Below are 140,597 nucleotides of genomic sequence, written 5' to 3'. Positions count from 1 at the left end.
AGTTACTCACCACATCTAGAATACTGTGTCCAGTTTTTGTCCCCTCACATGGTGGGGATAGAGAAGCCCTGGAAAAGGTTCAGAGGAGGATTACTGAATTTATACCTGTATATGGTCCCTTAGTTACCCAGATAGGCTAACAGAGTTTGGGCTTTTTAGTAAAACTTTTTGGTAAAACTTAGAATTCAAGGAGATTTGATTGAAGTCTTTAAATTAGTGAAGGGATTAGACTCAATCCAGATGGATAGGCTATTCAAGCTAGTTAGGTTGAGGAAGGTCAAGAAATAAGTAAAAGTTACAAAAGCAAAGAACAAGGTTAGATGCTAGAGGCCACTTCTTGTTACAGAATCTTCAACCTCTGGAAAGGTACCATGGCTGACAAGGGAAGTCAGGGACAGCATAATAACTAAAGAGAAAGCATACAATGTGGCGAAGAGCAGTGGGAAACCAGGGGATTGGGAAGCCTACAAAGACCAACAGAGGACAACTAAAAAAGAAATAAGAAGGGAGAAGATTAAATATGAGGGTAAACTAGCCAGTAATATAAAAGAAGATTGCAAGAGTTATTTTAGATATATAAAAGGTAAGAGAGAGGCAAAAGTGGACGTTGGGCCGCTGGAAAATGATGCTGGAGAAGTAGTAGTGGGGAACAAAGAAATGGTGGAGGAACTGAATAGGTACTTTGCGTCAGTCTTCACAGTGGAAGACACGAGTGACATCCCCAAAGTTCAAGAGAGTCGGGGGGCAGAGGTGAGTATGGTAGCCATTACCAAGGAGAAGGTGCTAGGAAAACTGAAAGGTCTGAAGGTGGATAAATCACCTGGACCAGATGGATTACACCACAGAGTTCTGAAGGAGATAACTGAAGAGATAGTGGAGGCGTTAGTGGTGTTCTTTCAGGAATCACTGGAGTCAGGGAAGGTCCCAGAGGACTGGAAAATCGCTAATGTAACCCCCCTGTATAAGAAGGGAGTGAGGCAAAAGACGGGAAATTACAGGCCGATTAGCCTGACCTCGGTCGTTGGTAAGATTTTAGAGTCCATTATTAAGAATGAGATTTCAGAATACTTGGAAGTGCATGGTAAAATCGGGCAAAGTCAGCATGGTTTCATCAAGGGGAGGTCATGCCTGACAAATCTGTTAGAATTCTTTGAGGAGGTAACGAGTAGGTTAGACAAAGGAGAGCCAATGGATGTTATCTACTTGGACTTCCAGAAGGCCTTTGTCAAGATGCCGCACAGGAGGCTGCTCAGTAAGATAAGAGCCCATGGTGTTAGAGGCAAGGTATTAGCATGGATAGAAGATTGGCTGTCTGGCAGGAGGCAGAGAGTGGGGATAAGGGTGTCCTTCTCAGGATGGCGGCCGGTGACTAGTGGAGTTCCGCAGGGGTCAGTGTTGGGACCACAACTTTTCACTTTATACATTAATGATGTAGATGAAGGGACTGAGGGCATCCTGGCTAAGTTTGCAGATGATACAAAGATAGGTGGAGGGACAGGTAGTATTGAGGAGGCGGGGAGGCTGCAGAAGGATTTGGACAGGTTAGGAGAATGGGCAAAGAAGTGGCAGATGGAATACAACGTGGGGAAGTGTGAGGTCATGCACTTTGGTAGGAAGAATAGAGGCGTAGACTATTTTCTAAATGGGGAGAGAATTCAGAAATCTGGAGTGCAAAGGGACTTGGGAGTCCTAGTCCAGGATTCTCTTAAGGTTAACTTGCAGGTTGAGTCGGTAGTTAGGAAGGCAAATGCAATGTTGGCATTTATTTCCAGAGGAGTAGAATATAAAAGCAGGGATGTGCTGCTGAGGCTTTATAAGGCTCTGGTCAGACCACATTTAGAATATTGTGAGCAATTTTGGGCCCCGTATCTCAGGAAGGATGTGCTGGCCCTGGAGAGGGTCCAGAGGAGGTTCACGAGAATGATCCCAGGAATGAAAGGCTTAACATATGAGGAACGTTTGAGGACTCTGGGTCTATACTCGATGGAGTTTAGAAGGATGAGGGGGGATCTGATTGAAACTTACAGAATACTGAAAGGCCTGGATAGAGTGGATGTGGGGAAGATGTTTCCATTAGTAGGAAAGACTAGGACCCGAGGGCACAGCCACAGAGTAAAGGGAAGACCTTTTAGAACAGAGATGAGGAGAAACTTCTTTAGCCAGAGAGTGGTGAATCTATGGAATTCATTGCCACAGAAGGCTGTGGAGGCCAGGTCATTGAGTATATTTAAGACCGAGATAGATAGGTTCTTGAATGGTAAGGGGATCAAAGCTTATGGGGAGAAGGCGGGAGAATGGGGTTGAGAAACTTATCAGCCATGATTGAATGGCAGAGCAGACTCGATGGGCTGATTGGCCTAATTTCTGCTCCTATGTCTTATGGTCTTATTGGCACGTGTTTTTACTACGAGCAGAACAAGTTCCTGAGAGGAGCTAATATACCTGCAAGTTTAAGGTGAGTGAATCATTGGCAGTTGAGTCACAAAGTTATCATGCTGTCCTGGCTTATTTGATCATCTTTGGGAGTTAGAGAGAAACTACTCACAACTGCGTGCCTGCTGTGCTGCAATTGCATCATGTCAGCACGGACCAGGCTCAATGGAGAAGCTCATCTTTACTTGTCCTTTTCCTACATTCTCTGACTATCAGAGAAAAGGATCAGTTATAATGCTAACAGCAGACGGTGATTAAAAACCACTCAAGGATAATCCAATATGACTTAATACAGATTCTAGGTAAAACAATGGGAGAAATTGGGAATACATTTCACTGCAGAAAGGGTTGCCCTTGGCACACTGTTGAAATTTCAACAGAATAATACAGAGGAATAATCAATTAGTATTTCACAGCATCACATTATTTATGGATCTTCAGTCCTTTTCTTGCTTAAAGGAGCAAGAAATTAGTCCCAGAATTTGAGCTGTGTTTCTGTTAACTTCCTTGGAGACTTTCGCCTTATTTTTCTGTATGCAGTTATTCTTTTTAAAAAAAGGAAGCTTCCTTTCATTTTCTAGGAATCTTATTTCCTCTCCAGCAAACTTTATTTTGTACACAAATTACCCAGATTTTGTGGTCAGTAGTGAAGTGACAGTGCTTGTTGTTGACCTCGAAGATAGCGGCTCCAAAAAAAATCTAGCGAGCTCAGTGGCATGGATATTACCTTTCTCCACGTTAATTTCGTTTTGACACCAGCTGTGGGAATCTCCTATGTCCAGCAACAGTAATGTCATCAAGCAGACGAAACATCAAATCACACTGAAGAATGCTCACAGACAGCAAACCAGGAAGTAAAAAGCATTAATTATCGTTCACTTTTTAATCATTTTACAGAGAGTAAAATAAAGGCTGGAACATTTATAAGGTGGAAGCTCAGAAACAAGGGCAGGATTTTCTGGCCCCATCCCCATCGGGATCATCCAGTCCATCGAAAGTCAATGAACTTTTGGCTGGGTCCACGAAAGTCCCTTGGTGGGTCCCACCACGACGGGGCTGGAAAATCCTGGCCAAGTTTTTTTTTGTAATGGAGAAATTTCATATTTCACAATTAGTTTTTCAGGGCCAGGGAGGGTGTTCATCAATAATTGTGACTTAGTACACTATTAAAAGCCCAATTACACCTCATTCAACAAGATCTAACTTTTTCAAATAAAAACAGAATATGCTGGAAATATTCAGCAGTTCTGATAGCATCTGTGCGGAGAAAAACAGAGTTAGTGTTTTGAGGTTGTCAGGCCTGCTAAGTATTTCCCGAAATTGCGGTACTTTGGTTGTCTTGTAACTTTTTCAAAGGTTTTTACAATGAAACGAATACCAATGAAAGTGGTAGCTTATGTCAATTTAAGTAATTTCTAAGATTTCCACTGCAAAGACTTCAACAGCACATCCAGTGGGGAGTGGGAAAATCAATTACGGCAACTTCTAGATTTCTCCATTTAACTTTGCGTGATGCCATTAGTTACTCTCAGTTTCAAAGAGTGATGATGGTGAATCCTAACAGTTTTGCCATCATTACAACTACAAATTATGGGCCAATATTTAATTTGAGACAAATAACTGTGGCTCCAGAAACCTCACTAACATATAATCAATCACAAGCTCAGCTTGGATCAGCAAGGCCAGCTCGGCTGAAGCTGGTCAATTTGACACATCCTGGTCACTTTGACTAAGTTGATGATGCTTCAGCCTCTGCATCAAGACATTGTGTGTTCAAGCTCTACTAAAAACCTGAGTTGTTAGTATAAGGTGCAGAATGGAGGGAGCTGTGAAGACGCTGCCATTGGTGCAGTCTTGAGCAGAGAAAGGTGTGTGTTATTACCACTTGTGCATGAAGTATCACCTGATCGGATTGCCAGGGGTTTGGTAGGGAGCACATGCTGGTAACTGAATTTGCTAGATTTCCCTTCCATCGACTCTGGAGGGAATGTGCAATCCTGTCTGCCAGATTTTTCTTTATGCGCTCTACACACATGATAAAGATAAAAATTTACCTAGCTAACTTGCAGGCTGGCATCTCATTTACCAGCTCAAGTGAATGCACCATATCCTATGGTACTACTCAAAGAAGAACAGGGAATTCTCGCAGTGTTCTGGCTTACATTCTTCCCTCAACCAACACCATCAAAGTGAAATCAGATTATCTGGTCTTTCATTCCTATGCTGCTTTTAGGAATTTGTGTGCAAAAGATCCATTGCGTTTACCTACATTATAACAATGCCTTTAAACTGGGGATTGCCTTTCAGGGGCAGGACATGCGTATTTCACAAGTCAGGAAACAATTAGGAATGAATTATGTAGGAGATGAAAATGGAGCAGAAGCAGGTCATCCAGCTCTATGAGCCTGTTCTGCCATGTTCATGCTAAGATCATGACTGAACTCCACTTTCCCCATATCTCTTGATTCCCTTAATATCCAAAAATCTGCTGATCCCTGTCTTGAATATAGTCAACGACTGAACATCCATTGCTCTCTGGGGGAGGGAATTCCAAAGATTCATGACCCTTTTAGTGAAGGAATTTTGTCTCAGCTCAGTCTTAGATGGCCAGCCCCTTTTTCTGAGTCCATCATCCTGGTTCTAGACTTTTCAGCCAGGGGAAACATCTATCCTGTCAAGGCCCTTATGTATTTTATATGTTTCAACCTCTCATTCTGCTAACCTCAAAGGAATATAGGCTAGTATGCTCAATCTCTTCTCATAAGACAATCCCCTCAACCTATGTAATTTGCTTTGTTCAGATTTAAGACCCTAGTTTTGAACTTAATTGAATCACTCTAAACTGCTTGAAGCAGTGCTACGCAAACAAATTTATTCCCCTTTTAGTTTTGATGTCATATGCAATGCTTCTGTGCATTGAACACTGAAAGCCAAAAACTTTATACCACACACTATCACTGAGGAAAAGGCCCAGAGAATCAAAGTGTAATAACACTTACTCAGAGCACAAAGAAATAAATTAAAATAGTTGTCTTTTACTTCACTTTGGCCCCAAGTTTTTTTTTGAGAAAGGGCAATTTAAAATGGCAAACCATATGCTTGATGGATGTGTTGAGGTGGAGTTGATAGCATTGAGTGCATGATATTCACATGACTATTATGATGAATAACCTAAGATTTAGAGGCTTAAGTGAAAGTCCTAACAATCAAGTCAGACTTAAGGTGGATTATAGAATTAAGCAAAAGTCCCATCAATCAAAGATAGATGCATAATTAGCCACAAACTGGCTTCAATGAATTTTACTTCCTCTTTCTTTTCCAAAGGTTGGGGTTGTGCCCCGTGGTCCTCCTGCATTTTAATTACTCCTTGCTGAATGGTGAAATTGTGCAGTGCCTGAACACAGTTGATTATAGAAGCTGAGTTGGGGCTGTAGCGCAGGGGCTTTCCTCTTCTTTCAGTCGCTCTAAGAAACAAAAACACTGCTCCTATATGCCAATGGTATTCTCCACCAGACTTTGATTGGAAGCATGAGCTTCACTGCATCTGTGTTCTGTCTCTCGTGGGTTCTTCATGAGTTTATGAAGGAAGTTAATAGCAAGCACTCACTGGGTAGTTAAGGTGCCCTAGCCATTATTCATTTAGTTTGTCTGCTCCTTCAAATCATTATGGTGCAGTGGATGCACACAAAATTAAGGCATTCAAATGCATGATTAAGTTCTAAGAACCCACACAATATCAGAATGAAAGTCTTTCCTATTTATGTGAACCATGGGGTCTGATAATTTTACCTGTGCCGTTTCCTGAACTTTTGATAAACCTGTCACCTGATACGTGTACTCTGTCCTCTCAGCTGGTGCCATCTTTTCATAGGCAAAGTGTTGAACATGTTTCCTGTGACAAATCATACTTAATTGTTTGATGAACCAACAGAAGGTTGCCCAATCTGCTTGTCAGATTTAGTGAGGCACAATCCTGTTTTGTTTGGTGCACTCCCATATGCACTGTCACTAAATTGGCCTTTAAGTATTTCCGTGCCTTTTGATTGACTGAAATTTCTCAGGAACTTATTAGAATGCCTTATACCCTACAGATGTATTGAAAAAGTAACCATATCTTCCCAAAAGCAAAATACTGCAGATACTGAAATCTGAAATATGCTGGGAAAACTCAGCAGGTCTGGCAACATCTGTGGAGAGAGAAACAGAGTTAACAGTTTGACTCCAATATGACTCTTCTGCCTGTTGGAGACGTATTCCATTCCATTCTCAGTATTATGCTGGCAACTACCTCTGATTTTTAAAAAAATTTATGACTGGAATGCATGGCCACCATAACCTCTCCAGAGTGTAGTGGAATCGAACTTTGAAGCCACAACCAAACAACCGAACCTAAGATAACCTAAGATACCATATCTACAATATATTCCCTACTTTTTCCTCTGTTGACACCCACAACAGGTAACAAATAAATGTTGTTTGGTGCCAAAATGTAATAATGACAATTTCACTAACTCGGGGATTATCAAGAATAACAATGGAGAGATGCAAGCTTAATAAAAATAATATAAGTAGCTTCTTAAGATACTGTGTGAAACTTGGTGCAGGCACTAAATTAGATTCCACACTTTACAGAAAATGATTACTATCCTGGGCATAAATCAACATTTTGATTCTGGAAACTATTGTAGAAACTGATTTGATATTGTGATTAAGGTTTGGATTCCTGTTTTTACATAAACTAAAACTGAATTGGGGATTGACAGATTTAAAACAGGACAGGGAGGATGAGAGCTCATGGCATGAGTTCGAAGATTTGCATTGTGTATTGAGAAAATTCATCAAAATCCTTAACCTTGGCATCATGAGGGCGCAAAGATAAATGACCAAAAATATTTTTATTTTTAAAATAAGTTTTTTTTGGTGTCCAGGGAGCTAATTAAAAATTACCATAGGGCTCCTATTAGAAATGGATTGATTGGTTCAAAATTGTTTGGTTGTGGCTTCAAAGTTCGATTCCACTACACTCTGGAGAGGTTATGGTGGCCATGCATTCCAGTCATAAATTTTTTTTAAAATCAGAGGTAGTTGCCAGCATAATATTGAGAATGGAATGGAATACTTCTCCAACACATCTGAGCATAAATCAGACTAGTTAAACCTTTAAATTATTATTTTCTACATTACACCAATTCAAAAGTACATCATTGGGTGCAGGTGCTTTAAGACATCCTGAAGTCCCGATAGATGCAATATAAATGCAAATTTTTCCTTTTTTTTTCCTTTCTATATAACTTCAGTTGTGAGCTAAGAACAAAAAGACTTGAATATAAATATGAAGTTGATAGGCTTCACGTCAGGCCATAAATTAGAATGTTCTTTTCCCCAGAGGATGATGGATGCGTGGAACCAGTGACCATCAAAAGCAATTAATGTGAAGCCAATTAATTCCTTTAGTATTGTACTAATTAACTGCTTTAAAAAAAAAATTCTGGCCACACATCTGAATAGTGGTATGATTGAAATTTTAAGGCCATTGAAGTCAATGGAGATTAAAATTGGATGGGGAGTAAAACAAGCAGCCAAGCCAATCCTGCCAGCTTTCTACTGAGAGGTAAGGTTAGAATGACCCTGCCTGATGCAGTCCCTGTTGAGGCCAGGAAACTCTGATTTATGGGCTGAAAGCGGACTGGGCAAAATTGTGTAGGTTGCAATTTTAAATTGACAGCTTGGAGTTTTTGAGTAATTACATTGGGAGGAGAAATGTCATATTCCTATTGTATCTTTTATTTTTGGTCATTCACCTCCCAGGGTCAATGGCTGAGGGAGATGGTGTTAACTGAAGGCAGGTGTTCACCTTTTTAAAATAAAACGGCATCAACCTTAAGTTCATACTGCTGCCAAAAACATCATTTATTGGAAAATCTTACCCTTAATGTGCTCGTGAAGCTTTAACTTGCTTGTGCTTTTGTTGGAAATATGGACAGGAAGAAACCTTCATCAATATGTTAATAATGTGATCACATGTAATAAGCAGAGGTAAGAGATAGGAGCAAGAGGAAGCCATTTGACTCCCCAGAATTTGAAAGGTTCACCACCCTTTGAGTGAAGAGATTTCTCTTCTTCTAAGTCCTAAATGGACCAACCCTTGTTCTGGGACTGTGTGCGGAATTGTCCCAGATTTGCACAAAGTGCAGTAGCAGGTGGGGAAAATGACATTTTTTAATGGCGGCTTCTCACGCCCACATTGTCCCAAACCCCCAACATTAATTATGCATTCCCATGAAACATGCCGTTTCCATTGCGGGCAGGGTCTCATTCACCCACCACACCATCACCTGGCCACTTTAGCACGCTGGTGCCATATTTAAAGTGCAGCTGCATGCACACCTCTCAGTGCTTCCAGCCCAGGACTGCTGCACAGAAGACAGGATGGCCCCGAAAGGCAATAGGCCTGCAGTTTAATGATGTGTCTCTGGAGCACCTTTTGGACGTGGTGGAGGCCCACTGTGATGTTGTCTACCCCTGCTCTGGCCGTAGGATGGGCAGTTGCATCACCAATCCAATATAGGAGGCGGTGACAGTGGTGGTCAGCCCCAATGCCCTGCAAAAGTGGACTGCTACAGGATGAATGGTCTCATCCGTTCCGTCAGGGTAACTCACTCATCACTCTCAAATCACACACTCACAAACCCATCACACATCCACAGGGATCTCACACCTCAAGGAACCAGCCACAACCCTTTCCCTTCGGGGATGTCCAGGTGATTGTGTATGTTCCCTTCCTTTCTGAAAATCCCACCCTTATTCACATTAACCTCCCCGACCTCCTGCTTCCCACCCCCAGGGTCCATGTCTGCCCCTGAGTCCCCTCTCCATCCCTTCTACCGCTACAGTCGAACCCTCACCCTCCCATCCTATCGCCTCACTCTGTCCTCGGTCAATCTCACTATTCCCTCATTCCATGCCCACCCTCTGTTTGCTCCCCAGGAGGCATTCATGAACTCATCAGAGCCCTCCCTTGCATTTTCACCTGGACATCCCCCCTCTGGACACCACTCTGGACCCCTTCCCCCCTTGTAACCCCTTCCTCCCTTGGAGGCGTTGGAGGCCATCAACAGAGTGGCACGCAAGTCAGAGAATTATGTCCGCCTGCTTTCTAATGAAGTGGTGCCCACATGTGCATGTTTGGAGTTCTCCATGGGGAGGATGGCGGACACCATGGAGACCCTGGTCTAGTGGAACACAGAGATGTATGCAGACCTGCACTCCATCACAGGAGCCATGTATGATTTCCTGCTGTGGCAACACAAGAGGGAAACAGGGCACCTTGACGTCCCTCCAGGTGCTCCTTCCCCTCAAGGAGTTAGGCCGGTGCCCCTGGGCACCCGAAGGGAAGAGGAGCAGCAGCTGGACACCCCTGGGTCATCCACTCAGCTGATTGTCAATTGCGGTAAAGGAAAATGGAATACCAGTGCAGAGAGAGGGATTTATCCATCGATGCAGCGTTGGAGGTCTTAGTCATGGAGGTGAGCAGGAAGAAAGATGCCATGTGTCCGCAGGTTGTGTTGGGTGGGGGGCCAAGATGCCTTCAAGGAACATTCTCCAAAGGGAATGGGAGCAGGTGGCTAGGGAGGAGAACTCCCAGAGTCTGGCCCCGAGGACCTGGCAGCAATGCTGGAAGAAGTTTAATCACCTTATGTAGGTGGTCAAGGTCAGTGAATACATCTTTAGAGGACATCTCATACCCACTGCATCACCAATGTCATGCACCACACCCCCATTACTCACCCATCAGCAGCTCCTGGAACTCAGAACTCACACTGAACATTCAAATACTCCAACTCACCCTCACATACTATCCAATGATGCTATCTCTCACTGAATCCACATACCTCCAGATATCCAGCTGTGTCAGGCACATCAAGTGCAACACAGTGCAACACAATCACTGACAATCTGCCCTCTTCCTCGCTCTTGCAGGACAAGATTATTCACACTAGAAGGCTGAACTGGCGAGAGACACATCTTCAGCCCTTGAACCCGATGGAAGAGATGATGCACAGCATCACGTGGATGGTTGCAAAGGAGCCCATAGTATCGGCATTGGTAACAGCATTAAGGATGATGGTATGTTCCTGCCTTATGCCCCTTCCCAACTCCCACTGAACCATTATTCTGCTTTCTGACATGATGTATGAGCATGGACCTCCTGCTTTACAACCCAGCATCCCATCTGATTTTCTGCTTTTAGATCAAGAACTGCCATCTGCCCAGGCACAGCAACTGCAGGAGGAAGGAAAATAGCATCACCATACCACTCATGAAGAAGTAACCTGACACTCGCAGCCACCTGCTTGGATACTGGCAGTGCACAAATTTTAGAGAGTAGTATTGAGTTGAGGTCTGCACGTGGGGAGTTATTGGGAGCAAGGGGGCTGCAGCCAGGCCAAGGGGAAAAAAATAGCTCACGTGACAACTCACAGGAAGGTGTGCCTCTCAGCCAGCTCGCCCGCCCAGATTGTTGCTGCCCATGCTGAGGTGGTGCAGTCCGAAGCTGGGCCCTCAAGACCCAGAGATGTTAGATGTCATTCTCTAAGACTATTTGCAGTCTCTCCCAGTCAAAATCAGCAGCCCTCTGCCAGCCATGCAAACATGTTGCAGCTATGAAAGCACTACGTAACCCACACACAATACAGACACACAGGAAATATACAAGGGTTGATAGTTCATCTGTTTATATAAATGGATGTGTTTTCATTAAAGATGCAATGGAAAGGTTATTGTTGGTGTTATTGTTTTAATGCAGGATCTCCCGGGGAGGTGATGGCATAATGGTATTGTTGCTGGACAAGTAATCCAGAGACCCAATATAATGCACTGAATACCTGGGTTCAAATCACACCTTGGTAGATGGTGGAATTTGAATTCAATAAAAATCTGGAACTAAAAGTCTAATGATGACCATGAAACCATCTGGTTCCCTAATGTCCTTTAGGGAAGGAAATCTTTCGCCCTTACCTGTTCTGGCCTACACATGATTCCAGACCCACAGCAATGTGGTTGACTCCTAGCAAGTCACTCAGTTGTATCAAACTGCTACAAAAGTCACAAAAAAGGAATGAAACTGGACGGATCAACCTAGGCACCAGAAACGACAACGGCAATCTCAGCCCTGTCAACCCTGCAAAGCCCTCCTTACTAACATCTGGGGGTTAGTGCCAGAATTGGGAGAGCTGTCTCACAGACTAGTCAAGCAACAGCCTGACATAGTCATCCTCACGGAATCATACATTACAGATAATGTCCCAGGCACCACCATCACCATCCCTGGATATGTCCTGTCCCACCAGCAGAGGTGGCAGCACAGTGGTATACAGTCAGGAGGGAGTTGCCCTGGGAGTTCTCAACATCGACTGTACACCCCATGAAGTCTCATGGCATCAGGTCAAACATGGGCAAGGAAACCTCCGGCTGATTACCATGTACCGCCCTCTCTCAGCTGATGAATCTTTACTCCTCCATGTTGAACACCACTTGGAGGAAGTACTGAAGGTGGAAAGGGCCACTCTGGGTGGGGGACTTCAATGCTCATCACCAAGAGTGGCTCGGTAGCACCACTACTGACCGAGTTGGCTGAGTCCTAAAGGTCATAGCTGCGAGACTGGGTCTGCGGCAGGTGGTGGGGGAACCAACAAGAGGGAAAAACATACTTGACCTCATCCTCACCAACCTGCCTGCCGCAGATGCATCTGTCCATGACAGTATTGGTAGGAGTGACCACAGTCCATGTGGAGACGAAGTCCCACCTTCACATTGAGGATACCCTCCATCGTGTTGTGTGGCACTACCACCATGCTAAATGAGATAGATTTCAAACAGGCCTAGCAACTCCAGACTGGGTATCCATAAGGTGCTGTGGGCCATCAGCAGCAGCAAAATTGTACTCAAACACAATCTGTAATCTCATGGCCTGGCATATTCCCTACTCTACCATTACCATCAAGCCAGGGGATCAACCCTGGTTCAATGAAGAGTGCAGGAAGGCATGCCAGGAGCAGCACCAGGCATACCTAAAAATGAGGTGTCAACCTGGTGAAGCTATAACACAGACTACTTGCGTGACAAACAGCATAAGCAGCAAGTGGTAGACATAGCTAAGCGATCCCACAACCAATGGATCAGATCTAAGCTCTGCAGTCCTGCTACATCCAGTCGTGAATGGTGGTGCACAATTAAACAACTCACTGGAGGAGGAGGCTCCACAAATATCCCCATCCTCAATGATGAAGGAGCCCAGCACATAAGTGCAAAAGATAAGGCTGAAGCATTCGCAATGATCTTCAGCCAGAAGTGCCAAGTGGGTGATCCATCTCGGCTTCCTCCGGAGGTCCCCAACATCACAGATGCCAGTCTTCAGCCAATTCAATTCACTCCACGTGATATCAAGAAATGGCTAAAGGCACTGGATACTGCTAAGGCTATGGACCCTGACGATATTCCGGTGATAGTACTGAAGACTTGTGCTCCAGAACTTGCTGCGCCCCTAGCCAAGCTGTTCCAGTACAGCTACAACACTGGCATCTACCTGGCTATGTGGAAAATTGCCCTGCTTTGTCCTGTATACAAAAAGCAGGACAAATCCAACCCAGCCAATTACTGCCCGATCAGTCTACTTATCATCTACTGATCATCAGTAAAGTAATGGAAGGGGTCATCAACAGTGCTATCAAGCATCACTTGCTTAGCAATAACCTGCTCACTGATGCCCAGTTTGGGTTCCGCCAGGACCACTCAGCTCCTAACCTCATTGCAGTCTTGGTTCAAACATGGACATAAGAGCTGAACTCCTGAGGAGAGGTGAGAGTGACTGACCTTGACATCAAGGCAGCATTGACCGAGTGTGGCATCAAGGAGCCCCAGCAAAACTGGAGTCAATGGGAATCAGGGGGAAAAGTCTCCATTGGTTGGAGTCATACGTAGCACAAAGGAAGGTGGTTGTGGTTGTTGGAAGTCAGTCATCTCAGCTCCAGGACATCACTGCAGGAATTCCTCAGGGTAGTGTCATAGGCCCAACCATCTTCAGCTGCTTCATTAATAACCTTCCTTCTATCACAAGGTCAGAAGTGGGAATGTTCGCTGTTGATTGCACAATGTTCAGCACCATTCGCGACTCCTCAGATACTGAAGTGGTCCATGTCCAAATGCAGCAAGACCTGGACAATATCCAGACTTGAGCTGTCAAGTGGCAAGTAACATTTGCGCCACTCAAGTGTCAGGCAATGACCATCTCCAACAAGAGAGAATCCGACCATCGCCTCTTGACGTTCAATGCCATAGCCTTCACTGAAACCCCCACTATCAACATCCTGGGTTACCATTGACCAGAAACTGAACTGGACTGGCCATATAAATACTATGGCTACAAGACCAGGTCAGAGGCTAGGAATCGTGCGATGAGTAACTCACCTCCTGACTCCCCAAAGGCTGTCCACCATCTACAAGGCACAAGTCAGGGGTGTGATGGAATAGTCCCCACTTGCCTGGATGGGTGCAGCTCCCACAACACTGAAGAAGCTGGACACCATCCAGGACAAAGCAATCGACTTGTTTGGCACCACATCCACAAACATTCATTCCCTCCACCACCGACACACAGTAGCAGCAGTGTGTACCATCTACAAAATGCACTGCAGGAATTCACCAAGGCTCCTTAGACAGCACTTTCCAAACCCACGACCACTACCACCTAGAAGGACATGGGCAGCAGATAGATAGGAACATCAACACCTGGAGGTTCCCCTCCAAGTCACTCATCATCCTGACTTGGAAATATATCACCGTTCCTTCACTGTCACTAGGTCAAAATCCTGGAACTCCCTAACAGCAATGTGGGTGTACCTACAGCACATGGACTGCAGCGGTTCATGAAGGCAGCTCACCACCACCTTCTCAAGAGCAACTGGGGATGCGCAATAAATGCTGGCCCAGCCAGTGAAGCCCACATCCCATGAATGAATAAAAGGGATGTGTGGGGCATTCCAGATGGATGGGTGAAGTGGGGAAGTTGTTCTAAGGGAAGCAGAGTTTGAGCAAGCACTTTCGGACAGCTCATCTGGAATGAGGTTGTCCTTCTCCCTGACACTTCCCCCACCCTGAGCTGGCCTGTGAGGTCCTGTTGGCAATAGTTGTGCCCTCATGATGATAATGTTATGAAGGACAGAGCAGACCACCATGAACTTGGAGACATGCTCCGCCATGTGTTGGATGTTTTTGGTAGCTCCATGGTTCTCATTATCCACTTGCTGCCCTCACATGATCAGGTGGCTGTAGGAGATCATCAACCACATATACAGGGTAGGGTCTCTGATTTCTCTTGGAGGTGCGAATGGCAGGAATGGCGGACTAGTTGAAGGAATTTTGGCTGCAGCCAGGATATAAGGCATTCACTGGCAGTCCAAATACACATTGATGGAATCATAGCTCTTACATTTCCTGTATCTGTTTTCGTTGACATGAGGGCCTGCAGAACCAAGCGCATACAGTTAATGGCTCCCTGTACCATTGGGAATCTCGTTATTTTGACAAATCCACATACCTACTTATCCTGCTTCCCACTCCTTAGAGAGAACACAACGTCATGTCTTGACATGTTAGGGCCTTTGTCACCTCCTGAATACATGGATGGATGGCGTACTGTGAGATGTTGGATATCTCGCCTGCTTCCACCTGGATAATCAGATTGTGTAGATGGTCAATGCCACCTTTGCCACTGGCAATGCTGCTCTTGCCTTGGTGTGAGGCTCCAAGTCATTTCAACAGAGGTGGCTTAGTTCTGCAACGGCTTCCTTGTTGAAACTGAGTCTCTGTTGGTCCTGACTCAGATAGAGTTATGAAACTGCTCTCAGAGAACCTATCGTGCCTCGGGCCTTCTGTGGACAACCTTCCTCTTCCTTCCGCGTCTCAGAGCTTCTCCTCTCCACAGCTGCCACTCCATTTGTTGGTCATGTTGTAGACCCAGAGGCACTGCAACAGCAGCCCCCATACCTCTTGCAGAGTACAGGTGGAAAAATCCTCCATCCTACTTGAATGGATGCACATGCTCAGCAACAGAGCTCCAAAAACAGTACTTCCATAAATTCTCCACAGCAGAAGTAAGTCAAAAGCACTTCACCTGAAAGTTGGACGCCTATGCCTTTAAATAGCACTAGTGGGATGTTCCTTGAGCAGCTGACAGTGATTAGCAGGGGTGTTCAGTGGACCTGCGAAAACTGAGCTCGAAATACATGTGTGAAATCGCCTAGAACAGCTGACTGGCATCACTTTCCAACCTGTCCTCATTCTATGCTGCCATGGGACACTCCAGAGGTGGCCAGTAGCACAGCCCACGCCATTTTATTCCTTCTGGGCTTGGTATATCTACACCACGTGGACCGCAGCGGCTCACCATCAGCTTCTCAAGGGCAATTGCGAATGGGCAAAAAATGTTGGCCTTGCCAGTGGCACTCACATCCCAAGAAAGATTTTTTAAAAAATCTCATACTGTAATTCCTTTGCAATAAAGGCTAACATACCATTTGCTTTTCTGATTGCTTGCTGTACCTGCATGTTTACTTTCTGTGGTTCATGTACAAGGACATTCAGATGCCTCTGAATACCAAAATTTTCCAGTCTCTCATTATTTAAAAAATATTCCGCTTTTCGTTTTTCCCTACGAAAGTGGATAACTTCACATTTCTCCACATTACATAATTTCTTGAGCTCTTACTTTTGGCAACACTGCAAACATTGAGTTTAAAGAGCAGGCCCATTTGTGGTGCAGTTGGTAGCACACGCACCTCAAAATCATGAGGCGCTATGTTCAAGACCCAGCCCTGAATGAGCACAAAAATCAAGGTTGACATTCCAATGGAGTGCTGCACTGCTGGAGGTGCTTCCTTTTAGATGAGATGTTAAACCACAGCCCCATCTGCCTGCTTGGTGAGTGTAGACTCATAGGCTCATAGATGTTTACAGCACAGAAGGAGGCCATTCGGCCCATGGTGTCTACGCCGATCAGCAAAGATCTGACTACACTAATCCCATTTTCCAGCGCATGGCCCATAGCCCTGGAGGCTATGGCAATGCAAGTAAATACCTAAATACTTCTTAAATGTTATGAGAGTTTCTGACTCAACCACCCTTTCAGGCAGTGAGTTCCAGACCCCCGCCACCCTCTGGGTGAAAAACTTTCTCCTCAACTCCCCTCATAGCCTTCTACCTCTTACATTAAATCTATGCCCCCTGGTTATTGACCCCTCTACTAATGGAAAAAGTGCCTTCCTATCCACCCTATCTACGCCCCTCATAACCTTATACACCTCTATCAGGTCCCCTCTCAACTTTCATTGCTCCAAGGAAAACAACCCCAGGCTATCCAATCTGTCCCCATAGCTCAGACCCTCCAGCCCAGGCAGCATCCTGGTAAATCTCTCTGCACCCTCTTCAGTGCAATCACGTACTTCCTATAATGTGGTGACCAGAACTGCACACAGTACTCCAGTTGCGGCCTAACCAGCATTTTATACAGTTCCAGCATAATATCCCTGCTCTTGTATTCCTTGCTTCGGCTAATAAAGGCAAGTATCCCATATGCCTTCTTAGCCACCTTACCTACCTGCCCTGCTACCTTCAGGGATCTGTGGATATGCATATGAAGGTCCCTCTGATCTTCAGTACTTTCCAGAGTCCGACCATTCATAGTGTAACCCCTTGCCCTGTTAGCTTTCCCCAAGTGCATTACTTGTGTAAAAGCTCCCGTGACACCATTTTGAAGAAGAGCAGAGGAGTTATCCTTGGTATCCTCGCCAATATTTGTTCCTGAATCAAGATCACAAAAAAAAACATTATTGGTATTATCACATTCCTGTTTGTGGGAGTTTGCTGAGCGCAAATTGGTTGCTGCATTTCCTACATTACAACAGTGACTCCACTTCAAAAGTACTTCAAAGTGCTTTGAGACATCTGGTTGTTTTGAAAGGTGCTATATAAATGCAAGTGTTTCTCCTTCAAAACTACAAGATCTTTAGCACAATTCTTTAAAGATTTCACACCATAAATACAATCCGTTTAGCATTATTCTTATCTCATGCTGCAATTGGTGCAGTAATAATTTACTTCAAATTATTTTGAAACAGAAAGACATTATTCATAATATAATGTGGAATTAAGTATGCAATCTCAAAGGGACTGCATAAATGATGATTTAATGCATTTTATTACATTGGCCACAAATATTCCAAACAAATCAATTTGGAGATGATGGTCCATGAATAACAAGTATCTGACTTGACAAGTTACAATGTTAAGGTTGGAGCTATCAATAGATTTGCAATGTTACTTTATTTTTAATTGTTTTACCTATTTCTTCATTATTGCTGAGAAAAGGGTTATGCTGTCAAAGCTTTTTGTCTTGGACTCATCAGGACAGACACAAGAAGCCGAATTTCAAAGGCAGCAACAACTTTTACTGCATGAGAAAAGGGTGCTGATTGGTTGGCAAGTCAACACTGATTGGTCAAGACATTGTCATGGGGAATGCAGCAGGGAACTATTGTCTCCAGGGGTAGAATTTTCCACTGAGTGGGCGGGCGCGCGCCGACCTGCTCTAGCGTAAAATAGCACGTGATGACATTGTGTGTAAGTCCCGACATCGTCGCACACTCATGTGATATTTCGGTTGGTGGGTACGCGCGGGAGTCGGAGTTGCACCCGCCATCAATAATGAGGCCAGTTAAGGGCATTAAAAAGGCAATTAAGCTGGATTTTATGTTGCCCGTGCGATTTCACGCTGGCCACACGAGCAAAATGGGCAGACGGGCAGCTGACAATTTGCTAAACCTCATCCAAAGGTGGGATAAAAAGGGTCAGCAGCATTGCCGGTGTGAGTAGTGCGGAGTTTTGAAGATAGTTTGCTGCTGGTTGCTTATTGGTACTTGGCAGCTTCATCTCTGTTCGGGGCTTCCTTCTTAGCATTTCCAGGCTTCATTTCAGGACTTTTTGGTGTGTCAAAGGCCCCTGAAGGATTCAGACCGTGTGGACCCTTCCAGACAGCCTCCCTTTACCCTGGTATTGGGGATTGTGGTCTCCACAGGTTGGACCTCCTCCTTTGAGGAAGAGAGGGGCAGAAGGGAGAGGAGGTCAGGTCTCTCCACACAACTTCCAGGGGAGGGACCTGTGGGAGGAGAGGTGCAGGCACAAGGGGCTCAGGGTCAGCAGGAAGTCCAAGGCGCAAGGGGTCACAGAAGACGCCACTATCCTGCTGCCAGGGTTTACAGGTGGCGATGCAGTTACCTCAATGTGTTCGCGGTGTAATGCCAGAGGAGGCTCTGCCTTTCCAGGGAGACCGTGACCTCCATTTGTCAGATGATTGGGCCTGAGATCACCTCCAACTGTGTGGGTGGACACCCCAAGCCAGTGGCTTTGAAGGTCACAGAGACCCTCAATTTACCTCCAGCTCTTTCAAGGGGCCAATGGGGGATCTGTGTGGAGTGTCCCAATCAACTGTCCACAGTTGCATGAAGCTGGTCACAGAAGCTCTGTTTAGGTGGGTGTTGACCTTTATTCTTTATCATATGGACATGGCCAGCCAGGCTGAGCGAGCCAGGGGCTTTACAGCAATTGCTGGGTTACCCCGCATCCAGGGTGCCATTGACTGCACACATGTGGCCATCAAGGCTCCAGCAGGTCAGCCGGGTACCGCCGTCAACAGGAAGGGCTTCCACTCTATGAGCATCCAGATAGTGTGTGACCGCAGGATGCAAATTCTGCAAGTGTGTGCAAGGTACCCTGGCAGTTCTCATGACGCTTATATCCTGAGACACTCCCAGATGCCAAGGCTCTTCAGTGCTCCAGCCCAACTGGAATGATGGCTGCTGGATGACAAGGGCGATCCGTTGAAAAGATGGTTTATGACACCTCTCTATTACCCAAGAACAAGGGCAGAGAAGCATTATAATAGGAGTCATGCCTCCACAAGGGCGTTGGTAGAGAGGACCATAGGTCTTCTGAAGATGTGCATCCGATGCCTACATTGTTCCGGAGGTGTATTATATTATGCCCCAGAGTGGGTATCACTGATAGTGGTTGCATGCTACACTCTCCACAATCTGGCACTGCCAAGGGGGGGACCCACTGAAGGAAGAGGATCTTGATGCAGCTGCACAGGCCACAGATGATGAATCCAGTAGTGAGTTAGAAGGGGGTCATGGTGAGGAGAATGCTGAGGGCTTGGAGGCAGACCTCGGTAGCCACCAGAGAGGCAGAGACACCAGGGACCCCTTGGTCCAACACTCCTTTAGTTAGGTTACCAAAGATCTGCTTCCACCTCATGCCAGGGCTGCCGTTTCCATCCCAGATGTCTGAAGTTACCCTTTCATTTGCACCCTAAGTCCACTCAATGCCTGTGCAATTAAGTATCGAGCCACTCAGGTCCAGCATTACATACTGGCATACCCTACACCTGAAAGAATAAAGGTGAAGCATATTCAGGCCACCAGAACCAATGCAAATTTAATGTTATTGTCACATTGAATGCATAATGACATTACCATTACTGGTGTTGATGTCCACACCAGCAGACATATAAACCAAATATAAATGAACAGAAGATCACCTGCCTGGCAGAGGACGACCAGTGTCACAGCTGGCATCTCCCCAGTCATCGCAGCCTCATCAGATGCGACGGTCACTGGTGAAAGGGCAGAGGAGCTGCTGCCATCATCCAGGGCACCCTGAGAGGAGCCCACAGAGACTACAAGCAGCTTGTGCTCCAACATGAGGATGCTCTGCATCTCCTTGCTCACCATTGATGGACGGGCACCTGGCTGGGATACTGGGTGCCTCATCCATCTTCCAGACTGGCACTGACCACCTGAGGTCATTGCCTTTGTGAGGGATTGCAGGTCCGAGCACAACACCAAGAACTCTTCCCCGGAGCACCCTCTCCATGAGGGTTGCCACTTTCTCAATGGAGGAGGCAGTGCGCACAGCCATGAGGGTCAATGCAGTGCTTAAACTCCGCATGGACTCCTCCACAACGGAGACCATGACACGCAGACCCTCACGGATCTGCACCAGATCCTCCCGCACATCCCACTGGACATCCAGCATCTGTCCCCTAATGGATGACTCCAGGGGTTCATCGTCTGCCTTCGACTGAGCATCGTCCTGGTCCCCAGCAGTCCTCTGACTGCCAGTGCCCTTGGCACTCTCTGCCTCCGCCTGCACCTCAAGCGAGTGTGAAGTGCCCCCACTGCTGTTCACCAACATTCTAGCCGCCAATTTAATGCCCACTGAGGTGCTGGTATCTGCACTGGTGCCTGCTTCAGAGAGTGGGTGTGACACAGGTGCAAATGAAGCCCAGTGGTCCTCCAGTGTCAGGGGTGGCCTTTCGGGGTCCAGAGACCGAGTGCGTGCTGGTGAATCTGAAAGGGAGAACAAGGGCATGTCATAGGTAAAGTCATCACACCGTCACTGTGCATTCCAGGTACCCTGGTAAGAGAATGGAGATCTGCATCATGGTATCACCATCTTTGAATGATCAATGGGGACTCCAGGTTTGAGGCTCCCATCAACGTAGAGACTACACTAGAATGGTTGCACCATCCGAAACTCTCACCTCCATGCATGGCACTTTTACCTTTGTCTGGCACCCCTGCCTGGTTACACATGAAGCTCCAGCTTGAGGGCATCCTACTCGAACCTGGGCAGCAGCAGCAGGTTGGGTGGGGCTCCGCCTGTACATGACCTCCCTGCTTGGTTATGGCTTGTCTTCTCCTGAAAGGACAGAGGAGCATTGATCAGTCCACTCTATCTGCAGCGCCATTGCTGGCCAACCCCAGCTGAGGAGCACCTCGCAGGGCAAATCTGAGTCATGGCCCTCGAGCCACAAGGCACTCAGTCCAAGTGGCCAGAGCTCAACCCCTTGGCCAGCTCCGACGTCATTTACATTTGGTGCTCAGACTCTAGTACCCCTGAGCTCCAAGAGGGGACGGCCAGATCTTAACTCTTCTGCACACTGACCCATGCCAACACGGTACTCACCCTTCCTGAGTGCAGCAGGTCATTGAACCTCTTCCAGCACTGCACTCATATACGTCGCACCACGTCATGGCTGCTAACCAGCATTGCCATCTCCTCCCATGCCCTCTTGGTGAGGTGTGGTAGCCTCCTCCTCCCATTTCTGGGGACAAGGGTCCTTGCTGGCAGCCACCTCCTCTAGGAGGACCGCGAGGCACTCATACTAAAAGTGTGGAGCTGAGTGCCCACCTGACCTGCCCTCCCTCCTGGCCTCTTCTGCCGCACTCGACTCCATCACTTTGCTAATGCAGGACAGACGTCCTCCCGTGGCAGCCTTCCAGGGGCTGCCTAGGCTGTTTTCAAACTGACCACCAGCCGACTGGCCCCCGCCTGGCCCTTCCCAACTAGTTGGGAGCCGTGTTTCACGCTGGGCGGGCATTAATTGGCCCACCAACATGAAACATCGGTCGGATGCCAATTGCAGGCAGCTGGCCTGTTTCCCAGCCACCTGCTGAACTTAAAGTTCTTTTAAGTTTTCCTTTTAAATCTATAATGCAGGATAATGGCTATCCCGATCAGGTCATTGCTCACTGTGTATCACACATACTCACAAATGGGACCAAGGCCTTCACATTTAGACCTGAAAAGTGCCCAGTCTATCTCAAATTGCCCTGGAAGGGTAGGGTGTCTTAAAAATTTGAGCATCAGGTGAAGCTAGTGTTAGGAAATAGAGGCAGTTTAAGTAAGTTATATTTGTATTTGTGGAGGTTAGAAATGAGTTTTAGCTTTAATGTTGAAGTTTGATTTGTATTTCTGTATCTCTATGTTAAGAAAATGTCAAATTGAGTTTTAGTTTCACTTTGAAAGATGCCTGCATTTCTAATGAGAAATTATGGCAGCTAAGTTAAACAAACAAGAGTAGAGAAACAGGGCTGTTACCTAGCAACAGGGGTCCAGAACGGCAGGTCCCTCCCACGGATACACACAGAAAAACTAAAGAAACAGCAGTTTTGAGCTCAGTTTGAAGATAGCTGCCAAACAGAAGCCCCTAGAAGGGACAGATAGGCAGTCCCAAGCTAAAATTGGTTGAAAGTAGCTGCCAGAGAGAGACGGGAGAAAAAGGGACAGATAGCACATCCCAAACTAAAGGAAAGACCCCAAAATCCAGGGGAGTGAAACAGGAGAAAGTCCCAAGCAGACCTTCTAGTCAAAGGAAGGACAGGAACCTGAAAAAGGTCCTGTTAATTGGAGTTAAGAGTGAAGGGCAGGGAGAAAGGCTCCAAGCTTCAGATTTAAAGAACAAAAGCTGCAGAAAGCAGATTTAAAGGGAGAGCAGCATGCAAGAGGCCAGAAGGTCCAAAGAGATGGCTGAAGGTCCGTAACTCTTCGCTATGGGCATGTGAAGCAGTGGTGTATGCTTGATGGTTGAGTCAGTGAGAGAGAGTGTGTGGAAGACAGCTTGAATGCATGAGCTGACCCAGGGAAGAGGAACATCAGAAGGAGAGCTCAAAACCCCGGAGATGAACCTTTGTAGAAGGCAACTGAGAGAAACTGTTGGTTTCAGAGAAGATTTAAAAGCGAGTTCTTGGAGAGTGAAGATTGGAAACCCTCATGTGAAAGACAGAGTTCAGTGAGACTGGTTGACTCATGTGGGACAAGCGTTTGGGGGGAGTTGATGAGAGATCCATAGCATCTGATTTGGGTGGCATCTGTCACTTAGTTTCAGAGTGTAGTGTGTCTAACCACAGGGTGCCTATTGGTTTACATAGACTGTGTACTTCCTGTGAACCATAGAGTATAAGATAGCTTTTGTAACTTGTGCTATCCTTAAAAATCTGTATATATCTGTAAAGGTATAGTTGTGAGTGAAGTAGTATTGAAATATGGTTCATCTTTTCTTGTTTAATAAATGTTTTATACTTCTGTTAAAAGTTCGTCAGCTGACTTTATTCAGTAGATATTCTTAACATATCTAAACAAACAAATAAAAGTTAGGATTTGTCGAGCTGGGTTCGACCCTGGGATCAGGCTTGTCCAGTTGTAACCTCAGCTGGGGATCATACCACTAGTACTTCACACTGCTACTATGCAGAAGCAACACAAGCAGTATTTTCCACTAACAGGAAGTCAACAAGATGTTATGCCTATCACACAAATTAATAATGTGGAACATTAATTTCAGTGCCAGTATGATGCCAGCTACAACTCAGTGACTGGTGGATCATGTTAAATAACATGTACCTACAGCTGTTTGCAAAATGCAGAATATTGACAGTACTCAATCAGCCCGTGCTTGCAAAACTCAGAACATGAGATGTAATTCTGCAATTGGACAGTTCTTGCTGAACAATGCAGACTGTGCCAAGAATTACACTAACAGCCAATTTAATATTATCATTTGAGCTTGCAATGTGGCCTACTTATGCTTACTAGAAGCTATATATATTCATACGTGGGGACCTGTCCTCTGCAGGCCAAAGGAACATGTCAGGCATTGTGCCTTTTTTAAAAAATTAAATAAAAGCCTGGGGGACAATAGTTCCTTGGTGCATTCTCCAAGGCAATGCCTTTGCCAATCAGAGTCTACAAGCCAACAAATCAGCACCCTTTTCTCATGCAGTATAAATTGTTGCGCCCTTTGAAATTTGACCTTCTTGCATCTGTCCTGATGAGTGCAAAACAAAAAGCTTCAACAGCATGGCCTGAATTTTCCAGTTGGCCGGGCAGCGGGGAGGAAGTGGGGAGACGGAGTGGGAGCGGGAGCAGGCGAGTACGGACCCTATCACCGCCCGTGATCGGGTCCATGCCGTCATTTTACGCCGGTGGGCCAACTAATGCCTGCCCAGAGTATTTCTCGGCTCTTGGGGATAGCGGGAGTGTGCAGGCTGCGGCGGGTGCGCACAGACCGCCGGGTCCAATGGCGACCCAGCAGCCTGTTTAAATGAAGGCCTGGCAGCCTTTTCTAGGTTGCTCACAATAGCAAGTGCAAGGCCACAGCAGAGGGCTTCTGGTGAGCAGGCCAGTCCGGAGAGTAGGGCAGGGGGAGCCAGTGTGCCTCTTGTTTTTTGGATGACTGCCTTGCTGCCCTCCTCCAGGAGGTGGTAGCATTGGGGGAGGTGCTGGTCCCCTAGGATGGGAGGAGGAGGCCCCTGCACATGACAAAACGTGCCTGGGAGGTGGTGGAGGAGGTGGTGAGCTCCTGCGATGTGGTGCGGCGCACCTGGATCCAGTGTCGCAAGCGCTTCAATGATTTGTTGTGTTCTGGCAGGGTGAGTACCATGTTGGCATTGGGTATTTAGCCCAGCAGATCGGCTTTCCCCCCCTGCTGACCCCACCCCCCACTCCCCAAGTCCGAATGTCGTGACTGCATTGAATCATCGACAGCACTTGTCCTTCGCTGGGTGGGCCAGCAGATATTGCCCACGCTGAGGTCAGCCTGAGTGGGTGATGAGGAGATGTGTTTTACTCCCGCAGCATGTGTTACACTGAGACCCACATGACTGGTTTGGGGGCAACCTGGAGGAGCTGCACCTAGGCGCTGTGTTAGAACTCCAGGACATGTCCTAGTCAGGGTGATGAGATGGCGGGAGGGGAGCTTCAAGGTGGCATGACAACAAACCACCCGTTGCGCTCTGCGCTCCACGTGCTTGCGCCTCCTTCCTATGGAAGGATATACCATGTGGTGCCTAATGTGATGTAGGCAGCATGTGTCCAAAGGGGGGTGTGGGGGTGGGGAGCAGGCCCAGTACCTTTGTGTGAGCACTCGGCAGCAGCGGGTGAGGGGGCACCGGAGCTGTGATATGTCCCACTCTGGTTGGGGTGGGCTGTGCGCGAACAGAGTCCATGTGCAATTTGCACTAATCAATGCTCGCCTCTCATTTTCAGGAGGAGAATGCTCATAACGTGGCAGAGCGTGTGAGGACTGGCGGCGGCCAGGCGCAGATCGCCATTCTGAGCCGCTTCGAGCAGGAGGCCCTGGATCTGGAGAGACTCCATTATCCGAGGTCCACTGGTGTCGGTGAGGCTGGGGTGCCACGGCCAGGTATTTACGCCCAACAGTGAGGTCAGCATTGTTCTCCCAACAGCCATAGCACTGCTGAATGTTAAATGACTTAATTTTGCAACATGGCTTGACCATTGGTTATGGAAGGTTGAGCGCATAATGATCCGGGGTACAGGGCTGAACTTTGTCATTGTCTCCACGTTAAGTGATCCGCTGTCCTTGTTCTTCCTTTCAGCATCAACGGAGCAGGGCCGGGAGGAGGAGTAGCAGAGGCCCCTTCTCACACCTGAGGGGCCTGAAGTCACACCAGCATCACACCATTTCTGCGAGGCAGGCACCAGCGCAGATACTAGCACCTCGGTGGGAATTCGAACATCAGCTAGTGTCCCGGGGCACAGCGGTGAGGGCACTTCACACTCGCTGGAGGAGCTGGCAGAGACAGAGAGTGCCTATGGCACCAGCAGTTGAAGGACTGCAGGGGACCAGGCACATGCTCAGTCAGTGCCTGATGATGTGTCTCTGGAGTCGTCCCCGACGCAGCAGGCTCTGCTAGGAAATGCGGCCGGGTGTGCGGGAGCATCTGGGGGATATACTTGAGGCTATGCTTGGCTTGGTCTTCGTGGTGGAGGGGTCCACACGGGTGATCGCCAAAGCAATGAGTCACATGTCCGAGTGCCACGCGTCATCCATAGAGAGAGTGGTGACTCTCGTGGAGAGGCTCCTCCAGGAGACCCATCAAGGCTTCCTGGGGATGTGCTCTGACCAGCAAGCCCTCACATCGCCATTGACCTCAGCTGGTCAGGGCCAGTGTGGGAGATGGTCTGGGTATCAAGTTTCCCAGCTTGGTGCCCATCCATCCACAGTGAGCAGGGAGGTCTGAAGCGATCTCACATCGGTGCAACAGCTGCCTGTCGCCTCTGTGGGCACCTCTCAGGGTGCTCCGGATGAGGGCAGCAGCTCCTCCGCCCCTCTCCGAGTGACTGTATCATCCTGTGAGGCTGCGACGACTGGGGAGATTCCAGCTGTGGAACTGGCAGCTCCCTCCCAGGCGGTGCCAGCACTGGCTCCACAGGCCAGAGGACGACCGCCAAGGTCATCAAGGTCAACACACAGCAGAGTCAGCAGGCTGTCTCAGATGCTACTCCGAGCGATGGAGCAGCACCAAGACGTAGCACCCGGAAACAAAAATGTAAGGCACTTTGGGCACACCACGGGTTTTTCACTAGTGATTTTGTGTTGACTCAAGCTGAGGTCTTTATGATTTTATTTGATTTTTAATACTAACGTCCTTTTTTTTGTAATAAGTTGCTTTGCTTGACACATTAAATTCAGATATGTCACCATGGCTAAAGATGCCTCTTTTCTTCTGCATGTGCATGGTTTCCAAAACTGTAATGAGTGCTTTGTTAGACATTCAGCTTTATTAACAAGGCCCTTAGTTACTGTTGCTAACCTGGCAGATTTTGCACTTAGGTGCCGCGTATCGAGCCGACAGCCCAGGCTTGTCCTGGAGGACCATCTGTGGTGTGCTAGCTGAAGGTTCATTGGATTAAAGCCTCCCAGGTGTCCCTGCCTCCCTGGAGTATGCCCAGGTCAGCGTCTACCCCCTCAGCATTTCCCTGTGCGTGCTCATCCTCAGACTCACTACTGGACTCATCGCGTGCAGCCACGACCAATGCATCGGCACCTTCATTGTCCACTGCATCCCCCCTTTCCAGCACAAGATTGTGGAGAGTGCAGCATACTACCACTATCACAGAGACATGATCTAGGGGGTACTGGAGTGTGCCCTCTGAGCGGTCCAGGCAACGGAAGCGCATCTTGAGAAGACCGATGGTTCTCTCCACCACAGCCATGTGGTGCCCTGGCTCCTATTGTAGCGCTGCTCAGCTTCTGTTCTTGGATGGCGGAGAGGCATCATGAGCCACCTTCTGAGGGGATAGCCCTTGTCACCCAGCAGCCAACCATCCAGCCGGGCTGGAGCACTGAAGAGCCCCGGCACCTGGGAGTGTCTGAGGATGTAGGCGTCGTGGGAGCTGCCTGGGTACCTTGCACAGACTTGCAGAATCAGCATCCTGTGATCACACACTATCTGCACGTTCATGGAGTGGAAGCCCTTCCTGTTGACGAAGGCACCGGGCTTACCTGCTGGCGCCTTGATGGCCACATGTGTACAGTCTATTGCACCCTGGACACGGGGGAAGCCAGCAATGGCCGCGAAGCCTCTGGCTCGCTGTGCCTGGCTTGCCTGGTCCCAACGGAAGTGGATGAACGTCAATGCATCCTGAACAGAGCGTCTGTGACCTGCTTGACACAAGTGTGGACAGCTGATTGGGAGACACTGCAAAGATCACCCATCGAGCCCTGGAAGGAGCCAGAGGCATAGGAGTTGAGGGCAGCTGTGACCTTTAGAGCCACTGGCATGGAGTGTCCACCCACACAGTTAGCGGAGATCTCAGGGCCAATCATCTGACAGATATAGTTGACTGTAAACCCTCCTTCAGTACTGCACCTCAGTCATATTGAGGTAGCTGCTTCGCCGCCTGTATACCCTGGCAGCAGGATAGTGGCATCTTCTGTGGCCCCTTCCGCCTTGGACTACCTCTTGGCCCTGCACCCCTTGTGCCTGCGCCTGTCCTCCCAATGGTGTCTCCCCTGGAGGCTGAATGTGCGCTCCTGGCCTCCTCCCCTTTCTAGCCCTCCCTTCCTCCTCAGAGGAGCTGCCTCCAGTGGACAGTTCAGCTTCCATTCCCAGACTAAGGGAAGGCTTCCTGAAACCTGCAGGCCCAGAAAAGATTCCTCACTGCAGAGTGCTGATCTGAAGGTTAAGAGTCCAGAAAAAGCAGCTGGTATGTGTTTTGAAGTACTGCAGATCACACAGGCAAGTTTGTAAAACTTTAAAAAATAAATACTTGACTGTGCACATTCACGACCCCAGTGAGCCCTCTTATCCCATCTGTGGATGAGGTTAATACAAATGTGTCCTACCCGACTGCCTGTTTTGCCCGTGTGCCAACCTAAAGATTGCACAGGTGCCGAAAAATCGGTGTCGATTGAACACTCAAGGGCCTTAAGTGGCCCGTTAATTAATGATGGGCGCGTGTCGTGTCAGCCCAGCAAAATATCGCGATGGTGCATGGTGACATCGGGGTGCTCACTGCGCATCATTTCACTTGCCTACATGCGGGGCCTGCCCCGCACGACAACAGGAAAATTCTGCCCCATGTTTCATTATTCAGCAACATTCAAGCCTGTACTGCCAAGTAACTATTTCTTCATTCTTTGAATAGCCCATTAAAAGTAAACAATTTGCAATTGCCCTAAGTCCTGAGAATTCCAGTGACAGCTTGCATTTAAATGGCATCTTTAACATTGGAAAATATCCAAGAACTTTGCCAGAGTGTAACAAGGTAAACATTGACACCTGGAATAAGAACAATATATTAGGCCAGGTGATTAAAAGCTTGGTGAAAGAGGTAGCTTTTGAGGAAGGGAGGTGAAAAACAGAAATTTAGAGAGGGAATTCAGAGTTTAGCAACTAGATGGCTGAAAGAGTGGCAGCCAAAGGTGTAGCAAAGGGAAGGGTTACATAAGACTCCAGAATGCTTTGAAGGACTTCAGAGGTATTAGTATGGGGCAGAAAGAGAAGTCATTGCAGGTAATTCTCTGGCTATGACTGGATAACTAAGTGTAGGACTAGATAAGGATAACCTCCTTCAGTTGGACAATGGAGGAGAGGTGTTGGAGTTGGATGCCATGTCAAAGACTGCAGAGCGATTGAGAAGGCTGAAGAGGGAGAGTGCACACTGGTCACAGTCACATGACATAGGATGTCATTTATGCCTCTGACGAGGGCCATTGTCAGGGCTGGAAGAATTACAGAGTCATTGAACCAAGGTGAGATTCAAACAATGAGTTGCAAGAAAGATCGGTAAGAATTTTGGAGGGGACAACACATTTAAGGGCTTTGGAGAGAGAAAGGGAAGTTGGAAATAGGGTGGTGGTGTTTTACAAGGACGGAGGCATCAAGCGGATGATGATAGCAGATTTGAAAGCGAGGGAGACCATACCTGAGGAGAGGAAACCATTGCAATATCAATTAACAAGACATTTGAGGGTTACAGAATTATGCTAGATAGATGGAGTTTAAGATACGTGTCATTATATTTTTGATTGGCGATACAGGCTTGAGGGGCCTCCTGTTACTCTGTTCTTTACCATGTCCCTATGGAGGCCAATGTGGGAAGTTTGGTAGTCAGTCATTTAATGGGAATAAGGTCAAGAGTGCAGGAAGTGGGCCTCATGTTTTAATTCAACCCATTATTTTAATTTTTTCAAGGAATAAATATTTTGTTGAATATTCTAATATTTTTCAAGGATTGTTTGTATCATTTTTGATGGTTTTGAAAATATACACTAAGAAAAACTTGTGTTGCATATTCTCATTATGTCTCAGTTAACAGCAGGGATTTAATAATGTATTAAAATGTAGCTGACTGAATTCAAGGAATATCCTAAAGTTAATTCTGAAATTCTGAAACACAATGATCATTTGTTAGTAACTTTGCAACTTCAGTTAATTATAAGAATTGAAATGACAAGAGTTGCATTCTAATCATATTTTTATCATGTTTTTCAATATGCTTCTCCTGTGTCAAATGTCCCTTTTATTTAGATGTATTAAATGATTAAAGAAATCCACATGGCAATTTGTGATGCAGTCCTGACAATAGGGAAAGGCATCCGGCCGCTAGCCAATTTGGTACTGAACCTGGCCGGTAGTTTGTTTAAGTAAATATTGAATGACAAGCAGGGAGTGCAACTCCCATGTTGCTGGGGGTGGGGCTGAAGGGGTGGGCTGAATTCTTATTGCAGCAGGGCATACAATTCAAATGACACACAAGGAAGGTCTCTGGATTATGATGGCAGAAGGTGAGCTGAGTATTTCTCAGATGTTGACTGACAAAACTCTTGGATGAGGTACCCCAGAGTAGAAGATACCTGCTGGGTTCACAGGGAAGCATGCTGCTAAAAGCATTCATCAGTGCTACATGCGGGGGCAAGTAGAGTGTTTCAGAATGCTACCTGTCAACCCCAGGCCAGTGGAACAGTGCTGCCAAAGGTTTAATGATCTGACAAGGACAGCCAAGGTAAGAGAAGGATGACCATTTCTAGGACTGTCACTGACCTCATCTCCCTTGGAGATCTTCCCTCCACAGTTTCCAACCTCATAGTCTCCCAACCTCGGATGGCCTGCTTCTACCTCCTACCCAAAATCCACAAACAGGACTGTCCCGGCAGACCGATTGTGTCAGCCTGTTCCTGCCCCATGGAACTCATTTCTTGCTATCTTGACTTCATTCTCTCTCCCCTTGTCCAGTCTCTTTCCACCTACATCCGCGATTCCTCTGACACCCTACATTATATCAACAATTTCCATTTCCCTGGCCCCAACCGCCTCCTCTTCACCATGGGCATCCAATCCCTCTACACCTCCATCCCCCACCAGGTCTGAGGGCGCTCCGCTTCTTCCTTGAACAGAGGCCTGAACAATCCCCATCCACCACTACTCTCCTCTGTCTGGATAAACTTCTTCTCTCACTGAACAATTTCTCCTTTAACTCCTCTCACTTCCTCCAAATAAAAGGTGTGGCTATGGGTACCTGCATGGGCCCCAGTTGTGCCTGTCTCTTTATGGGGTATGTGGAACATTTCTTGTTCCAGTCCTACTCCGGCCCCCTCCCACAACTCTTTCTCCGGTACATCGATGATTGCTTCGGTGCTGCTTCATGCTCTTGTCGGGACCTGGAAAAATTTATTAATTTTGCTTCCAATCTCCACCCCTCCATCATTTTCACATGGTCCATCTCTGACACTTCTCTTCCCTTCCTTGACCTCTCTGTCTCAATTTCTGATGATAGACTGTCCACCAATATCCATTACAAGCCTACCGACTCCCACAGCTACCTCGACTACAGCTCCTCACACCCTGCTTCCTGTAAGGACTCCATCCCATTCTCTCAGTTCCTTCGCCTCCGTCGCATCTGTTCTGATGATGCCACTTTCAAAAACAGTTCCTCTGACATGTCTTCCTTAACCAAGGTTTTCCACCCACGGTGGTTGACAGGGCCCTCAACCGTGTCCGGGCCATCTCCCGCGCATCCGCCCTCACAGCTTCCTCTCCCTCCCAGAACCATGATAGGGTCCCCCTTGTCCTCACTTATCACCCCACCAGCCTCCGCATTTAAAGGATCATCCTCCGCCATTTCCGCCAACTCCAGCATGATGCCACCACCAAACAAATCTTCCCTTCACCCCACCCCCGGCGGCATTCCGCAGGGATCATTCCCTCCGGGACACCCTGGTCCACTTCTCCATCACCCCCTACACCTCAACCACCACCCCCCCCACGGCACCTTCCCATGAAACTGCAGAAGGTGCAATGCCTCCCCCCTCCTCACCGTCCAAGGGCCAAACACTCCTTTCAAGTGAAGCAGCATTTCACTTGCACTTCCCTCAATTTAGTCTACTGCATTCGCTGCTCCCAATGTGGTTTCCTCTACATTGGAGAGACCAAACGCAGACTGGGTGACCGCTTTGCGGAACACCTTCGGACTGTCCGCAAGCATAACCCAGACCTCCCTGTCGCTTGCCATTTCAACACTCCACCCTGCTCTCATGCCCACATGTCCATCCTTGGCCTGCTGTAATGTTCTAGTGAAGCTCAACGCAAACTGGAGGAACAGCACCTCATCTTCCAACTAGGCACTTTACAGTCTTCTGGACTGAATATTGAGTTCAACAACTTTAGATCATGAACTCTCTCCTCCATCCCCACCCCCTTTCCGATCCCCCTTTTTCCAATAATTTATATATTTTCTTTTCCCACCTATTTCCATTATTTTTAAATGTATTTCCATCCATTGTTTTCTACCTTTTAGCCTATTTCGATCCCTTCCCCTCACCCCACCCCCACTAGGGCTATTTGTACCTTGCTTGTCCTGCTTTCTACCCTTAATGTCACCATTAGCACATTTCTTAGCTAATATCACCACCATCAACACCTCTTTGTCCTTTTGTCTACGACATCTTTTGGTTATCTCCATCTATCACTGGCCCTCTATCCAGCTCTACTTGTCTCACCCCCCCTTAAACCAGCTTATATTTCACCTCTTTTTTATTTTTTCTTAGTTCTGAAGAGTCATTCGGACTCGAAATGTTAACTGTATTCCTCTCGGGAGAAGCTGCCAGACCTGCTGAGTTTTTCCAGGTATTTTTGTTTTAGTTTTGGATTTCCAGCATCCGCAGTTTTTTGCTTTTATCAAGGATGACCATTGTTCTATTCCAAAAAGGCCAATGGTGGAGGATAGAAATGGAGCTAATCTTTATATGCTTTTATATTTACTTACAGATTTACACATTACAAACATACACCTCCTAACCCACCAACCACAGTTTTGATATGTGCCTATTTATAAGGGGCTCAAGTGAATGCTCACCACCACCACCATATAATTGAATATAATTAATAAACAATTAACAACCATCACCTTTTCACTTCAGCCATTGGGACCATCTACCCACAACCCCCCCACCCCCACCCCCCTCCCCCACACCCCCCATCCCCCCCAAACATCTTCACCATTTAAATCGAATTACATTTTTATTCACAATGCACTGTTGTTCAGTGACTCTAACTCTTCCACTTGAATCCTATGCTTGGAACTCACCTCACAAGCCCTTCTTTCACCCCTGGCCGCTCACATTCCTGGGTCCCTTTCGCAATTCGCTTTCCGGCTGCATCAGCTGTCCACTGCTACCTAGGGAATTCCCTTCTGTTGTTTCCTTCACCGATTTCTGTAAATACTGGCCCAGAAGAAATTAAGCAACACCGCCCAGGAGAAGCACATTACTGGCAGGACGAATCTCAGGCATAAGAGAATTGACACATTTTGAGCACCAGGCTAATAATTTGAGAGAGCAGCTGTGAAAGTTGATGATGGGGAGGTCAGTGGACCAGTGACAGCAGGATGTGAGAGCATTTACTTCCTCTTTTTTGATTTCCTCAATATCACTCTTCCTTCTCAGCACCACATCATTTACATATTTAGTCTACATTTAGTGTTTCATTGTAAGCAAATCCTGGCTCCCTTCTGCCAGTTGGTAACAGAACGTTCTGCATTAAAATCAGATACACTGTGGGGTGTGTTTGTACAACTGCTTGAGGATAATTTAATTGCAGGAGCTCATGCTGAAACTCTCCTTGGACCTGAACTTCAATTAGCTTCAATTATACATCTTATATTTCCTGCCTGGACACGAGTGATATGATAATTTATAAAATGTAACATTATTCTGTCAGTCTAATAGAATTACCAGTTGCAAAAATTGAATACTGAATAGATCACTCTTAAGTACAATGCTCAATTCTTCACACCATCCAAACTCAATTTTCCCGGCCTTGTGGAAATGGGATTGTAGGCAGGGAACCTGGAAAATTGGGACAGCACCAGGATGGCTCCCATTGCCGGGGAATTTTCCCAGAGCCGGGCAAGTCACAGGGTTATCTGCCTGCTCAATGGAGACAGCAGCCAATTTGGGTGGTTAATGCCCCAATTAGAGGCAATTTGCAGCATTACCAGAACTTTCCTACTGGTGGAGTGGCGCCCGGCTGTTTGCAGATTCTGCCAGCTGATCGGAGGAAGCCTCCCTATGGCCAGGCAGGGGTGTGGGGCCCTTGGAGCCAGAGGCTTCATCCCCCAAATGACCAGCCACATGGATGAAAGGCAGCTTTGACAGTTGGATATACAGCATCGGGAGCCTGCCGCCCCTCCCAGAAGATTGCAGCACCAATCTTGCTTCCGACAAGTGCGGGCGTGGGACTCCTATTTGGCCCTGACATCAGAGTCCGTAGGAAAACCCGGCAAGTGGTCTCAACAAACTCGTAACTAATACCAGGGCCAGTTTTAATGTAATTTTGCTTTGCCATTAGTTTTTTCAGGTGAACTGGGCAAGAAATTCATATCCATAGCACCATTGGAGATGGCCGATTGCCCTCCTGGAGTGTTCGTTGTGCTATCAGCCACTTCAGGCATGGCCCACAAGGTGCACCACCTTGAGAAGGACACTCGCAGGGGTGTCCCCTGAGAGTGCTGGAAGCAACTGAACTATACCTATCATGATGTCACTCAGCCCCAGCAGCTGGTGTGATGCCCATTCTCCAAACTTGAATGAAGTCCATTCAGCTACTTCATACATCACTTAACAAAGATCAAGCATTCAGCTCACAAGAAGGGCCCAGCACTAATGTTATATAAAGAGCCAGGTACTTAGTTTGCAAGTAGGTCATTTTGAAGAACTTCTGCTTTTGCAAAGTGCTCTGGAGTTTTTTTTTTGGAGGTGTTGTGAGTTGCTGGGTTTCTTACAGAATGTTACTGGATCCTCACAGGGAGGCCAGATGTTTTGTGGACTTCTCCGCGGAAAGGTTACAACAGCTCCAGGGCTGAAGTTCCAGTGCCTTTGGATCCACAACATAGCAGGGAGAATTGGCAGAGGTCACAGAGAGGGCAAGCTCTGTAAAATCCAATCTCCCAAATTGGAGTGAGCTCCTCCATGTCCCCAGTGAAGGCGACTTTCTGGCAGGCCAGGAAATGCACCCATCATCTTGATGTCCATGCCCATCAGCATTCTCCTGTCTGCCACCCCATCAAGGCCTTCATCTGAGTCCCTGTAGCAGAACTCATCTGTGTCCAGTGAATTGGCACAAGAACCATCCTTTATCCTGATCTGGCTGAAATCATGTCCAGTGACGCAATACATTCTGACCCTAACTCTGTACCAGCCAGATCTGGATCTTGATCGGACACTCGCAGCCCCCAGCCATATGTACAGTCTCATATCAGAACTGGTGGCTGAGAGTGTCGGGGTAATTGAGGGGCTTCTTCAGCAGTGCAGTGCTGTTGCTCTCTCTTCTCCTCTTGGGTGCTGTGGTTAAAAAGGTAGCAATTCATCATGGTTTCATCAAGGGGAGGTCATGCCTGACAAATCTGTTAGAATTCTTTGAGGAGGTAATGAGTAGGTTAGACAAAGGAGAGCCAATGGATGCTATCTACTTGGACTTCCAGAAGGCCTTTGACAAGGTGCCGCACAGGAGGCTGCTCAGTAAGATAAGAGCCCATGGTGTTAGAGGCAAGGTACTAGCATGGATAGAAGATTGGCTGTCTGGCAGAAGGCAGAGAGTGGGGATAAGGGGTCCTTCTCAGGATGGCAGCCGGTGACTAGTGGAGTTCCGCAGGGGTCAGTGTTGGGACCACAACTTTTCACTTTATACATTAATGATCTAGATGAAGGAACTGAGGGCATCCTGGCTAAGTTTGCAGATGATACAAAGATAGGTGGAGGGACAGGTAGTATTGAGGAGGCAGAGAGGCTGCAGAAGGATTTGGACAGGTTAGGAGGATGGGCAAAGAAGTGGCAGATGGAATACAACGTGGGAAAGTGTGAGGTCATGCACTTTGGTAGGAAGAATAGAGGCATGGACTATTTTCTAAATAGGGAGTGAATTCCGAAATCTGGACTGCAAAGGGACTTGGGAGTCTTAGTCCAGGATTCTCTTAAGGTTAACTTGCAGGTTGAGTCGGTAGTTAGGAAGGCAAATGCAATGTTGGCATTTATTTCGAGAGGACTAGAATATAAAAGCAGGGATGTGCTGCTGAGGCTTTATAAGGCTCTGGTCAGACCACATTTAGAATATTGTGAGCAATTTTGGGCCCCGTATCTCAGGAAGGATGTGCTGGCCCTGGAGAGGGTCCAGGGAGGTTCACGAGAACGATCCCAGGAATGAAAGGCTTAACATATGAGGAACGTTTGAGGACTCTGGGTCTATACTCGATGGAGTTTAGAAGGATGAGGGGGGATCTGATTGAAACTTACAGAATACTGAAAGGCCTGGATAGAGTGGATGTAGGGAAGATGTTTCCATTAGTAGGAGAGACTAGGACCCGAGGGCACAGCCTCAGAGTAAATGGAAGACCTTTTAGAACAGAGATGAGGAGAAACTTCTTTAGCCAGAGAGTGGTGAATCTATGGAATTCATTGCCACAGAAGGCTATGGAGGCCAGGTCATTGCATGTATTTAAGACCGAGATAGATAGGTTCTTGATTGGTAAGGGGATCAAAGGTTACGGGGAGAAGGCGGGAGAATGGGGTTGAGAAACTTATCAGCTATGATTGAATGGCGGAGCAGACTCGATGGGCCGAATGGCCTAATTTCTGCTCCTATGTCTTATGGTCTAATTCTTGAGTGTTTGTAAATGCACTATGCTGGATAGCAGGATCAAGAGGTGCTGGAAGTTGGGAGGGGCAATAAGGCAGGAATAGCATCCTGAATGTTCTCAGAGATACCAGATACCAAGGGCTCTGTCGCAGCAGGCCCCATAATGTGGAGAATCATCTCCTCCATAGGGCTCAGGAGATGCAGTTGTCCTTGTGCTGTCGGAGTTCTGCTCCCTTTTATTGTGTTCCCCCTGTTCTTGTAAGAGAGGGGCAGAATGTCAGGGATTATTGTTATGAATGTGAGTTTATATAAGATTGTTATGTTTTAAACGGCAGGTAGTGAGGGAACCAACAAGAGGAAAAAACATACTTGACCTCATCCTCACCAACCTGCCTGCTGCAGATGCATCAGTTCATCACAATATTGGCAGAAGTGACCACCGCACAGTCCTTCTGGAAACAAAGTCCCGTCTTCATTTTGAAGATACCCTTCATCGTGTTGTGTGGCAGTACCACTGTGCTAAATGGGATAGATTTCAAACAGATCTAGCAACACAGGGCTGGGTAATCATGAGGCGCTGTGGGCCATCAGCAGCAGCAGTGTTAAACTTATCCACAATCTGTAACCTCATGACCTAGAATATCCCCCACTCTACCATTACCACCAAGTCAGGGGGTCAACCCTCGTTTAAAGAAGGGTGCAGGAAGGCATGCCAGGTGCAGCACCAGGCATACCTAAAAATGAGGTGTCAACCTGGCAAAGCTAAAACACAGGACTACTTGCGTGCCAAACAGCCTAAGCAGCAAGTGATAGATAGGGCTAAGCGATTCCACAACCAATGGATCAGACCTAAGCAGTGCAGACCTGCCAATCCAGTCATGAATGGTGGTGGACAATTAAACAACTCAGTGGAGGAGGAGGCTCCACAAATATCCCCATCCTCAATGATGAGGCAGCCCAGCACATCAATGCAAAAGATAAGGCTGAAGCATTTGCAAAAATCTTCCGCCAGAAGCGCCGAGTAGATGATCCATCTCGCCCCCCCTCTGGAGGTCCCCAGCATCACAGACAACAGTCTTCAGCCAATTCGTTTCACTCCACATGATATCAAGAAATGGCTAAAGTCACTGGATACTGCAAAAGCTATGGGCTGTGCCAATATTCCAGCAATAGCACTTGTGCTCCAGAACTTGCCGCGCCCCCTAGCCAAGCTGTTCCAGTACAGCTACAACACTGGCATTTACCCAGCGATGTGGAAAATTGCCCAGGTATGTCCTGTACACAAAAAGCAGGACAAATCCAACCCAGCCAATTATCGCCCCTTCAGTCTACTCTCGATCATCAGTAAAGTAATGGAAGGGATCATCAACAGCGCTATTAAGCGGCACTTGCTTAGCAATAACCTGCTCACTGATGCTCAGTTTGGGTTCCGCCAGGGTCAATCAGCACCTGACCTCATTAGGGCCTTGGTTCAAACATGGATAAAAGAGCTGAACTCCAGAGGTGAGGTGATAGTGACATAAAGACTGCATTTGACCATGCGTGAATCAAGGAACCCCAGCAAAACTGGAGTCAATGGGAATCAGAGGGAATACTCTCTGCTTGTTGGAGTCATACCTATCACAAAGAAAGATACATATGAACATACAAAATAGGGGCAGAAGTAGGACCTTCGGCTCCTCGAGCCTGCTCCGCCGTTCAATAAGATCATAGCTGATCTGTTTGTGTTTTGAATTCCACATTCCCATCTACCCGATAACCCTCGATTTGCTGGACTAACACGAGTCTATCAGCCTCTGCCTTAAAAATATTCAATGACCCTGCAGAGTTCCAAAGTCGCACAACCCTCAGAGAAAAAATATCTCATCTATCCTAAAATGACAACCCTTAACAGTGCTCCCTAGTTCTGGACTCACCCACCAGAGGAAACATCCTTTCCACATCCACCTTGTCAATACCGTTCAGGATCTTATATACTTCAATCAAGTCACCCCTCACTCTTCTAAACTCCAGTGGAAAAAAGAGTCTGTCTAACCTTTCCTCATAAGACAACCTGCTCATTCCAGGTATCAACCTAGTAAACCTCTTCTGAACTGTCTCCAATGCATTTACATCCTTCCTTAAATAAGGAGACCAAAACTGCACACAATATTCAAGATGTGGTCTCACCAATGCCTTGTAAGGATAACATCCTTACTTTTATGTTCAATTCCTCTTGTAATAAAGGATAGCATTCCACTAGCCTTCTTAATTATTTGCTGTAACTCCCTACTAACCTTTTGTGACTCATGTACTAGAACAAATGGTTATGGTTGGTGGAGGTCAATCATCTCAGTTCAAGGACATCACTGCAGGAGTTTCTCAGGGTAATGTCCTAGGCTCGTCTTCAGCTGATCCATCAATGACCTTCCTTCCATCATAAGGTCATAAGTGGAGATGTTCGCTGATGATTCCACAATGTTCAGCACCATTCGCGACTCCTCAGATACTGAAGTAGTCCATGTCCAAATGCAGAAAGACCTTGATAATATCCAGGCTTGGGCTGAGAAGTGGCAAGTAACATTCGCACCACACAAGTGCCAGACAATGGCCATCTCCAACAAGAGAGAATCTAACCATCGCCCCTTGATATTCAATGGCATTACCATCACTGAATCCCCCACTATCAACATCCTGGGGGTTACCATTGACCAGAAACTGAACTGGACTAGCCATATAAATACTGTGGCTACAAGAGCAGGTCAGAGGCTAGGAACCCTGCAGCAAATAACTCACCTCCTGACTCACAAAGTTCTCAAGGCATCTTCAAGGGACAAGTCAAGAGTGTGATGGAATACTCTCCACTTGCCTGGATGAGTGCAAATCCAACCACATACAAGAAGCTCAACATCATTCAGGACAAAAGCAAAATATTGCGGATGCTAGAAATTAGAAACAAAAACAGAAAATGCTCGAAAAGCTCAGCACGTCTAGCAGCATCTATGGAGAAAGAAACAAAGCAGCCTGCTTGATTGGCACCCCATCCACCACCTTGCACATTTACTTCCTCCACCATTGATGCACAGTGGCAGCAGTGTATACAATTTACAAGATGTACTGCAGCAACTCACCAAGGCTCTTTCAACAGCACCTTCCCAAGCCATGACCTCTATCATCCGGAAGGACAAGGGCAGCCAATGAAAGGGAACACCACCACTGCAAGTTCCTCTCCAAGACACACACCATCCTGACTTGGAACTCTATCGCTGTTCCTTTACTGTCAATGGGTCAAAATTCTGGAATTCCCTTTCTAACAGCACTGTGGGTGTACCTACACCAACCACATAGACTGCAGTGGTTCAAGTAGGTGGCTGACCACCACCTTCTCAAGGGCAATTAGGGATGGGCAACAAATGCTGGCCTAGTCAGTGATGCCCACATCCCATGAAAGAATAAATAAAAAAGAGAATAGAAGGCTGGTTGCAGCACATGCTATTAGCTCCCCACTGTGCAATACAGCAGCCAACAGTGCTGCAGATGTTGAGCCCTATGCTGCAGCCAGATAAATGGTGTGGCTGCACCACATTTATGAGCTGTTTACCTCCACTGGAACCGGCAGGTCGCAAATCATTTTCTCGCCCTCTGTATTTCATGTATCATGCCCAAAATGGGTGCATTCAGAGTTCTGTTTCAATTCAAATTACTGTTCATTTGTATATTAGGCTTAAATTGTTTAAAAATACTTAAAATTAATGTCATTAATATGAAATAAGCGAGAAAATACATTTTCATTAAGCATTTTAATACAACACCCTGATATTTTTGTCCATATCAACAATGAAATATTAAACAAGACATCAAAATGCAACATTGGCAAGCTATTTAGCAGAATAACATGCATATGTAGAATGCATGTTCTTTTTTCCTTACAAAACAATATTTGAAAGTAAACAGAATAATTTATATGTAGATTCTTAAACGTTATATTTGACCTGGAAGGTTAAAAAAGACACAAAGGCAGTTCCTTGCATAGATCAACATAAATTCATCTACAATGTTTGTGTACATATCAGGGGAATTTTTGAGAAGCTCCCAGCTTGGCATGGAACTTCACCAGATAAGGAGTGTGGGTCAGAAGAAGAGATATAACACTGTCGGATCAATTATGTGGTCTATTCATCTCGTGAGGCACTGGGATTCTTTCTTCACAAAATCACCTCCTGCACTATACTGGGCACCATTCAGTGAACTATGATGCATGGCCCCAGAGAACAATTCAGTTGATTCTCTTGTACAGAACTAGTGCCAGAACAGAATCCAACTAAAGGCAATTGGAAACATAACAGATACTCTCAGATTTGACATCAGTGATGCTGGCAGCACACAAAACAAAATTGGACATCATCAAACAAGTCCCAGATTTCTCAATGCCAGGTGCATGTTCTGGCAATCCTGGTTCAGCAAACGATAATTAACTAAGTACTGTATCTGAAATTCTCCACTCAAGTTCCAAGTAATGAGGGAGCCTGGGAGAGGATTTCACTGATAGAAATTGCATGTGAAGCTTCACCACCAGTACTCTGTATCAATTACAAAGAGCTGAGGTTGAGGTTCAGTGGTGCAGCATTTTTCTCTTGGCATAAATACAGAGGTTTGGCTTAAACTCTTGTTCTGCTTCTTCTGCCAGTATCACCTAAAACCTGAGAGTAGTTGCTACCATAAATTCACTGAGAGGTATTCAGTATAAATATGTATATAAAATCAAAATTTAAAACAAAATTTAGGTTGAGTACAAGCTTCTTCAATCACTCTGGACTGTATATTGTATCACAAATGACTTCAAAGAATACCTGCTCTGTGTTAACGCCTCTTAAATATTACCAAGCTGCTGAAAATAAAACTATGTCATGCATATATGAATGAATAGCTGAACTGAACTGAAGTGTTGTTATATCACATAATACATATCAAATCTAGTCATTCTGCGTGATGATTTTTTTTTGAAGTGACTGACTACAATTTGAGAATGTGTAAGAAAATCAGTCCTGCAGTGACTGTGGGCATTTATTTATGCCAAAATTAAAATGTATAAAACTAAAATGTTTCAGCTTATCCTGATAGGAATTATAGAAAACCTATCTCTGCACAATGGGAGAATGTGTGCTATTTCCAAAGGTACTTTGTTAATTCAGAGGATAAGCATCCTCAAATTATTAAATGCTTTGGCAAAAGATATGGTGGATTATTGTGAAACTATGGACTGCACATGAATGTGCAGCATTTCTTCAGTTACCTCAATAACATCGTCACTGTATAGAAGCATATATTTGGTTCAAATACAATGTATAAGACAATAATTGGCATTGACATCTCAGGTAAAATTCACCGCCAGTATATGACCCATGTAGAAAAAAACATGATGAATAATGTAATATAAAGTCATCCAGCCCTGCTGGAGCTCAGTCAAACTGAACCTGAGAACCACTGCAGCAGTACATTCTGTAACAACATAGGCTAAAAAAAAGTCGAACCTTTCTGAACGGTGAGGAAAAACCTCACCCCCTATAATTGCGTATGCACAAACCATCTGATATTAATTTTTGCATTGCACTAGTAAAGTCTGCTTTACTCATGTAACTTAAATACATTTGTACTTAATCTTTTGTGCAAATATTCAAAGACAAAATAATAAAGAAAATCATATGTCAAGTGCCCAAAAATGCACAGGTTGCAATCCCAGTAATTGCTTGGCTATCTCACTGTTGGTGCACAACTGTGCCACAGCTGCGGGGGTGAGTGGGAGGATACATTATTTCTGCAAAGTAAGTGAGCACCTACACCACTATGGCCGCATCTCTGGCACCTACCTGCCCCATGCTGCGGGAAGCTCAACTGCCTGACTTTCGTCTGGGAGGTAGGGGGAGGGGACGACTGGGAATCCCAAGCCTCATTAGCGAATGCTAGCCCATAGCCTCCGCATATCCGATGTAACCCTATCACTTTCAGGGGTTCAGGTTGCCTCCTGGGGCCTGTTGCCCTGGTGGGGTTCATCTCTGCCCCTTTGAAGGCTGGTATGCCTCATGTAACTGGGCTATGGGTATCCAGGTTTGCACCAGGTCTGGGTTGGGATGAGGAACACCCGACACCATGGGTGAGATTTTCCAGCCCCGACACCGGTGGGCATTGTCACGGGCAAGATGGGAAAATTTGGAGAGCCGTTAAAAGTCTGCTGGCATCGGGAGGAAAATCCCACCCAACATTTTTTGTCTTCTTTCCATGAATGATTAATTCCTTTATTTCGGGACATAAGGTGCTGGATTTTGTCAGCTGTTTCACCAGGCTTTCATAGTAGCTCTGGGAAGAGTCTGGTGGATCAGCTTGGAAAATGGTCGGCCTTGGTTGTGAAATCCCATTCATCCTTGTAAAGATGGAGCATCCACCTGCACCTTAGCCTATCCAATTAGTTCCAAAGGAGGCAGACTTGGGAATGGGGGCTCATGGGGTGGAATTTTATGGCCCCTCCCACCAGCGGAATTTCTGGTCCTGCCAAAGTCAATGGAGCTTTGAATGGCTTGTCACATTTTACGACCCCTCCCCCACCGAGACAGGGGCTGTAAAATTCCGCCCCTAGTGTATTCAGTTCTGTTAAAAGTTAACACAAAAGGAAATGTGCCTATACTGATAAATAAAAGTAGTGACAGCCTTTCCTTTAATACAAAACATAATACTGTGAAAGCTGAGTTCTGATGAAAGGTCATCGACCTGAAAGGTTAACTGTATTTCTCGCCCCACAGCTGCTGCCTGACTGACAGAGCGTTTCCAGTATTGTACGTTTTATTAGACTTTAATTTCATTTTTACTGCCATTCCAATTTTTGCTCACAATCTAAAACGGGTGTGAGGAGCAAAGTAATGAAATAGTTCTTGCTAGTGACTTGGAAAACCCTTGTTAAGAAGTGAGGGTGATTTTCAACTGCTTGTGGTCCTTTAATTGCCTGAAAAAGGGATGGTCAGCGATTGAAAATCACTTTATGGGGTGGGAGCGGGAGCTGGACGCATAAGGTCTTCTGGATGGGATTTCCAGATGAGCCTGCAAATGTGCGAGCATCCTGTCCACCTGAAACAGGCAGCAGAATGAATAAGTACACAACTTGGTGCTCTATGCTGGCTGTGAGACTCACTTGCAATTTTGAGGTCCACACTGCACCCATTTGTACAGGGTGTTGTGCAGAACAATCGACGACCCTTAGGGGACCTATGAAACAGCCCAAGAAACTTCCATTTTATTCTCCTGGGGCAGGAGGAGCGGGAGTATTCCTTCTGGCATCCAGAAAAAAGAGACCGCAGCCAGTTGCCTTCCTGCTCCATTTGATCCCCACCTCGGAATCACAAACCCACCTCGCCCTACCAAAATTGACCTGACCTGCCAGCTCAACTTAGATGCCGGTCAATCTCCTGCCCTCCTGTATCTCACAAGCTGCAGCTCACCAACAGCATTTAAATGAGGCCAGGGCTTCCAATGACCCGGGTCTCACGCTGGCAAATGTGGGCAGGCAACGCAGTCGCTCTGACCCCCTTTCTGCCCATTGGTGGTGGATGCTGAAGATCAATTGTGTGTGAAAAAGGAAAATATTTCCTTAAACCCTTCTTCAGGAGGACAGGTAATGTTGCAACATTAAAAACAAGTTTTAGGTCTAACCAGCGTAGCATTGCTGCAAGTACAACGTACATATGATTTTCTACGTGGGACAATGAGTGCATTTACATTGGACTGTTAGCTGCTTATCTAAACAAAAGGTGCATGGCGTACTTTTTAAGAACTGACTTACTTAACTTTACTTTAAATAACATTTTAGCAAGGGAAAACTTAATTTCCCTTTAAGATAGTTAAAAATATCCTACTAAGCAGGAAATATCGTTTAAAACACTTTTCCAGCAATAATATGTAAATATTCTAGACTCTGCACTATTTTCAACAATAAAGCACATCTTTATCACATTCATTATTCAAGGTCACTTCTCCTCCGATTATCCACCCACAGGCTTCGTTCAGTGCACTGTGCATTTATATTACAGCAAAATAAATTTTGCGTGTACTTGATACGTTTGGTTTAGAAATGACCAAATAACTAATCACTAAAAAATATAATGCTCGGGCAACAGGCCAAGAGTAAAGCCACCTAATTGTTGCATTGTTTTCTTTTTAAAAAAAAAGCAAAGTGAAACAAAAAGCACAAGAAGTAGAAATAGTGTAAAACAGTAGAAGGGACAGCAAAAAAGCAATTTCCAGTGTTTGCAATGGACAATATCATGTAATAAAATGCTGGAATTAACCCTTTAATAGATCTCATTGAAAAATAAGCTCTCAATGATTCAGGGTCCAAATCTGCAACATTTTTCCAGGATTTCCAATCATTTTAAATGCAAGTCTCCTCTATATAGTTTGGTTTTTAAATACTGTCATTCAATATGACACACAGAACACTATAAAGCCGGTATCAACTGTATTTAATACTTTTGGGCAAATGTTTAAAACCTAAAGGATTAAAAAGGGAGTGATTTTCCAAATGTGTGCTGACAGTGTGGAACTGAACTGATACCTATGCCCAGTGGAAAATGACAGGTAACGCATTCGCAGGGAGTAAAATTCCTGCCACTGACCTGTATGTGGAAAGTTTAGATTATAATACAAAATGAATTTTATGTTAAGGCTTGAGGAGATTTTTAGAACCATTCTCATATTCCAGCAATAGTCATCTTGTCAGACTTTAATGTATGCCTTTAACAAAGGTGCGTAGTTCTCTGTTCTTGCTGCTGCTGTCCTTGTTTGCCTCTTCTTGCTGATAGCTAAATCATAAAAGACACTTAAAGCTACCTCTTCCCACTGCATGTTGGAGGTACGGTTTTAGTTTTTGATTTAGAGATTTTAGACAAAAGCAGAATGCATCCTGCAGGAAAGAAATGCTTTCTTTGGTTAAGGCACTTTAGATGAATAATGTCACAGCACAGGATATTCTTCCATAGAAACGGGAAGAAAAAAAATCTAGCCTCACTCTGCTGCCCAGGCAGCCATTCTCTGACGCTATGCAATCTTGTTAGGTGTATTTTTCACGCTCCCCTTGTCCATAGGTGAACACCTGAAAGAAAATTGCGACGTCAATGCAAATCTGAACAGTCCCACAAACCCAGAATTGTACTGGAGTTGCATTAGCAATGAAGTATGTCGTCTTAAAGACATCGCCCAGGGTCCACAACAGCACCATCTTCACACTAGAAAAAAGGATTTAAAAAAAAAAGAAAATTATTATGCTGCATTCTGGTAATGTGATTTGTCAATTGCAAATTTAAATTTACAATATTAAACAACAATTACAGCAACTTGCATTTTATATAGCACTTTTAACATATGGAAATATTCCAAGACATTTCATAGAGACGTAAAGAGATAAAAATAGGTAAAAATGAGCTTGAGGTTTTTAAAAATTTTAACATCACACATCATCATAACCCACTCCTTTTTTGGGGTTAAAAAATTAACCCCATAGAATCTTACAGCACAGGAGGAGGTCATTCAGCCCATCGTGCTTATGTCTGCTCTTTGACAGAGCTATCTAATTAATCCCATTTCTACGCTCCCTCCCCATTGCCCTACAAATTAGTGTTCAGGTATACATCCAATTAATTCCTTTTAAAAGTTACTCGTGGATCTGCTCCCACCTTCCCTGCATTCTAGATCACAGCAACTCAGAGTCTAAGACAAATTCTCTTTATCTCCCTTCTGGTGCCTTTGCCAATTATCTTCGGCTCCCTTTGATAATACATGTCATGTGTCATACCAGCATTTCTTCATTATACCTGAGTACTGATCTATGCATCTCCATTTTCACAATCTTTTCAGATTCCATGGCCAGAATCTTCTGTTCGGCGTGTGGGGGCCGACGCGTAAAATGACGCCAGGCGGCCTTTGCATTTATCATGAAACCCCATCCACGGGCGGGATGAAGTTTCATGAAGGGTTTATAAATTAAATACATTTTTTAATTAAACTCCATTGACATGTCCCAGCTCATGCGAAAGAGCGCAGGCCCCGACTCAGCCTACTCCCCTTGCCCGCACAGGGAGTACTCAGCGCTTCTGGGTGCCTTAATTGGCCCGCCCACGTAAAATAGCGGCGCGCAGCCAATCATGGGCGCCGATTGGCTGTGCGCCCGCCCACGCCCACTCCCGCCCAACCTCCCCCAACGGGAAGAAAATTCTCCCCCATGACTATTTTCACTCATCTCTCCTCTCCTTAACCTTATTATTATACTGTATATCTCAGCCTTAACGGTTCCCTACCTGTCCCTCTGCCGCTTTTTATTTGGGGGTGAAATCTAACTTTAACATTGGCACAACAGACAGTGGAAAAGGGAAATGGAAATTCAAGCAGGGTGTATAACAGCTGCTTATTTCCCTCAGGTGCTCATTTTGCACCACTACCCCCTAAGTTTCAATCCCCACAACTTTTAATTGAAAGTATTAAAATGCAAAGTATGTAATGTAAATCAAAAGCAAATCAGGAGCAACAGCTTAAAGAAATGGAAACTGGGCTAATATCAGATTGCACAAAATCTTATCGTTAAGGTCACACATTAAACTCTCTAATATTGCCTTTTTAATGTATCATCATTTGTATCCTATGTCAAAGTTTTATCAGATTTTTAAAAAAACTTTATTTTATAGTTCATTATGGCCTGAATTTTTCAGGGGGAGGGCCCGATACACCAGCATGTAAAATGACTGCAGCGTGTGTCCCGACGTCATGGCGCTGTCTCGCTCGCAATGTTTCGTTCAGCGGGCGCGCGTTGGTGTCGGCTGCACACCCACCGAATTTTAAACGACCTATTAAGGCCATTAAGGTCATTGTTTACGCTGCCCGTCCAACCTTAAGGTTGGCGGGCAGGCGAAAAGGCCAAGCGGCCTTCACGATTTTTAGGAAACCTCGTCCACGAGCGGGATGGGGTTTTCTAAAGCTTTTGTGAATTAAATAACGATGTTTCCTGAAATAGAAAAACGTGTTCCATCTCATGTGACAAGAGTCACGTGAGGGGACATGTTTAATTAAATTTTCGACCCATTTAATTATTTCAAAAGCGCTTCAATCTCGCTGAGGCACGGAGCTGCTTCAGGGAGATTGAAGCGCTCTTTCATGCGCATGTGCGAAAGAGCGCTGGCCCTGACTCCCCCTCCCTGCAAAGGTGGTACTGAGGCTACCGCTCACATCTTACGATGGGCGGGCCTTAATTGGCCCGCCCGCATAAAATGGCGGCGCGGAGCTGATTGCGGGTGGCGGGCGGCTCCGCGACTGCTCCCGCCTGCTCCCGCCGAGCCCAACCGCTGACTGAAAAATTCAGGCCTATGACTATAATTACAACAACTACATAATCAAAACAGACCTTCCATCTATGCTCACTACGTTTACTAATGTATGGGCAGAATATTTCGCTCGTCGGGATGCACCCGACCCGAGCGAGCACAAAATGATACGCGACGATGTCGGGTGAGCGTCCTGATGTCATCACGCACTCACGCGATATTTTGGTCGCTCCTGCCGAGCCTGCCCGACAACCGGAAAATCCTGGCCTACCAGAGTTTCCATTAAGAATGGCACACGGGCAGATAGGCAATTAAGCGGTCTATTCAGGCCATCAAAGCCATAATTAAAAGAAATTTTTAAAAAAATGTTAAATTTTAAATTCTTCATTTTTTATTTTAAAAACCTTCAGGTCCCTGAGGCAGCTCCGTGACCTTCAGGGAGCTTTCACTGAGTGCACCTGCACGCGTGCGCAAACTTCAGCGCTCGCCCTCCTCCCTCACCAACCCCTCCACCCCACCCACCCACCCAGGCAGCCCGATCGTGGGTGGTGGTCTGTTTCATGGCCACTCCCGCTTGCCCCCGCCAACCAGAAAATCCTGGCCCATGAGAGTTCCCATTCAGAAGAAAGGTGCACAGGCAGATAGTCAGGTCTGGCGCCCTACTTATTACTCAGTCACAATGATCAATCACTCCTGCTACACAAGAAACGTTACAATCTCTGGACTAACTAAGTTCACTATTGCTCTTCAAAATAAGCTAAAATTAAAATGGCTATAGCAACTTTAATGTAATAAAGCAGCCCAAAGCGCTTCACAGGAGCCTCATCAAACAATAGGTGACACTGAGCCGCATACGGAAATATCAGGGTAGATACCAAAAGCTTGGTCAAAGAGGTAGGTTTTAAGCATCACCTTGAGGTAGAAAGATAGAGAGACCTAGAGATTCTGGACCTCAAGGCTTTGGCAGCTGAAGGCACGGCCGCCTCCCCTGGAGCCATTAAAGTCAGGGATGTTCAAGAGACCAAAACTGAAGGAGTACAGATATCGTGGGGGGAGGTTATGGGCCTCAAGAAGATTACAGAAATAAGGATGGGTGAGGCCATGGAAGGATTTGAAAATAAGGTTGAGAATTTTAAAATCGAGGCATTGGGAACCAAAAGTAACCATGACAAACAAACAACGGCAGTTTTAAGTTGAATATTTCACAGGTTACTCTTTACTACCTGCAGAAGCGATTAACAGCACAAGATCCTAGGTGAATTTCAATTCCTTATATAAAAAAAAAATGACTGGTTGCTGATCATCTTGGAGTGGAGTTACTGTTGAACTCATTGATCTAGCTCTGGGGGGGGGGGGGGTTCACTGAATTAGAATATTCAACATTAGAGACCCTGAGAGTGAATTTCCCCATGGGTTCTTCTATCCATGCTCTGTGATTGTGCTGGAAAAGTCACGAAAAACTCAGGAAAATTAAGTTTTGGCAAATGAGTGGGGGAAGCCCTCGAAAACTGATGCCCCTGACAGTCAGCAGTGGCATTCTCTGCCACATTGTCTTCCCTAAACTGCCCAGAGCTGTGTATCGTTCTTCTTCATGCTTTCCACCTAATCTGCGTTCTTGTAAAGAGGACCCTTTGACCTTCATAAACATGTAACCAAGTCACGTTTTAGTAACTTTGATTGATAACATACTTAAAATCCTTGGAATGGATGTATTTTCATCTGGGATAAACAAAGGTCCACTTTACAAGGATCATGGTTTATTCCCCAATTGGTTTTAAATGTCACCAACATTACTCCAGTGGATAAAACATTTCAAACTACAGGTAATTACTTTTGCGAACACAGCAGCAATCTACTAGATTAAGTGGATAATTCTAAAGGTTATACAAAGCTTACTGAAGGATATCTCATTATGTGCTATCTAAAGTAACAATTTTTCTCCATAAAGTTTATTTCTTTCTCTCTGCTCCTAAAGGCACTGACTCCTTGCCAGGGTAGAATGTCTTGCCAAAACAGCCAGTGAATTTTGGAAGGGTACTTTGCCATGACAAACATTACTACCAAGACCAATGTTCATTCTCACACACACACACGCACACATTCCTACAAAGGTCACTGAAAGCCTGTCGTGTTTTCCCTTCTGTAAGCAGGGCAACTGAGGTGTCCCAGCACCATTTTATTTGAGATCAGCTAACTGAGCACATAGCAGGGATCAATCCAGGACCTTTCATGCCTTTTGACTCAGCTAATCACTGCATGAATTGATTGAGTCACCAAAGAAGCCAAGTGAAGGCTTGATTTCAAATGAACTATGGAATGGGGATGATGTTAAGGCTGAAAAATGCATGCAAAATCAATTCTTTGAGTTGACTCCCACTTGTTCATTAAAAGGATTGTACAATTTGTGGTATTTCAAAGGTTCTCACAAGCACTGAAAAACAGTGTGAGAGGTTAATTACTTTTCATCTGATATGTACATGTTCATGTAAGGCTAATGGCTGATAGCACTAAGATATTGATAAATTGCTAAGGGATTGTATTTCCATTCAGCAATATTGACCAGAGAGAGGAAGTAACTTGCAGTTTATATACCGCCTTTCATGACCTAAAAGGATGCTTAAAAGGCTAAACAATCAATGAAATGCTTTTGAGGTGCAGCCACTGTTGTAATGCAGGTAAATCCAGCAGCCAATTTGCACACAGCATGATCCCACAAACAGTTATGTGATAACGACCTGTTTTGGTGGTGTTGGATGGGACACATGGGGGAGAATTTTTTGCTTGGCAGGCGGGCGATCCGACAGAGCGCAAAATGATGTGCAATGATGTCAGGCGAGAGTCCTGAGATCATTGCGCACTTGCGCAATATTTCGGTCGGCGGGCGCGTGCTGGAGTTGGAAGGGTGCCCACTGACAATTAAAAGGCCTCTTAAGGCCATTAAAAAGGTAATCAAAAGAAATGTTTCAATGCCCATCCAACCTTACGGCTGGCAGGCAGACGAAAAGGCCAAGCGACCTTTGCAATTTTTTAGGAAACCTCATCCACGGGCGGATGAGGTTTCCAACAGCAAATAAAAATTAAATTAAAATTTTAAAATTTCATTTATAACATGTCCCTGCTCATGTGACAGAGTCACATGAGGGGACATGTTTCATAACATTTTAAAAACCTTTATTTTTTATTTTCAGAAATGCTCATCTCCCTAGGCAGGGAGCTTTTCCAGTGCGCACACGTGCATATGCGCAAAGTTCCCTGCCTGCCCTCCGCCCCCCTCCACACAGGCAGTGCTGTGCACTGCAGCGCATGTTTCACGTTGGGCGGACCTTAATTGGCCCACTAGTGTGAAATCGCGGTCCAGCCTTGATCGCGGGCAGCCATCAGCTTCCTGACCGCCCAGCGAGGGCAAAATCCTTCCCATGGAGAACTCCCTGCTCTTATTCAAAAGGCACCATTGGCATCACCTGGGCAGATAAATTTGGTTTAACATCTCATCACGTTAGCAACAAGTGCAGCAGTGCATTTGTATGATGGTGTTTAACCATCATTTATACAAAGGCGGTAGCAGAGTGCAGCTTTATTTTTCTGGAGCCAATTTAGCACTTTAATCCTGATTCAACATCAGACTTATTGTGGACATCAAACAGATTGTGGACAAAGCCTTCAAGTATATCATTTACCCACGGACAGTGGCAGAATAAAAATGTGATGGCAACTTTGATGAGACATTAAAAGAGTTTTTTCAAAATCAATAATGGCTTAATTTTATCTCCAGACCCGTTTTCAGTGGGCGATGGCAGGTTGGAAACTCAACTGTAAAAAGAAAAAGATTAGTGAAAACAAATGTCGGTCTCTTACAGTCTGAGACATGAGAATTTATAATAGAGAACAAAGAAATGGCAGAGCAATTAAACAACTACTTTATCTCTGTCTTCATGGAGAAAGAGACATATAACTTCCCAAGAAATACTAGGGTACCAAGGGTTTAGTGAGAAGGAGGAATTGAAAGAAATTAGTATTGCTAAAAAAAAGTGCAAGATAAATTAATGAGACTGAGAGCCGATAAATCCCCAGGGCCTCATAATCTACATCCCAGGGTGCTAAAGGAGTTGGCCATGGAAATAGTGGATGTGTTGGTTGTCATCTTCCAAAATTCTGTAGATTCTGGAACAGTCCTGGTAGATTGGAGGGTGGCAAATGTGACCCCACTATTTAAAAAAGGAGAGAGAAAAGAGGGAATTACGGACCGGTTAGCCTAACATCAGTAGTCGGAAAAATACTAGAGTCTATTATAAGGGATGTGACATTTAGAAAATATCAACGGGATTAGACAATGTCAACATGGATTTATGAAAGGGAAATTATGTTTGGCAAATCTACTGGAGCTTTTTGAGGACGTAACTAGCAGAATAGAAAAGGGAGAACCAGTGGGCGTGGTGTATTTGAATTTTCAGAAAGCTTTTGATAAAAGTCCCACATAAGATGTTAGTGTGCAAAATTAAAGCACGTGGAATTGGAGGTAATATATTGGCATGGATTGTGAATTGGTTATCAGGAAACAGAGAGTAGGAATAAATGGGTCTTTTTCAGAGTGGCAGGCGGTGACTAGTGGGGTACCGCAGAGATCAGTGCTTGGGCCCCAGCTATTTACAATATATATCAATAATTTGAATGAAGGAACCAAATGTAATATTCCCAAGTTTGCTGACGACATGAAACTTGGTGGGAATGTGAGTGGTGAGAAGGACGTTAAGAGGCTTCAAGGCAATTTAGACAAATTGAGTGAGTGGGCAAACACGTGGAAGATGCAGTATAACGTGGATAAGTGTGAAGTTATCCACTTCAGTAGGAAAAACTGAATGGCAGGGTATTATCTAAATGGTGATAGATTGGAAAATATTGATGTATAAAAGGACCTGGGTGTCCTTGTACACCAATCACTGAAAGCAAGTATGCAGGTGCAGCAAGCAGTTAAGGTGGAAAATGATATGTTAGCCTTCACTGCGTGAGGATTTGAGCGTAGGAGCAAGGATGTCTTGCTGCAGTTGCACAGGGCCTTGGTGAGACCAAACCTGGAGTACTGTGTGCAGTTTTGGTCTCTTTCCTCTGACTGGGAGATCTAGAGCAAGGGGTCACAGTCTCAGGATATGGGGTAGGCCATTTAGGACTGAGATGAGGAGACGCTTCTCCACTCTGAGGGTGGTGAACCTGTGGGATTCTCTACCACAGCATTCTGTGGAAGCCAGGTAACTGAATATATTTAAGAAGGGAATAGATAGATTTCTAGACTCTTAAGGCATCAAGGGGTATGAGGAGGGAGCGGGAGTACAGTGTTGAAATAGAGGATCAGCCATGATCACATTGAATGGCGGACCAGGCTCGAAGGGGAGAATGACTTATTCTGGTTCCTATTTTCTGTGTTTCTATTCTGCATCAGAAACGTAGCCTGAATTGTTAACACCCCAGTCTCATTTAATTCCCACCAACTGACTTTCATGCCCATTCTGGCTGGCAACATAAAGGGAAGCAGCAAAAAAAAAAATCAACAGAAGGGAAAAAACCAGTAAAACTTGAAAATAACTGGGGGTACTGGTTGAACTGGTCTTGCACGCCTGAACATGGAACTACAGTAGTACTGGTGCCAAAGGTACTGTTTTTTTGACAATTTTGAACTGGCATTGATGCAGTCTTCTGCTGAGGCCAGGCAGATGACAGAAATGGCAGCTGGAAGTATCCCAGTGCTCCTGTGACCAGGAAAGTGGAGCAGGCCAGGGAGGGGTGGGATAGGGGGAGGGTACAAATGTGTGGTAGGGGGAGCCTAAGATTTCCTTGTCAGGAGGAATGCCCCTACCCCTCTGGGTCCACAAGGAAAGCAAAGGAAAAAATGCCCTAATAATATGTTGGGCCTTTCTTTAGCTCTAATCTTCCCTGATATCTTCACTTAGTAGGTAACTCACTTAGACTTCCGACTCGAGACAGTTAAAATTGCAATTGTGTCCTGATGACATCAGTTGAGTCGCTTAAAATCAGAAACAGTCAGCTTGCTGGCATCTCTCATTGCAGCCAGGTAACCTGGGCAATTTTAACTGATTGGAGGAGCAGGTGATTGCATTGCGATAAGGATTAAAGGTACTAAAGAACGCAGTAATAATATTAAAAATAGGTATTTCCGTGTGCAATATATCATGCATGGGTATGAAGGAGATTAACAGTTGACGTCTGCATTGATGGGCTGGCACAAAAATGGACCAATAAAATAACACACACAGTATAAAATCAAAACAGAACACACTAAGGGCTGTTTACAAAGCTGTAATCTGAGCTTCTGTCTTGCAAATTATGAACTCTGAACCCCTACTTTGATTACCGCCTTGAATGTGTGTCTGACTTCTGTCCCCTTGGCTGCTTCTGCGTGCTACACACCTGCCATGTAAATTCATTGCTACTTCTGGGATTTCAGACCTTGAAGAGCTTCCATGCAGTGCCAATACATTTTTCATTCATCCACGGATCGTGGGCAACACTGGCAAAGCCCATTCTTGATCGCCCTTTGAGGAGCTGGTGGTAAGCCACCTTATCAATTGTTAACATACTTCTACAGGTCAAAGAAACCTCGGTTTACCCTAACGATATTTATGAAATCCAAAGGCCACAAAAACAAAACTGAAATAGCTGTCACTAAGTGCAAAAGGATTTTCGGAATTTAGAAAAGCAGTGCCGCATAGCACAGTTTCAGAAGGCTGACTTGCAAATGCTACTGTGGGAGAGGAAAGAAATAAAGTAAAATCTGTTAAAAATATTCTCTTTAAAGTGGCACTGATAATGCATAATCTTTTCCAGTGATAGTTCAGCAAAAAAATGAATTCGTAAATGAAGAGCCAGACTTGTTACATAATTGAATTGTTTTATTTTAGTCACTAGAAATGAGAAAATCAATGGAAATTATTGATGTTTCATCTGTAGTACTTTATAAGCAACTTAATATTCCCCTAGGCTCCTTACACTTCCAAGTAGATCATTAGTCTGGGCTAGATAACTGAAAATTTAGTACATTCAGTTTACATTTAATGAACAAATGTCAGGCTAATTTAGGGTTTGTATTTCCACCTCCTGCAAAGTTCTAAATTAAAAGCTGAGGGGAATTTTAACTTGGAGGAGTGCGTGGGTTTGGGTGCAGGTGGGAGGGTTAAGAGTGGTGAAAATGTGAGTGCGCTGGGAAGCTGGCTCTAACAGTAACTCCAGTACATTTGGCCATTTGTGCAACCCCCGGTTTTCTTTGACATAGGGGAGGATTTTCTCCTCACTGGGTGGGCCCGGGAACGGCCGTGAGGCTGACTGCGATTGTGCTCCGGCCGCAATGTCGCGCTAAGGCGTGCTAAGAACCTCAGCACTGCCAGGATGGGGGCGGGAGGAGCGTGAGCGCTGAAGTGTGCGCATGTGCGGGGGAGCGCGCGTTGACAGGTCCCTGAAGGCACAGGACTGCCTCAGGGAGCCGAAGGATTTTAAAATGAAAAAGAATCTTTTTATGTATGGTATAAACACGTCCCCACATGTGACTCAGTCAGATGTAAAAAAGGATGTTAAAATATTTTTATTGCTTTTTTCAGTAACCGTTGGAAACCTCATCCCGCCCATGGATGCGGTTTCGTTATAAACGCAAAGGCTGCCTAGCCTATTCGCCCGCCCGCCAACCAAACAGCTGAGTGGGCAGCAAAAAAATGCAGCTTAATTAATTAGTTAAGGGCCTTAATAGGCCTCTTAGTTGTCGGCAGACGCGCTGCTGCCACTCGCACACGCCCGCCGACCGTAAGATCGCGAGAGTGAGCGATGACATTGGGGCTCCCGGCCGACGCCATCGTGGATTATTTCACTCCTGTTCGGCTCGGCGCCTGCCCGAGGGACAAAAAATTCTGCCCATTTACTAATCACTTAATTGAAACAATATTTCAACACACTTTCAAAGTTAAAGTTGCATTGGTGGATTTCTCGGGCGTCCTGAAGCTTGCCAGTAAAAGCAAGGTGAGAACACCACCGCAACTGATTAAAACTCATGGAAATACTGCTGTAAGTGCTTAGTGCTCAGAGCTGCTTTCTTACCCATTGGTGAGAAAGGGTTTATTCACAGTACCTCCTCTGGGAGTTTTTTTCTACACTTTGGAGGCTTTCTGAATCTCATCAAAATGTGTGGCATCTTGACTGCCTCCAACTGGAGCTCAGACAAGGAGCAATACGATTAGCACAAGCAGCAGCCTGTGGTTCAGAGAATTACAACTGGACAGCAGAGGGCTGCAACTCGCAGGAGATACTATTCATAACACAAGTGCGTACAGGCGGAGGCTGAGTGCTTCAGGAGGTTCAGGTTGTTGCATCAGGTGGTGGCAATCTCTATTCTAGGAGAAGATATGCTTCCTGCTGGACCTAGTGGCCACGCTGTCCAGTGCCTTGTGGTAATCTGATGTGTAATACACCTTTCAGAGAATGTGAGTAGATTGACCACGTGACTGTAAGACCCAATAGCTGTGTCGCGCAGGCTACCATGTTAATGTTAGTCCAGAGTAGGGTCTGGTTGGAGAAGCACACATCATGTTAATGCTCTGTTGCCTGAGTTATTAATAGCAAGTGCTTCATTTCATATTGGTCTCTGCGTCTGCAGTATATTGTAATTGACTCACCTGCCAACAGATAAGTGTGCACCAGTTCGCGAGCAAAGCGACCCCATAGTGGAATATTACAACTGGTGGCAGGGCAAAACACAACCAGTCGATGACACCAAAGAAAGCGGCGAAAACTCAACTGAAGTGAATCAGCCATGCCTTGCAGGCCGATTGTAAGTACATTCCAATTGTTAAACCCTCAACGTAGTCATCAAGTTATCTCCCTCCAATATGCCACAATTTGGCCACATCGAACCGTTTGATCAGACCACGGATGACATTATAGTGAACGCCTCGCGTTTTCCTTTTTGGCCAACGACATATCGGGGGAGGAGAAGAGGCGAGCGATCCTCGTATCGACATGTGGCAGTCAGACGTGCGGCCTAATTTGTAGTCTAACGGCACCCAACACCCCAGATTCCAAGAGCTTTGATGAGTTGGTGAATCTAGTGAAAAGCTGCTTTTGACCGAAACCCTCAGTAACAACGCAACATTTTAAATTCAGTTCAAGGTGTTGTGCCCCTGGAGAGACGGTCACTTGCTACGCAGCAGCCTTAAAACAATTTACAGAGCACTGTGAGTTTGGAACATCGATTAATGACATGTTAAGAGATTGATTTGTGTGTGGAATTAACGAGGATGCTGTTCAAAAAAGATTGTTGTCAGAAACAAATTTAGATTTCAGCAAGGCGCTGGAGTTGGAGCTTGCAATGGAATGCTCAGTCAGGGACTCAGAAGAAATCAAGGGAGCTCACGTCGGGAGGGAGGCACCAGCTAGAAATGGCACGGAAGCACAGGGCTCCGTGGAAAGGCGGGAAACAGCCGCCATTAACAGAACAGCAAAAAAACAATGGTTTAATGGATAAAAACCACATTAATAAGAGCAGAATTGGAACCAAACAGCCTACAAATGAACAACAATTCAAAAGAACCGAGTGTTTCTACTGGCATCGCAATGTGCACATTATGTGATATTGTAAAGAAAGATTGAGGCAAAATTTCAAACGAAAAGGCTGAAGTCGTGAAATTTATATAATGGAGGAACCAGAAGAAACAGAGTCAGATTTCTACTTGCTACACAACTTAAAAATGGATAAAACAGGGCCAATCAATGTGACAGTAGAAGTCAAAAGCAAAACCATTCGAATGGAGGTGGATACAGGCGCATCCATGAATGTCAAAGGGGAACATACATTTAAGTATCTGAATGGAGGAGGCCACTCACTAAAGCTGGAAAACTCAGATGCCAGATTAAAGACATATACTGACGAAGACATATGAGGAAATGGTATATGCAAGTTCCAATACAATATGGAAGCCAGTCTGCTAACCTACTCCTGATAGTGGTAGCAGGGGAAGGTCCAACTCTACTTGGTCGGAACTGGTTTAAGGAATTAAAGTCGGAGTGGACTGAGATTTTTCAACTCCGAATGAAAGATCTGCAAGAATTATTACAGAAATATGCCTCTGTCTTCAGGGAAGAACTCGGGAAGATTCAGGGGCTGCAAACTGAAATCCATGTGGATCCTGAAGCAACCCCCAGATATTTGAAGGCGAGGCCAGTCCCTTATGCATTACGAGAAAAAGTGGATATAGATTTGGACAGGCTGAAAAGGTTGGGAGTCTTACAACCTGTACAATTTTCCCAAATGGGCAGCTCCCATAGTTCCAGTACTAAAGCCTGACCAGAGTGTGCGAATATGCCGGGACTACAAGTTGACCGTTAAAGTGGCCAGACTTGATAGGCAACCTATACCAAAAATTGATGAATTGTATTCCAAGCTGGCAGGGGGAACTGCATTATGAAACTCGACGTGAGCCACGCTTAGAAAAGGCCTCTCGGGATTTTGTGACTATCAACACACATAGGGGGTTATACCAGTATAGCACGTTATCCTTTGGCATCTCATCGGCTTGTGCCCTTTTCCAACAGACGATGGAAAATTTACTTCAAGGTGTTTCCCATGTGGTAGCTTATCTCGATGATGTCCTAGTAACAGGACTAACTGATGAAGAACACCTGGCTAACTTGGAAGAGGTATTGAAGTGTTTCTCACAAGCCGGAGTACACTTGAAAAGGGAAAAATGTATCTTCCAAGCAAAAGAAGTGATTTACCTGGGCCATAGGGTTGACTCACAGGGCCTTCACCCAGTAGAAGGCAAGGTGAGAGCTATTTGTGAGGCGCCAGCCCCAAAAAAATGCCACAGAACTCAAGTCCTTCTTGGGAATGGTTAACTACTATGGTCGTTTTCTCCCAAATTTGTCAACAGTACTGGCTCCATTACACGGGTTACTCAAGAAAAACCACAGGTGGACTTGGCATGCCCCACAACAACAGACTTTTACGGCAGTAAAGTAGTTACTACATTCATTGGCCCTGTTGGTACATTTCGACCCAAAGAAAGAATTGATTTTAACATGTGATGCATCCCCTTACGGAGTAAGGGCAGTACTCTCCCACCGGATAGCGAATGGCTCCGAATGGCCCATTGGCTACGTCTCAAGAATACTCAGTGTGGCAGAATGATGATATGGACAAATAGAGAAAGAAGGCTTTACCCATTCTATTTGGTGTTAAGAAATTCCGCCAATACATCCATGGTCACCACTTCACCATCGTATCCGATCACAAGCCACTACTAGGTTTGTTTGGGGGAAGATAAGGCAATACCCGCAATTGCCTCAACACGCATCCAAAGGTGGGCACTGATTCTAGCTGCTTACAAATATACTTCTATTCACCGGCCGGGAAGCCAGATTGCCAAGGCCAGCGTGTTGAGCCGATTACCTCTAAATGACAGCAATGTGAGCGTCCCCAGCCCTCAAGAACTTGTCTTATTGTTAAACTTTCTGGATTCATCACCAGTGAATGCCAAACAGGCCAGAGAATGGACAGACCATGAACCAGTTTTGTCTGACGTCAGGGAACAAGTCTTACAGGGATGGCCTAACGAGCCAAAGTAGGAGGAAATGAAGTCCTATTTTAACAGGAGATATGAGCTCACTTGCCAGGATAGCATCTTACTGTGGGGAGCGAGAATCATTGTGCCTCCCAGAGGAAGACATCCATTATTGATAGAATTGCATAGCACTCACCCCGGCATTTCTAGAATGAAAATGTTGGTGTGCAGCCTCTTATGGTGGCCAGGGATGGACACTGAAATCAATAACATGATCAAGAGCTGCATACATTGCCAACAGGTGCAGAAAGTGCCTCCTTCTACTCCACTGCATCTTTGAGAATGGCCAGGAAGGCCATAGATCTGCCTCCATGTTGACTACGTGGGGCCTTTTTTGGGCACAATGTTCCTCTTACTTATCGATTCCTATTCCAAATGGATGGATGTATACGAGGTGTGATCACCCACATCTGCTGCCACCATAGACAGATTGTGTCAGATTTTCGCAATACACTGTTTACCAGAGATAATAGTGTCTGATAATGGAACGGCATTCACTAGTGGGGAATTCCAAAGGTTTATAAGTCTCAATGGCATAACACATGTCAAGACCTCGCCATATCACCCTGCATCCAATGGGCTGGCCGAGAGAGCAGTCAAAATCTTCAAGGCTGAATGAAAAAACTAGGTGTGGACCCTGCAGCAACGAAGTTATCACATTTCCTGCTCAGCTATAGGACTACGCCACATATGACCACTGGTATTGCCCCTGCAGAGTTATTAATGAAGAGACGTCTCAGAACACGTTTGAGTCTCATAAGGCCGAATTTAGGGGGGATGGTAGAGAGAGGACAGGAGGCCCAAAAAAATGAACACAATTACCACAGTTGTGAAAGAAACTTCACTGTAGGAGAAGCAGTTTTTGCAAAGAACATTGGAGGTGGGCTCAAATGCCTATCAGGTGAAGTCCATGCAGTGACAGGATCCCTGTCCTACCACATATCGGTTGAAGGTTGGATAATCAGGAGACATGTAGATCACCTCAGGAAAAGGGAAACAGATCCACAAGAAAAGGTGCGCCAAAAATTCCCGTTGGACTTGACACCACAGATAGAAGGAACCCCTCTTGCTTTGGAGGTACTTGTAGAACCTGTTGAGCCTGAGAGAGTCGAAGAGGCAAACTTACAGGTTCCTACTGAGGAGCCTAGTGGACAGGTAACTCCTGAGAGGGAGGCCTCAGATAAACCATGTGAAGTCGTAGAACTACGATAGTTGACACATTTGAAAAAGCCTCCTGAGAAACTGAATTTGTAAATAGCTTATTTATATAAGTAGTTAATATATTGTAAAATGTACTTTCGAGTAAAGGGGGAGGTATGTGGTAACCTGAGGTGTAATACACCTGTAAGAGAATGTGAGCGGATTGACCACGTGACTGTAAGACCCAATAGCTGTGTCGCGTGGGCTACCATGTTAATGTTAGTCTCGAGTAAGGTTTGATTGGAGAAGCGCACATCATGTTAATGCTCTGTTGTTTGTGTAAATAAATAACACTTGCTTCATTTCATATTGGCCTCTGCGTTTGTGGTATATTGTATCGACTCACCTGCTGACAGATGAGCGTGCAAGCAGTTTGCGAGCAAAGCGACCCCATAGTAGAATATAACATGCCTGCAAAGGTCAACATCACATCTGACCTTTTTGCCTCTGCATCCTACCAGGTCTCTGTCGGTGACAGATCAGTATAACTGCCTCCCATCTTCCATTGTTCTTAAACCATAAATTGTACAGAATGCTGCATTCATCCCACTAGGACCTACATTACCGTTTACTTTGTCCTCATCAAGCCCATGGCTTCCCATGACTGATAGAATTCATTTTAAGTTTCCCTCCATGGCCTTGTCTTCCCTGCCCCTGTGATTTCCTCCAGTTCTATGTGACAGGGGAAATCCTCTAGTCCTCCAATACAAGCCTGTTTCTCATTCCCTAATCTCACCACTCCATTACTGGGGTCCCTCCTTCAGATGCCCTCTCCTCATTCTCTGAAACTTCTTCCTTCATTTTGTCTACCTTTCCAGCCTTTTAATGTTTTTAAAGACATCATTAACATTGTAATCTTCAATTGTACTCTTGATTTCACCCGTACCCCACTTGACCCTTTCCCCTTCCTTCTTCAAGTGTTCCAAACTTGGATCCATTTGCTATCCACCATTCTTTAATACATTCTGAAATGCCTCTATACATAATGATCATCATCGAGGTGTAAGTAGTCATTATTTCCAAATCTCTTTACATATAAATTCAAAACAGGGTATACGAGCACAAATAAATCTGGGCTTCAATTCTGGATTAAAGGCCTAATAGCTTGGGCATACACTGTGCTATGTGAAGGTTTGGCAGTTTCCCACCATTCCCTGTCGCGCACAAGAGTCATGTATAAAATTGCCCATCTTGGAAAATAACCGGCTGTCTCATTCATCAAGATGACATTAGTTCTGGTGTTGGAAACAGATATTGTCGCCATGCTGACATTAATGGTGTTCAACTGAGATTAAGGCTGGTTAACTTCGTTGCAGTAGTGTAGAATTTTTATTCCACATCCAATCTTTCACCAGCATTTTAAATCCTGAGCTGTGAATGCTTCCAACAGTGGGAGAAAAATATATACAAATATTCCATTTCCCAGAACTGATGACCACCAAGATCCCTAACCCCAAAATAAAATTATCCTGGCCTGCATTTTGCAGTCAGCAGTGAAGCAAGGATGCTCGCCACTGACCTCAAAGAAAGCCATCTACAAAGATCTAGTGTTCTCTGTGCATGGTTTACTCCCTTCCTGATGATACCAAACTACCACGTGGACTGCAGCAGTTCAAGAAGGCAGCTCACCACGATCTTCTCAAGGGCAATTAGGGATGGGCAATAAATGCTGGCTTAGCCAGTGATGCCCACATCCTATGAATGAATGAAAAAAAAGGGATCTCTTGGCGTGGCAGCAAGCAGCCAATCACATTGAAATATTCATGCAAAGCAAACCAGGAAGTTAAAAAGCGCTTAATATCCTTCAGTTCTAATTTACAATTTCGCATAGCAAAATAAAGTTTATGATTGGATTAAATTAGAAGATAAAATGAAGATAAAGATTTTTAAAAGAGGAAAAATATACTTTTTTATTAAAAATTATGGATTTTTTTTATGATTATGGAGAACTTTGGCTTTCCACAAAAATAAAACAAGCTTTTCAGGGCCAGTGAGGGTGCTTAACAAGGGGGCAGAATCTTCGGGTTGGCGATTGGGGGCGGGCCCCGCTCATCGACGCGTAAAATGACATGCGGTGAAGTCGAGCGTGTGTCCCTGCGCGTCACTGCGCGTCATTCAGATATTCAATTCAGCGGACGCGCACCGGAGTTGGCTGCGCGCCCGCCGAACTGTCAAAGGCCTGTTAAGGCCATTTAAACATCAATTAAAATACTTAAATGAGCTGCCCGTCCAACCTTAAGGTTGACGGGCAGGCGAAGAGCCCAGACGGCCTTCGCATTTATCATGAAACCTCATCCACGGGCGGGATGAGGTTCCATGAAGATTTTTAAAGTTTAATAAAATTTTAACATAAAACTAATTGACATGTCCCAGCTCACGCGGCACTGTCGCATGAGGGGATATGTCTTAAATTTTTTTTTTTGTCTTTATTAAAATTTAAAAAAAATCAAACTGATCTGCCTAGGAGATTTCTGCGCTCTTTCACGTGCATGCACGAAAGAGCGCAGGCCCCAACTCGGCCTCCTCCCCCTGCCCACACAGGGGGCGCTCAGCACTTCCAGCCGCGCGTCATGCTGGCTGGGCCTTAATTGGCTCGCCCACGTAAAATGGCGGGATGCAGCCGATCGAGGACGGCGATCGGCTGCGCGCCCACCCGCACCCAACCCCCCCAGGACGGGGAGAAAATTCTCCCCATGAAGTTAGTATGGCATTAAAAATCCAGTTGCACCTCATTCAATAGGGTGCAACTTTTTCAAGGGTTTTTACAGCATGTCTGACACAAAGTGGAAACTTTTGTCAAATCATGTTTGGTCTGGAAAGTACAGCCTGTGAGAACGTGTACCATACGCCTGACAGAGCAGCAGATTCAGTAAATTTGCAGACTCCCAAAACTGCTGTCACTCCAAGTGGGGTTAAGATGGTGAACACTGACTGTTTCACCATCATTACTACTGCAAAACCTTGGCCCACTATATTTGTCATGAATAAGTAACTAAAACATGGGTAGAATTAAAACATATTATTGCAGGTAATCAGTAAACATTATAACATCTTAGAAAATCTAGAACGTACAAAATAGGAGCAGAAATAAGCCATTTGGCTCCTTGAACCTGCTCTGCCCTTCAATAAAATCATGGCTGATCTATTTGTATTTTGAGTTCTGCATCCCCATCTACCCCCGATTAACCTTGATTCCCATGCCTAACAAGAATCTATCTACCACCGCCTTCAAAATATTCAGTGAGCCTTCTGAGGCAGAGTTCCATAGTCGCACAACCCTCTGAGAGAAAAGAAATCTCCTCATCTCTGTCCTAAAAGGGTGACCCCTAATTTTAAAGCATTCCATTCCCCTCTAGTTCTGGACTCACCCACAAGAGGAAACATCCTTTCCACCTTGTCAAGGCCATTCAGAATCTAATATACTTCAATCAAGTCACCCCTCACTCTTCTAAACTCCAGTGGAAACAAGTCCAGCATTTCTAACCTATCCTCATAAGACAACCTGCTCATTCCAGGCATCAATCTAGTAAACCACCTCTGAACCGCCTCCAACGCATTTACATCCTTTCTTAAATAAGGAGACCAAAACTGCATAATATTCGAGATGCGGTCTCACCAATGCCCTGTATAACTGAAGCATAACATCTTTACTTTTATGTCCAATTCCTCTCGTAATAAAGGATAGCATTCCATTAGTCTTCTTGATTATATGCTGTATCTGCATACTAACTTTTTGTGACTCTTACACAAGAACACCCAGATCCCTCTGAATTCTAGTCGTTCTCCCTTTAAATAATACTCTGCTTTTTTATTCTTCCTGCCAAAGTGGATAGCCTCACACTTTCCCACATTATACCCCATCTGCCAGATTTTTGCCCTCTTTATCTATTTCTGTCTGCAAACTCTTTATCTCTTCTTCACAACAAACTTTCTAACTTATCTTTGTGTCATCTGCAAACTTAGCTACTGTGCCTTCGCTCCCCTCATCTAAGTCATTGATGCAAATTATAAAATGTTGAGGCCCCAGCACAGACCCCTGCGGGTCTCTACTCGTCACATCCTGCCTATTAGACAAAGACCCATTTATGCATACTCTGTTTTCTGCCAACCATCCAATCCTCTATCCAGGCTAATATATTACCCCTACACCATGAGCTTTTATTTTTCGCAATAAGCTTTGATGTGGCATCTTATCAAATGCCTTCTGGAAATCCAAATGCAGTACATCTGCAGGCTCCTGCTTATGCACAGCACATAGTAGTCCTTCAAAGAACTCTAATAAATTGGTTGAACATAATTTCCCTTTCACAAAACCATGCTGACTCTTTCTGATTACCTTTTGTTTTTGGAAGTGCCCAGCTATAACCTCTTTAATGATCGACTCTAACACCTTCCCTATGACAGACATCAAGCTAACTGGCCTATAGTTTCCTGAACATTACAATTATTTAGTGAGAATGAGAATATCGATGGGGGTGGAAGGGGGGGCAATTTCTGCAAAAGTATTGGTCAGGGCACAAGGAACATTTCATAGTCTCTTTGGTCTGTGTTGTTGTATTTTTATCATCCAAAGGAGCAATCAGAATATGAATTAAATATTTCATTCAGAGTGTCTCCATAATGATGTGTTATAGTGTTACAATAAGGCATTAGGTAGGAGCCACTGACAGGAACAAATCACTAATCTTTTAAACCAGGAAATATTTGTTACTGTTTTTACACAAAGGAATGAGCTTACATATTTAGATTTTCAACACTTTTAACTGATCATGGATGAGCTGTTGAATAAAGTTAATTACGCAGAAACTTAATCATTTTAGCATTTGACCATAATGATTCAAGGGATCAGATTTATGCCTCATAAAGGATGTGTAAAATAAAATTGGAAAAAGCTTTGTTTTGATTAAACTAAGTACAAAGTTCTGTTATTCAACAAATAAAGGAAAATAGCACATTATTTATAATTACAATGTTTTGACCCTACCAAAAAATCAAATGTAAGTTATTAGACACAGAGAATATAAGTAAATCCCATATGCAGACTTAGCAAAAAAAGTGCATCTGGAGCATTGAAGGTTACACCTTTACACTGAGGAGTAATGTGCTTTGTGCTCAAATGATTTTGGTAAATAAGGTATTTTAAGAAGTACTAAATAAGTTGTACCTGATTTCAAGTAATCACTTGAATCTTTGGAGAAGCATTGGGGGTTTGGATGGGGATCTATTCTAGAAATATGTAATTTGGGAAGGTTGCAAGAAAGAATCTTAAGTTATTTTGGCCTACTTACAATTGAATGGTCTACGTTCTTTAGTAATGATGAAACACTGCACCATGGTAGACTGCTGTTAATTTAGAATGAGACTAGCTGTTGGCAGACCAAATCCTAACACTGAACGACATTTCGGATGAGACTTTTTTAAAATCACAAAATGAACAAGGTACAGGCAGAAACAACTGTACGATAGATGTCTCACATAATTGACTGAACTAATGGCTCAGAGGCTACGTCTTAGGAAAGCCAGAAAAGACACCTAAAGATATCTCATGCCTTAGTGTGCACTTCAATAACTTGGTTTTATCAGAAGTATGTTAACTGTGTATTTGAAATTGGTGCGTCAAGCTGTGTTGCTGCTGTTACGATCCCAGTTCATGTTAATACTGGACAAGTCAGATCCCAGAGTGAAGCTGGCTTGGTAGATCCTAACTTTGTTTTTTTTTTTCAGAAACCATGGGGCTAAATTACTGAGCAAATTCACAGGAGTCTGCTGATGAATTTTAACACAAAGAAAATGAACTATATTACACCAGACATAAAGGTTGGAAAGATCTCAATACAAACACAAGAACATGATTCAAATATTGACTATTTCTTCACCCCTGCTTTACCTTTACAGACACAAACAAATTCAAAAAGATAAAATAATTTACTATATCTATCTTACGCTCTAATATTCAGGGTAAGTATGCGGTACATGTGAATCAACGGGCAAACTGTGGTCAGACACACCGCACTCCAAAGTAAATGACAGGTGTGACCAAAGCAGATTCTGTGGATTTCTCAACAACCCACCCAGACACTTGTCACACTATGAGCCAACCAGTCCCACAAACTTTGTCTGTCTCGCAAGAGCTTCCACTCTTCACATTCTAAGAACTCACCTTTACATCACATTTACTCCTTTTACCAATTATTTTGAATCTGTCCCCTCTCGTTCTTGATGCTCTCTTTAGTGGGAACAGTTTCTCACTATTTACCCTGTCCATACTGCTCAGGATCTTTAATACCTCTATCAAGTCTCCTCTCAGCCTCCTTTTCTCCAAGGAAAACAGACCCAACCTCTCCAATCTATCCTCATAGCTACAGTTCTTCATCCCGGGAACCATTCTTGTGAATCTCCTCTGTGCTCTCTCCAACGTCTTCACATCCTTCCTTAAGTATGGCGTCCAGAACTGGACGCAGTACTCCAAGTCAGGCCTAACCAGTGTCTTATACAAGTTCAACATGACCTCCTTACTCTTGTACTCAATGTCCCTAAGATACTATATGCTTTATTAATTGCTCTCTCAACATGCCCTGCCATCTTTAATGACTTATGTACATGTACACTGAGGTCCCTCTGTTCCTGAACCTCCTTTAGAGTTTCTCCCTTTATTTTATACTGTCTTTCCATATTCTTCCTGCCAAAATGAATCACCTCACACTTCTCTGCATTGGACTCCATCTGCCACTTTTCTGCCCAATCCACTAACATGTCTATGTCCTTTTGAAGCTCAAGACTATCCTCATCATAGTTAACAATGGGCAGAATCATCCCAGACAAGTGCGGTAGCGGGCGGGAAAAAGGACGTTATACCTGCTGGCCGCAATGGCATGTTTTCGCACCGTATCATCTCAATCCTGCCTCATTAATCATGCATTTCTGGGAAACACGCTGTTTCGATGGCAAGCAGTGTCCGATTCGCCTGCCACGCCGTCCCCTCATCACTTCCCCATGCCAGGTGCCATATTTAAAGCGCAGCCATGAGCACACCTCCCAGTGCTTCCAGCCCAGGACTGCTGCATGGAGGACATGGCCCTGAAAGACAAGAAGACTGCAGGCCCCCCGTTTCATTGACCCATTCCTTGAACGCATTCTGGACACTGTTGGAGCCCACCACGATGTACTCCCCTCCTGCTCTGGCCACAGGAGGCCCACCAGTGTCACCACTCCAGCTTGGGAGGTGGTGGCAGAGCTGGTCAATGCTGTACAGAAGAGGTTCACCATACAGTGCAGAAAGGGGATGAATCATCAATGTCGCCAGGCTAAGGCAACCATCTCATCACTCTAAACTTACACATTTACAAGGCCATCACGCATTCACTGGCACATCACTCACTGCCAGCGCAAGTGACATCACCACTCACTCTCTCACAAACACCCTCACAACTCCATCTGGCATCATCTCTTCTGGAGATTGCCTCCTCAGACCTCACCCTCTTGAGGCCACTTGCACAGACCAACATTTGTCCCCACACCCACGCCCTGGGATACCCCTCTGCCCCAGTAATGCCCTAGCCCTGCAGCCTCTTCCCTTGCCTGAGGCCACTTCTCCCCCTTCCCCAAGCAAGCCCTAGCCCTGCAACAATTGAAAAGCCACCCCCATCTTACAGTTAGTCGCATAAGTACAGACCTGCCCGCGAGTCCCCCTAAAAGTGCAATGGTGCTGTCTGCGAAGCCTGGCGCTGATGACGAAGCTAGATAAGCAAACAAGCCTCAAAGTCCTGAGTGAAGTGCAGCTTGTCATGTGCATGTCGCTTATGTTCATTTGTTCACTGATGTGCCTGGATGATTCAGCGTGGGGGGGAGGATTCGGCGAGCAGGGCTTACAGTAATATGCAGATATATTTAAGTGGCATCCCTGATGTCCAGCAGTGGGAAACGCGGCCCACCATTGAAGGGTGGAGCAGACGATTGCAAACTGGTTTCATGACGGCGTGAAACCAATTTTTGGCCTTCTCACTGTATTGCCCGTCACGCCCGCCATGACACCTGACACCAATGGGGACAGCCCAACGTTTCCAATTTTTGTATCATCTGCAAATTTGGAAATCATGCCCTGAACACCACAGTGTAGGTTATTAATATATGTCAGGAAGAGCAAAGATCCCAACATTGACCCTTTGGGAACTCCACTACTATCTTCCTCCAATATGAAAAACAAACATTTATCAATATTCTCTGTTCCCTGTCACTCAGTCAATTTCTTATCCAAGTGCCTACTTTCCATTTTATTCTATGAGCTAGTATTTTGCTCACAAGCCTGTTTGTGTGGCACTGTATCAAATGCTTCTTGGAAACCACATCAACAGCACTGCCCTTAACAACCTTCTCTGTTACCTCCTCAAAAAATACTGAACAAAAAGTCTTCTTGTACTTTATTGCAGTCCTCCTCAGTGTTGACTCATCCCATCCAATCTGGTGTCATTTGCAGATTCAGAAATTGCATTGTTGACTCCAAAGTCTAAATTGTTAAATAAATTGTGAACAAGGATGGATCTGGTGCTGATCCTTGTGGAACTCCACCTCCCACCTTCTGCCTTTCTGACTAGCTACCTGTTACCCCTACTATCTGCTATCTGTCTTGCAGTCAGCTCGCTATCCATTCTGCTATTTTTCCCTTGACTCTTCAGGCTCTGACCTTATTCATCAGTCTATTATGTGGTACCTGATAAAAGGCCTTTTGGTATTCTAGATATATTATATTTACTTCATTTCCCCAGTCTACACTTTCTCTAAACATTCAAAATGAACATTACTACTGTTAAGTTATTTTTAAAATACTCAAGCACATTATTTGCAGTAGTACTTAAGGACGTTCAAAATAGTGAGCGTTTATGAACAAGAATATTTTCTCACCTCATTCCTGCTGTTGACTTGTTCTTGAAGTTCTGGAAAAGCTGAGGCACTCCCAACATGGCTTCAATGAGGACAGCTGAGAAGCCAAGAGTTTCCACATAGAGTTGAGAGTCAATAAGGAGGTATGTAACAAAGAAGCACATCACAGTGAAGGTTAAACAAAACTGGATGTAATCAAGAAAGCGGCTCCAGGCCCAAAAATATCTTGGATCAAAGTCTAGGGAGAAAAAAACAAAACAATTTTGATCATGCAAGTATCTACGGAACATGAGTATTAATTTATCACAATCACCTAGACAACAATAGTCTCTAATAAGGCACTATATATATGCTGTTATTTGGAGTTTGATGTGAGGGACATATGCCCTGTAATTCCCATTAAACGTGTCACAGTATCTAGAGAGATTCTACATCCTTCCTAACAGCACTGGAGGTGTACCTACAACAAATAGACTGCAGTAGCTCAAGGCAGCCGTTCACCACCACCTTCTCAAGGGCAATTACAGATCAGCAATAAATCCTGGCTTTGCCAGTGGCCCTCACATCGCAGAAAAGAGTAAAAAAAACATACACAGTGTAACATAAAAACATTCCACTGTCCCTCCCCCCTCTGCCTACTCTTCATCTCTCTGACCAAGAGTTCTAAAAGTTAATGCATATATACACTTAGCAGTTACAGCACAGAAGCAGGTCCTTAGAACATATGAATTAGGAGGAGTAGGCCACTTGGCCTCTCGAGCCTGCTCTGCCATTCAATAAGATCATGGCTGACCTGAATGTAACCTCAAACCCACTTTCCTGCCTACCCCCGATAACCTTTCACCCCCTCGTTAATCAAGAATCTATCTAGCTCAGCTTTAAAAATATTCAAAGACTCTGCTTCCAACGTCTTTTGCGGAAGAGAGTTCCAAAGACTCACAACCTTTGAGAGAAAAAAAACTCCTCATCTCTGTCTTAAATGAGCAACTCCTTATTTTTAAACAGTGACCCCTAGTTCTAGATTCTCCCACAAGACGAAACATCCTCTCCACATCCACCCTGTCAAGACCCCTCAGGGTCTTAAAGGTTTCAATTAAGTCACCTCTTACTCTTCTAAATTTCAATGGATAAAAGCTTAACCTGTCCAGCCTTTCCTCATAAGACAACCCGCCCATTCCTGGTATTAGTGTAGTAAACCTTCTCTGAGCTGCTTCTAAAGCATTTACATCTTTCTTTAGATAAGGAGATCAGTAGTGCATACAATACTCCAGATGTCGTCTCACCAGTGCCCTGTACAACTGAAGCATAATCTCCCAGCTTTTGTAGTAAATTCCCCTCACAATAAATGATAACATTCTATTAGATTTCCTTATTACCGGCTGTACCTGCATACTAACCTTTTGTGACACAGGCACTAGGCCACCCAGATCCCTCTGAATCTCAGAGCTCCTCAATCTCTCACCACTTGGATAATAAACTTCTTTTTTATTCTTCCTGCCCAAATGAACAATTTCACATTTGCCCACATTATACTCCATTTGCCAGGTCTTTGCCCACTCACTTAACCTATTTATGTCACTTTGTAGCCTTCTTGCATCTTCTTCACAATTTACTTTCCTACCTATCTGTGTGTCATCAGCAAATTTAGCCACCATTCCTTCAGTCCCTTCATCCAAGTCATTTATATAAATTGGCCCCAGCACTGATCCCTGTGGCACACAACTTGTCACATCCTACCAACCAAAAAAGGCCCACTTATGCCAACTCTCTGCTTCCTGTTAGCTAGCCAATCTTCTATCCATGCCAATATGTTACCCCCTATACCATGAGCTTTTATTTCCTGCAATAACCTTTGATGTGGCAATTTATCAAATGGCTTCTGGAAATCCAAGTACAGTACATCCACCGGTTCCCCTTTACCCACAGCTCAACACATAAATTGGTTAAACATGAACCACGTTGACTCTGCCTAATTGCCTTGAATTTTGCTAAGTGTCCTGCCAGAACATCTTTAATAATAGCTTCTAACATTTTCCTTATGACTAGTTGATAGTTTCCTGCTTTCTGTCTCTCTCCCTGAATCCATCCGTGTGGACAATTAGTCCTCATCACATTTATAATATTCCTTCATGCCTTCTTCTTTCATCCATTAATCCAATTTAATCTTTAATGTTGACATTGTTTCTGCCTCAATCACTAACCCTGGAAATAAATTCCACAGGCTCACAAATCTCTGTGTGAGGAAGTTACTCCTGCTGAAAAGAATTTTAAAAATGTAGCTGTACTAATATTATTTTACTGATCAACACAATATTAGAGAACAGTTAACTCCCTAGAATGACTCTGGGCACCTATTGTTCTCCAACCAAGAAGTTTCCCACCATTATAGGAAACATTTACAGAATATTTCTGTTTTGAGAATGCATTCTCATTACCTCCAACCAGACCGAGCAACTTATGAAGCAATCATTCAGTCTTGTAACACACAGCAAGAAGTCTCAAGAATAGAGAGGTGAGACATGACAGGAGGCACGAAAAAGACAAGAGAATTATGCTCAAACTAATGAACTCCTGTGCAAAGTGAACAAAAACTTTAATCACCAGCCATAGGCAGAAACCAATTTTGTGCTTCTTTGTTTGGATTGGCCTGTGCAAGGTTAGGAAACAGTCTTTTGGAAAATTCAATAATATAGAGTCAATGGTTTTTAACACAGAAGGTGTGATTCAACTTTGGACAGGATACATTAATCAACTTTGCAGTATTAAGAAAACAAGAAATATACATAATCGCATCCCTAAGGGTCCCTCAAAGAAAAGAGACAAACCAATTAGTCAAACCTTGTCAGAACTATGGACTTTTAATGCAACCAGGGGGAGCTGACAAATTACACAAAGGTAAATTTTCTCTTGCTGCTCCCTTGATGCATGACAGGAGTACATAATGGTCTGGATTTTGTAGTCGTAATGACAGCAAAAGTGTCAGTGCTCACCGACATTACAGACAGTTGACAGAAACTAATGGTGTCTACACTCATTCAGTTAAAGGAGAAAAGGTTGCTTGCAGTGATACCCTTTATCCCCACAGGGTATGTCGGTGAAGTCCCCACAAACGGAAATCTTTAGAAATCACTGAACAGACAAGAACTTTGCCCTTTTATTCTGTAACATCTCTGTTAAAATCCCTGAAAGGATTATGCCTTGTCATTCATGTGTTAATGAGGCTTTCAGTCATCTTTCCTAATAACTCCCTATGTGGCTTGGTGTCAAATTTTGTTTGAGCACGCTCCTGTGAAGCATCTTGTATTTATACAGCACTTTAACATTGTAAAACAGCACAAGTTATTGGCTGGAACTTTCCAGCCTCTCACGCTGGTGGGATCTTCCAGTCCCGCCGATGTGGACGGAGATTTCAATGGCTCACCGGCCCTGCCACGGGGGATCTCGCTGCGAGGGAGCTGGAAAATTCCGGCCATTGACCCAGAACTTTGTAAGTTCAAAGCTCAATCCAGTACTTGAGCGTAAGAGGACTAGAGTATATTACCTAAAATAATGCTCGAATGCAGTACTGAGGGTGTGCTGCATTGCTTGAAATGCAATCCTTCAGATGAATCAGTAAATCAAGCCCTTGTCTGTTTAGTGATATCCAAATAAGGTATTGTAAGGTAAGTTAAATACCCAAATAAGGTATTGTGACCAATGTGACTTTCTGGTCTGACAAGGATGGTTCAAGTGAAGTTTATCAAATATTTAGCTCTTGGGTCATCTTCTGGCTAGGCTGACTTGGCGGAAAACCACAAACATTTCCCTGCTTAGGCCCATAGCAGTCAGGCCTCAACGACATTACTAGAAGAGCAGTTTCAAATCGAAGACTGCAGGAAAATAATAGGACATCACACGGCTTTCCCACTAGTGCTGCCCAATTGACATTAAACAGCTTGAACTGTGTTGATAGCATCTTTCCAGGCCATTTATCAACATGAAAGAATTCAATGGGTGACCTTGGCACATACAAACAGACCCAACATAGAGCAAGAGAATGGAACATATGGCACAGTTTAACCAACCGTACAAATACAAGTTGTGTCACGATCTGAGGCCAAGGCGACAATATTACACTGGGGAAAAAAGGATCGTGAGTTAAGCTCAAGATTTTTTTTACCAGAGGTCACTCTTTGCTCTATATTCCCTCTCAAAAATAGAGACACTAAAGGGATAGTTTTGATGACATTGCAAGGGGCAGCCTCAGTAATAAGTTTATGAGGTTCATCAGCTTTCTTCCCTTCGTGCTTTGAAACATTCTCAGAAAACAGGTGGAGAGAGAGAGAATACGGTCGAAAGGTCTAACTTCACCTCCGCAAAGGTTCTGTTCCTCTGCATTTCCTGTTACAGTTCAATGGTTCTGAGATATGTTCACCAAAAACAATGTTCATCAATCTCTTTTCCTCAATGTGGATTGATTTTTTTTCAAGTGCTGAACTTGCTTGCAAATTTAATTGGAAATTCTGACCAACAAACATGTCAACAGTCAAAAGTATTATTAATCCAACAACTTTGAGCTAAACTGAGTAACATTTCACATCATTTTGAATCAGGCTAAACTATAAATACATCCAAGAGCTGTGTTCATTAAGACAAGTTGGTCCAAACCATTTCATGTTTTTCAGATTGAGCCTCACATGATGTTATATATTTGATGGTTCAAATCACAGAAACACAACAGAACAGAGAAATTGTTCAAAAAGGACTGATAATTCAGTTCTACATAACTGCAGGAGAGTAAACAAAAAATAAGTTTTCAAATATTATTGGAGAATTTAACTAGTTCTGAGGGTGCACTAGTTAACCAGTAACATTCCATTCTGCACTAAAGTAACACAGGTTAAATTTTACCTAACTCATCTGACAGGAAACTGATAGCAATGGAGCCTGGTAAGGCAGAATGAAAGGGTGTGTGGGCATAAGCCACAGGTCAAAGGTGAATTCTCAAATAGACTTGCTGTTCCTGGTCTGATTAGGTCATTAAATCACTTCTTGCACTGTATCCGAGGCCGGGCTACAATGCTCCTGCTGCTCACCTCCTCAGTTACTTCTAACTATGCCTTCTCGGTGAGAGCAGCAGGTTTCTTCCTCCCATTGCTGGCAATAGTTACGTTGCTCCTCGTTCTCACTGACCCCAGCAGTAACTCCAGGGACGCATTACTGATTCAGAAGATGCCTTCGCATTAATATCAATGCCAGGATCTTCCAGCCCGGAGAAGAGTGCCCAGCAAACTGAATTATTCAGCCCAGATACTAATTAGTCCTCAATGATATATCTACCTATTGGAAGAATTAATAATTTATTGCCTATAAAAGAAAATTGATGATTGCGTTAAAAAATAATTTGCATATGATTCTTTTTTTTCCCTGCTCCCCACTCTGTTTATATTGTAACTCTGATGTTGACTGTCGCTCTCACAGTACAATACACCTATTATTGCCTGCTGGAGACCCCTAAGGTGAAAGACTTGCTACTCACTGACTGGAACAGTGACTTTCAAAATTATGAGTGGACTGAAACAGCAATCAAAGGCTACACCTTTTCATTCAACTTATTTATGTGAAACAGGTAAATATACCTCCATGTACAGTGCCAGTATAATGATATGGGCTGCAGAACAGTTTCAGCTGACTATTTATTAAACGTTTCTTAAAAGAACTGAATAGGAGCTTAAGCTATGGTGCAGACTTTGCTGTAAAAATCACAGTAAAGCTAATTGTGCTCACCATTACTGTGGGGTAAATAATTTTTCTTTTATTCCTTCATGGGATGTGGGCTTCACTGGATAGGCCAGCATTTATTGCCCATCCCTAACTGTCCTTGAGAAGGTGGTGGCAAGCTGCCTTCTGGAACTGCTGCAGTCCATGTGGTATAGGTACACCCACAGTGCTGTTAGGCAGGGGGTTCCTGGATTTTGACCCAGTAACGGTGAAGGAACGGCAATGTATTGATGGTGAGTAGCTTGGAGGGGAACTTCCAGGTGGTGGTGTTCCCATGTATCTGCTGCTCTTGTCCTTCTAGATGGTAGCAGTTGTGGGTTTGGAAGGTGCTGTCTAAGGAGGCTTGATGGGTTTCCACAGTGCACCTTGTAGATGATACACACTGCTGCCACTGTTTGTCGGTGGTGGAGGGAGTGAATGTTTGTGGATGTGGTGCCAATCAAGCGGGCTGCTTTGTCCTGGATGGTGTCAAGCTTCTTGAGTGTTGTTGGAGCTGTACTTATCTAGGGAAGTGGGGGGTATTCCATCACACTCCTGACTTGTTCCTTGTAGATAGTGGACAGGCTTTGGGGGGTCAGGAGGTGAGTTACTCACTGCAGGATTCCTAGCCTCTGACCTGCTCTTGTAACCACAATATTTATATGGCTAGTCCAGTTCAGTTTCTGGTCAATGGTAACCCCCAGGATATTGATAGTAGGGACTCAGTGATGGTAATGCCATTGAATGTCAAGGGGCGATGGTTAAATTCTCTTTTGTTGGAGATGGCCATCGTCTGGCATTTGTGTGGCGCGAATGTTACTTGCCACTTATCAGCCCAAACCAAACCCAATCCAAATAATACAGCAATAAAAGCAAAATACTGCGGATGCTGGAAATCTGAAACAAAAACAGAAAATGCTGGAAAAACTCAGCAGGTCTAGCAGCATCTGTGAATGCATCATCTCCACAGATGCTGCTAGACTTGCTGAGTTTTTCCAGCATTTTCTGTTTTTGTTCCAAATGATGCAACAACTTCCAGCATTCACACATGTGCAGTTATACATGGAAATCAGGAGGTTTCTGTTTGAGTTGCTCTGTACTGTTCTCAAAGGAAGCTATATAATCTGAAAATAAATACAAGGTTCTATCTGTAAACTAGTGATCCCCATATTTTTGCACCAGTACTGATGACATTATTATGGGGATTAGCCAGAAAAGATACTCATAGTAAATGCAAACTATAGTAGGTGCTGGACATCTGAAACAAAATTCTGGAAACAGGTAGCAGGTCAGGCAGGGTTAATTATCATTTTTGATGAAGTGTATGCACCCAAAATGTTAACTTGTCTGTTCTCTCCACAGATGCTCACAATTCTCCTCTTCCAGCACTTCTGTTTTTGTCTTTTATATAATTTTCTGTGATGAATGGATGCTCAAGAATTGCCCTAAGAGTCTCATTACCAATTCTGCTTCATGAGGCTTTCATGCTTAGGATGCACTGGCTAGTGTTCATTTCCAAACCTTAGAAATTATTTTCCAGGAAATATTGGACATTACCATAACAGTTTCCTTGTACAGGTCAGGTATCCTTCATCCCTAAATCCGAAAACCGAACACATCCAAAACCTGCATTTTTTTTGAATCTCATCGACCTTTAGTGCAGGAAGTCTAGATGTTTGTCCGCATTGTTTACCTTGCAAATTTTGTGGTGGACATGTCAAAAAGAAACTTTTTCGGGTACCCTGTATTTATTACTCAGTGATACATCTTACTTTTCTAGCCATTTTAATTACTTTAGGCTATAGCTAGCCTAGGCTTAAGCTATTGTAACGTAAGTTTATATGTGGTATCCGAAAAGGCCCGCCCAGCGTGACGTCCGGCGGGAAGTGCTATGTGCTTCCTGTGTGGGTGGGGGAGATGGGGATTCCCCAAAAGCGAGAGTGTGTTCTTTCGTGCATGCACATGAAAGAGCGCACATCTCCCTGAGACTAAGTGCTTGCACTTTGAAAAAGATTAAAAATAGAAAAAAAATTCCCTAACAAGTCCCCCTCATGTGACAATGTCACATGAGATGAGACATGCTCATAATTTACACTATAACTTTATTACATTTTTTAAAACTCTGCATGAAACCTCACCCCGCCGGTGGATGAGGTTTCATGTTTTTTCTAGTTCCCGCCGGGGCTCCTGGCCTTCCCGCCAACCTTAAGGTTTGATGGGCAGGTCCTTTAATTGTTTAAATGATCCTGTCAATGGCCTCAATTGGCCATTGACAGGTCGGCGGACCTGCAGCTGATTTTGCTGAGCCCCCACCTTCCCGAAAATTTAAATGGGGCGGGATAATGTCGGGGGTTCCACCCAACGTCATCCCGCCTCATTTAAGCGTCGGTGTGCGGGCCCCGCCCCCTGCTCACCGAAGGCAAAATTCTGCCCAGAGGGTTTAAGTCTATGGAGTTAAAGTTTGACCCTAATTACTGCTGCTATTCCCATATGAGCTGCAAGGGACAAGCAGGGAGCGCTGGTCTCTTTCTGGGTCTTTCTAGCCGATAGATGCAAAACACCAACTGAATGTTGGCGACAGACCACAGAGAATGAAATTTGAACACTCCTCCACGAGTGTAGAAGGAGCAAATTTTTTGTGTGCATGCAATACTTGCAGACACTTTCAATCATTGTTCTAGCCATAAATGGCAAGCACTTGCCTGTCACACACACTCACTATGAAGACTGTTATCCAGGACAACTGATGTATTTGCCTGTCAAGTACAAATATTCCAGAGAAATCTGTGATAGAATAGGATTATAAAAAAATGATACATCATATCACTGGTTTTGCACAATACATATGAGGTTAAAATGCAGGTTAACTCTGCGGGTAGGATCTTCCGGTTGGCGAGTGGGGGTGGGGCCCACTCGCCGACGCGTAAGATGACGCGGGATGACGTCGGGTGGATCTCCCAACATCACCCCGCGTCATTTCCATTTTCGGGTCGGCGGGGGTGCAGCCAAGTCAGCTTCACGCCCGCCGACCTGTCAATGGCCTACTGAGGCCATTGAAAAACTAATTAAGGTCATTAATGGACCGGCCTGTCCAACCTTAAGGTTGGCGGGCAGACCGGGAGCCCTGGCGGGCTTCAGAAAAAACATGAAACTTCATCCAGGGGTGGGATGAGGTTTCATGGGGGTATTTAAATTTTTAATAAAGATTTCAATAAAAGTTATGGACATGTCCCAATTCATGTGACAATGTCACATGAGGGGATATGTCAGGGAAATGTTATCATCTGCTTACCATTTTTAAATGTGGAGCCGATCTCCCTGAGGTAGCGAAAGGGCGCACTCTCGGCTGAGGGAATATCACCCCCCCCACCCTCCCCCCGCACAGGGGGCGCATAGCGCTTCCTGGTGGATGTCACGCTGGGCGGGCCTTAATTGGCCTGCCCACGTAAAATGGCGGCACGCCCCGATCGGAGGCACACCCACCTGTGCCCGCTTCCGCACTTCCCCCTCCAATGGGGGGAAAATATTTCCCACAGAAAATGGCCTAGCCTTGTTTTGATACGTGAAGCCACAAGATTAATGGGGGAAATTTTTCTCTGCTGCCCATCCATACCCTTCCTGAAGAACAGATGATCAGTAATGGAAAATGGCACCTTGACCAACTCTTGCACGCCTGAGACCTGGTGGTGCCCGTAAATGATTCCTTAAGTATGGAAAGTGGGACACCAAGCTGGTTATTTGGAATTTTCAGGGACAAAGCAGACTCTGCGCCGTGCACTTTCTGTCTATTTGTACCAGTCCATGGGCAGCCTAGCCAGAGGTTATTAAGAACATACCAATTAGGAGCAGGAGTAGGCCAGAAAGCCCCCAGATGTCGCTCCAGCAACACAGTCACAACATTTTGGTCAGGAGGAGCCAGAAAGCCCCGCCCAGCTCCAGAAAAATAACGCAGCCCAGTGCTGGCCACTGGGAGCGCCCCCACCCCCTCTCCCGCCCCACCCACACCACACTACTTTTACAACCAGCTTTAACTGGCTCATCCAGTGCAGCTACTGGATTTTCAGCCCCCATTGTGACAAACTGCCAGTGAACACTCATTAAATGCTCTTAGCTCATGTTATGCTAATGAGGCCCCAACATGAAAATGGTACAGGTTTGCCAACGCTTGCTTCAGCAGCTCTGTCAAATTCATAATTGTTTTGGATGGAAGTTAACAATTGCCCCTATGTCTGTTGAGGTAAACATGGCAGAAGCCAAGCACACTGATTCAAATATAAACTTTATGGATTCTCAACCAACTCTATAGTTATCTTTAACGCTTGCATTATACTGTTCAAAGGGAATTAATTCATTTACGCAAATGTAAATCAACATGATCGACCTCCACCAAACAGAGCAATGTTTCAAACTGATTCTCGGGTTGGTGGCTTTTCACGAATCAAACTATGAACAGTGCGAAACAACTTGGGACTCAGCCAAAGGACAGATTATTCCATTCTCGTTCTAATTTTATCAGTATAATAGTGTTCCCAGATATGCCTCATTGGCAATTTGAATGAGGTTTAGATTTGGGAGATGAAAACCACGAAACTATCTTCTTATAAATATTCTAAAATTCTCCAATAGTTGGTTTTACCGTAAGTTCTCTAACCTACTAGACAATACTAACTGCACAAATAAGGAGCTGTTGACTGAACACAATATTTTAGATGGGTTTTGTCTTCTAGGGCTGATGGCAAAACTAGTGGGTACAAACGGAAAAACTTAAATAAGGCTTTAGATGAAAAGGAATTTTACCTCATAAAGAATAAGAAATCAGTGGACAGCCTTCCAGCAAAGAGTACCAAAAAATGCAAATGCCTGGTTAAGGCCGAGTATTTTAAGGCTAAGTACCATGAAAACCGTGAGTCCTGAGCTCAACAGGATTAAGATTCCCCTCCAAACTAAGTTCCCCACCAGTGACAAATTAGAACATTCACATTTAAAGGGTGTCCACCTGACAAGGTAGACTTCTTTCACGATGAACGGTGAGTTGTTGTTGCATTGTCATCTTTGGAGAGTGTCTATAAATGCCAGCCTATGTTTGAGACTAGGTGGTGGTGGTACACATTGTGTGGGGGACGACCCAGGGAGGCGGGCTTAGAGGGGAAGGGTGGAGCAGTGGCCAGGAAAAGGTGGAAGGGATAGTGCAGGCTGCCCGTGGAGGGAGAGTGCGGGGTGTCCGGGGAGGGAGAGTGCGGGGTGTCCGGGGAGGGAGAGTGCGGGCTGCCCGGGGAGGGAGAGTGCGGGCTGCCCGGGGAGGGAGGGTGCGGGGTGTCCCGGGGAGGGAGAGTGCGGGCTGTCCCGGGGAGGGAGGGTGCGGGCTGTCCCGGGGTGGGAGGGTACGGGCTGTCCCGGGGAGGGAGGGTGCGGGCTGTCCCGGGGAGGGAGGGTGCGGGCTGTCCCGGGGAGGGAGGGTGCGGGCTGTCCCGGGGAGGGAGGGTGCGGGCTGTCCCGGGGAGGGAGGGTGCGGGCTGTCCCGGGGAGGGAGGGTGCGGGCTGTCCCGGGGAGGGAGGGTGCGGGCTGTTCTGGGGAGGGAGGGTGCGGGCTGTCCCGGGGAGGGAGAGTGCGGGCTGTCCCGGGGAGGGAGAGTGCGGGCTGTCCCGGGGAGGGAGAGTGCGGGCTGTCCCGGGGAGGGAGAGTGCGGGCTGTCCCGGGGTGGGGGAGTGCGGGCTGCCCGGGGTGGGGGAGTGCGGGCTGCCCGGGGAGGGAGAGTGCGGGCTGTCTGGGGAGGGAGAGTGCGGGGTGTCCCGGGGAGGGAGAGTGCGGGCTGTCCCGGGGAGGGAGAGTGCGGGGTCCCGGGGAGGGAGAGTGCGGGGTGTCCGGGGAGGGAGAGTGCGGGCTGTCCCGGGGAGGGAGGGTGCGGGCTGTCCCGGGGAGGGAGGGTGCGGGCTGTTCTGGGGAGGGAGGGTGCGGGCTGCCCCGGGGAGGGAGAGTGCGGGCTGTCCTGGGGAGGGAGAGTGCGGGCTGTCCCGGGGAGGGAGAGTGCGGGCTGTCCCGGGGAGGGAGAGTGCGGGCTGTCCCGGGGAGGGAGAGTGCGGGCTGTCCCGGGGTGGGGGAGTGCGGGCTGCCCGGGGAGGGAGAGTGCGGGGTGTCCGGGGAGGGAGAGTGCGGGGTGTCCGGGGAGGGAGAGTGTGGGGTGTCCGGGGAGGGAGAGTGCGGGGTGTCCGGGGAGGGAGAGTGCGGGGTGTCCCGGGGAGGGAGAGTGCGGGGTGTCCGGGGAGGGAGAGTGCGGGGTGTCCCGGGGAGGGAGAGTGCGGGGTGTCCCGGGGAGGGAGAGTGCGGGGTGTCCGGGGAGGGAGAGTGCGGGGTGTCCTGGGGAGGTAGAGAGCGGGCTGTCCCGGGGAGGGAGAGTGCGGACTGTCCCGGGGAGGGAGAGTGCGGGGTGTCCCGGGGAGGGAGAGTGCGGGGTGTCCCGGGGAGGGAGAGTGCGGGGTGCCCGGGGAGGGAGAGTGCGAGCTGTCTGGGGAGGTGGTGGTGGGGGAGGTGCAAGGTGAACGGGGGGAGATGAAGGATAATGTGGTGTTGGTGCAGGAAAATGGAGGGAACTTGGTGGATGACAGGGGGAAGGTAGAAGGTGCTGGACCTTTGTCGATAAGAGAAGCACACCATTGTTTTACTTGCAATGTTGCAATACAATCCCACAGTGATAGCCAGGACTCAAAGTGGGAGGAGTGTCTTCAGCGGTGGGTGGAGTTATTGGTCTGCTTACTGTGCCAACTAAAGGGGCACCTTAATAATCATTAGTCAACTGGATGGAGAGCCATGCTCAGGTGCATTGTCATCTCTATGGTCAAACCCCCAAATCAGCAGCATTTCTCCATAGCTCGTGGATCTCATTACAGTCATTACAGCAAGGTCTTGAGCAGCAGTGAAGCTTGAATTAAAGGCCATCTCCTCTTAACTGAGGCAGTGGCAGCTGGAGTGGGAGACGGAAGTGGAGCTTCACGGGGCCCAGGTGGAGAGATGGCCCCAATGTGCCGGGTTGGAACCTCGAGCTATCCGGGTAGATAATAACGGCAGATAAGGGGTGGGTGTTACATATATGAGGGCAAGGACAGGGTCTACCGAACGTGTCTTGAGGGCTTTGGGAGTTCAGCAGTGTCTGAGGGAGGGTGCGTGGACATGGCTTTCATGACCCCAGTCCAGGCAGCATGGATGTCTGAACGAGAGGAGCACTCATTTATGGCTCTCCAGTGTGGGCTTCACCATGCTGGGGTGGGTGTGTGTTGGGGGGGGTTACCAGGGATAGACTGATGCTAGGTGCAGGCCTTCCCATAGGCTAAATTGGTCAGGGGTGGAGGGAAGATTTCAAAAATTGTGATGACTACATGGGTCACTGTGACGTGTTCACAAAGCACCTCGGGCATCCTGGATGATGGCTGAAGGCAACCTTGCCGTTTTGCTAGCCCTGGTGTAACTGAGGAGGAATTGGTGCAGGCAGGCCTGGCGCCAATGACATCAATGGCCAGAGCAGCAAGAAGCAGCGGCTGCAGAGGCTGCTCAAAAAGCATTCTCAGCGGGATCGTAATCCAATCACCAGCACCTGTTGGGTGGCCAGATTCATACCAAAGCTTCAACTTCAACAGTGGTGCCCAAGGATGTCTCCTACACAGTTCAGGATCCTTATACCTTGCACAGTGGATGATGTGAGACAATAAATGGTGACTGAATAGGCCCACATCATCCATGAGTACTTGGCAATGATGGTGATGCCCTTAAATGCACACAATCATTTTAGCAACTTGCAGCATAATGAGAATACCACAAGAATAAACATAGTGCAATCATCCATATATTTACAATTGTGATTGATATGTATGGTGATTATAACACCTGTGCCACCTTTGTGGCCTTAATGTTTCTTTATCTTTCTTTTCCAATTACTAGGTCTAGGTGCAGCCCCAACATCCACAGCTGAGGTGGAGGCAGCCTGCTGACTGCTAGGCCCTGTTGACTGTGATGACTTTAGGGGGCATCCTTTGATGGCCCGAGACCTTGAGGGTCCCAGTTTGCTAAGGGTCTCCTGTTCTGGTGCAGGTGGCACCCTCCTTGGCCTGACCTGCTGGAAGCGATGGAGTCACTGACAGAGGGGAGGTGGAGCGGCTTGGCACGCCTGTCATGTCCTGGGATGAAGCCTCCTGGCTGGTGCTCCCCCTCCCTGTGGGTGCGCGATGATGGCACCTCCCTGAATCCTTGAGGCGAATGGCCACCTGGAGGGAGGTCAAGGTGCCTCGACCCCTCTCACCTAGACACTGCTGCACTGCAACCATGGCTAGAGCAACGGTGTACAGGTCCGAGCATGTATCCAGCTACCACTGTGTGCTCGGTTGGATCTGGGTCTCCAAGGCAACCGACCCCCTTTCCAAGGAGATATCCAAGCACTCGCATGCCGGAGCCATGAGATTAGACAGAACATGGACATACTCTTCCTACCTTCAGTCCATCTGCGCATGGCCTCTGGTATCTCTGCCTGATGTTCCCTTGCCTGTCTCTTCATCTCCATCTGGCCTCTTATGGCTAAGTCCAGAGGTTCGTCATCTGCAGGGACTTGAGCAGGGGCCTGATCTCCAGCAGTCCTCCAAGTGTCAGAGACCTCGGCTGTCACTTCCTCCGCTGGCTGCTGACCCGTGTCTGTGAGGTGCTCACCAGATTGTGATCCCGAACCTACTCTAGAACATGCACCCACTAAGGTGAATGTCTCTGCATTGGTGGACGGTGCAGGTGAACGCCATGATGGTGCATCCTCTGAGGATTCACAGGCATTATCCTCAAAGCTGGGGTTGGAGCTGGAGCTGTGGGTGGTCTCCGTTCTTTATCTCCCCCTTTTCCTGCTGGTACCCGGAATGGAGAAAAGAAAGACTTCGTGGATTCCTAAGCAGGCTCCTTTATCTATGCCTCACTCTGTGGGTGCATCTGACAATTGCAGACTGGAGGCATCCTCATTGGCTTGCTGGGGGACCTGGTCTCGCTTTCGGTGCAGGCACAGTCCTGCTCCTCTCTGGCAATTTCTGTGGCCTCCTCCTTGAAGGTCGTTACAATTCTAATATCAGGCATGCTGCCACTGGTCTTGACCCACTCCCTCCTATTGTGATGTTTTTGTCCTTCAGGCAGACAAAAGAATTGATTGTCATCTCAATGGGTGCGTGAGTAGATTAGGAGCATGCATGTCTATGCCAGCTCCCGAGTCCTCCTCAGTAAGTGATTAACAAGCAGGATGTCCTGCAACAATAGAACAATGAGAGCATGAAGTGACTGGCACACATTCAGTGCACATGTCCCACCCGCTGCTGAGTCCAGCAACTCAAACTCCCGTCTGACATCCCTGTGCACACACACACTTACACTGCCTGCAGAAGAGTCTGCAGGGAGGCTTCACTAAATGTGGGGTCACACGTTATCTGGTCTGTGATGTGAAGAATCCAAAGCTGCTGTCTTGCAGTGAGTGAATGGCTATCCAGGTGCCCTTTAAATATGGCACACCTGGACTTTCAACCCCATGAGGTAATGGCAGGGACACCGACTTCCTGCCCACCCCCAACACGAGATTCACTGTGTTCCTCACGGATGCATATGTAATGAGCTGAACGGCACAAATGATCTGTGGCCAGTTGTCCCACCCTTCCAGTGGAAAACACTCTCACTTCTGCTCCTGTCACCAAACATAGACTGCAGGACGGGAGATTCTGGCCAGAATTTGTAGCTTTAATCGATTTAGCTTAGCCTAGCCAAGAGGAAATTTAAAAACTTCGCAGAACCTGTTCAAGTGATTGGATAGTTGTGTAGAATACATGGCTGACCAGGTTGTACACGACCTGTGCAAGGAAAGATTCGATGTGCCAAACAGACTTTTCTTATTCCATACTTTCATACCTATAGTATGAACGGCCATCTTAAATGATGGATGTTGCTGAACTGACTACTATCTTCCGTATCTTACCAAACTTCATTACTCCATAATGATTACTTACAAGTACTTATAAGAGGGGTGGCATGCTGGCAGGGTGTGTGTGTGTGCATGTGTGTCCTGCCTAGTGCACATTGCCTGTCGGGATAGGCTCTTACTCCCCATAACCCTGAATTAGATGAAGTGGTTCTGGAAAAGTGTGAGTGATTACAATAAGAAAAACAACATAATTATTTATGGATCTCATGCTTACCATGACACTATGGCATCTCCAAATTGATGCGCCCCTAATTCATCAAAATACGTTTTAATAGAAGTCACTGATAAACTAATCCAACCCACAGAAGAAGTCAAAAGATCTGATAGGGCAAAGGGATCCAAAGGGTAATCTGATTTCTAGTGAATTGTTTCTTATTGATTTTAACCTAATGTAGTTACACTAACACATTAAATCAGTCAACCTTTGCAGTCAGCAGAGAAAACCACTGAAGTCTCAGGCCTTATTATTCTGCTGCTTCTCAAAAGTTCTACCAGGAAAGCTTTAGGTATAAAAGAACTTGTTTTTATTCATTCATGGGTTGTGGGCGTCACTGGCTGGGCCAGCATTTGTTGCTCATCGCTAATTGTCCTTGAGAAGGTGGTGGCGAGCTGTCTGCTTCAACTGCTGCAGTCCATGTGGTGTAGGTACACTCACCGTGCTGTTAGGAAGGGAGTTCCAGGATTTTGACCCAGCGACAGTGAAGGAACGGTGATATATTTCCAAGTCAGGATGGTGAGTGACTTGGAGGGCAACTTGTATTCATATAGTGCTTTACTGTGCCCTCAAAACATCACAAAGTGCTTCACATCCAATTAATGTCTGAAGTGAAGTTTTATGAGCGAATGTGTTAGCCAATTTGCAGACAACAACGTCAGACAAAAAACAAAATAAATTCCAATCTGTTTTGGCGCTGTTAGTCAAGAGAGGAATGCTAGCCAGGACACTTACAGAATTCTTTGCTCTTCTTTAATAGCATACCTAATTATGTCGCACTAGTATTTTTCTGATAAAGGACATGCAGATACTGCCATGAAAGATTTGTAATTAAAAGGGGAGAATTTGTATTTATACATTGAAATGTTAAAGGCTTTGCAAGTTGCTTCTACAGGTAAGGACATGCATTTTATTGTATGAAACTGAATCATAGCTACCGAGATGATCCTGGGCTTCATCTCAGCACTGTGCTGGCTAATCTCAGCCTGACAAGAAGTCCCCATCATTGGGAACTGTTCCTGAGCTCCGCAGTTCCCTCCCTAAACTTCTCTACCTCTCCCTCCTCCTTGTAGACATCCCTTAAAACCTATCTCTTCGACCAAGCCTTTGGTCACTTGTTCTAATATCTCTTTATGTGGCTCAGTGCCAAAGTTTGCCCAATGATGCTGCTACGAAGCACCTTGGGATGTATGACTATGTTAAGGGTTCTATATAAATACATGTTATTGTTGTTTTTATTGTTCTTGATCATTAGCCAGTGACCCCCACTGGAAATATGCTTGTGGGGATCATGTGTTGGATAGGACCAAGCTTGACTCTGATGTTCATGTCCTGACAGCCAGTCTGCCAATACTCACACATAACTAAAGCATGAAGAATGTCCTTCAGGAAGCAATAATAATAAAATTTATATATCAAAAAGACACCAAATGGCAAAAACATTTGAAATACTCAAAGTCAATTTTCCTCGTAAAACAGTCGTGTCTGAACTGTTAGTTAATCAAAATATAAATAATGATTCATTTTGTACTGTTTTGTTTTAAATGTGCTACATGAACCTCCTTTGATTGCTTATTTGTCTCCCTTAAAAATGAAACATTTTTAAAAATCTAGTTGACAACAACAAATAAAACTAAAATAAAGGCAAGAATCTCTGAAAAAACAAGTTTTGCCCTTTCAAAGAGATGAGAAGTAAACATGAATCTTAGAGATTTTGCTTTAACAAAAATAATTAAGTTAGCTCAGAATTCGCTTTGGCACATCATCTTTCCTAACTATCAGCGAAGCAACAGCTCAGTTCATTTATTTTCTTCCCTAAACTGTTAACGAACTCCAATGATACATGAGCCAGAATGTCAGACACGCCTGAAAGTGGGTACGCAGGCGGCAGGGAGCACACTGCATGTGCCAATGAGCATTGATTCAGGTATTATTCATGCAATATTCATGCCGCTTGCTGATTGTCAGCTGTGGCTCAGTTCATAGCACCCTCGCCTTTGAATCAGAGGGTTGTGGGTTCATGTCCCACTCCCGGAAACCAAGAACTGTGATTGTACTCAAAAAGAGTTGCAATCTGTGACTGTTGGTAACTCGAAAGAGTTTCCTGCAATGGCTTGCTGATTGTAATCAGCCAGGTGTGTAGTCAACACTACCCATTCACCACATGCCTGCCTGATGGGCCAGATACTTTTCGTAAAGGCCACTTAAAGGCAACCAGCACCCCTTGAAGTGAAGTGCATGCTAGGTACAGGCAACAAAGAAAGCCTCTTTAGAGAAAAATGACTGCAAGATCTACAGGTTGTCATTCAGGTTTCCCAATGCTGCCTTGGGGGCCCTGGCCCAGGCATTGGACAGAATGAGCATCCCCTTTCCCCTCATTATTCACACCACTCCTAATATTCCTCTTCCTACCTTCCTTTGCTCTCCTACAATCTCAACGTTGCACTAAACGTCGATCACACACATACCAATATTCCAACCTGACTCCTGACACACTCCACACTAGTTATTCAAACATCACGGGTATAGGGTGGAATTTAATTGGTGGTGTGGCATTCCTGATAGCAGAACCGGAATTGGGTACCGCTTCTGCTTTCGTGTCAGGAGGTGACGCCTAAGTGACTCAGATGAAAATTTAAAGGGCCGACGGCGGGCACGTGAAACACGTTCAAATGAGTGGCAGGGGTGGGTTTTTATTGGAGGATCCTGCTGTCAGGTGACTGTTCAGCAGGTCTGGGCAGCATACAGAAGAGCTGCCTGGACAAGCAGGGAGGCTCTGCATTAAGGCCACAGCTTCACTTCCGCCTCCGTTTGTTCTGCAGTTTGGTCAATTTGTTTTGGCATCCCTCCATAACCCTCAGCCCCCTCAAACTTATCCACTCATAATGTGTTTCTTTTTGTTCTCCTTTACAATCCAGACCCCAGGACCCAGCCACTGAAGACTCCACCTCTGCGTATGATGACACCAGTGACCCAGAGGATGCCTGTCAGTAATTCTCCAGCACCCTCCACCAGCTCAGTTTATAGTTACCCGGGTCGTGGAGCGGTTGAATTTAGAATCGGGGCCGCAGCCTGGTGAGCACAGCACAGACACGTCCCAGAGGCTGAGGGAGGCTGTGAAAGCCGAGGTACCAGTCACTCGGAGGATTGTTGGGGATCAGGCCCCCACGCTGATGATGGACCTCTGCTCACGGCCACAAGAGGCCTGCTGGAAATGCAGCAGTGGTTAGGGGAACATATGCCAGAGATGCCAGGGGTTATGCACAGCATTGTGCAGAGTATGGAGGAGTCCATGCACACCATGCATTTTGCCATTGTCAGGCATGTAGCGCGTATGGTTTCATCCATGGGGAGGATGGTGCAACCATGGACGGTCAGGTCGAGCAACTGACCCATATGCGCTCTGGCCTGCATTCCATTGCTCTAGTGGCTGGGTGAAAGGGGAACGAGGCAACTTCCCTCCCTCCAGGTGCCCCTTCTCCTCAGGAAAACAGGAAGGTGCCATGGTGCACCCAAATGAAGGAGCAGTGCATGCCAGTTGCTGTGGGGGCTTCCTCTCAGGACACCCCCAGGGTGTGCAGGCAATCATCTTTCCCTCTACCATTGGCTCCATTGCCTCCAGCAGGCCTGGGCAAGGAGATTGCCCCTGCACCCGTGCGGGACACCCCCAGAAGGATGGAGGCCTCAAAGCCCCAGACCGCCAGGGGATGCAGGCCAAATCATTGAAAGTAAGGGGGCATCACACTCAGCAGCCTGCCCCCAACTCAGCTGCTAACGTTGAGTTTGCATCAAGACGTAGTGGTTGGAAAAGAATTAAGAGTTTATGGGAGCCTAAAGGTGGCACTGGTGTTTTTATGAAATTCACTTTGTCACATGTAAATATTACAAATATATTGTTTACACTTTATTCATGCGTGCATCATTATCCCTTTTGGGGACTTGATTAGTCAGAGGTCTAACTATACTGGCATGCCTCATGGTTGGCACTCATTGATGGCAGCAGGAGAATGTTAGGCATTTCTTTTATTGTGTAGGAGACTATGGGCAGAATTGTCAGTGCCCACTGGGGTCAGGCGTGTTCAGTGGCATGAGTGAACAATATGGCAAAAAAGCCAAAAATCGTGAACATCGTGAAACCAGTTTGTGATCGTCCGCTCAGCCTGTCGATGGCCGACCATGTTTCCTGCCACCGGACATCAGAAGCGTCATTGTAATTCATCAGCGTATCATTATAAAGCTAGCCCATCGGGCTCATTCCCCCCACTGGATCATCCGCCCATATCAGCAACAGCATATGAAAGACGTTCATTTGGTGGGCTGTATTTTGAGGGGAACTCGGAGATGAGTGCACAGTAACGTTGCGGAGCGCTCGTGTGGGATGCCTGTTGGAATTCGAGGTTGAGGCATGTAGTGTTGGGGGGTGGAGGGGGGGGCGGCAAAGGCTGCTCTGAGGCTGAGGCGACTTTCATGGGGAGGTGGGCAATGGCTGCTGTGCGGTTGAAGGTAGCGCACAAGCACATGCAGGGGTGGTGGTGGGGGGGATGGGGTGGAAGAGGGAAGCAGCCACGCATTGGAGAAACCTAGTATAAAGTGACCATTCCTCCGCAGCTGAGACAGCTCAGGCGCAGCCACATTGATATGATTGGGGTCGGGCCTCTAGCTTATCTGCCCACTCAAGCAACACACAGGCATGGAAGCGCCACCAAGCGCTCCAGAGCTTTTCGCCCCTCGGGCACCGACTGCAAACTAATGAGCGTTTTAGTGGGCTGCAGAACAATTGGACGACTGGGCACATTGTACAATCTCCTTGCTAAAGCTGGCCATGGGGCAGTCACTGGTGGAGGTGCTCACAGCCCCTTGCAATGTCATCATCCCGGTTTGGACCAGTCTCCCCCATGGTTCAAGCTAACAGTGCAGCCTTGCAGTGTGGGTTAGGAGAATGCCTGTGCCTGAGCTGAGAGCACAGCATGCAGCCCAATGGGCAGAGCTGCCACCAATCAGTTGCGTGGAGTGGGGTGGAAGAAAGTGGGCTTTCGGGCAGCCATGCAGCACACTAATCTCTGGCCATCAAAGTGTTGGCCAGCACTCTCCAGGGCATGTTAAACGGCCTTCAGACTTAACCAAGAGAGGTTCTTAGTACACCCATGTTAACCCACGTGTCTCCCTTTCATCCTGCAGAAGGAATACATCAGGATCATGGAGCCTGGTGAACTAGCTATATGCCTCCTGGAATACAGAGAGTGAAGACAAATGAGAAGAGAGTGACTGAGGCACCAGGTTGTGCAGAGGAAGGAGCAGCACCCTCTGGAAGAAGAGGCGGCTGGTGCTCTCGCACACGCCGTTGAAGAGCTACAGCGAGCCATCGCTGGTCGGCACCTAGTGACACCCGGGGTCTAAGACACCGCCTTTCATTCCTGCAGATGACCGAGAACCAGTGTCGCTGAAGACTGCGCATGTCTAGGGAACTGGTCAGTCACATCTGCCATTTACAGGATTTGGCACCTCGGGGACATGGAGGGCATCCACTACCAGTGGCTGTGAAAGTGACTGCGGGGCTCAATTTCTAAGCCACTGGCTCCTTTCAGGGCTGCCCAGGTGATCTCTGTGGGATCTCTCAAGCCTCCACCCACAATTGCATCCATGAGGTCACGGATGCCATCTTCACAAGGGCACACAACTTTGTGTATTTCGCCTGGGACCAGGAGAGCTAGGATACAAGAGCGATTGGATTTGCCCAGATCTTGGGTTTCCCACAGGTGCAGGCTGCCATCGACTGCTCTCATGTGGCGCTCGGATCTCTGTCACAACACTCGGTCAACTATGTCAACCGCTAGGGATTCCATTTTCTGGTTTGCGACCACCAGACATGCATCCTGCAGGTCTGTACACAGTTTCCAGGGAGTATGCACAACTCCTACATTCTCAGTCGACCACAGATCCCTGCAGTCTTCCAGGGTCCACAGAAGCTGCAGGGTTGGCTCCTTGGGGACAAGGATTACCCACAGAGGCCATGGCTGATGACACCCATGTGGCGGCCTCAGACTGCAGCAGAGCGACGGTATAACGAGGCTCATGCTGCAACTTGCAACTTGGTGGAGCAGACCATCGGGATGCTGAAGAGGATGTTCCAGTACCTGGACCGGTCTGGTGGATATCTGAAATATAGTCCACAGAGGGTGTCATGCATCATCGTCACCTGTTGTGCCCTTTACAGCCTGGCACTGCAACTGGAAGAGGAGCTGCTGAGGAGGAGATGGAGGTCTCCTCCAATGAGGAAGACATCAATGGTGATGTGGGTGAGGAGGTCCTTGAAGGCAATGATGGCAGCGATGAGGCCCGCGCACTGGCCAGTCAAGGCAGGCATGCTCAGGAGGCCCTCATAGTTGCTAGATTTGTGGAGGATGATGATGACATGCAGTGAGGAGACATCACAGGTCCTCACATTGCATTTATGAACGTTTGACTCCAGTCTGGCTTACAGCAGTGCACATACCCTCTGTGATAATGCTCCTGTCATGGAGACACAGTGGAGGCCCTAATAGTCGCTTGATTGCAGGAAGATGATGATGACATGTAGTGAGTATGCTCCATAGATCTTCACATAGCCTCTGAGAATGTCTGACTCCTGTCTGGCCGAGGGCAGCTTGCTTGCACTCTGTGATCAGGGTCATATCATAGAGATACAGCCATGAAACTTTAAAAGTATCTGATTCTTTGTCCGCCTTCAGAACTGAGCCCTTCAGGAGCACAGCATCACTGTCACAGATGGCCAGCCCCATCTCAAACGTGCTGAGAGCACACAGAGAGTATGAGAGAACTGTGTGGCACCTGCCCACGGCATTCTGGCAGCAATGACCAACACCGCCGAGGTGCAGGCATCAGTAATGTGTCCAGGGAGTGTGAGGCCAGACCATCACTTTGGTCTGAAGGCTGCACAAAGCACAGGGAAGAGGCCCTGGACTGAGACACCTGCCTTTATATTGTGCAGAAAGATTTCACATCTGAGTGACACGAACACTGCTCATCAGGACAAGGAGCCATAGGCAGGGAGGCATTCTTGGGAGTTTATTGACAATAGTGAACATTGTGGACAAGTGATTAACACCCGTGCCCAGGCTGTGCAATTTCTTAACCTTCCTAACCCTGCCGCTATGTCTTGGTGCCCCCCAGACAACCACAGCAGAGGTGGAGGCGGCCTGCTGACTGCTACGCCCTGTCTGTGATGACTTTGGTGGGCATCCTCTGGAGGGCCGAGACGTGGAGGGTCCCAGCCTGCTTTTGGAGGCCTGCTGTGTGGCACTGGCACTCTCCTCGAGCTGCAGAGCTGGAGCTGCTGAGGTCACAGGAAGAGTGGATTCCGATGGGCCGGACACTCCTGGATGTGCATCTGCTGATCCTCCTCCCTATGGGTGCCCAAGGGCCCCTAACTGACTCCTTCAGGAAAAGGGGTAGCTGGGGTGAGGTCAAGCTTCCCCGCACCCCTCCCGTGTTGGAGGCCAACTGTGGCATCAACGTTGAATTTCAGCCCGTGCAGCAGTGCAGGCGCAACGTCCTGGACCAAAGCCTCCATGGCAGCCACCATCCTACCAGTGTTGACCTCGGTGCATTGCAATGTCGGCGCTATCACCTCAGACTGTAGGCGAATGGTCTCCTCCATCATACCTTGCAATCTGAGGAATGCAGTGGACATCCCTTTCTGATGTTCCCTAGCTTGCCTTTGCAGCTTCAGCAACTGTGACATGACCGAATCCAGAGGCTCATCATCTGACTCAGGCTCAGCAAATTTCTGGCCTCCAGCAGTCCTCCGGGTGTCGGGGACCTGAGAAGTCCCTGTCTCTGCCTGCTGTGGATCAGACAGTCTGGTGTGCTCACCAGATTGTGATCCTGAGGCTATTCTAAAGCTAGGTCCCACCGAGGTGTGTGTCTCTGCGCTGGTGGAGGGCGTGGGTGAGCCTCCACAGTGTCCAAAAGTGATGGAGGGACGCGTCATTGAACCTGGGGGCTGCAGTCTTTTTGCCTTTCAGGGCCATGTCTTCTTTGCAGCAGTCATGGGCTGGAAGCAGTGAGAGGTGTGCGTGCGGCTAGGCTTTAAATATGGCGTTCGGCATGATGAAGCGGTGAGGTGATGACGTGGCAGGCGAATGAAAGCCTGCTCACCGTGGAAATGGCGTGTTTCCTAGGAACGCATAATTAATGCAGCAGTTTTGGGATGAAACAGCATGAAAAGCCGCCATTGCGGGTGGTGGGTAAAACATTGTCTAACTCACCCGCTACCACACTTAGTGTAAATCTGGGGCGATTCAACTCACAGGCTCGCTCATACACACAGACTCGCTGACCCAGACTCAGACTCACACACACAGACTTGCTGACGCAAACTCACACACACAGACTTGCTGACGCAAACTCGCACACACAGACAAACTGACGCACACAGACAAACTGACGCACACAGACAAACTGACGCACACGCCCACCCACTCGCACAGGCCCACCCACTCGCACAGTCCCACCCACTCGCACAGGCCCACCCACTCCCCGATCCCGCAAGGTTTGGATATTTTATTGCTGAGGAGGAATTCGGGAAGGCTGTGAAGGTGCCAAGATGTGCTTTCTCACTCCGCTCTGTTGGAGCTGCCCGAGTGAGGGGACCGGGTGGGTGATGTTGCTGCGACTGCTGTTCTTGTGGCCTCCGCAGTCCGCTCTGCCATCTTAATACCTGGGCTCATTCAGGGCGTTGGCGCTTGCGGGGGAGGGCAAGAGAGAGAAAGCACCATAGCCACTCACCTTCACACTGCTCTTTCAATCACAAACTGTTTCTCTCCTGTATTTGCTGCTGATAGGCTTACTGGTGAGCCTATCAGCAGTAAACAAGGGAGAGAAGCGGCCTGTGATTGGAGGAGCAGCTCCTTGCAGGTCTTTCACTGAACTTGCCTGTATTTGGAACATTGAGTCCGCAGGCCGGGTAGAGAGGCATGATGGGCCAGGTTGTGTCCCTCATATGTTGGACCACGGGTCGGGTAGAGAGGCATGGCGAGTCAGGCTGTGTCCCCCACATTTTGGACAGCCCTGATTTAGGTGGTCGCTATTCTGTGGGATATAGAGGAACATGCAGGCTCTGCAGACACTCCAATACATGCAGGAGAGACAAGAGATGCAGGGAGAACGTGGGGAAGAATTTATTTTAATGCAGTGAGTGGTAATGACCTGGAACTCACTACCCGCGAGGGCGCTGGAATGGAAACAATCATTGATTTAAAAATGAAATTGCATGGGCATTTGAAGGTGATAAGCCTGCAGGGCTATGGGATAGAGCAGGAGAGTGGGACTGACTGGATTGCTCCATGGAGAACGGGCATGGCCTTGATGGGCCGAATGGTCACCTTCTGTGCCACCAATGGCTCTTAAGTTCATAAGGTAATCATGGTAACGAATGCCATTCAACCCATCTTAATTCATTAATCCAGAAAGACTGGCATTTGCTCACACACCTTATAATAGTATGTGCTACAGTTTGAAACCGCACACCATATATAATTAGACAATTGGCTGAAGAAGAGTGCTGCTAGTTCTGGAAAGCAGAAATAATCTACAATAAGGTAAGAAACAAGTACTTTATTTAGGAGATACCTTTACACAAGGGCCCAGATAAATCAATGAAATATGTTTCCCAACCTTAAATATGACATTTACATTTTACCCACGAAGTACATAGCTCATTGTTATTTAAAATGAAATGATAGAAGACATTCACATTTTATTTTTGAAGCTCACCGATAATTAAAATAGAATGGCTTCTTCATAACTAAATTATTTAGACTGTTGCTATTTTTTTTTATTGTTTTCGGATTAGTTAACATCACCGACTTAATTCTGCCTTTGTTAACTCTGGTATTGTAGCGCATTTAGTGATAATGCATTTTATGGTGGAACTGATACTCAGCTGAGTTCAAGCTGACCATGTTGTCCACAACACAAAAGCAATATACAGTTCACATTTTTTCTTTCAGTTGGACAGGAAACTAGATTTTTCTTCATTAGTTTTTTTTTTCTACCAATAACTTATTAAAATTATTTCTAGGTAGCTGCTTTATTTCAATTCAATTCTGGTTTCATCAGAACCTATGCGGGTTGACTGAATCAAATGTAATATTGTTTATACTCAGATAAAAGCAAAAAACTGCGGATGCTGGAAATCCAAAACAAATATTGTTAATTGTTGTTAATATAATATTGTTTATACTCAGAAACAAAAAACTACTGCGGATGCTGGAAATCCAAAACAAAAACAGAATTACCTGGAAAAACTTTTTGTTTTTTTCAATAATTTATATAGATTTTTCTTTTCCCACCTATTTCCATTATTTTTAAATCTACAACTAATACCTTGTCAGTCTTTCCATCCCACCCCCACTAGAGCTGTACCTTGAGTGTCCTGCCATCCATTCCTAATTAGCACATTTTCTTAGATAATATCACCACCTTCAACACCTCTTTGATCCTTTTGTCTGTGACATCTTTTGATTACTGCTCCTATCACTGCTTGCTTGTCCCTACAACCACCCCACCCTCAACATCTCTCCCCCCGCCCCGCATCTTAAACCAGCTTATATTTCACCCGTCTCCTAACTATACTCAGTTCTGTTGAAGGGTCATGTGGACTCGAAACGTCGACTCTTTTCTTCTCCACCGATGCTGCCAGACCTGCTGAGTTTTTCCAGGTAATTCTGTTTTTGTTTTGTTTATACTCACTTGTTTTTGCTTTGCACTGCAAATATATGAGAAGCGTAAAATACAATAGAGAGCTTCAGAAATAAAATGAATTAACTTTCATACGTAGAACGTATGTTTTCAATAAATAAAAATAATGGCGTTTTATTCAGTAAATTACCATTTACTGAATAAAACACTCAATACTAGGTCCCCTGCCCTCAGTACTAGGTCCCCTGCTTTTTATGGCGGATATTAATGATTTGGACGTAAATGTAGGGGGAATGATCAAGAAGTTTGCAGATGACACAAAAATTGGTCGCGCAGTAGCTCGCGAGGAGGATAGTTGTAGACTGCAGGAAATATCAATGGACTGGTCAGGTGGGCAGAAGATATCAATGAACTGGTCAGGTGGGCAGAAAAGTGGCAAATGGAATTCAACCCGGAGAAGTGTAAGGTAATATATTTGCGGAGGTGAAACAAGAAAAGGATTACACAATAAATGGGAGGACACTGAGAGGAGTAGAGGAAGTGAGAGAACTTGGAGTCCACAGATCCCTGAAGGCAAGAGGACAGGTTGATAAGGTGATTAAGAAGGCACATGGAATCCTTTCATTTATTAGCCAAGGCATAGAAAAAGAGCAGGGAAGTTAAGCTGGGACTAAAACATTAGTTAGGGTGCAACTCGAATACTGTGTGCAGTTCAGGTCACCTCATTACAGAAAGGATGTAATTATATTAGAGAGGGTACAGAGGATGTTGCCTGGACTGGAAAATTGCAGCTACTAGATTAATTCGATAGGCTGGGGTTGTTCTCCTTGGAACAGAGGAGGCTGAGGGGAGATTTGATTGAGATGTACAAAATTGTGAGGTGCCTGGATAGAGTAGATGGGAGGGCCCTATTTACTTTGGCAGAGAGGTCAGTGACCAGGGGGAATAGTTTTAAAGCGATTGATAGAAAGATTAGAGGGGAGGTGAGGAACAATTTTTTTCACCCACACGTTTGTGAGGGTCTGGAACTCACTGCCTGAAAGGGTAGTTGAGGCAGAAACCCTCAAGTCATTTAAAAGGTATCTGGATATGTAGCTCAAGTGCCATAACCTGCAGGGCTACAGACCAAATGAACCATGGAACCATAGAAAAGTTGTGGTGCAGAAAGAGGCTATTCAGCCCATTGTGTCTGCACCAGCCAAAAAAAGAGAAAGAAAGGAACTAGCCATTCATTTTCAATTCACTTTCCAGCGCCTGGTCCGTAGCCTTGCAGGTTACAGCACTTCAGATGCAGATCCAGGTACCTTTTAAATGAGTTGAGCGTTTCAACCTCAACCACCAACTTAGGCAGTGAATTCCAGACACCCACCATCCTCTGGGTGAAAAGGTTTTTCCTCATGACCCCTCTATTCCTTCTACCGGAATCACAGAATTGTTACGGTGCATTAGGAGGCCACTCGGCCCATCGTGCCTGCACCGACTCTCTAAATGAGCATTATGACTTAGTGCCATTCTCCTGCCTTTTCCCCGAACCCTTGCACATTGTTTCTATTCAAATGGTCATCTAATGTCCTCTTGAATGCCTTGAATGCCAATCATCTTAAATCTAAAAGTGGGATTAGGCTGGGTGGCTCGCTTCTCGGCCAGCGCAGACATGATGGACCAAGTGGCCTCTTTCTGTGCCGTAAACTTTCCATGATTCTATGTTAGTGTGTTTGAAGGCAGACAAATCTAACTTTGTAAGAAGTACATGGGTTACACGTAGACAAGCAAAACGTTCATAGTGGGATCGTCTTTAGGATAAATTGCGATTTGTTAAGAAGTAGATGGCTCCTTACTCCATTAGACTCCCTAAGTTTTGATAAGTTTTGCTTTCTTATATTTAGCCATAATAGATGAGAAGGTGGAATTGAAAAACATTCCCTATTCATCAGAGGAGCAATATGTCGTAAGGTCAAAGAAGGAGCTCTAATTAGGTTGTGTGCTGCCAGAATTGCTTCTTTCCAGCAATTCCAAAGTGCAAAACAACTTCATATTGCAAATGTGGCAACACTGGCATTTGTTAACCATCTCTAGTTGTCCTGAAAAGCTGACTGGATTTCGAAGATACTTCAGGGGAACTTTAGTGTAGGCCAGAATAATAGAAATGACAGGTTACCTTCTCTGAAGGAGAATAGTGAACTCATGAGTTTTTACAACAATTTAGCAGTTTTTTTTTTCTGGTACCAACCCACAGATAACATTTCTATGGAATTCAATTCCATGACTTGTTACATAGGTTGCTGGACCAGGCTCATCACCTCTGCTCTCACATTAGAAATCTTTAATTCATGAAGGGATATTGGAAAATTTAGTTACATCTATTTCCCATTTAATAAAATGATGAAGCAGTAACAAACTAGATGCTTAAGATAACATGTGCCATATAGAAATGCAATGACACTTGTGGCAAAATGGCACCAGTTCAGTCATGAGAGTGTGATCCGTAAACATGGGTAACAGAATGGATTACCATATTCATCTTTTACTCTGAAGGCACAGTTAAAGGGAAAATTTTATTTTGCCCTTCCTGTCCACTCAAATTGGCTCTCACCCTACCTTTCCTAACTAACTACATTCATATCTCTGCCCTTGAAGTCGAATTACTTAAGGAGAAATTATCATCGCTCGATTTCACTAGTGACCCAGTTCATCATATGTCAAAATATATCATCCCTATAACCGATGTGAGTACACCTTAGGATAATAGTTTTGTTGATATTCAGGCACATAGCTTCTCCATCACCAAAACCACTTACTTCCAACTCTGTAACATTGCCTGTCTCCACCCCTGCCTCAGGCTGTTGGCGGCTGAAACCTTCATCCATACTTTTATAATTCCAGTGCTCTCTTGGTCAGCCTCTCGCCTTCCAGCCTCCACACACTTCAATTCATCCAAACTTTTGCTCCCTGCAACCCAACTTGCAGAAAGTTCTATTCACCCATCACCTCTGTGCTCATTGACCTTCACTGGCTCCTGGTTGGGTAACACGTTGAATTTGAAATTGTCGTTCATTTTTTCAAAACCCTCCATGGCCTTACTCCTCCCTATCTCTGTAACCTCCTCTAGCCCTACAACTCTCCAGGGTCTCTTCACTTCTCCAATCCTGGCCTCTGGCACATCCACAATTTCTATCACCCCACCATTGTGACCATGCCTTGAGCTGCCTAGCATCCAAGTCCTGGAATTTTCTCCCAGAACATCTCTGCCTCTATACCTCGCTGTGCTCTTTAAAGACTCTCCTTAAAATCTATCTGTTTGACCAAACTTTTGGTCACTTGTTCCTGTCAATGCTTTGGGCTGGTTTATAATGTTAATGGTGCTATGTAAATGCAAGTTGTTGTTGTTCCACATTTCAACTATTACTGACAGAGACACTGTTGCCTCACTTACTCCAGTTATTATGACAGCTTACTGCAAAATCATCATTCAAACTATTATTACAATTTCTTCTTGAATGCCCATGCGCCTTCAAAATACTGAAAGATTGTTACAATTTATAAATTATCACTTTTAGGTCTCAGGTGCTATTCACACTACTTGTGCCATTAAAAGCTTTCATATCTTTTTAATGTAGCAGGATGTTCCTATTGGCTTCAATACATTTTACCATAACGCAAATAATTTTCTATCTACAACAGGTTTTGCTGCAGCTCTCAACAGCTAAAATGAAATTCAACAAATTGTGCACCTGTTTTGTCTGCTGTGCCTGTCTCAAGTGTCGGAAGTACTAATTTTCCAGGTACAAAGCCAAAGGTCTTGGATTTTCATATTCCATCATATCTTAGATTCTACCTTAAATTCCAATTTTGTGAAAACCTTTTGTCTCCAAACTATATTGATCAATTCTGAAAAGGGAAAGGTTTCAACTACGCTCATGGACAAACTTCACAACAAAAGCAGACTAATACAAATTTTACATTCATTCATTAACTCAAAAATGATTTCAGCTTCTTTTATTTAGAGCTCAAAATGACAATAGTTATTTCCATAAACCGGTATGTTATTATCAACGCATGAAAGTACAAACCTGTAAAAATGTGTCGACTGGTGCTCATTCTGGAAGATCTCTGTACAGTACTGCACAAGTGCAGCAAGGCCAGCATGGTGATTATCATGACAATGCTCTGCCATAGGAGGGTAAGTTCAAAATGTTTCCCAAACCTGCATAAATAGTAAACAACGTCGTTAGAAGTTTGCATGCAGCATAAAATATTTCTTGAAAAGTATAAACGTAAAAATGATGCAAATATGTATGACAAGTAAACTCCCTACTGGTCAGCTGAACGTATCCAGTGAGTAGCTAAGACATAAAAGACAGAGATTCCAGCCTTAATTCCAGGCTTTGCTGAATTAGCTCACTACAACCAAGTTAGTGCTATGACATGACAACTGGCCACAAGGCTCCTTTGTGTAAAAAGGGAAAAGTTAACCAGGCTCCTGATTGCTATTCAATAGTCAAATAAATATTAATCCAGGATATTCCATGTGGTCGAATAGCTTAGTGTCAATTACTGTAAAACTTGAACATTGTCAATGGTCACTTGAAGATATATAGGTTATTCAGCACGATGCAAACCACACTCCAACAAGCTGTCAAAACTTTCAGGAGAGAGCATTAGAAAGGAATGTCAGAAAATTAAATGGTTTTTAAACATTGGCAACATAACAGTCTGTTTCTACCAATTAACTACATTCAAATTTTCAAAAAGTCACAGCAACAAGTCATAAAACCCTGTCATCTTTCTATGACAGGTTAAATAATAGCACAAAAATCTAGGCTGACACTCCAGTGCAGTACTGAGGGAGTACTTTTGTCAAGAAGATATAATAATGTCTATAATATTATTGGAAATTATTTTAAAATAGAGTTCTGGTGGTCTCTGTGTCTATGTGTGTGTGTGTGTGTGTCTTAATTGGATTAAAGCCAGCTGGTTTAGAGGCTTTGATGTATAGAAGAGAAGTAGGTTTGAAATCTTAATTAGGTGAACATAGGCAAGTTGCAAGGTGAAGTATAAAGAGGGTAATTTGCAATTTTAAATAAATTATTCATAAGAATGGGTGAAATATTACATCTAACCACAAGAAGTCCAATACAGCGTTTACTTTTTCCAAAACTTATTAATAAAATTGGTGTTATGAAAGGGTTGTATTGTTCGAAGAGTTAAAGTTCAAAAAACCTAGTGATACAATGATAATTTGCATTCAAAGAGGAAAATATGTATAAAGGAAAAGAAGGCTGTTGGTAAGAGAGAAGGAATTCTAAGATATAAAGCCTCCAGCCTGTAAGCCTCAAGCTGCTGTCTGCAAAGACCTAGAACTGAAAGAAACTCATTTTGAAGTCAACTGTCCAGAGTGTGCTTTGCCAGGGGTCTGTTTAAATCTATGGGCAGGATCTTCTGCTCGCCAACACGTAAAATGACGGGATGACATCGGGTGGAACGCCCGATGTCACCCCACGTCATTTGCATTTTCAGGCTGGTGGGGGTGCAGCTGAGTCAGCTGTGCGCCCGCCGACTTGTCAACGGTCTATTGAAGCCATTGAAAAACTAATTAAGGTCATTAATGGACCTGCCCGTCCAACCTTAAGGTTGGCGGGCAGGCTGGGAGCCCTGGCGAGCTTCGGAAAAAGCTTGAAACCCCATCCATGGGCGGGATGAGGTTTTATGGGGGTGTTTAAATTTTTACCCAATCTTTCAATAAAAGTTATGGATATGTCCCAACTCATGTGACAGTGTCACATGAGGGGACATGTCAGGTAAATTTCTTTATCATTTGTATTAAAAATTTTAATTCCGAGGCGACCTCCCTGAGGCAGCACTTAGCCTCAGGGAGATCTGTGCGCTGTTTCGCGTGCATGCGCGAAAGAGCACCCTCCCGGCTGAGGGAATTCCCCCCACCCCCCGCCCGCACAGGGAGTGCATAGTGCTTCCTGGTGGGCGTCACGCTCGGCAGGCCTTAATTGGCCTCTTGAGACTCAGTGGTCTTATTATAACTGAATCCAAGGCCTGCATCTCGAAACACACAGATTGCAAAAATTGGTTATGGCAGTTGTTTCAAGTTTCTCTCTGGATTTTGAACAACTCAGCATTTGCCATCGGCTGTGTCATAATAATTGGGGGCTCACCTGGGATATATTTGAAATTCCTTGATTTTTTTTTTGGAATTGGTGAATCTCAAGGTTACAAGTACAAGAAGCACTTTGAATTCAGGAGTGAGTGTGAAGGATTTTTGAAGTGGTGAGACTGCAAAAATGGCTGTATCCATGACTAAATCTTTTTTAGGAGTAGAAGATATAACTTTGATTGGGTTACAGAAAGTATCTAAGAATAAGTTAAACAGAGTTGGCGGATAAGTTGCAACTGGGGTTACCTGTGGGGGCTAGGAAAGCAGATATAATTGAATCACAGCATTTGAAGTTGGGAATGATACCTGACACTAGTGAGTCATAGCTGGAAGTAACGAGACTTCACTTAGAAATGAAGAAGCTTGAATTCGAACAAGCAAAGGAAATGAAAAAAACTGGAACTAGAGGCAGCAGAAAAAGAAAAGGAAAAAGAGAGATTATTTCCAAAAAAAATGGAAATATGAAAACTTTATCTCCAGAGGGAAAAGTTAGCAATGGAAAAGAGAATTAATGAAAGAGGCAGAAAATATCGGCTTAAAAGGCTGGATGTTAAAAAAAGAGACGTCAGATTCTGAGGAAAGTTCCAAAGAGGAAAAAACCTTTAACTTAAAACCCAGTGGGGAGATGTTTAAATTTGTACAAGCTCTTCCAAAGTTTTGAGGAAAAAAATGTTGAAGCGTCCTTTATTTCATTTGAGAGATAGCTGAACAGATGAAATGTCCACAGGAAAACTGGACATTGTTGTTACAATCCAGGTTGGTGGGTAGAGCACATGAGGTATATGCTTTGCTATCAGAAGAAATGTTGGTGAATTATGATGTGGTTTTATGATGTGGCTGTTCTGAGTGCACATAAGTTGGTTCCTGAGTCATACAGGCAGAATTTTGGGAATATGAGAAAACAGCCTGGGCAAACTTATATTGAGTTTGAGAGAGAAAAACAAAGTAATTTAGACCGGTGGATATGGGCATTAAAAATAGAGACAACATACGCTACCCTTAGAGAAGTAATTCTTTTGGAAGAACTTATAGATTCAACTTCTTCGGTAGTGAGAACTCATGTGGAGGAAGAGAGGGTTCAAACGGTAAGACAAGCAGCAGATAGCTGATGATTATGAGCTAGTTGATAGAGCCAAGACATTTTTTTCATCAGCCTTTTAAACCAGAAAGGGATAAAAAGTTGGAAGGTGAAAGGAAGCTGGGCAGTCAGGGAAGAAAAAGAGTAGCTGGAAATTCCCTGGGAGTTCTTTTTTCAGAATGAAAAGGAAGGTGCTGAGAGTAGAAATGGCACTTGAAAACCAAGGTGTTTCATTGTAATAAAGTTGGACACACAAAGTCAGTGTGCTAGAATTTGCAGGGAAAATCTGTTGGAATTATTGGATGTAGAAAAGTTCTGGAAGCAAGAATACTGTGGGTTCTGAGGTTCAGGCACAGGAAAACCCAGTGTTTCTGTACAGATAAAACAGGAAGAATCAGTGATAGGTAAAGAATTGGGAATGCGTTCACAATTTACCCAAAAGAATTCAGAGCAGCAGGTTTCAGAAATGCTTAAATATTTTGTGTGTGAAGGGAAAGTCTTTCCATGTGTACAGGGTGAAGTAGGTAAAGATGTTAAAATCTTAAGGAACATAGGGGCTAGTCAATCCTTAATATTGTGGGATAGCGTAAGATGGGTTAATAAAAATGAAGCTGTCTTTTAGAATTATGATGGTTCATTTTTCGATAAGGAGGGGGTCAAGATGATATAATAATGTCTATAATGTTATTGGAAATTATTTTAAAATAGAGTTCTAGTGGTGTCTGTGTCTGTGTGTGTGTCTTAATTTGATTAAAGCCAACTGGTTTAGAGGCTTTGATGTATAGAAGAGGAGTAGGTTTAAAATCTTAATTAGGTGAACATAGGGAAGTTACAAGGTGAATTGTAAACAGCGCAATTTGCATTTTTAAATAAACTATTCAAAAGAATGGGTGAAATATTACACCTAGCCAGAAGTAGTTAAACAATGTGTTTATTTTTTCCAAAGCTTATTAATAAAATTAGTGTTATGAAAGGGTTGTATTGTTAGAAAAGGAGAGGTGGAGTTCAAAAAACCTGGTGATACAATGAGCTGAAAGAAACTCATTTTGAATTCGACAGTCCAGAATGTGCTTTTCCAGGGGTCTGTTTAAATCTATAGGCAGAATTTTGCCCTTGGTGGGCGGGATCGGTGGGGGCGGTCGGGATGCTGCCCATGATCTGGACCAGACCGTGATTTTACACTGGCGGGCCAATTAAGGCCCACCCGGCGTGAAACACGACGGGCAGCGCTCAGCGCTGCCTGTGTGGGTGGGGGTGGGGAGGAGGGGGAGGAGGGCGAGCGGGGCGAGCACGAACTTCACACATGTGTGAGAGTGTGCGCTTCATAATCTCCCTGAGGCACAGAGCTGCCTCAGGGAGATGAAGCGTTTTAAAAAAAGAAAAAGGAAATGAAAATGTAACAAAACATGTCCCCTCATATGACTCTGTCACATGAGCAGAGAAATGTTATTAATTAAATTTTAAAACATTTATTTTATTTTTATTTGCTTTTGGAAACTTCGTCCCACCCGTGGATGAGGTTTCCAAAGAAATGCAAAGCCCGCTTGGCCTTTTCATCTGCCTGCCAACCGTAAGGTTGAACGGGCAGCGAAACATTTAAGTTAATTGATTATTTAATGGCCTTAACAGGCCTTTTAATTGTCAGCGGGTGTGCTGCTGACTCCGGCATGCACCCGCTGACCGAACTATCGCATGACTGCGCGTTGACGTTGACATGCTTGGCTGACATCAACACACGTTATTTTAAGCTCAAGCAGGTCAGGCGTGCACCCGACTGCCAAGTGAAAGATTCTGCCCTATGTGTTTTACTGTTGCCTTAATGGAGGTGTAACTGAGAGTCAGATTAAATTAGGGGATTTTTTTTAGAAGTTATTATCGTAGTAATTTATAGATGTATGTATGTGCTTGCAATCCTTTCATTAATAAATGTTTAATTTAGTTTTATAGAAACCTCTTCAGACTCAGTGGTCTTATTATAACTGAATTCAAAGCCTGCATCTCGAAACATACAAATTGCAAAAATTGGTTATGACAGTTGTTTCAAGTTTCCCTCTGGGATTTGAACAACTCAGCATTCACCACTGGGTTTGTCATAATAACTGTACTGTTGGAGCTGCCAACTTTTGGATGAGATGTTAAACTGAGGCCCCATCTGCCTACTCGAGCAAAAGAATGTATGGCACTATTTCAAAGAAGAGTAAGGAAGTTATTCCCCGTATCCTGGTCAAGGTTTTTCCCTCAATTGCCACCAGATTACCTGGTCATTCTCACACTGCTGTTTGAGGGAGCTTGCTGAACACATATTGGCTGCCACGTTTTCTACGTTATTTCATTGGCTGTAAAGTGTTTTGACGCCTGGTGGTCATGAAAAACGCTTCATATAAATTCCAATCTCTCCTTTCTCTTTTACAATACTGCTATCCTGTAACTGACATCTAAGATTTATAGTGCGCTAACTTGTTTAATTTCAAAGAAAAAGTGGTGATTGAGGAAGGGAAGAATCATATTAAAGAACATCAATTCCTGTCTTCTTTTTCACAACAGTACAAAGAAATTGTTGTGCTATCATATTATTCATAAAGAAATTGGAATCTCTTGTTATGTACATCTGGGGTGCCACATTTTACTGCTGCACTGCAGTTATGTGCCAGGTAACAATGCATGAGTCTACCAACTGCATGGAGAGCAGCAAAAATATACACTCGATGAAGCTCCTGTATTTTGAGTATAAAACCTGACTATTTGCAACTTATGGGAACCAGAAGACTTTTTTTTTATTATTCGTTCATGGGATGTGGGCATCAGTGGCTAGGCCAGCATTTACTGCCTATCCCTAATTGCCCTTGTTCAGAGGGCATTTAAGAGTCACAGCAGATTTCCTTCCGTAAAAGATATTAATGAACTAGATGGGTTTTTTTTTGACAATCGACAATGGTTTCACAGTCGTCATTAGACTTTTAATTCCATATTTTTATTGGATTCAAATTCCGCCATTTGCCGTGGTGGGATTCAAACCCAGGTCCCCAGACCATTACCCTGGGTCTCTGGATTACCAGTCTAGTGTCTCTACCCCAATACCACCACCCGCCTGCGGTGATGTATGGTGGCAGCTGGTGTCATTGAGTAAAAAGCCAAACATTTTAAATGAATTAATGCTGAATTAGATTGCAAAATCAACCCAAATTAGTGTCAGAGAGAGAAAAACTGAGTGAACCATGCAAAAACAAAATAGCCATCACAGCAATAAACTCACAGCTCCAATCCAGGATGAATTGGGAGGCTGATGATTCGTAGGGGCATTTGAAAGGTTTAAACACATGTACAGACTGACAATCATTTGCTTTCTAAAAGGCGCTAGTGAAGAGGAATGGGTCAGCTGCAGCCTGTTGTGGGCAGGAGAGAAAAGGGTTACATTTGTTTAGTAGCTGGAAGATGAGTGAAGATGACAGCATAAACCCACACAAAATTTTAGAAAAATTCAGCACACATTTCCAGCCAAAGTCAAATCACTGGATCTACCAGTATGAATTTCAAGGCCAGAAGCAAGAATCGGGTTATGAAATTGTCAACAGGTTAACAAGTTTGAAAAATGCAACTAGAAAATGTAAATTTAAGGACATAGATGAAAGGTTGATAGATCAGCTCATTTGGCAATCTGCACACCCTCAAGTATGAAAAGAATTGGCTGGAAATGACAAGCACACAATGTCACTAGCTCTTAGACACTACCAGAGCACATGAAGTCATGAGAAGACAGATGAAGATGCTGTCTACTCAAATGGCTAGCTTTCAGTTAAATCAAGAGAAAGCCAGAAAGGTTGATGCAGTGAAACAGCAACAAAAGAATGCACACCAGAGAGAAAGATATGCAAGAGCTGTGGATGACCACGAGTTCACAGCCAGAAGGAAATGTTCCACGTATGTATCAGGCTGCAAAGCTTGTGCAATGCCCAATCACTGGGAAAATATGTTCAGAACAAAGAAAGAATATAGTAAACAAGTTATCAGAGACAGAGCCACAGTGTGATTGAGAAGTAAAAGAAACTAAAACATCCATACCCTGGAAGATGATGATTTTAAGGACACAATAGGCATTGGAGCCACACAACTGCATGACATAGCTGATACGACAGTTCCCAGAGAAACCAACATAAAGGGGAATCCCAAAGTCTTCTATAGGCATATAAATAGTAAAAGGGTGTTAAAATGAGGAGTTGGGCCGATTAGAAACCTAAAAGAGAATTTACACATGGATGAAGGGGCCATGGCTGAGGTATTAAGTTAATGCTTTGCATCTGTCTTTACCAAGGAGGTAGATGCTACCCAGGCCATGGTAACAGATGAGGAAACTCTCACTAGAAGGGTTCAAAATTGATAAGGAGGAAGTGTTGAATAGACTGTCTGTACTTAAAGTTGACAAGGCACTAGGACCAGATGAGATTCATCCAAAGATATTGATGGCAGTGAGAGTAGAAGTTGCAGGGGCACTGGCCATAACCTTTCAGTCTTCCTTAGACTCGGGTGTGGTGGCAGAGGACTGGAGAAATGCAAACATTACACCTTTCTTCAAAAAACGTTGTAAGGATAAGCCCAGCAATTACAGACTATTCAGTTTAACTTCAGTGGTGGGCAAAATACTAGAAACAATTATTTGGGATAGAATTAATGGTCACATGGAAAAATATGGGTTGATAAGGAAGAGCCAGCATGGATTTCTAAAGGGGAAATCGTGTTTAACTAACTTGCTGGAGGTTTTGAAGAGGTAATAGAAAAAGTCAATAAGGGTAATGCTGTTGATGTGGTGTACAATGGAATTTCAAAAGGCATTTGACACGGTGCCACACAACAGACTTGAGAGAGAAGTTATTGCTCATGGAATAAAAGGGACAGTAGCAATGTGGATACAAAATTAGCTGAAAAATAGGAAGCAGAGAGTAATGGTCAATGGATATTTTTCAGACTGGAGGATGGTTTGTAGTGGAGTTCCCCAGGGGTTGGTATTGGGACAATTGCTTTTCCTGATATATATTAATGATCTAGGTCTTGGTATGCAGGGGACAATTTCAAAGTTTGCGAATGATACGAAGCTTGAGAGTGTTGTGAACTGAGAAGGGCTGTGTGGAACTTCAAGTGGACATAGACAAGTTGGTGGAGTGGGCAGGTAGGTGGCAGATGAAGTTCAATGTGGAGAAGTGTGAGGTGATGCATTTTGGTAGGAAGAACATGGGCAGACAGTAAATAATAAGGAGTGAAATTTTTAAGGGGGTGCAGGAGCAGAAAGACTTGGGTGTATATGTGCTTAGATCATTGAAGGTGGCAGGACAGGTGGAGAGAGTAGTTAAAGCATTTGGCATCCCGGGCTTTATTAATAGGAGCATAGAGTACAAGAGCAGGGAGGTTATGCTGAATTTATATAGGACACTCGTTAGGCCTCAGCTGGAATTGTGTGTACAGTTCTGGGTGCCACATTATAGGAAGGATGTGAACACTTTGGAGAGAGTGCAGAAGAGGTTTACAAAAATGGTTCCAGGGATGAGACACTTCAGTTATGAGGATCGATTGGAGAGGCTGGGTCTGTTCTCCTTGGAGAGAAGAAGGCTAAGAGAAGATTTGATAGAGATATTCAAAACCATGAGGGGGCTGGACAGAGTAGATAGGGAGAAGCTGTGCCCGCTCATAAAAGGATCAAGAACGAGAGGACACAGGATTAAAGTGATTCGCAAAACTTTTCCACACAACAAGTGGTTCGGGTCTGGAATGCACTGCCTGGAAGTGTGGTGGAAGCAGGTTCAATTGAGGCATTCAAGAGGGCATTAAATGATTATTTGAATAGAAACAATGTGCAAGGGTACAGGGAAAAGGAAGGGCAATGGCACAAGGTCATAATGCTCATTTGGAGGGCTGGTACCGACATGATGGGCCGAATGACCTCCTTCTGTACCGTTAAAATTCTGTGATTCTGTGATAACTACCAGTGGCTTTGGCTGAAAATCTATCTTAACGAGGTCTACCAGTTTGTTAAAAGATTTAGAATTGGGCGTGTCCGGGGCCATCAGACGTCGGATGAGGTTATATGTCTTGCTCCCGCAGACACTTAAAAAGATTGCTTTCTGCTTCTCCTCCGCTGATATTTCATTCACCATGAAATAAAAACCTAGGCACTCTATGTACCGGCTCCAGTCTTCCATGGATGAGCCATAAAGATCAATTCTGCCGAAGAGTGGCACGACTGGTGAGTATACTTTTCTTTGTTTCCTTGATGAACTGCTTCAGTGCATGTTGTGTATAGTACATACTGCATACTGAGAAAAAACTTTTTCACACAACGAGTGGTTCAGGTTTGGAATGCACCGCCTGGCAGTGTGGTGGAGGCAGGTTCAATCGAGGCATTCAAGAGGACATTAGATAATTATTTTAATAGAAACAACGTGCAAGGGTACGGAGAAAAGATACAGCAGTGGCACTAGGTTATAATGTTCATTTGGAGAGCCGGTGCGGACATGATGGGCTGAATGGCCTCCTTCTGTGCCATTAAGATTCTGTGATTCTGCAAAAAGAAATTCACACATCCATTCAGATCCGGAAGAGGGTGAGAAAAAAGCCCACAACCATGAAGCTGAACCTAGATACCGGAGCACAGAGTAACATCATCCTGCTCATACTATATACTGAACATTTGAAAGTAAATGGGTACCCAAGGAAAGGAGCTCTGAAACTGGTAGGGGGGCATAGGATGGGGGGACTGAGATTCAAAAGCTAAGAGCAACCCAACTCAGAGAGACACACAAAACAAATGATAAAGCTGAAAAGAGAGACATAATGCCCAAACTTTTCCTCTTGCACTCATTGGGACAAATGCAAGAATGCCAAATTTCAAACTATCACAACAATTTATACAACAGGAGGAAAGGATGCTGACTGGTTGCAAGTCCATTCTGTTTGGCCAAGGCATTGCCATGCAAAAGGCAACAGGGAACAATAGGCTCCCCATGCTTCTGAGTAATTCAAAAAAGTTGCAAGGCTTTGTTTGCAGAGAACAGGTCCCTGCATATGAATTTATTTCACTTCTAGCAAGTGTAAATGAGCCACATTACGAGCTCGATTACTTTAAATTGCTTGCTAGTGTAGCTGTTGGAGTACTCAGGATTGTTCACATCTAATAATAGACATTTTGTTTTGGGTTTTGCAAGTGTTCTCTACTCTGCCCATTGTGAACGGCGAGAGGAACACGTTGTTTAATTCAATCAGCAAATCATTGGAATGTTTGCCTATGTAACTGGCATTGCACCAACACTGAAATTCATATATGACGTTGCTCAATTGTGTGGGAAGCAAAATGTCCTTTTGGCCTGATGGCAGCATTCTTATAGTGGAAAATGCCACTTAAATCACCATTGCACAGTAGCAGCATGAAATGGCTTGCTCAGCCTGCTATTCAATTTTTTGAGAAACATTGCCTTTCCATGGTAATTTGAGGCAGACACTTTTCAGGTTCGAAATTAGCCTTCTTGGCAATCTTGTAAATAGGGCCATAGCCATTCACTCAACTTGCAAGCTTGATACAGAATTAAAGAGTATCAAAGTTATCCTGCAGGACAATGGCTGTCCTGATCAGATCATTGTTCGCTGTGTATTGCACAGACTCACAAATGATCCAAAGCCCAACACTTTAATTGCAAAGTGCCCAGTCTACCTCCAATTATCCTGGAAAGGCAAAGTATCTCAAAAATTTGAGAAGCATATTATGCAAGCACTGCATGCTACTACTATGCAGTGGCTATGCGAGTGGCATTTTCCATTAATTGGATGCTGCCATCGGCCCAAAATGATGTCTGCCTACCATACAGTTGAGCAGCATCATATTTGAATTTCATTGCAGCTAGAATGCCGCATACGTAGGCCACATGTCCCAACCATTGGCTGATCGACCCATAAAACATAGCCTCCAGCTGCTGGTAGTAGGCAGAGTACAGACCATACTCAACCAGCACCTGCTTGCAAAACCCAAAACAAAATATCTACTGTTAGATGTGATTCCGCGATTGGGCAGAACGTGCTGAACAACCTTGAGTGCGCTAACAGCTGCACTAACAACCAGTATAAAAGAATCAATTGAGCTGGTAACTTGGCTCCTTTACAGACTGCTAGAAGTGACATACATTCACACAGGGACCCATTCTCTGCAAACAAAAGGAATATATTCAAGCTTTGCATCTTTTTGGCTTTACCCGGAAGCATGGGAAGCCAATAGTTTCCCATTGCATTCTTCATAGCAACACTTTGGCCAATCAGAGTCAACTCGCCAACCAATCAGCACCCTTTTCTCTTGTAGCATAAATTGTTGTGGTCATTTGAAATTTGGCATTCTTGTGTTAGTCCTGATGAGTGCAAGAGGAAAAGCTTCAGCAACATGTCTCGCTTTTCAACAATATTCATGCCCTGGACTAGCAAATGAAATGAAAAAATATGATACCTGTATGTTCTACATCACTGAAACAGTTAGTCCTGCTATCCTGGGGTTGAGCATGTGAAGAACTGCAGCTTATCTCAGTAAACCACAGATGAAAGGAGGCCATGTTGAAAGTTGAAGGTACTATACCTATTAAAAAGTGCCCCCTGATCACAGGCAAGCATGGGGAGGCGAGGCAATGGTGTAGTAGTATTGTTGCTGGACTAATAATCCAGAGACCCAGGGTAATGCTCTGGGTTCGAATCCCGCCATGGTAGATTTTGAATTTAACAAAAATCTGGAATTAAAAGTCTAATGATGACCAATCTAATGCCCTTTAGGGAAGGAAATCTGTCACCCTTACCTAGTCTGGCCTACATGTGACTCCAGACCCACAGCAATGTGGTTGACTCTTAAATGCCCTCTGAAATGTCTGAGCAACCCACTCAGTTGTATCAAGCCACTACAAAGGTCACAAAAAAGGAATGAAACCGGATGAACCACCCGGCATCAACCTAGGCAGCAGAAAGAACAACAGCAATCTCAGCTCTGTCGACCCTGCAAAGTCCTCCTTACTAGCATCTGGGGGCTAGTGCCAAAATTGGGAGAGTTGTCTCACAGACTAGTCAAGCAACAGTCTGACATAGTCATCCTCACGGAATCATAACTTACAGATAATGTCCCAGACACCACCATCACTGGCTATGTCCTGTCCCACCAACAGGGCAGACCCAGCAGAGATGGCAGCACAATGGTATACAATTGGGAGGGAGTTGCCCTGGGAGTCCTTAACATCGACTCCGGACCCCATGAAGTCTCATGGCATCAGGTCAAACATGGGCAAGGAAACCTCCTGCTGATTACCATGTAACACCCTCCCTCAACTGATGAATCAGTGCTCCTCCATGTTGAAAACCACTTGGAGGAAGCACTGAAGGTGGTAAGGGCACAGAATGTACTCTGAGTGGTGGACTTCAATGTCCACCACCAAGAGTGGCTCAGTAGCACAACTACTGACTGAGCTGGCCGAGTCCTAAAGGATATAACTGCTAGACTGGGTCTGCGGCAGGTGGTGAGGGAACCAGCAAGAGGGAAAAACATACTTATCCTCACCAACCTGCCTGCCACAGATGCATCTGTCCATGACAGTATTGGTAGGAGTGACCACCACACAGTCATTGCGGAGACGAAGTCCCGTCTTCACATTGAGGATGCCCTCCATCGTGTTCTGTGGCACTACCACCATGCTAAATGGGATAGATTTCGAACAGATCTAGCAACTCAAGACTGGGCATCCATGAGGCGCTGTGGGCCATCAGCAGCAGAATTGTACTCGAACACAATCTGTAACCTCACGGCCTGGCATATCCCGCACTCTACAATTACCATCAAGCCAGGGGATCAAACCTGGTTCAATGAAGAGTGCAGGAGGGCATGTCCAGAGCAGCACCAGGCATACCTAAAACTGAGGTGACAACCTGGTGAAGCTATAACACAGGACTATGTGCGCGCCAAACAGCATAAGCAGCAAGTGGTAGACAGAGCTAAGCAATCCCACAACCAATGGATCAGATCTAAGTTCTGCAGTCCTGCCACATCCAGTCGTGAATGGTGGTGGACAATTAAACAACTCATTGGAGGAGGAGGCTCCACAAATATCCCCATCCTCAATGATGGAGGAGCCCAGCACATCAGTGCAAAAGATAAGGCTGAAACATTTGCTACAATCTTCAGCCAGAAGTGCCGAGTAGATGGTCCATCTCGGCCTCCTCTGGATATCCCCAGCATCACAGATGCCAGTCTTCAGCCAATTCGATTCACTCCACGTGATATCAACAAACGGCTGAAGGCACTGGATACTGCAAAGGTTATATGCCCTGACAATATTCCGGCGATAGTACTAAAGACTTGTGCTCCAGAACTTGCCGCGCCCCTAGTCAAGCTGCTCCAGTACAGCTGCAACACTGGCATCTACCCGGCAATGTGGAAAATTGCCCAGGTATGTGCTGTGTAGAAAAAGCAGGTCAAATCCAACCTGGTCAATCACCGACCCCATCAGTCTACTTTTCATCATCAGTAAAGTAATGGGTCATCAACAGTGGTATCAAGCAGCACTTGCTTAGCAATAACCTGCTCACTGACGCCCAGTTTGGGTTCTGCTAGGTCCACTTGGCTCCTGACCTTATTACAGCCTTGGTTCAAACATGGACAAAAGAGCTGAACTCCTGAGTTGAGGTGAGAGAGACTGCCCTTGACATCAGGGCAGCATTTGACAGAGTGTGGCATCAAGGAGCCCCAGCAAAACTGGAATCAATGGGAATCAGGGGGAAAACTCTCCACTGGTTGGAGTCATACCTAGCACAAAGGAAGATGGTTGTGGTTGTTGGAGGTCAGTTATCCCAGCTCCAGGACTTCACTGCAGGAGTTCCTCAGGGTAGTGTTCTCGGCCCAACCATCTTCAGCTGCTTCATCAATGACTTTCCTTCCATCATAAGGTCAGATATTCACTGATGATTGCACAATATTCAGCACCATTCGCGACTCCTCAGATACTGAAGCAGTCTATGTCCAAATGTAGCAAAACCTGGACAATATCCAGGCTTGGGCTGACAAGTGGCAAGTAACATTCGCACCACACAAGTGTCAGGCAATGACCTTCTCCAACAAAGGAGAATCTAACCATCGCCCCTTGATGTTCAATGGCATTACCATCACTGAATCCCCACTATCAATATCCTGGGGGTTACCATTGACCAGAAACTGAGCTGGACTAGCCATATAAATACTGTGGCTACAAGAGCGGATCAAAGGCTAGGAATAGTGCGATGAGTAACCCACCTCCTGACTCCCCAAAGCCTGTCCACCATCTACAAGGCACAAGTCAGGAGCGTGATGAAATACTCCCCACTTGCCTGGATGAGTGCAGCTCCCACAACACTCAAGAAGCTTAACAACATCCAGGACAAAGCAGCCCACTTGATTGGCACCACATCCACAAACATTCACTCCCTCCACCACCGATGCACAGTAGCAGCACTGTGTCCCATCTACAAGATGCACTGCAGGAATTCACCAAGGCTCCTTCAACAGCACCTTCCAAACCCACGACCACTACCATCTACAAGGACAAGGCCAGGGTATAGATGGGAACACCGCCACTTCGAAGTTCCCCTCCAAGTCACTCTCCATCCTGACTTGGAAATATATCACTATTCCTTCACTGTCGCTGGGTCAAAATCCTGGAACTCCCTTCCTAACAGAACTGTGGTTTTTCCCACACCACATGGGCTGCAGCGGTTCAAGAAGGCAGCTCACCACCACCTTCTCAAGGGCAACTACAGATGGGCAATAAATGCTGGCCCAGCCAGCGAAGCCCACATCCCATGAATGAATAAAAAATATCTGATACAAACGCATCTGGAGTCTTTCAATGAAATGGTTGAATGCTTTGAAGATTTTGAGTATCACGTCACTATAGACCTAGTGATGAAACCAATCATTCACCCTCACGTAAAGTACCTAGAACTAAAATGAAAGTTTGAAAAAGAGCTCCAAGTGATGGAAGAAAAAAATGTGATCGCCAGAGTCACAGGGCCTAAGACTGAGTAAATTCCATCATAGCGAGAGAGAAGCCAAATGAACAGCTAAGAATTTTCCTGAATCACAAACATTTTAATCAAGTAATGAAGAGGAATCACCACCATATTCCAACACTGGAAAAGATCACACCAGCACCGGTGGGACAGAGGTTTTCAGCCAGCTTGATGCCAGAAATGGCCACTGGAACATGAAGCTTGACAAGGAATCTTCACTGTTGACAACATTCAACACACTGTTTGGCTGGTACAAATGGCTTTAAAGTGAGCCAGGATGTGTTCCAGGAGAAAGGAGAATGAGACATACAGGGGAAGCAAAGGAGCAGCTGACATAGCTGACGATATTCAGATCTATGGGGTAGATAAAAAGCTCCTCAGAGTTAGGATTTCACTCTGAAATACATGTCAAGATGAGGTCTAGCAGATGCCCTATCTCAGATGTCGCCACAGGGGAAGCAAGAGATTTTTAAAAATCAACATATAAAGATCCATCAGCTAGTGAACATAACACCACTGAAACTGAGTTGAATTAGAGATGAGACCAGCAAAGATGAAGAGTTACGATATTCTCTCAGTAAGTGATCCAGAGATGGCTTAATAAGATACAGCAAGCCCATATGGTAGTACTGGTCAATTAGAGATGACAACTCACTGGAAGATGGTGTTCTGCCAACTGGATCCTGAATAATCATACCCAAAATGATGCAGGAAAAACTTCTCCACAAGATACATCAAGGCCACTTGGGAATGGAGTTGTGTAAGCTCAGAGCTAGATGAGCTGTGTAGAGAGGCACCTACAAAAGTATCAAAAGAATAGTGTCTACATGCAACGTGTGCCAGAAGTACAGAAACACACAGCAGAAAGAGGAGATGATAGCTACTGAAGTACCACCCAGACCATGGCACACTGCGAGAGCAGATTTACTCACATAAAAACAAGAATGGTATCTCATAGTACAGACTGCTACTCAAAGTTTCCTTTTATTCAAAAGGTGAAAATTTGAGAGCTACAACAATCACCTCAACAGTATGAGTTCCGCTTGCTCAGCAAGGAATTCCTAAAAGATTAATACGTGACAACAGAACCCAATTCACCTCCAGAGAATTTAAGAAATTTGTTGTACAGCATGGATTCAACATCACCTCATCACCACATTACCCGAGGGGACACGGGTTTATAGAAGGACACATCTAGGTGGTCAAAGGAACCCTCACAACATGCCAAGAGACAAAAGAACATATAAACCTTGCCTTATTGTCAGTCTGATCTGCACCTGTCAAGGCTGACATGAAATCACCTGCAGAGCTGTTGAATGGAAAAAAGTATAACACAATTCTTCCAAGCAAGATACTTCCTCCAAATGACCAGGAGGAAGTAAGACAACAACTCACTGATGCACAGATAGAAGGAGGTCTATACTTCAACAAGCCTGCCAAATCCCTGCCCAAGCTGTTGAAAGGACATACTGTAAATGTACAGGATTCAATCATGAAAACCTGGAATGCAGGAACTCAGCCAAAGTTGTTGGCGAAGCTGAGGTTCCAGGTCATATGTCATAGAGACCAAAACCAGTAAGCAAATGAGAAGGAGCCGATTCTATATTCGACCTACGCCTGAGATGGAAATGCAGAGGAGAAAATTAACAACACCAGCAACATCACTAGCCAGTGGGACATCATCATCAGCATCACCAACAAGTGGCGAAACATTCACAACGTCACCAGCAAGTGGCAGAACATTAGCAACATCAAGCAAGGCTCCTACAACACCAGGAGCAGCATGCCAACTCACCACAGAGTGATGATTACAAAATCTACAAGATAGAGACAAAACATCCTACCATCTAAGCACTACTCTGAATAATATTTTGAGAAGAAAACAAGCTATAACAGACTCCAAAGGCGTTCAGTTTATTTATAATATTGATTGTTAATCTTCCTTGGTTTAGGAAAAAAAGTTAATAATTGGAACAGTTATATTGATATAGAGGCATGATATATTTTTATAATTGTTATGAAAATATACATCTGGGGTGCCACATTTTGCTGCTACACTATAGTTACGTGCTGAGTAACAATGCATCAGTTTACCAGCCACAGCAGCAAGAAAGTAATTATTTCTAACTTTTGGGGAACCAGAAGACATAACAGAAATATTTTCTTTAAGCTTTCTCCCAAAATATTATGACAGTCATGAAAACTGATCACTGGTTTTATATACATACGGTCAAGGTGTATATATGGTCAAGGTGTTTAACGGTTCACTCTACCCCAAACATGCAAATGTTTAATAGTAGTTCGATAGAATTGGGTTCCACTGTAGTTATTTTCCTTGTGTGCTAGGTTAAGGGTTAATTTAAGACAGACATATCAAGTCTCACACTAAATTTTTGAGATTGGTGGCTGTAGTACCAGTGCCACGGACGTCTTATGGCGCAGTGGGTAACATCGCCAACTCTGAACCAGAAGCTATGGGTTCAAGGCCCATCCCAGGACTTGATAGCCACAGAAGGTGCATCTGGTTGTTTTTCAGATTGGAGGAAGGTTTGTAGTGGAGCTCCCAAAGGGTCAGTGTTGGGACCCTTGCCATTCCTGATATGTTTTAATGACCTAGACTGCAGTGTGCAGGGCATGATTTCAAAATTTACAGATGATACGAAGATCGTAAATGTTGTCAACTGTGATGGGGATAGTCTTGAACTTCAAAAGGACATAGACATGTCAGTGGATTTTGTAGACAAGTGACAGATGAAGTTCAATGCAGAGAAGTATGAGGTGATTTATTTTGGCAGAAAAAATATGGTGAGACAGTATAAAATAAATGGAGAGCCTTTAAAGGTGCAGGAACAGAGGAACCTTGGTATATATGTACATAGGTCATTGAAGTTGGCAGGGCATGTTGAGAGAACAATTAATAAAGTGTATAGTATCTTAGGCTTTATTAATAGGGGCATTCAGTATAAGAGTAAAGAGGTCATATTGAACTTGTATAAGACACTAGTTAGGTCTCATCTGGAGTACTGCGTCCAATTCTGGGCCCCACACTTGAGGAAGGATGTGAAGGCTTTCGGGAGAGTACAGAGGAGATTCACAAGAATGATTCCAGGGATAAAGAACTGTAGATATGAGGATAGATTGGAGAGGTTGGGACTCTTTTCCTTGGAGAAAAGAAGGCTGAGAGGAGACTTGATAGAGGAATTCAAGAGCCTGAAAGGTATGGACAGGGTAAATAGTGATAAACTGTCCCCACTCAAGAAAACATCAAGAACTAGAGGGCAAGATTCAAAATAATTGGCAAAAGGAGTAAATATGATGTGAGGACATTTTTTTTTCACCCCGTGATTGTGGCATGGCCAAGCGAATTGATTGTCAACCTGTAAATCCTTCCAATACACCCAGGAGAATGTCCTGGTCAGCCAGAACCGTGTGGTCACTGCAGTGCAACAGCAACCCCATGTTAAAAGACTCCACGTGCAAGTGTCGGGCTCCATGGCAAGTGTCTTCCTTGTTTCAAGGGACTGCTTGAGAAAGTACTGATAGGAGTTCCCCATTTATACTACCCGACTATTCCCTTTCCCAGAAGCATGCTCTGTGTGCATGCATAGAGCCTCCTGACCGGCAGTTAAAGTTTAAGTGTTTAGAGTTTGTAATAATTACACCATCTAAATATTTACATTAACTGGAAGTAGGTGGAAAATAATCAAAGAAGTCTGAGAGCACTTTTAAAAATGATTTGACCTTTCACTAGTGTTACACTGCAGTTTACATATGGGGTTGCCTCTCCCAGTGAGTCCCACACTGCATCCCTGGAGCTAAAATGGGCCCTAATTCTGGATTTATGATGCAACTTTAATAAGACACATAAGTGACAGTTTAACTGGGAAGAGTGCTGTGCACATTAAAACCATGAAGTTTGAGACCTCTCTTGTAGCTGATTTCACAATAGTCTGCATTCCTAAATAATGTCATATAAATTCGGCCTAAAAGTATAAGTAGCTTCTCAGGAAATAGTTTGATGAGTTTAGTCCATTATTAGTCTGGAGGCAGTATAGAAAGAAGCACAAATTATGAGGAAAATCTGGAGGAATTTGGGATCTTCAGTCTTGGAAGGAGGCAACCAAGAAAGGACCCTATTGTATAAAAATATATAAATTATGCAGAATAAATAAATCCGGGACAACAATAACTTGTATTTATATGGCACATTTAACATAGTAACATGTCCCATGATGCTTCACCAGAAGCATTATCAAAGTTTGACACAGCCCATGAGGAGATATTAAGGCAGACTTGGTCAATGAGAAAGGTTTTAAGGAGCATTTTAAAGATGAAAAGAAAGGTAAAGAGGTTTAAGAAGAGAATTACAGAGCCTTGGCAACTAGAGGCACAGCCATCAATGGTGCAGCATCTAAAATTCAGGATGCTCAAGAGGCCAGGATTAAAGGAGCGCAGATAATGTGCTGTTGAGAAAATTACAGAAATAGGAAGGAGCGAGGCCCTGGAGAGATTTGAAAACAAGTAAGAAAATTTTTTTAAAACGAGAGGTTGCTTAACTGGGAGCCAATGTAGGTCAGCGGATGCAAGGGTGATGGGTGAATGGAACAAGATGCAAGTTAGGACCTGAACAGCAGAATTTTGGATAATCTCTAGTTTACGGAGGAGTAGGACACAAGAGGCCAGCCAGCAGTGCATTAGAGTGGTCGAGAGTTAACAGAAGGAACATGACTCCAAGATATTTCATGAAAGTGGCATAGGTGAAAATGGTGAGTTATGTGGTACCAATATCAGAATGTTCATCCAGAGTGACTGACATTTGGGGTAGTCTTCTGGATAAGGTAAGTGGCTCCAAAAAGCTGGAATTTTTAAGATCTAGTGCATAACGGTCACTGGTTTTTTTTCTGTTAAAAGTTAAAGTGGCCCAAATGATTTCCAGGTTTGTAATTATTCTGCTGTCTGTCTTCCTTATCCTTTGTGACCGGAAGGCTCTCTGTTTTACTCTCAAACTCCGTCAGCAGCTCTTCATGAAGGTGGGGGGTGGGAATACATCGAGTGGGAAATAAAGCTTTGAAATAATACTGTGCAGAAAAAGCTTCGAGAATTAGTTATGAAAATGACTTCGGGTGCATTCGCCGGACACTCACCAAAAGAAGAGGCGCAGGATGCTCGCCACCAGCATCACCAAGCACACCTGAGTGGAGAAGCCCTCGGCGTTGCCACTCTTTTGGATGTCGCGATATTGCGGTATGTACGGAAGCGCCCCGCCGAAGACCATCAGAAAGGAGGCGACCCAGGACAGGAAAGACCAGGCGGAACCGAAGCCCAGCTCAGGGGGGAATCCGCGGGGCTCTGCATCAGCCATCGGGATGAGCAAAACCAATAGAAAGCAAAAGCGGAGTGTCACGGTCAACTTGCTGACTTCCAGTGAACCATAAAGTATAGTAGATTCTGCAAACCCCAATGACAGCGCTTCATGGATGAGCAGGAGCTGTCATAACATGTCAGCTTGACTGGTGCGTTACCAAAAACTCCTTTTAACCAGCTGGATCAGGAAGTTTCTGTGCTCCGACGCAGCTTTCGTACTTCTTCCTGTTCTGTGTGTTTAAAATAGGACATTTTTTTTTAAAAACCTGCAACGTTATTTGATAAATATTTCAGTCCCGTCCCCCTCCCAGTGTTTACAATCATGGGATTGGTTTGAGTTTAAAATGATCTTTCATTCCCCACGCCAAACAAATGTGTGGCCGGTCCAAGCCTTGGGCTGCATTTTTGTTTTGCTTGTTATGATGGTGCTGGGTGGGGGATTTACGAAATCCTATGTTACATAAGGTCGCCACTGAAGAGAGGCAGCTTGCTGAATGCTGCACCTTTGCCTTTAACCGCATTGGCGAAGCGGACCTGCCCGGTATCCAAACCCGTTAACGATATATGCTCAATAAATAAATGCCAGACTATGGTTTCAAGCTTACCTTAACATGCTAGGACGGATTCCGGAAACTGTTTCAGCTACATAGCATCTAAAGACTGCACTTCCTGCAGGATGGAAATACAATATCGCCAGCACTGTCACTGTACTCTTGTCAATATCTCCTCTCTGCAGACCGTAAAACAGCAGCTCAATATCCAGAGGTTGGGGGCAGAGCCGCCTGCTGCACTTTCACTTTCTAGTCACTTTCATTTAGATATCATTTCTAAACTTGTGTTGGCTGAGGTCAAGTCTGTCAAGCGCGAAGCTGAATCTACTTGCACCGCAGCCTATGTATTCCAGATCACACAAGTTAGTGCGACCTATCGTGCTCCACTTCCTCTGCAAGTTAATAACAAGTCAAAACTTGGTGTGGCGAATAGGGCGCCAGTCAAACTGTTAGTGTTAACAAGCCCTCATATGTATGTGTGTGTGTGTGTGTGTGTGTAAACAGAAAGACGCAGTATCACTATATATAGACACATAAACGAGGAAAGTAACCTTTCCACCAAAGTTGCCTGTACTGGGCAAAAGCAAAATACTGCAGCTCCCGGAAATCTGAAATATAGATTAGAAAATGCTGGAAATAGTCAACAGGGCAGGAAGCATCTGCGGCGAGGGAAACAGAGTTAATGTTTCAGGTTGATGACCTTGGCCTGACCTCTTGAGTATTTCCAGCATTTTCTGTTTTGTTTACTGGATCCTCCTTCTTGTTATGTTTTAATATGTTCTGTTTCCCCTACACGTCAACGCTATAAAGTGTCCCTCACTATCACAGAGAAGAAATACATTTAGGGCGTATGTGTCCCCGTTGAATTGGCCAACGGCTCAGTTACTGAATACTACTCAAGACTTCATGTTGGCAAACCCTCCCCGACTCGTCTATTTATAAATATTTCAGCTTGTTGCGCAAATTGACAGTTGGGCTGCGAGATCCGCTGAATTTATTTTCTGTGCTGTACTCGGGGTATTAGTGAAACATGCACAACTTCTCTCCTCGCTGGCTGACCTGCGTTTTGGATGAGGTGCTTTACTTGAACAGAGCTAATACAAGTTCTCTCTAAAACATGCCGAATATTACGTAGTAAATAAACCCAGCTGCTCGGGGGGTCGAGACTCACACCTCTTTTTTCTAAAACGAACATTGGCAGATAGCACAGACTAAGCGGGTTTAAAAACTCAGAAAGGCTCATCCTTGTTTTCAGATCTCTCCATGGCCTCACCGCTCCCTATCTCTATAATCACCTCCGGTCCCACAACCGTCCAACATAACGGTGCTCATCTAATTCTGGCCCCTTGAGCATCCCAGATGGTCTTGGATCCACTATGGTTGACCGCGCCCTCAGCTGCCTTGGGCCCTAAGCTCTGCTTTCCTCTAACCCTAGCCGCCTCTCTGCCTCATCCTTTACGACAACTCCTTTGAACCTACCTTAACCCTCCCATGTCTTTATATATATATATTTTTGCGGCTCGTGTCAAATATTGTTCGATAACTCCTCCCGTGAAGTTTTATTACGTTCAAGGCGCTATATAAATGCACGTTGGCGTTGTTCAGGAACACCTTCGATTATGGAATCAGAACGCTTCAGATTATAAAAAGCAATAAATCCAACAACTGCGCCTAAAGTAACAGAAAAGCAGAGCTCCATAACTGCAGACTGGGTTTTACGAACTGTGGTCCATTCTAAATCGATTGGGTTCCAATAAATTGCACTTTACAAATTGAGGGGGTACGTTCGGGGATACCTGATCTCCGAACTATTTTCCCTCTCCTACAATAGCAAATTATGATCCAGAGGCGCGTGACAACTATTTTAACATTCCTCACTAAAACATTTCGACAGCATTCATTGAAGCATTGGAAATGACCGTCAAAATTGAGTTGCAGGACAACGTCCTGTAAAGGAATCAATTATAGGGCTGTTAAATTCACCAATATACGTCTACAGAGTAAGCTTGAGTAAACCTTAACGAACTTCGCCATGCAACACTCGCTGCGAGCAGACTTGAATTGATTTAGTGCCCTTTATACCACATGCTATGTAAACTATGTTAAGGTTATCACGTGGTCCCGCCAAAGCCTGTGTAAGCTTGCAAAAGTTGATTCTGCTGATTGAATTACTGACTCAGGGAAAGCTTTTAACAGAGCTTCTGATAGTAATGATGATTGCTGAACATCGAAGGAATACGCTCTACTCGTGCTTTGTATTTCTTTGCATTAATTTACTGCAAGAAAGTTATTTTCCCAGATCATTCCATTTAAAAGCAGAAAATAATCTGTTTTCCTCTACTGTTCAGTGGAACTTGAACAAAAATCTATTTCCAGTTATATTAGAGTGGTACACATGCAAATATATCCTTTAATATAAAAGTAAAATACTGCAGATGCTGGAAATCAAACAAAAAAACAGAAAATGCTGGAAAAACTCAGCAGGTGTAGCAGCATCTCTGTGGAGAGAGAAACAGAGTTAATGTTTCGAGTCCGTATGACCCTTCTTCAGAGCTATCCTTCTTTAAGGCTGGCTAGAGAAGACGTTGTACCTGAAAACTTCCATCTGTATATCAGGCGTAGAGAAAATAATTTATTACCGCTAAGCTACTTGTACGATATTGTCCTCAACAAAAAGATTTTGATTTTGGGCTATTTTATGCAAGTGCCCATTCTATACATAGAAAGATGGACATTGGTCCAGATGTTGTCGCAAAAATAGGTTTACAATTAGGATCAGTAACCATGAGCTGCAAAGGGAAACTATGACTCTATTCTCCTGGGCCATTTTTATTAAATACATTAAATATATTTTACATAGATTGGGAGACAAAGACTAATGATATTGTCCATTGTAATTATTTGTGACCACACATGCACACTCTAGACAGGATACTATAAAATTCAGCACCAGTACTCAATTATGCTTACCATGTACAAGATTTATCACTAATGCTCCTACTTCATTTCAGGAATGAAGTGCATGAATCAGAGATCTCAGGACTCATAATGGATAGAGGGAAAAGGGAACAGGGAAGGGAAAGCAGCTGAGGACAGAAATAGCAGTAGGTGGGAAGCTGGCAAATTCTTGTAGTGGAATTGGAGGTATTCTTTAAGATTTTTAGTGAACCAGTAACAATGAGACTAAGTTTCTCACTAGAAGACAAAGAGAAAGCTGAAATGATTTTTTCACATGGAAAGTCGGTAGGACAAATATTATGCCTTGGCACAAATATTATAAATCCATTTGAAATAAAATTCTAGATACCCCCAAAAATAAAATTCCAGATACCTGAAATAAAATAACAGAACAAGGGCAGGGAACTGGGATTGAATGTGAATAATTCCAGTGGAATGGCTGGTACCGGTACCAATGGGCTTCTATAGCAGGAGGAGGGAGAAGAAAAATAGATCAAATATTGTTTACTTTCCTGTTCACCTGTTTATGGAGAATGTTAATCATAATTTTAAAGTTAAAATAAAGTATTGAATAAGGTTGCTGCATTATTGAGTATATTACGCCATATAGTTTTTTTTAAATTGGATCAGTTAGTTTTCCCTCTATTTCTTTTTAAAGCTTTCATTGCTTTTCAACTTCTCCGGTGGACACCTGTTCCCTTCTCCTTGACAGCGCTGCTACATATCTTGCTGCTAGGAGGTATCTGGTATTAAGTTCATGTTGATGTAGTTTTATTACATGTAATTTTCCGACATAAATAAATGCAGGGGGTTTTTAAATGTTATTATTGAAGCATGATTTAAAATACAGCACAAATCTGGTGTAGGAGATCTTTCCTTCCATTCCCTCATTCCTCTATCACACCTCCTCCCGCCACCTCATATACCCACATCATCATTCTCCTTCTTGTGACCCCTCCCAACTACTTTCTTTTTGCCACCAATTATTTCTTGGGTGGATCTATTCAATGTGAGAGTAAGGAGGGTTGTTCAATGTGAGAACAAGTTCAGCCAGCTGGAAGAGATTCATTCAACGTCAAAAAAAAATCAATACTTTGCTTAATTATGTTCAAATATTTCTTGCTTATCCTAACTACAACACTAGATTTGGGGGTTCTGATGAAAGGTCACGACCTGAAACATTAACTCTGTCTCTCTCCCACCACAGATGCTGTCAGGCTTGCTGAGTATTTCCAGCATTTTATTTTTTGATATCAGATCTGGGCTCCCATGTGTGCCAAACCTCAGGAGATTGACTTACATTTGAAAACAAAAAAAAAGTGCTTATTCTGAAATAGGAGTGAGCTGGGAGGTATGATAAAAGAGTTAGCAATTGACCCATCAAGTAATTTCCTCCAATGGAACACTGTTAGTTGGCAGGGACCAGACACACCTTCCGGTCAATTTTATCTTAGTGTTTAATTGACTGTCACTTCTCTTCAAGGAATGCCTACCTTGAAGAAGTATTGCTCTTCTCTCCGACAGGATTTTCGTCTCTCTCTTTTGCCTTGTTCACCTTCATTGCTTTCCATTTCTCTCCTGGTATTTGACAAGGTGTTTACTAAAACCCACTTTCACAGCCATATTTCCTTCCTCAGTGACTGTCTCTGTCTCCGACTTACCCCATGTGGATTTCAACTGAAGTTCCATCCCTCCCGTTTTGAAGCCACCCAGGATTACAGGTATCTCCGGAACATACAGCGCTCCTCGGACTGCAGTTCTCGTCACATCCTGAGATCCACACTCAATGCCACGCGCCGCCATATGAACACACTCGACCTCTCCCTCCAGCAGCACCGCCTCACCCTATTTCTAAGCTGCCCGCGCCCCCAGTTTCATTTTATTCTTTGTCTCATCCGACGCCTCAACAAGAAACTTTGTCTCTTTCTTTCAGGTGCAAAGGAACGCAAGCTCCAACAACTCATCGACACCAACGCCCATCCAGGACCCTCCACCCCTGCCTGTCCTTCTGTCCTCATCCCATCTTCCAATCCCAGCTCCGGCCGTATATTCACCATACCCTGACCTTCCCCTCTCCGATGCTGAATGTTCAGTGCTCAGCAAAGGACTTAGTTTCATACCCTTGCACCCTCATCTCAATGAATTTCGGGCTCGGCACGATGCTGAACTCTTCTTCCGCCACCTTCGTCTCCGTGCTCACTTCTTTGGGCAGGAGTCCTCTCCCTGTTCAACGGATCCTTTCACCCGCCTCCAATATTCTCCCTCCACCTGGACCCCTCCCTCTGGATTCTTAACTTCTCTTGATCTTTTCATTGAGAACTGTCGGCGTGACCTCTGTCGTCTCAATTTCTCTGCTCCTCTCACCCACTCTAACCTGTCTCTCTCTGAACTTGCTGCACTCCGTTCTCTCAGGTCCAACCCTGACATTGTCATCAAACCTGCTGACAAGGGTAGTGCTGTTGTTGTCTGGCGCACTGACCTCTACCTCGCAGAGGCTGAGCGTCAATTCGCAGACACTTCCTCCTACCTCCCCCTGGACCATGACCCCACCACTGAACATCAAGCCATTGTTTCCAGGACTGTCACTGACCTCATCTCCTCTGGAGATCTTCCTTCCACTGCTTCCAACCTCATGGTCTCCCAACCTCTGACGGCCCACTTCTACCTCCTACTCAAAACCCACAAACAGGACTGTCCCGGCAGACCGATCGTGTCAGCCTGTTCCTGCCCCATGAAACTCATTTCTTGCTATCTTGACTCCATTCTCTCTCCCCTTGTCCAGTCCCTTCCCACCTATATCCGTGATTCCTCTGACACCCTACATCATATCAACAATTTCCAGTTCCCTGGCCTCAACCGCATCCTCTTCACCATGGACAACCAATCCCTCTACACCTCCATCCCCCACCAGGGTGGTCTGAGGGCTCTCCACTTCTTCCTCAAACAGAGGCCCAAACAATCCCCATCCACCACTACTCTCCTCCGTCTGGCTGAACTTATTCTCTCACTGAACAATTTCTCCTTAAACTCATCTCACTTCATCCAAATAAAAGGTGCGGCTATGGGTACCTGCATGGGCCCCAGTTATGTCTGTCTCTTTATGGGGTATGTGGAACATTCCTTGTTCCAGTCCTACTCCGGCCCCTTCCCACAACGCTTTCTCTGGTACATCGATGATTGCTTCGGTGCTGCTTCATGCTCTCGTCTGGACCTGGAAAAATTTATTAATTTTGCTTCCAATTTCCACCCTTCCATCATTTTCACATAGTCCATCTCTGACACTTCCCTTCCCTTCCTTGACCTCTCTGTCCCAAGTTCTGATGATAGACTGTCCACCAATATTCATTACAAGCCTACCGACTCCCATAGCTACCTCGACTACAGCTCCTCACACCCCGCTTCCTGTAAGGACTCCATCCCATTCTCTCAGTTCCTTCGCTTCCGTCACATCTGTTCTGATGATGCCACTTTCAAAAACAGTTCCTCTGACATGTCTTCCTTCTTCCTTAACCAAGGTTTTCCACCCACGGTGGTTGACAGGGCCCTCAACCGTGTCCGCCCATCTCCCGCGCATCCACCCTCACATCTTCCTCTCCCTCCCAGAACCACGATAGGGTCCCCCTTGTCCTCACTTATCACCCCACCAGCCTCCGCATTCAAAGGATCATCCTCCGCCATTTCCGCCAACTCCAGCATGATGCCACCACCAAACACCTTCACCCTCCTCCCCCCGACGGCCTCGTTCCCTCCGGGACACCCTGGTTCACTCCTCCATCACCCCTACACCTCAAGCCCCTCCCACAGCACCTTCCCATGCAACCGCAACACCTGCCCTTTTACTTCCCCTCTCTTCACCGTCCAAGGGCCCAAACACTCCTTTCAAGTGAAGCAGCATTTCACTTGCACTTCCCTCAATTTAGTCTACTGCATTCGCTGCTCCCAATGTGGTTTCCTCTACATTGGAGAGGCCAAACGCAGACTGGATAACTGCTTTGTGGAACACCTTCGGTCTGTCCACAAGCATGACCCAGACCTCCCTGTCGCTTGCCATTTCAACACTCCACCCTGCTCTCATGCCCACATGTCCGTCCTTGGCCTGCTGCATTGTTCTAGTGAAGCTCAACACAAACTGGAGGAAAAGCACCTCATCTTCCGACGAGGCACTTTACAGCCTTCCGGACTGAATATTGAGTTCAAAAATTTTAGATCATGAACTCTCTCCTCCATCCCCACCCCCTTTCCGATCCCCCTTTTTTCCAATAATTCAGATAGATTTTTCTTTTCCCACCTATTTCCATTATTTTTAAATGTATTTCCATCCATTGTTTTATCTCTACCTTTTAGCCTATTTCGATCCCTTCACCCCACCCCCACCAGGGCTATCTGTACCTTGCTCGTCCTGCTTTCCACCCTTAATGTCACCATTAGCACATTTCTTAGCTAATCTCACCACCATCAACACCTCTTTGTCCTTTTGTCTGTGACATCTTTTGGTTATCTCCACCTATCACTGGCCCTCTATCCAGCTCTACCTGTCCACCCTCCTCCCCACCCCCTAAACCAGCTTATATTTCACCTCTTTTCTATTTTTCCTTAGTTCTGTTGAAGATTCATATGGACTCGATCGTTAACTGTGTTCCTCTCCGCAGATGCTGTCAGACCTGCCGAGTTTTTCCAGGTATTTTTATTTTTGTTCAAGTCAATTGAGCTGCGCAGCAGAGGGACGGACTACAACTCCCATGATGCAGCGGGGAGGCGGTGGATTCTCGCGAGATCCCGGCGCTGGCGGTGAGGAAGGTGTCGCTCAGCCAAGGGTTGTTGTGGTAACTGAGCTGCTGAGGATTTAGGCTTCACGAACATGTCGGAGACGGACCCAAAGACGGTGCAGGATCTGACCGCTGTGGTGAGTGAGCTGGGGCGCGGCGTGGTGATGAGGGGAGCTGCTCGACTGCAGGCTCGGGCTGTGCCGGTGAGAACAGGCCTCAGCCCTCCTGACTCTGTTTCCTTGGCTGCAGCTTCACCTAAACCCAGACTGGCCCAGTCCTAATGGGGCTTGGAAAAGGGCTTCACCTAAACCCTAAACCCAGACTGGCCCAGTCCTAATGGGGCTTGGAAAAGGGCTTCACCTAAACCCAGACTGGCCCAGTCCTAATGGGGTTTGGGAAAGGGCTTCACCTAAACCCTAAACACAGACTGGCTCAGTCCTAATGGGGCTAGAGAAGGGTTTCACCTAAACCCTAAACCCAGACTGGCCCAGTCCTAATTGGGTTTGGGAAAGGGCTTCACCTAAACCCTAAACACAGACTGGCCCAGTCCTAATGAGGCTTGGAAAAAGGCTTCACCTAAACACAGACTGGCCTCGTCCTAGGGGCTAGAGAAGGGCTACACCTAAACCCAGAGTGGTCCTGTCCTAATGGGGCTTGAAAAAGGGCTTCACCTAAACCCAGGCTGGCCCAGTCCTAATGGGACTAAAGGGCTTCACCTAAACCCTAAACACAGACTGACCCTGTCTTATTGGGACTGGGAGAACACAGTGCTTCTGATAGGGCTTTAGGACTAGAATCCTAGAATTTTTTTTTGCTTTTATTAAACACTTATTAAATGGCATTTCAGGTCACCATACCTGTAGCTTTTTAGTATTCTTTTATAAATTGTACAATTTATGACCCATTTAGAGATTACGCTTTTACATAAAGTTGCCAACTCATGTTGGAAGCATTCGTGGGGATTTGAACACATTAAGTGTGTGGACATAAGGCTTTGAGATATCTGATCATGTGACCTCTGCAACTACAACTGAATTTCCCTGCTAAAAGATGAGCCTCCTGTAGTTTTATCCTCCTGTTCAGTAGTTTTGTCCTCTATTGTCCTAGAACCAGTAGAACATCTGTGAGCAGACAAAAATGGGGTGGCACATCAGCACCTTCTCAAGGGCAACAAGTGCTGTAATAAACAACAAATGCTGGCCTTGCCATTGATGCCAACATCCCATGAAAGAATAAGAAAAAGGCGAATACACCTGTCACTGGTTGTAATCCTGTAGCCCACTGATTTTTAATGCTGAGAATAGAGCCAGAATCCATCTTTTAAAAAATTCTTTCATAGGATGTGGACATCGCTGGCTAGGCCAACATTTATTTCCCATCCCTAATTGCCCTTGAGAAGGTGGTGGCGGGCCACTGCCTTGAACCACTGCAGTCCCTGTGGTGTACGCACACCGAATCTCTGTTAGGATGGGAGTTCCAGGATTTTGACCCATTGATAGAGAAGGAATGGCGATATGCTTCCAAGTCAGGATGGTGTGTGTTTGAAGAGGAACTTGGAGGTGGTGGTGTTCTCATGCATCTGCTGCCCTTATCCTTCTAGGTGGTAGAGCTTGTGGAGTTGGAAGGTGCTTGTTGAAGGAGCTTTGGTGAGTTGCTGTAGCGCATCTTGTAGATGGCGCACATGCAGCCGCTTTGCACCGGTGGTGGAGGGAGTGGATGTTTAAGGTAGTGGATGGGGTGCCAATCAGGCGGCTGCTTTGTCTTCGATGGTGTTGAGGTTCTCGAGTGTTTTTGGAGCTGCACTCATCCAGGCAAGTGGATAGAATTCATCACACTCCTGATTTGAGCCTTGAAAATGGTGGACAGGCTTTGGGGAGTCAGGAGGTGAGTTACTTGCTGCAGAATTCCCAGATTCTGACCTGCTCTTGTAGCCACAGTATTTATGTGGCTAGTCCAGTTCAATTTCTAGCCACTGGTGGCCCCCAGGTTGCTGATAGTGGGGGATTCACAATTTGCAACTCCTCAGATACTGAAGCAGTCCAAGTCCTAATGCAACATGACCTGAACAATACCCAGGTTTGGGCTGACAAGTGGCAAGTAACGTTTGCGCCACACAAGTACCAGGGAATGACCATCCCCAACAAGAGAGAATCTAACCATTGCTCCTTGACATTCAGTGGCATTACCATCACTGGAATCCCCCGCAATCAACACCCTGGAGGGGTTACCATTGACAAGAAACTGAACTCGACTAGCCATTTAAATACTGTGGCTACAAGAGCAGGTCAGAGGCTGGGAATCCTGCAACGAATAACTCACTTCCTGACTCCCCAAAGCCTGTCCACCATCTACAAGGCACAAGTCAGGAGTGTGATAATACTCTCCACTTGCCTGGATGAGTGCAGCTCCAACAACACTCGAGAAGGCTGACACCATCCAGGACAAAGGAGCCTGTTTGATTGGCTCCCCATCCACAAACATTCACTCCCCCTTCCACTGGCGAATAGTGACAACAGTGTGCACCATCTACAAGATGCACTGCAGAAATTCACCAAGGCTCCTTAGGCAGCACCTTCCAAACCTACGACCACTACCATCCTGAATGATAAATGCAGCAGATACATCGGAACACCACCACCTGGAATTTCTCCTCCAAGCCACTCACCATCCTGGCTTGGAAATATAAAGCCGGTCGTTCACTGTCGCTGGGTGAAGATCCTGGAGCTACCTCCCTAATAGCACTGTGGGCGTACCTACAGCACATGGACTGCAGCGGTTCAGGAAGGCAACTTACCACCATCTTCTCAAGGGCAATTAGGGATGGGCAATAAATGCGGGCCTAACCAGTGATGCCCACATCCACGAATGAATTTTTTTAAAGAAGCTCGGTCAGTAGTGGTGCTACCGAGCCACTCTTGCTGATGGACATTGAAATATCCCCACCCAGAGTACATTCTATTCCTTTGCCACCCTCAGTGCTTCTTCTCAGTTGTGTTCAGCATGAAAGAGTACTGATTCATCAGCTGAGGTCGGTGAGGAAGTGGTAGGGGGATGGGAGCTGCAGTAGGTTGTAACCAGCAGGAGGTTTCCCTGCCTATGTTTGACCTGATGCCATGAGATTTCATGAGGTCTGAAGTCAATGTAGAGGAGTCCCAAGGCTACCCCCTCCCAACTGGTGGGTCTGTCCTGCTAGTGGGTCAGGACACACCCCGGGATGGTGATGGTGCTGCCTGGGACATAGTCATACTCACGGACTCGTATAATGTAGACAATGTCATGCTGTTGTTTGACTAGTCTATGGGGTTACTTTCAAGCCCCCAGATGCTAATAAGGAGGACTTTGCAGGGTCGACAGGCTGGATGTGTTGTTTCCAGTGTATAGGTCGATGCCAGATGGTTCCAGTTTCATTCTTTTTAGACTTCGCTAGGCCATTTCAGAGGGCATTTAAGAGTCAACCACGTTGCTGTGGGTCTGGAGTCACATGTAGGCCAGACCAGGTAAGGATGGCAGATTTCCTTCCCTAGAGGACATTAGTGAACCAGATGGGTTTGCAATGCAACAATTACCAGTGGTTTCAAGGCCAGTATTACCGAGATGAGCTTTTAATTCCAGATTTTTTTTTTATTAATTGAATTCAAATTCCACCAGCTGCCATGATAAGATTTGAACCCATGTTCCCAGAGCATTACCCTGAGCCTCAGGGTTACTGGTCCAGTCACATTACCGCCTCCCCTGCACTGCACAATACCACATTTAATAGGCCCATTAATTCTCCTTAGCTCCTTGGACTCAGCTTCTATGTGAAGGTGGCAACTCTAAATTAGAAGCCGTAATCAGCACTGATCCCATCCGTACTTGCACTTGACACACCAGAAATAGCCAGTACAGATGTTCTGAACCAAACTGAGATACCACAGAAGGGGTTGTGGGCTCTGTGTTTGGGGCACTTCTCACAGGGTACAGTGTATTAAACTAATCACAACACCAACATTTTGAAACCATTCCCTGTCAAGGATTGAATAAAGGAGATTTTTCATAGAATTGTAGAAACTGCAGCACGTTCAGCCCTCCTAGTGCCCTTGCTATTGCTGACATATTGTCCTATAATCCCATCGCCCCTTCCACCCAAGCCTTTTATATTCCTATTTTTCAAATACTTATTCATTTCCTTTGAAGCCCATACTTCAATCGCCACTCGTAGTGAGTCATCCTATTGTCCAATAGCTTTCATTTCAAGAACTAATTTTTTCCTTCCTCCATGTCCTCACCACCACATTCTTGGTTGTTCCAGTGTGAATCCTTAGTTTCCAGATCACCTTGTTCTCTATTTGTCACCAGCGGAAACACCTTTCACTGTTTACCCACAGTAACTCCCCAGATATCACTAGCTCCTTTACTGGCAATGTGACTAGCCATGCCTTGCCCTTGCTGCTGTTATTATTGCTGCTTCCAGCTCTGTAGAAAATGCTTGTTCCCACTCCCACCCAATTTTCCTGTCTGCGCCTCTTTGTCCTGTTTGATCCCTAATCCCCAGTGTCACTGTCTCTCAACTGCCACAACCCCTGCAAAAGTGCACACTCATGCTCTTGTCTTGCTGTTGAAATCTTTAGCCACACTTTTGCTCCCAAAGGACCTGATTTCTCCAATGATTTATGTCTTGCGAGACACTTCAAAATTTTGGCACTCACATCCTATGTTGCGCTAAGTTCCATTTGTCCATTATTTTTACTTCCTTATTTCCCTTGCCAATCGTTCTCTGGAATCTCTATTGGCTTGCTATGCCCCAGTGCAGCAAATTTGAAATCCTGGTTTGACTATACTGCACCCTATCTTCTTAAGCTTGCCATCCAAGCTCGTGGTTTACTGTTGTCTGATTCTGAGTTCTTGTACATCCTCCTTATTAGTGCTTGCTCCTTGATTGCAAAGTTTTCAGTCATCTAGTTGTTGGTCTCCCAATCTCCATAAGTTATACCTGGTCCCTTTATTGCCATTGTTAAAATTCTCTTCAAACTTTCAGCTTTTTTCAAGTTGTGCATTCAGTCATCTGTTCCAATTCTTCCATCATTTGGTTCTTTCTCTTTGTGAACCAAGATGTTGCATTTTAAAGTATTGTACAAATTAAAATGGTTTAACCCTTGTAGAGAGAATTCTATGCTTTTTTTTAAAGCATTGCAGCTCAGTCATTGGTTGGTTAAAAAAATCCCTAATACTGCAGTGTTATTGAGATGACCACAGTTTTATTGCTGTAATTAAAATAAAATTAAACAAACTGAAAAAAATAACATTTTAGATCCACAAACTTTACTATTGCCTTATAAAGTTTAAAATACTAAATATATTATCATCTCTTATCTGTATACAATTCAAAATAGTATTTTACAGCTTTCTTACTTATGTATGAAAATTGAATTTGCCCATTTGCCCTGTGTTTGCAGCATGCAGCTGAGACCCATGTCAAAATTGATTTTCAATTGACTGCATACTGTTTCCATAGCCCATTTCATATGATTGAAAAACAGAGAACTCTGGAAGTGCTTAGCAGGTCAAGAAATATTTCAGCATTTGTGGAGAGAGAAACAGAGTTAAATTTTCAGGTCAATGACCTTTCATCAGAAAGCTGATCAGCCTGAAACATTAACTCTGATTCTGTCTCCACAGATGTTGACAGCACTTTTTGTTTTTATTTTAGATTTCTAGCATCTGCAGCATTTTGCTTTTGCCCACTTAATATAGTTGTAGAATGATGGAATGTTCCAGCACAAAAACATGCCATTCGTCCCATCAAGTCTTTGCCTTTGCACAAGATACTTAGTCTAATAGAAGTCTGCTAGCCTCACCCAAACTCTTTAATGTACCTCCTTTTTGAACAGTCATCTGAAGCCCTTTTCAAATAATTTTTGTCCACCTCTTCAACAATGATTAGCCGCAAAGAATTCTGTATTTGACCCACATTTGGTGTAAAATGTTTATATTTCTAACATTTCTTTTCATTATTTTGTTTATCTTAACTTAGTGCACCCTCATAGGAACAGGGTTAGGCCATTCAGGCCCTTGACCCTGATTGGCCGTTCAGCTAGATCATGGTTGATCTTTATCTTAACTCCCATGTAGCCTGCCATGGTTTCACATTCCTCAATACCTTAGCTTCACAAAAATCTATCAGTTTCAGTTTTTAAATTTTCAATTGACCTAGTCTCAAGAGCTTTTTGTGGGAGAGAGTTCTAATATTGCTCTGTACTTCCCATCAAAGGAAAATTTCTCTCTACTTTTTCAAATCCTTTAATTATAATCACCTCAATTAGATCGCTAGCTCCTCTAATGGCAAAGCTACTTGCCTAACCCTTGCTGTTGCTTTTGTTGCCACTCCCAGCTCTCGTTAATCTTTTATACTGAAAGGAATACAAACCTCACCACTGCAACTTTTCCTCATAATTTAATCCTTTTAGCCCCACTATCATTATAGTGAATCTGCATTGAACCCCAACTAAGCCTGATATATCCTTGGAGTTGTGGGGCCCAGACTGAACACAGTACTCGAAATGTGATCTAATCAAAGCTTTATATGACAAACATAACTTCTATCTCTTTGTATCCTAGCCCCGTTAAGATAAAGGCCAAAATTCCATTACTCTTTTTAATTATTTTTTTGTACCTGTCCACTAGCTTTCAATTATCTTTCCAACCAGTGAAATCGATAACTATTTAACTCCATCACAACTATCTTGAAGACCTCTTATCAAGTCACTCCCTCAATCTTCAGTCAGATTTAATAAGGACTAATTCCTGAAGCCTCTCTTCTTATCCCTGGTGCCATCTTAGTGAATCTATATTTTATGATATATGTTGCATCCATGTCCTCCATGTGATACACAATATTCAAACTGCTACCTAAACAGGCCTTATATAAGTCAGCATTACCACCTTGCTTTATTATCTTGGTGCAAACCAAGCATCTCGCTTTACCTTTTTTTTATTACCTTACTTACACAGATGATTAATGGTTGCAGTTCAAATATCTGCATATGGAGATTTCTTGCTCCCCCCCCTACTCCTTTCAATGTCTTGCCATTTAAGGTATATTACTTTTCCTAATTCCACCAAAAATGTAATGCTTCAATTTTTCTACATTGAACTGCACATTCAATTTTTCAGCTTTTTTTCTGTGTTCTGCATTGAACTCCACCTATCTGCTCATCCTGCTAGCCCACCTATGTCCTCCAGCTGGCTTTCGCAATTCTCATTATAATTTGCTTTACACTGTAGAAAATTTCAATATTGTTTCCTTAATTTCCAGATCATAAGAGCAACCACAGCAGAGACCTCTACGAAACATCACTTACCACAGCTTTCCTGCCTTTTATCCTTATCATTTGCTCTACCTATATGGAAATAAGGGACATATCAATACATCTTTGGCACAAACTTGTGTGTTTTTGGAAATTGATTGAAATCAAATTTACTGCACTTCCTAGATCTATCCTCTGTTATTTGTTCAAAGATTTATATATATTTGTTCAATATGACATACTTTTAAAAATTAATGCAGACAGGCCCCGTTTAACTCATACGCCAGCCTTGGTTCAGCGACTGTTGGCTCTGAGCCTGGCAGTTGTGGATTTTAGGCCCACACCAATACTTGAGCTCATACTTAAAGCTGACATTTCAGTGCAGTACTGAAAGATATTGCAGTGTCTGAGGCCTGAAGATCAGAATTATTATATAAAAATGTTTTATTAATGCTTTATGGTAATGCTTTGAATAAATGTGTAAAATGCAACATTGGTCTAGCACTGACTGATGCAAACAGTTTCTGTTAAGGAAGTTGCAAATTTTTGTTTAAAGCTGGTAAACCATAGTTCACTTATGTTTTTCAGGTTACCACGTTGCTCCAACAGATGCAGGACAAATTTCAGACAATGTCTGACCAGATCATCGGTAGAAATATCCTTACTTTCAAAGACAAATCAAGTTTCAAGTGTATATGCTTGATAAAATGAGTTGATGCAGCGTGAAAAGAGACTTGAATGCGGTATAAAAACACCATGTAGACCAATTAGACTGAATGGGCTGTTTCTGAGCTGTAAATTTCATCTAATTTTGCAATGCACATAGATTTTAAGTGAATCTCAATAGCTTTATACTAGAATCTTTGCATTGAATTTATTTTGTATAAATTTTGTGCAAAAGTTGGCATGATTTTGTGCACTGACTCCAATGCCCAACCTAGGTGATAATTTTGGTTCTAGAATATCTTACAAACCAATTGTGTTAAGTGTTGCCTCTGAAGGTAAGACCTCTCTATCAGTAATAACCCTGCAGCTCAAGACTCTTGCATTACTTGCCTATGTGGACTTTTTTCCAACATTAAAGAAGGTCTGCAGCAATAGAGGCAAGTTCTGTGATTTAAAAGGGACGTTGGAAGGGACACTGCAGCTAAAACAATGACATTATTGATGGTGAAAATTCTGCTTTTAACTGGGCTAACTGTGGCTATATGACATTGGTAGTAACTTGTTTGTTTTACCATGTTCTCCATTAAATACAAAAGTAGAAGATAAGTTGCTTAGAAACAGTAGGATTTAGCTTCTGCATGTAGTGATTAATCAGTTATAAAGATTGACCAGCCTTTGCTAAAATCACAGCCTAGTTGTATTATTACGCATGTATGGTTGGGTATGTTTTTTGTGATTGGTCGAATCAGCTGTGACAATCTTTCCCAGCTGCAGCAGTATATTGTGAATAGGAATACAGTATTGCTGATCTATTTGTATTTTTAATTGAAGCTCAGAGTCCCATCTGTCTACCTGACATAGAGGAAGTTTGGATAAAGATACTTTGCTACCCACTGAGCAGAGGTTCTCTTGTTGAATATATAATAACTGATACTATACCTGTGCTCATGCGCTGCTTACTGGCACTTTTAATGTAATCCTTAAAATTGGAGTTCTAAATATCCAATTTGTCTGACCGGAATGTGTTGCTGAATGTAACCTATCGTTGAATGTTACTATACATCCAACAGTGTGCTGTGCTCACTGGCAGCTTAAACATCTAGAACTCTACTTTTTAAATAGAAGGATCATGTTGATGAATGTGCAGAAACCAGCTTGTATTATTAAATTCTGTGGTGGTACCAAAATTACTTTTGTGACATCAGAAGATTTTTAAATTGAAGAACATCTGGTAGTCTTAGATAACAATGAGTTGGTTGGAGTTATCAATTAAGACATGACCAAGCCAGTCATTATACTCAAAGCAAAGCTTTTGCTTTTCCTCCCCCAATGAAACTGAGTTAGCAAAAAGTGCTATTTGCAAAGCATTCATTCCTCTTTTGTGCATTGTATGTTTTTGCTGAGGCCTGGTTTCTTTGAACAACAAGAAAAATTTGCATTTATATAGCACCCTTAGCATTCAAAAACATTCCAAAGTGCTCCACAGAGCCAGTTTAGAGCAGGAGAGATTAGGAAGGGTAACCAAAAACTTGGCCAGAGAGGGAGTTTGAAAAACAGGGATTTCAGGAGGCAGTTGCAGAGAGTAGACAGTTGGAGACTTGGCCACCTGTCTCAATCTTATGTAGAGTCATTCCTGGGGAAACCAGTAGTTCTGTCAGCTCTATTTTTTTTTTAAAAAACTCCTGGTTTAAGAATCTTTTGAGTTTCTTGAAGTGTAGAATGTGAAATTTTCAAGTTGTGTAAGATAGTTTGAATGTTATCTGATAGACAGCCATACAGTACAGTGAGGGTTACATTAATCCCTAGGATCTGGGTTTGAATCCAGCCTGTGCAGGAGAACAAAGAAATAGCTTTGCTAGTTGTAAAAGTTCTAAGTGAAAACATTGGGCAATCTCTGATTTCATTTCTAATAGATATGAGTTCATAGCACAGCCTTTTCCAGAATTAGACATTAAATTAGCATTCTAATTCTGAGACTATAATGATGGCTAAAGCAGGAAACTAAAATGTCACACTGATTCTGAAGTTGGGGTTGAGGTGCATTATTGGGGAAGATTATTGTTTAGCCTTTGGAATTTGAGAGCTTTTTGAACTCCACAGAAGGTCGTGTTCTGTTTCCTGGCACTAACGATATTTGTTACTTTAAATGAACAAATTTTAAACCATTGCTGAAATTTGCCCAAAGAAAGTTTAAAAAATGTTTCTTTGACACCTTTCACTTGATGAGATGAGTGCTCGCATCGATGACCTAGAGAAAAACATTGCTGACCTCATGACACAAGCAGGAGTTGAAGAAATAGAAGGAGGAGAAAACAAGGTAAATGTTAAACATTTAAAAACACCCTTTCCTCGCTCCCTCTTCCCCTCACTTCTCTTATCTGATAAACTGGTCAAAATGCCAAGTTTGAAATCCTTCAAGTGATTTGATGAGCGAATAACAATTTTATGGTTTTTTGATTGTACACAATTAATATAAGTGCAAATTTTAGCAGTCAGTGGAATTTGAGAGATATAGAGGACTGATGATGGGTGCATTGTGTAGACAAATGCAGTGATCTCAAAAAATAATCACATTTGGCTAATATTTCTTGTATCCTGGGTGCTAGGGCCCTGATGTAAGGTGCCTTCTGCTAAAGCTGGGAAATTATGAAAGGGTTTTTATGGCAGATTTAAAAGAAAAGCTAGTAAGGGATGTAGATAGCCAGAAAGTCAACACCATTAAAATTTGAACTTATAAAGATGAAAGATATTGAAGTGTCTGCTTCTTATAGTGGCTGAGTAAATTTGTTGAGTGGGTAGCTGAGCCGTATAGATGGGAAAATCCCAGGTTTGATCCCTTGTCTGAGGAGGGTTACGACTGCCTTAATGCAGTTGAGGTGGAGAAAGGATAAAATAACTCCTGATTGTTATATCATGACTTTTGCTGAAGGTGGGCATGTATAAACATTTGGGCTGAGGGTCAGTTGTGATGCTGTTGATATTGAATAGCCAGGTAACACTCACTGTCCAGGTTCTCTCGCATAGCCCCCGCTTGTCTAAAATGACGGAGTACTAATTGATCAGTGTAATGTAGCATTCCAACAAGGAATTGAACTTCCAAGAAAGAAAGGCATGGGAAAATGTTGATTCAGAGTTAAATATGCCTATTTTTAAAAGAAGAAATATTGGCTTGTATTCATTATTGACCCATTTTTGTTTTCTGGTTGTAGAACAGATCTAGTTGATTGACACGCCCAACGGCAGGCACATTTAAATTGTCAACTAGAAGGCAGGGCCTAATATAACGCAAGG

General features: G+C 44.8%; 2 protein-coding genes across 2 annotated transcripts in view; one reads left to right on the top strand and one right to left on the bottom strand.

Moving 5' to 3' along the window:
• Positions 1-40,527: 40,527 nt before the first annotated feature.
• LOC144682185 (solute carrier family 66 member 2) lies at positions 40,528-121,974 on the bottom strand. The gene is made up of 5 exons (XM_078544571.1): positions 121,685-121,974; positions 120,860-121,309; positions 100,500-100,633; positions 69,811-70,027; positions 40,528-46,015 (listed from the first exon to the last, which is right to left on the bottom strand). The coding sequence occupies exons 2-5, from the start codon at positions 121,075-121,077 to the stop codon at positions 45,841-45,843; spliced, it is 744 nt and encodes a 247-aa protein (XP_078400697.1). The 5' UTR covers positions 121,078-121,309; positions 121,685-121,974; the 3' UTR covers positions 40,528-45,840.
• Positions 121,975-129,346: 7,372 nt separating this feature from the next.
• Positions 129,347-140,597, top strand: part of hsbp1b (heat shock factor binding protein 1b) — a 14,429-nt gene continuing 3,178 nt past the window's right edge. The window contains exons 1-3 of the mRNA XM_078544565.1: positions 129,347-129,491; positions 137,229-137,295; positions 139,526-139,623. Of these exons, the coding sequence (XP_078400691.1) occupies positions 129,447-129,491; positions 137,229-137,295; positions 139,526-139,623 (210 nt within the window). The 5' untranslated portion in view covers positions 129,347-129,446. The remainder of the gene's footprint in view (positions 129,492-137,228; positions 137,296-139,525; positions 139,624-140,597) is intronic.

Source organism: Cetorhinus maximus, chromosome 6 (genome assembly GCF_964194155.1).
Source record: "Cetorhinus maximus chromosome 6, sCetMax3.hap1.1, whole genome shotgun sequence".
NCBI classification, from domain to species: domain Eukaryota; kingdom Metazoa; phylum Chordata; class Chondrichthyes; order Lamniformes; family Cetorhinidae; genus Cetorhinus; species Cetorhinus maximus.
Note: the sequence above shows the minus strand (reverse complement) of the source record. Positions and strands in the feature narration are given on the sequence as shown.

Bases quoted from the DNA above. Each gene is read 5' to 3' on its own strand.
- LOC144682185 (XM_078544571.1), bottom strand. From the start codon at position 121,077: ATGGCTGATGCAGAGCCCCGCGGATTCCCCCCTGAGCTGGGCTTCGGT. The intron at 100,634-120,859 runs GTGAGTGTCCGG...CTATTTATGCAG, and splicing joins ATCCTGCGCCTCTTCTTTTG to GTTTGGGAAACATTTTGAAC. The intron at 46,016-69,810 runs GTGAGAAAATAT...CCTTTTTTCTAG, and splicing joins AAGTCAACAGCAGGAATGAG to TGTGAAGATGGTGCTGTTGT.